This window comes from Pristiophorus japonicus, chromosome 6 (genome assembly GCF_044704955.1).
Source record: "Pristiophorus japonicus isolate sPriJap1 chromosome 6, sPriJap1.hap1, whole genome shotgun sequence".
Classification (NCBI taxonomy): domain Eukaryota; kingdom Metazoa; phylum Chordata; class Chondrichthyes; family Pristiophoridae; genus Pristiophorus; species Pristiophorus japonicus.
The window spans coordinates 267,072,438-267,201,788 of NC_091982.1; the positions used below are offsets into that span (position 1 = coordinate 267,072,438).

The window sequence follows — 129,351 nt, forward strand, 5'->3', positions numbered from 1 at the left end:
TAATATAATTGTAAAAAAAGTGTTGATTTTGATATCCCTTCCCAGTTTCTTTTCATACTCCCCTTTTGTAGCCTCTTACTATCTATTTTGTCACCTTTTGTTGTTTTTGTATCTCTCCCAGTTGTCAGGATCTGTGCTAGTTTTTGCATTTTTGTATCCTTTTCCTTTCAGTTTTATGTTGTCTTTTATTTCTTTAGTCATCCATGGCTGTGCTGTTTGGCAGGTAGAGCTCTTGCCCCTTGGGGGTATAAACTGGTTCTGTATCACATCAAATTCTTTTTTGAACAACTCGCACTGATCATCTGTCATTTTACTCATTAACAGATTTGCCCTGATTATTGTAGCCAGTCTCTGTCTCATCGCATTGAAGTCAGCTTTACTTAAATCTAGAATCTTAGTAGCTGTTTTGCGTTTTTCCTTTTCAAACACTACGTTGAACTCAATTATATTATGATCGCTATTAAATAAATGCTCACGCATTGTTAAGCTGTTAACTACGTCTGGCTTATTACTCATTACTTAATCTAATATGGTATGTCCCCTTGTTGGTTCTATGACATATATTGTTGCAGAAAACTATCCTGAACACGCTCAAGTAATTCACTACCTTTCTGACATGAGCTACTCTGCTTATCCCAATCTATATGAACATTAAAATCCCCTATTAAAACCACTCTGCCTTTTGCTACATACTTGTCTAATCTCTGCATTTATATATTCTACCGCTTCACAGCTGCTACCAGGTGGCCTGTACACAACTCCCACTACAGTCTTAAATGCTTTTTTATTCCTCAATTCTACCCATAAAGTCTCCACTGGCTGTTTACCTCTCTCATCATTGAAGTAATCTGATCCTGAAGCACTAAGGCTACCCCTCCCCTCTTCCCCCCCACCCCCCACTATTATTTTCCCTATCTTTGCTGTAGACCTTATAACCTGGTATATTCCTCTCCGAGACCTGATCATCAGTCCTGACCCAGTCAAGGCCATTCAGCTCCTCAAGCCTGTTCTCCCATTGAATGAGATCATGGCTGATTTGTATCCTAAATCCATTTACCCACCTTGCCTCCATATCCCTTAATACCCTTGGCTTTCAAAAATGAATTGATCTCAGATTTTAAATTGTTAATTGAGCTAGCATCTACTGCTTTTTATAGAAGAGAGCTCCACACTTCTACGATCCTTTACTTGAAGAAGTATTTTCTAACTTCTCTCCTGAATGGCCTGGCTCTGCTTTTAGGTTTATGTCTCCTTGTCTTAGATTCTCCCACCAGCAGAAAAAGTTTCTCTCCATCTACCCCATCAATCAATTTCTAAATACTAAAATCCTCAATCAGATCATCCCTTAGCCATCTATATTCCAGGGAATACTAGCCTAGTTTATGTAATCTCGTCTCATAATTTAACCTTTGGTGCCCTGGTAACATTCTGGCAAAACTTTGCTGCCCTCCTTCAAAGGTCAACATATCCTTCCCATGATGCCCAGAACTGTACACAGTACTCTGGATGTCGTCTAACCAGGGCCTTGTATTGCTGGAGCAAAACCTTCTCCCTTTATATTCTATTCCTCTAGTTATAAAGGCTAACATTCCATTAGCCATTTTGTTAATTTTTTGTACCTGACTACTACATTTTAGTAATTTGTGTACATAAACCACTAAATATCTTTGGACCTCCACTTGTCCTAGCTTTTCACCATTTAAAGAATACTCAGATCTATCCTTTTTTGGTCCTAAATGGATGACGTTACACTTACCTGCGTTTAAATCCATCTGCCACAGTTTTACCCCCTCATATAATTTATCAATATCTCTTTGTAATTTTATGTTCCTGTCTACACTTACTTACTATGCCACTAATCTTTGTCTCATCGGTAAACTTGGATATGTAGCTTTCTATTATGTTATCGAAGTCATTAATACACATAGTGCATATTTGAGGCCCCAGCACAGAATCTTGTGGGACACCACCAGGCACTTCCTTTCAATTCAAGGTTCTGCCGAATTTCAGAGCTACTCTATGCATATACTTAAAATATACCCGTTTCCTTTTACAGATCTGGGTAGCAATACCAACAAGTGAAACTGTTCAAGTCACCACTAATACAGTTGCTTACATGGACACAACTACAGAATATGTTAATGTGTCTTACTCTGTGAAACCTTCATCATCCTTTCCATCAACGTCGTCACAAAACCCAGTCTATACAGCAACAAAGAGAAAAATAAAAGCACCAAGTGAAACCCAGACATCAGTGAATACACTTTTCCCACCAACAGCACTAACAACTACACCGAGCGTAAACTATATATCAGTGAATATAACTTTCTCAACAACAAATTCAACAACATCGAGTGAAAACCAGATATCAGTGAATACAACTTTCCCACCAACAACACTAACAACTACACCGAGTGAAAACTATACATCGGTGAATCCAACTTTCTCAACAACACTAACAACTACACCGAGCGAAAACTATGCATCAGAGAATCCAACTTTCTCAACAACAATAACTACGCCAAGAGAAACGACATCAGTAAATACAACTTTCCCAACAACAACACCACCAACAACTACACTGAGCGAAACGACATCAGTGGGTACAACTTTCCCACCAACGACAAATTCAACTACACCGAGTGAAAACTATACATCAGAGAATCCAACTTTCTCAACAGCACTAACTACACAGAGTGAAAACCAGACATCAATAAATACACCTTTCCCAACAACACCACCAACAACTACAACGAGCGAAACGACATCAGTGGGTAAAACTTTCCCACCAACAACAAATTCAACTACACCGAGTGAAAACTATACATCAGAGAATCCAACTTTCTCAACAACACTAACTACACAGAGTGAAAACCAGACATCAGTAAATACACCTTTCCCAACAACAACACCACCAACAACTACACTGAGCGAAACGACATCAGTGGGTACAACTTTCCCACCAACGACAAATTCAACTACACCGAGTGAAAACTATACATCAGAGAATCCAACTTTCTCAACAACACTAACTACACAGAGTGAAAACCAGACATCAGTAAATACACCTTTCCCAACAATAACACCAACAACTACACCGAGCGAAACGACATCAGAGGGTACAACTTTCCCACCAACGACAAATTCAACTACACCGAGTGAAAACTATACATCGGTGAATCCAACTTTCTCAACAACACTAACTACACAGAGTGAAAACCAGACATCAGTAAATACACCTTTCCCAACAATAACACCAACAACTACAACGAGCGAAACGACATCAGTGGGTACAACTTTCCCACCAACAACAAATTCAACTACACCGAGTGAAAACTATACATCGGTGAATCCAACTTTCTCAACAACACGAACAACTACACAGAGTGAAAACCAGACATCAGTGAATATAACTTTTCCAACAACAAATTCAACTACACTGAGCGAAAATTATACATCAGTGAGTACAACTTTCCCACCAACAACACCAACAACTACACAGAGTGAAAACTACACATCAGTGAATACAATTTTTCCAACAACACCAACAACTTTACAGAGTGATAACCAGACATCATCATCATCTCTGCCGACACTATCTTCCACTACTACCCAGAAGCAGACCGAGACACTACCAAATACAACAGACCCTGTAACATCAGGACTACCAACAGGTAAAGTAATGAATCTCAAACTCAACAAGAGGTTTTCTCAAGGATATGCACTTTCTGTGTTATCTCTCCTATTCTATATATTTTCTTTTTCCAAGAGAATGACATTTCATGTGTTCTTGCTGGAAATCTCTGAAGATCTATTTTAGAGGGAAAAAAATTTAGCATGATGTTTGGATTTTGTTTAACTTAGCACCAGACATCAGCAAATATAATAAAAGTGCATATGTGTTTTTCATTCTAATGTCTCTGCTTCTCATTTTAGCCCCATTGAATCACTCAACTTCCATCTCATGTAGCTAAAATCGCTTTCACATTCCTTTATCTTAATAACTCTGTAGAATGTTTCAACCTTTTGTTAAGATCAAATTAATCAACTTTAACACCCCCTCTACTGAAATCACCACCCTTGGCAACTTCAATTGTGTCATCAGCAATGCCTCCATTTCACTTCTACGGATCTGACTGATGCTAATGCTAAATACTTTACTATCCTGTTAGATGCTGGACAACTCATCAATCAGACAATCTATCCCCATATCATCCTGGTATTTCAATGAATCACATACCATTTTCCTAACACTCGCGGCACATTGTCCAAACCACCTCAAATCTGTTCCAAAAAATTGCATTAAAATTCTAATAAAAAGCCATTCATTTTGATAGCCTGCCTGGAGCCTTCCCTGCTGTAGTTAAATGGTGATTCCACGTCAAACTCAACCGAAATTAAAATTGTCACTCTACAAGCATGAGCAGCAGAACTGTATCCCTTAGGTGGCTAACAGAATTACTTAGAACTTTCTGCACAGAAACGAGCCATTTGTTCCACATACGAGCCTCCTCCCACTCTATTTCATCTAACCCTATCGGCATATCCTTCTATTCGTTTTACTCTCATGTACTTATCTAGCTTCCCTTAAAGGCATCTATGCTATTTGGCTCAACTACTCCATGTGGTAGCAAATTCCACATTCTAATTGCTCTCGGGGTAAAGAAGTTTCTCCTGAATTACTTATTTGATTTATCAGTGACTATCTTATATTTATGTCCTGTACATAAGTGAAAATATCTTCTCTATGTCTACCCTATCGAACCCCTTCATAAATTTAAATATCTCTCTTAGTTAACTCTTCAGCCTTCTCTTTTCTGGAGAAAGTGCCCCAACCTGTTTGGTCTTTCCTTTCAGTTCTGCTATCATCCTGAGAAAATCTTTTTTGTACCTTCTCTAGTGCTCGATGTTGATTTTTGTAATATCAAGACCAGATATGTGTGGTCTACCAAGATTCTTAATAAGTTTAACACAACTTCTCTGCTTTCCAATTCTGTTCCTCCAGAAATGAAGCCCAGTGCTTTGTTTGCATTTTATGGCCTTGTTTACCCGCGTTACTACTTTTAATTATTTCTGAATCTGTATCCCTCGATCCCTTTGCTGATCTACTCTATTTAGGCTCTTATTATCTAAGGAGTAGGTGGCCTCATTATTCCCCCGACTAGAATGCACCACCTCACACTTCTCTATGTTGAAATTAATTTGCCATTTACACACTCATTCTGTAATATGGTACCTTATTGAAGGTCTTTTGTAAATCCACTTCATCTACTTTATTACGAATGTTCCTATTGTGTTCCTAACACAGATGAGGCTGCACACAGGGAGGTTAAAGTAACAGTGACCTCAGTCTTTATTAAGACACTCTAGAGTTACGAACAGGCCTTAGGGGCCGGCTTATATACAGTGCTCCCAAGGGATGCTGGGATCCCTTGGGACTTCAGGGGATGAGTTCACTGGTAGCGGAACATGGGAGTGCATGCTTTACAGATACACAACATCACTCCCCCAACAAAGTCAAAGTGAAAACTATTTACAAGGTGAGGCGGTTGGGAGCCTCTCTTTCCCTGGTGGACAGCCTCGGTACAAATGTCTGTTCTGGTGTGTTGGCTGTGCCCTTACTGGGCTGCCGTGTTGTTGTCCCTGCAGGGCTGCTGGGTGAGCCTGGCCTTGCTGGGTTGTTGGGCGTGATGGGTTCTATTTCCTGGTCCGGGGTGGTGTCGTTGATCCTTTGGGTGTGTGTTGTGGGCTCGAAAAAGGTGGTGTCAGCTGTGGGTTGTTCAGGGCAGTCTGTGAACCGCAGCCTCGTTTGGTCCAGGTGCTTTGTGCAAATTTGTCCATTGTCTAGTTTGACTACAAACACCCTACTCCCTTCTTTAGCTATCACCGTGCCCGTGATCCACTTGGGACCATGTCCATAGTTTAGCACATACACAGGGTCATTCAGATCAATTTCCCATGACACAGTGGCGCGACCAATCGTTTACATTTTGTTGCTGCCGCCTGCTCTCTACCTGATCATGCAGGTTGGGGTGAACTAGTGAGAGTCTGGATTTAAGTGTCCTTTTCATGAGTAGCTCAGCCGGGGGCACTCCTGTGAGCGAGTGGGGTTTCGTGCGGTCGCTGTGCAGTACTCGGGACAGGCGGGTTTGGAGTGAGCCATCTGTGACTCGTTTAAGGCTCTGTTTGATGGTTTGTACTACCCGCTCTGCCTGCCCATTGGAGGCTGGTTTAAATGAGGCCGAGGTGACATGTTTGATCCCATTGCGGGTCATGAATTCTTTAAATTCGGCACTGGTGAAACATGGCCCGTTGTCACTGACCAGTATGTCAGGCAGGCCGTGGGTGGCAAACATGGCCCTCAGGCTTTCAATGGTGGCGGTGGCAGTGCTTCCCGACATTATTTCACATTCAATCCATTTAGAAAAAGCATCCACCACCACCAGGAACATTTTACCAAGAAACGGGCCTGCATAGTCGACATGGATCCTCGACAATTGTCTGGAGGGCCAGGACCACAAACTTAGTGGTGGCTCTCTGGGTGCGTTGCTCAACTGAGCACACACGTGGCATTGCCGTACACAGGACTCTAAGTCAGAGTCGATACCGGGCCACCACACGTGGAATCTGGCTATCGCTTTCATCATTACTATACACGGGTGTGCGCTGTGGAGATCCGCGATGAACATTTCCCTGCCCTTTTTTGGTAGCACCAAGTGGTTACCCCACAACAGGCAGTCTGCCTGAATGGACAGCTTGTCCTTTCACCGCTGGGATGGCTTGATTAGCTCTTGCATTTTTTAATGGGCATGCTGGCCCAGCTCCCATGCAGTACACAGTTTTTTACTAGAGACAGCAGAGGATCTTGGCTGGTCCAAGTCTTAATCTGGCGGGCTGTGACGGGTGATTTATCATTTTCAAACGCTTCCATGACCATCAACAAGTCTGCGGGCTGCGCCACTATCAACAAGTTTGCAGGCTGTGCCATTTCCACCCCCGTGGTGGGCAATGGTAGCCGACTGAGAGCATCCGCACAGTTCTCGGTGCCTGGCCTGTGGCGGATGGTAAAGTTATAAGCTGATAGCAGAAGTGCCCAACTTTGTATGCGGGCTGAAGCATTAGTATTTATTCCCTTGTTTTCAGCGAACAGGGATATGAGGGGCTTGTGATCGGTTTCCAGCTCAAATTTGAGGCCAAACAGGTACTGATGCATTTTCTTTACCCCGAACACACACGCTAATGCCTCTTTCTCAATCATGCTGTAGGCCCTCTCGGCCTTAGACAAGCTCCTGGAGGCACAGGCGACAGGTTGCAACTTCCCCGCAATGTTAGCTTGTTGTAATACACACCCGACTCCGTACGGCGACACGTCACATGCTAGCACAAGTCTTTTACACGGGTTATACAACACAAGCAGCTTGTTGGAGCATAAAATGTTTCTGACTTTCTCAAAAGCAATTACTTGGTTTGTTCCCCATACCCAGTTCTCACCTTTATGCAATAACACATGTAGGGGCTATAAGAGTGTGCTTAACCCCGGTAGGAAGTTACCAAAATAGTTGAGCAGTCCCAGGAATGACCACAGGTCCGTGATGTTCTGTGGCCTGGGCGCGTTCCTGATAGCCTCTGTCTTGGCGTCTGTGGGCTGAATGCCATACGCTGCGATCTTTCTCCCCAAAAACTCCACTTCTGTTGCCATGAAGATGCATTTCGGCCTCTTCAGCCGCAGCCCTACCCGATCCAGTCGCTGGAGGACCTGCTCCAGATTTTGTCGGTGCTTGATGGTGTCCCGACCTGTGACCAATATGTCGTCCTGAAAAACCACCGTGCGTGGTACCGACTTGTGTAGGCTCTCCATGTTTCTCTGGAAGATCGCTGCAGCCGACCGAATTCCAAACGGGCATCTGTTGTAGATGAACAGTCCCTTGTGCTTGTTGATGCAGGTGAGGCCCTTCGAAGACTCCTCCAGCTCCTGCGTCATATAGGCCAAAGTCAGGTCGAGCTTGGTGAATGTCATGCCTCCTGCCAGCGTCGCAAATAGGTCGTCTGCCTTAGATAGCGAGTATTGGTCCTGTAGCGAGAAATGATTAATAGTTACTTTGTAATCGCCACAAATCGTGACTGTGAATATAAAGGGGCTGCAGGAGGGGTCAAAACTAAAAATCATGGTTTAAAAACTAGGATTAAAACACTCTACTAAACGCACGTAGCATTCGAAATAAAGTAAATGAGTTGACGGCACAAATCATTACAAATGGGTATGATTTGGTGGCCATTACAGAAACATGGTTGCAGGGTGGCCAAGACTGGGAATTAAACATACAGGGGTATCTGACGATTCGGAAAGATAGACAAGAAGAGAAAGGAGGTGGGGTAGCTCTGTTAATAAAGGATGATATCAGGGCAGTTGTGAGAGATGATATTGGCTCAAATGAACAAAATGTTGAATCATTGTGGGTGGAGATTAGAGATAGGAAGGGGAAAAAGTCACTGGTGGGCGTAGTTTATAGGCCCCCAAATAATAACTTCACGGTGGGGCGGGCAATAATCAAGGGAATAATGGAGTGAAAAAAGAATGGCAGCAATCATGGGGGATTTTAACCTACATAGCGATTGGTCAAATCAAATCGCACGGGGTAGCCTGGAGGAGGAATTCATAGAATGCATACGGGATTGTTTCTTCGAACAGTATGTTACAGAACCTACAAGGGAGCAAGCGATCTTAGATCTGGTCCTGTGTAATGAGACAGGAAAAATAAACAATCTCCTAGTAAAAGATCCTCTCAGAATGAGTGATCACAGTATGGTTGAATTTGTAATACAGATTGAGGGTGAGGAAGTTGTGTCAGAAACGAGCATACTATGCTTAAACAAAGGGGACTACAGTGGGATGAGGGCAGAGTTGGCTAAAGTAGACTGGAAACACAGACTAAACGGTGGCACAATTGAGGAACAGTGGAGGACTTTTAAGGAGCTCTTTCATAGTGCGCAAGAAAAATATATTCCAGTGAAAAAGAAGGCTGGTAAGAGAAGGGATAACGAGCCGTGGATAACCAAGGAAATAAAGGAGAGTATCAAATTAAAGACTAATGCGTATAAGGTGGCCAAGGTTAGTAGGAAACTAGAAGATTGGGAAAATTTGAAACAACAGCAAAGAATGACTAAAAAAGCAATAAATAAAGAAAAGATAGATTACGAAGGTAAACTTGCGCAAAACATAAAAACAGATAGTAAAAGCCTTTACAGATATATAAAATGGAAAAGAGTGACTAAAGTAAATGTTGGTCCCTTAGAAGATGAGAAGGGGGATTTAATAATGGGAAATGTGGAAATGGCTGATTTAAAATAATGAAAGGGATAGACAAGATAGAGGCAGAGAGGTTGTTTCTACTGGTCGGCGAGACTAGAACTAGGGGGCGCAGCCTCAAAATACGGGGGAGCCAATTTAAAACCGAGTTGAGAAGGAATTTCTTCTCCCAGAGGGTTGTGAATCTGTAGAATTCTCTGCCCAAGGAAGCAGTTGAGGCTAGCTCATCGAATGTATTCAAATCACAGATTGATAGATTTTTAACCAATAAGAGAATTAAGGGTTACGGGGAGCGGGCGGGTAAGTGGAGCTGAGTCCACGGCCAGATCAGCCATGATCTTGTTGAATGGCGGAGCAGGCTCGAGGGGCTAGATGGCCTACTCCTGTTCCTAATTCTTATGTTCTTATGTTATGTACTTTTGAGTACTGGAACAATCGGGGTGCCCCACTCGTTGAATTGCACTGGGGAGATGATGCCCTCGCGTTGCAGCCTGTCCAGCTCGATTTCCACTCTCTCCCTCATCATGTGAGGTACCGCTCACGCCTTGTGGTGAATGGGTCGTGCCTCTGGGACCAAGTGGATCCGCACCTTTGCCCCGGAAAAGTTTCCAATGCCTGGCTCAAAAAGGGAAGAAATTTGTTAAGAACCTGGGTACATGAGGCCTCATCGACATGTGCTCAGATGTCATCCCAGTTCCAGCGGATTTTGTCGAGCCAGCTCCTTCCAAGCAGTGTGGGGCCATCGCCCGGGACATAGAAACATAGAAACATAGAAAATAGGTGCAGGAGTAGGCCATTCGGCCCTTTGAGCCTGCACCACCATTCAATGAGTTCATGGCTGAACATACAACTTCAGTACCCCATTCCTGCTTTATCGCCATACCCTTGATCCCCCTAGTAGTAAGGACTTCATCTAACTCCTTTTTGAATATATTTAGTGAATTGGCCTCAACAACTTTCTGTGGCAGAGAATTCCACAGGTTCACCACTCTCTGGGTGAAGAAGTTTCTCCTCATCTCGCTCCTAAATGGCTTACCCCTTATCCTTAGACTGTGACCCCTGGTTCTGGACTTCCCCAACATTGGGAACATTCTTCCTGCATCTAACCTGTCTAACCCCGTCAGAATTTTAAACGTTTCTATGAGGTCCCCTCTCATTCTTCTGAACTCCAGTGAATACAAGCCCAGTTGATCCAGTCTTTCTTGATATGTCAGTCCCGCCATCCCGGGAATCAGTCTGGTGAACCTTCGCTGCACTCCCTCAATAGCAAGAATGTCCTTCCTCAAGTTAGGAGACCAAAACTGTACACAATACTCCAGATGTGGTATCACCAAGGCCCTGTACAACTGTAGTAACACCTCCCTGCCCCTGTACTCAAATCCCCTCGCTATGAAGGCCAACATGCCATTTGCTTTCTTAACCGCCTGCTGTACCTGCATGCCAACCTTCAATGACTGATGTACCAGGTCTCGTTGCACCTCCCCTTTTCCTAATCTGTCACCATTCAGATAATAGTCTGTCTCTTTGTTTTTACCACCAAAGTGGATAACCTCACATTTATCCACATTGTACTTCATCTGCCATGCATTTGCCCACTCACCTAACCTATCCAAGTCACTCTGCAGCCTCACAGCATTCTCCTCGCAGACAATCCAGAGTGGCAGTTCATGCACCGTGCCCTCGTAGATGACCTTGACCAGGGCGCTGCCCAGGACAGTGATAAGCTCTTTGGTGTACGTTCTCAGTTTCGTGTGGATGGGGCTCAGGGCTGGTCTGAGTGCCTTGTTGCACCACAGTCTCTCAAACATCTCTTTACTCATGATGGATTGGCTAGCGCCAGTGTCCAGTTCCATGGCTATGGGTAAGCCATTCAATTTTACATTTAGCATTATAGGTGGACATTTCGCCGAAAATGTGTGCACCCCGTGTACTTCAGCATCTGCCTCCTCTCTCTGAGGCTCGAAATTGCTTTGATACACCATGGACCGATCTTCCTCTGCCACTTAGTGGTTAGCATGTTTTGCAGAGCTTGCAGCTCGTCTGCAAGCTCGTTGGAGGTGCCCCATTGTTCCGCAGCTCTTGCAAACATACCCTTTAAAGCGGCATGAATCGGCTGAATGGAAGCCTCCACAACGCCAACAAGGTGTGAATTGAACATAAGAACATAAGAACATAAGAATTAGGAACAGGAGTAGGCCATCTAGCCTCTCGAGCCTGCTCTGCCATTTAACAAGATCATGGCTGATCTGGTCGTGGACTCAGCTCCACTTACCCGCTGTAACCCTTAATTCCCTTATTGGTTAAAAATCTATCTATCTGTGACTTGAATATATTCAATGAGCTAGCCTCAACTGCTTCCTTGGGGAGAGAATTCCACAGATTCATAACCCTCTGGGAGAAGAAATTCCTTCTCAACTCGGTTTTAAATTGGCTCCCCCGTATTTTGAGGCTGTGCCCCCTAGTTCTAGTCTCCCCGACCAGTGGAAACAACCTCTCTGCCTCTATCTTGTCTATCCCTTTCATTAATTTAAATGTTTCTATAAGATCACCCCCATCCTTCTGAACTCCAACGAGTAAAGACCCAGTTTACTCAATCTATCATCATAAGGTAACCCCCTCATCTCCGGAATCAGCCTCGTGAATCGTCTCTGTACCCCCTCCAAAGCTTGTATATCCTTCCTGAAGTAAGGTGACCAAAACTGCACGCAGTACTCCAGGTGCGGCCTCACCAATACCCTATACAGTTGCAGAAGGACCTCCCTGCTTTTGTACTCCATCCCTCTTGCAATGAAGGCCAACATTCCATTCGCCTTCCTGATTACCTGCTGAACCTGCAAACTAACTTTTTGGGATTCATGCACAAGGACCCCCAGGTCCCTCTGCACCACAGCATGTTGTAATTTCTCCCCAGTCAAATAATATTCCCTTTTACTGTTTTTTTTTCCAAGGTGGATGACTTCACACTTTCCGACATTGTATTCCATTTGCCAAACCTTCGCCCATTCGCTTAACCTATCCAAATCTCTTTGCAGCCTTTCTGTGTCCTCTACACAACCCGCTTTCCCACTAATCTTTGTGTCATCTGCAAATTTTGTTACACTACACTCTGTCCCCTCTTTCAGGTCATCTATGTATATTGTAAACAGTTGTGGTCCCAGCACCGATCCCTGTGGCACACCACTAGCCACCGATTTCCAACCCGAAAAGGACCCATTTATCCCGACTCTCTGCTTTCTGTTCGCCAGCCAATTTTCTATCCATGTGAATACATTTCCTCTGACTCCACGTACCTTTATCTTCTGCAGTAACCTTTTGTGTGGCACCTTATCGAATGCTTTTGGAAATCTAAATACACCACATCCATCGGTACACCTCTATCCACCATGCTCGTTATATCCTCAAAGAATTTCTGTAAATTAGTTAAACATGATTTCCCCTTCATGAACCCATTGCCTTCCATTCATCCTTTGTTGTGGAATCTGTCATCTGGGTCAACTGAGGCCTGCTGGCAGTTGCAGACTCATGATTTCTGCCCTGTATATTTCTGCTCACAAACACAGTTCCAGTTAATTTATTAACATTGCTAGCACTTGTGTGCTGAGAGATTTGTTTGGTATTATCACTGGTGGTCATAAACGCTTGTGCTATCACAATGGCCTTACTGAGGGTCGGTGTCTCTATGGCCTCGTGGCCAATGCCCAGTACAAAAAAGTCTCTGAGCATCTGCTCCAGGTAGCCATCAAACTCGCACTGTCCTGCAAGTCGCCTTAGCTCGGCGACGTAGCTCGCCACTTCCTGACCTTCAGATCGCTGGCACGTGTAGAACCGATACCTTGCCATCAGCACGCTCTCCCTCGGGTTAAGATGCTCCCGAACCAGGTGTACACAGCTCCTCATACGACTTATCTGTGGGTTTCACTGGAGCCAGAAAATTCTTCATGAGGCTGTAGCTCGGTGCCCCGCAGACCGTGAGGAGAACCGTTCTCCTTTTTGCAGCGCTTCCTTCTCCGTTCCGCTTGTTGGCTACAAAGTACTGGTCTAGCCTTTCGACATCGGCTTCCCATCCTCACCCTCCAAGAACTTCTTCAGGATGCCCACAGTTTGCTGCATCTTTGCGTTGGATTCGTATACTCGTCACCAGTTATTGTGTTCCTAACACAGATGAAACTGCACACAGGGAGGTTAAAGCAACAGTGACCTCAGTCTTTATTAAGGCACTTAAGGTCAAGAGGAGATTTAATAGAGGTGTTCAAAATTTTGAGGGGTTTTGATAGAATAAATAAGGAAAAACTGTTTCTACTGGCAAGAGGATCAATAACCAGAGGACACAGTTTAAGGTGTTTGGCAAAAGAACCAGAGGTGAGATGAGGAGAATTTTTTTTTAACACAGTGAGTTGTTATGATCTGGAATGCACTGCCTAAAAGGACAGCGGAAGCAGATTCAATAACTTTCACAAGAGAATTTGATAAATATTTGAAAAGGAAAGATTTTCAGGGTTGTGGCAAAAGAACAGGGGAGCAGGACTAACTGGATAGCTCGACCAAAGAGCCAGTACAGGCACGATGGGACGAATGGCCTCCTTCCGTGCTGTTTGATTCAATCTGATGATATCTTTTATCAAGCCCAAAGCCAATTTGAGGGTAGGTTCGGGTATGGAGCTGGTTCCAGGCCCAGGATGCTGGGCAGGGGGAGTTGGGGAAATGTTTTAGAATTGCATTAAGGTTAATTATTACATTTTAATTTTCTTACTTATGTTTTTATTATTATTTGAGAGTAATTTATTTTTTTGACAGACTTGACAACCCATGTACTGTGTTTGCCATTACCTTTTTCACTTTGAGGCATTACATGGAAGCTGACTTTTCCTTTCGGCAAGACATTTCATGGCATTAAATCATAACGTTTCTGAGTTTTGGCTTGGGGTTTATCTGCAGCTTGACTTTCCAGTCGAGTTCTTTGTGTCTCCACACCAAAATGATTTTGGGCATCTCGTTTTGCTCAATCAAGTCATAATAATATATTTATGTATGTAGATTGATCTGCTTTTGTCTCATCATTACCCAACTAGTAATAAGGCATCTGTTTGCTGTGCTAGGACTGGATGGAGCCTTCTCTCCCCTTTTTTGGGGGGAGTGGATGAGTTTCTTTGCTTTGTCCTCTTTTCTGTTCTGCCCCCCGCCCCCCCCCCCCCCACCCACAGTGAGACTCTTACCCGTGGAGAGAGCTCCCAGATGTAGTGTTTTTGCTCCATGGGTCCTTTGCTTAAGAGTTCATAGCAACACATTGCTATTCAGAACTAGTTGGCTTATTAGCAAAGGTTTAACAATCACACTACACATTACTAGTTCATCCACCAGACTCACAACTTCCTGCCTCATCGTGGATCCCCCAAACCCAACTGGCTAGGGTTTTATTGAGTCTTGTGAACATCACATGACTGGCTCAGCCACTAACAACTCAACAGCTCCACAAACCTGTGAGCATGCTCACAATTGCATACATTACACCAGGGAACAAGACTGTTCACCAATGTCATCGCAAACATATCCATGGAAACTATCTTCACTGCCTGAACATGAGATTATAAGAACATAAGATCTAGGAATAGCAGTAAGCCATTTAGCCCCTCAAGCTAAAGGTGCTCATTTTCACCCTCCGTGTCCTCAAGTTTATTAGTGCTTGATGCTTCATCCAGTGAAAATCGTTCCTTAGACTACTTCTTCCTGAGTACCATCTACAAGATGCACTGCAGCAACTCACCAAGGCTTCTTCGGCAGCACCTCCCAAACCTGCAACCTCTACCAGCTAGAAATGCAAGGGCAGTGGGCGCATGGGAATACCATTACCTCCAAGTTCCCCTACAAGTTACACACCATCCTGACTTGGAAATGTATTGGTGTTCCCTCATCGTTGCTGGGTCAAAATCCTGGAACTCCCTCTGTAACAGCACTGTGGGAATACCTTCACCACACGGACTGCAGCGATTCAAGAAAGTGGCTCACCACCATCTTCTCAAGGGCAATTAGGGATAAATGCTAGCCTTGCCAGTGACGCCCACATCCCATGAACAAATTTTAAAAAGGTGTCTCCAGGCTGTTACTGGAGCAAGTGAGATGCCATTACAGAGTTGGTGAGGACATAGCAGGATTTGTGGATATGGGTATGGCTGGATTTGTGAATTTGGAAGTGTTCAGATGGTATATCGGAGTGGTTGGCCTCTTCCCCCAATGTACTCCTTCCAATATGAAACACAGAAGAGCTTGCTTAACTGCTTACCCAGAGACATTTTCTCTTAAAGAAATAGTGGCTGAATGTAAGGACATTGAAGTACCTTCCGATAACTGAAAAAGTTGGATCAACCTATGGTGAGTCATAGCCAGCTGTTACCAAACCTGTCTCCAACCTCGTCATCTCCCACAACCTCTCCTATCTGTTTTAATGGTGTGGAAATCCCAGCCTGCCCATGTCCATACTGAGTGTCTACGGACCCGGGAATGCATAACAAAAGCTGGTTTGTGCATGTGCTGAAAACTGGCTTTTCTGATCTGTCAAGCTGTAGCTTGACAGATCTCGCGCATATCTTGCGAGGAGGATTTACGCATATCCTGCCCAGCAAATGTCCTCAAAATTCATGCACCTGATAAAAGCAGGCAAATAGCCTACTCGTACAGGCGCAAGAGTTTAAAAACATACAAAAATATAATAAAATTAAATTTAAAAAACACATTATTTTTAAAAACCCTGCTCACTCCGTTACATTTATTTTTAACCAGAATTAAAAAAACTTTTTAAAAACTCAGAACTTTTTTTTCTCTAAGATATTTATTAACTTTAACTTTAATTATGTGAGGTGTGTTTTTTATTTTTTATTGTATGTGTTTAGTGTGTTTTTTTTCTCATTAATAGCAATGAGAACTTGTAGATATGGAATTCTCATTGTTATTAATGAGAAAGCTGTGGAATATTTTACCTGATTGGCTGAGCAGTCACACGTGACTGCACCTTCTGCGTAGGAATCTCGAGGATGGGAGCGCGCTTCACAGCGCGGGAAGAAAAGGCCTCCCCACCGGAATCCCACGCTCCTCCCGGACTACCGGGTACTTTCGTAGAAATGTTTCAGGTCAGAGGCAATTGCCCGTGGGAAGCCTCCGACTGCAATTTCAGCCCCAATATCTTCAGACTTCATGCAGACTCAGGGTTTTCAGTATTAATGTTCTTCCCTCAGTTGCATTTCTCTAGTACTTTTATGCATTACCTTTTCGTTTACAGGGATAGATTACAATGTTAAAGGAATTTCCGTGGAATGGACACTCCTTTTTCCCTATATGACTGCGTGCATCCCATGATGATAAGATCTATAGGTGCATTGTCTCTTTAAATAAACTTTTTTCAAGACTACCTGAAGCATTTATAGCAGGGAATGTGAGTTCACAGAGTGTGAGTGAGTTAACATAGTGCTTCACTATTTCCAGAGATTCTCAATTGCAGTTTTCCTGAAACTTATGTAATGACACAAATAAAGCATGAGAATTAAGGAGATGAATGAAGCCATATCATTGGTACAGGATATGCACCTGGATCAGTGCCTGGATGTTCTTTGGTCACTCTGCAATGTGTGACAGTTCTTGGGATGGTGGAGATCGTATGGACTGCTAGCGGAACATATCTTCATACGCCCAAACCACCCTCTTATGGGGCTTTTTGCTCTCCATTGCCAGTTGTCGTTCTTTTACAGCCCAATAAACATCCACAGATGCATCTGAGAATCTGGAAGCCCTTTATGCGGCAGAGACTCCAAGGCTGCTGCTTCCTCAGACCTTCTTCCACTGTGGTTCCTGTTCTCAAAAATGAAATTTTCCTAGGAGCAGTAAATTGTTAAGAAGCTCTTCATTATTGCTTCTAAGCTATCGCACATATATAATTGGGGCACCTGGCAAATAAACTGGAGTTTAGCTGTGGAGTCACATGGGTGGTTGGAAGTCCCGTCTGCTGTTACCTTGGCAATTGGAGGAAAATCCAGCCCTCTATCTCTCTGCTCATCACAGATTCAAATAGCACGACCAGATTTCCCTTCAAACAGAGACAGGCTCCCAATGGAGAACGTCAATGGCTGATTGAAGATCAAGGTTACTCTCTGCATTATTATCCGAGTTCACTTCTTTACTTTCGCTGCTGAGAACCGATATGAGTAAGTCTTGGTGCCACTTGCATTACCATTGAATGGACCATTAGAATTTTGAAGTCTCACTTCAGTCACTATAACAGCTGAGAGAGAGTGCTGTAGTGAAAACAGCAGGGTCTTACGAATAATTGTCATTTGCTGCATGTTGCACAGTTTTGTATTTTGCAAGGGACTCACTACTGATGCACTGGAGGAGGAAGAAGAAGAGGAAGGTGAAGAAAAGCAGCAGGTTAAGGAGCCACCAGAGACCCTTCCTCAGATAGAAGTCAACCAGGAGAACCTGCTGGCAACTGCCAGGCAATTGCATAAGCAGCTATGAGGAACAGCTTCACCAAGGAAAGCTCCTTGCCCACTCAACAATCTATCCTCCCATCATGTTCTCCCTTTGGCTATAAATCAAATTGTTGACAGGTAGTTCTCCTCCAAAAGTACCAGGTTGCCTTTTTGAAAACAATCTGCTTATCTTTCTCGCATACATTGTCCCATCTTGACTTAATTCATTCCACACATATATCATTGATGGTAAACAGAATTTGATGACAGTATGGGATAGATTATCAACTTGCCTTTTTGAAGGGGTGACTGTTTGGATAGATATACTGAATGCAGTAGGGTATAGTGTTTGTGGATTTTCAGAAGGTATTCGATAAGAATGAATGTTTTCCTTTTTCCCCCTAGGTTTTGAGTAAATAATGTGAGTATTCATAAAGATAATACATATCCCAATTATCACAGGCCTATTATGGAAATACTTTTAAAGTTTAGCCTAACAATAATAGGAAAACTGTTGTCAAGTACAGTTAGTTATTGAAAGAATCTCAGTTGCTTCAAGTAAAGCAGCTGAAGAAAACACAGGGCGGTTTTAGGAGTAGCCGCATCAACTTTAAAACAGCTGCAGAAATGTAAGCTTGCAGGTTGTGGGAGGGAGACAGAACTACTTAGACAGTGGGTTGAGTAGCAAAATTGAGAGTAGATTTTAACAACTCCCCCTCAAACCAGCCAAAGTGGAGTGGACGCAGTTTTTCAGTAAGCTCAGTAATGCTTACATTTTTTTCTTCTAGGGATTACATTGACACAAACTCCAACAATAATGTCAACTCCAAAGTCAACAGCTCCAGCTACAACAGCAACCTCAACTCCAGCTGCAACAACCTTAACTCCAGCTACAAGCACCTCAGCTCCAGCGACAACAACAACCTCAGCTCCAGCTACAACAGCAACCTCAGCTCCAGCTACAACAGCAACCTCAGCTTCAGCTACAACAACAACCTCAGCTTCAGCTACAACAATCTCAACTCCAGCTACAACCACCTCAACAACTCCAACTCCAAGTAAACCATGTGACCCTAATCCATGTAAGAATAATGGCAGCTGCATTGTGACAAACAATTATGTTTGTATTTGCCTTACAAATTGGACAGGAATAAATTGCAATGAAAGTAAGTATATACTGTTTTACAAGAGGTGATGTTTTGTGATTAACTTTATTATAAATTGTTTTGCTCTTTTTATCTAAAATTGAGTTCAATTAATAAATGTCTTCCTAACAATTTCACTATTAAATCTATAACCATTATCCGCACCTTTTACAAGAAATTTAATTGCACTTTTCCATGTTAATAGTTGCTTATGGAAATAACAAAATGTGTCTTCCTGTAAATTTCTCTCTAATTCTTTTTTGCTCTCCAATTTGTTCTTTCTTCCATTCTTTTTGCCACCTCTCTTGGGATGCCCCACACACAGGCCGGAATTTTCCCGCTGCCATGTGTGCGGGTTTGAAGGCAGGTCGGCAGTAAAAGTTGCAGAAAATGGGAGCGCTTCTGTGATGTACCCCAGCATGAATCAGTAGCTTCAGGAGAAGGAAGCAAAGGGGAGCAGGGAGAATGCTGACATAATTCCCATCAGACATGATAGAGGGTACAGGTTGGAAATTATCTAGAATCTGTCTGAGGAAGTTTTTTTTCCCCCCTCCAGCGGCGATCTGCAATGAATCTGAAGACCTTTTAAATAATCGCAAATTGACATTTGGCAAAATTAAGATGGGAACCCTTGGCTTTTCAAAAGAGACCTGTGAGAGTACAACTGAAAATGGTACGTACATTGAATTTTAATGTGTGATCTGTGTAACATTTATCCTATATTTATAACTTTCTTCTACACAATGTGCAATTAGTTATTTGATGGTACTTCTCTATGCTGTGAGGTGCCTACTGTACATAGTCCATGTCTCTGACACATATAGGAGGGTGGGTATCACTACTATTCTGTAGGCCATGAGTTTGGTGCTGGGTGAGAGACCCTGGTCTTCGAACACTCTGTGTTGGACTGTGTCATTGATGTCTGTCCTTGCTGATAGTAGGCTCCCAAGGTATGGGAAGTGGTCCACATTGTCCAAAGTCTCATCATGGATCTTGATAATCTGGGAGCAGTACTGTATGGTGGGGGCAGGTTGGTAGAGAACCTTTACTTACTAATGTTTATTGTAAGGCCCAGACTCTCCTTGAAAAAATGTAGCACCCCACAAACTATTGGGAATCCCTGGCCCAAGACTGCTCAAAATGGAGGAGAAGCATCCGAGAAGGCGCTGATCACTTCGAGTCTATTCGCTGGGATCATGTGGAAGCCAAGTACAAACAGCGGAGGGAGCATACGACAAATCAAGCAGTCCACCAACCACCATCTGCCCCACCTGTGATAGAGATTGTAGATCCTGCCTTGGTCTCATCAATCACCTTAGAACTGGTGTTAGTGTGGAAGCACATCATCCTCGACTCCAGGGGACTGCCTAAGAAGAAGAATTATTTACTTGATAACTATGGGCCGTAAACTGTGGCCTCACCAGACAATGTGCACATGCACCCGAAGAGGCCTCGCAAATGCCAGTTTTCGCCGTGCAATCCCTGCAGGAAGGACACTAACGCGCAGAGATTTGGGCTATTTGCTCAACTCCTGCCCAGCAAATGTCCTTCAAATTCTTATGCCTGGTGAAAGCAGGCATATAGCCTATTTTTGCCAGTATAAGAGTTTTAAAAGATAGAAAAATTAAATGTTATCACTAATTTTTATATTGAAATTCCTGTCCATTAAGGTCAATTTATATTTACTCCAATTAAAACATATTTAAAAAAATTCAAAAAAATAATTTCTTGTCTCAAACATTTAATTAAATTCAACTTCAATTAATTTTAAATATGTGAGGTGTTTTTTTTATTTATTATGTTGTGTATCTATGTTTTGGGGGGTATCCCCATTGATTGTAATGGGAGCTCACCACTATTATCATTGCGAATACTCCATGTTCATTGGTGGTCCAGGCCCACGTGATCCCAGATTGCACTTACATTCCTCAGATGTGTGATCCATTCGCAGGACTGCAAGTATACGTTCCTTTGGGACAACCAGGTACTTACATTAACATTTTTTCGGGTGGAGGCGTCCTCCCGCAGGAAACCTCCGACCGCAATTTTTACCCCTATATATCGACCTGCCAACAGTCCTCGTTTTATGTGAACAATCAGGATTTCTGACTTAGCATCCTTGTCCACATTTTTGGATTAAATTTAGCCTGTTCCTTGATTACTGCCCATCACTAACTAAAGGTACTGCTCTGGGGATCAAAATTCTGCTTCATGATGTAAGAGAGAATTTCCGATCTGTGATAGTTATGTGAGATCATTAATTTCTTGCATGGACAAGTGAGGAATGAAGGAAAAATAATTGAAAGCCTGCATCAGCGTGAACTGGAGGGGTTAGAGAGAATTGGAGGTGTATGTTAGCAGTCAACCTTCTTTCAAATCTGGTTCACAACAACATGTTTCGAGTAAACACGAGATTTTGGAGTGGAGTATATGGAACAGACATTATTGATACACAGTAAAGGGTGATCGGCCTTTAGCTGTATACAGAGAGTAGCTTTTTGGATACAAGTTCTATCTTTTGAGCCCTCTAACAAACTGTTGAAAACCATCTAGGGATAGTTTTCGAGGTCAATATGTCGAGGAACCAACTAGAGGGCTGGCCATCCTAGACTGGGTGAGGTGTAATGAGAAGAGACTAATTAGCAATCTTGTTGTGTGAGGCCCCTTGGGGAAGAGTGACCATAATGTGGTAGAATTCTTTATTAAGATGGAGAGTGACACAGTTACTTCAGAGACTAAGGTCCTGAACTTAAGGAAAGGTAACTTCGATGGTATATGACGTGAATTGGCTAGAATAGACTGGCAAATGATACTTAAAGGGTTGATGGTGGATAGGCAATGGCAAACATTTAAAGATCACATGGATTAGCTTCAACAATTATACAGCCCTGTCTGGAGTAAAAATAAAACGGGGAAGGTGGCTCAACCGTGGCTAACAAGAGAAATTAAGGATCGTGTTAAATCCAAGGAAGAGGCATACAAATTGGCCAGAAAAAGCACAAACCTGAGGACTGGGAGAAATTTATTCTTCAGCAGAGGAGGACAAAGGGTTTAATTAGGAGGGGGAAAATAGAGTGAGTTTGAGAGGAAGCTTGCTGGGAACATAAAAACTGACTGCAAAAGCTTCTATAGATACGTGAAGAGAAAAAGATTAGTGAAGACAAACGTAGGTCCCTTGCAGTCAGATTCAGGTGAATTTATAATGGGGAACAAAGAAATTGCAGACCAGTTGAAAAATACTTTGGTTCTGTCTTCACGAAGGAAGAAACAAATAACCTTCCGGAAATACGAAGGGACCAAGGGTCTAGTGAGAAGGAGGAACTGAAGGAAATCCATATCAGGTGGGAAATTGTGTTAGGGAAATTGATGGGATCCCCAGTGCCTGATAGTCTGCATGCCAGAGTACTTAAGGAAGTGGCCCTAGAAATAGTGGATGCATTGGTGATCATTTTCTAACAGTCTATCGACTCTGGATCAGTTCCTATGACTGGAGGGTAGCTAATGTAACACCACTTTTTAAGAAAGGAGGGAGAGAGAAAGAGGGTAATTATAGACAAGTTAACCTGACATCAGTAGTGGGGAAAATGTTGGAATCAATTATTAAAGATGAAATAGCAGCGCATTTGGAAAGCAGTGACAGGATCGGTCCAAGTCAGCATGGATTTATGAAAGGGAAATCATGCTTGACAAATCTTCTAGAATTTTTTGAGGATGTAATTGGTAGAGTGGTCAAGGTAGAACCAGTGGATGTGGTGTTTTTGGACTTTTGACAAGGTCCCATACAAGAGATTGGTGTGCAAAATTAAAGCATATGGTATTGGAGGTAATGTACTGATGTGGATAGAGAACTGGTTGGCAGACAGGAAGCAGAGAGTCAGGATAAACTGATTCTTTTCAGAATGGCAGGCAGTGACTAGTGGGGTGCCGCAGGGCTCAGTGCTGGGACCCCAGCTATTTACAATATACATTAATGATTTAGACGAAGGAATTGAGTGTAATATCTCCAAGTTTTCAGATGACACTAAGCTGGGTGGTGGTGTGAGCTGTGAGAAAGACGCTAAGAGGCTGCAGGGTGACTTGGACAGGTTAGGTGAGTGGGCAAATGCATGGCAGATGCAGTATAATGTGGATAAATGTGAGGTTATCCACTTTGGGGGCAAAAACAGGAAGGCAGAAGATTATCTGAATGGTGGCAGATTAGGAAAAGGGGAGGTGCAATGAGACCTGGATGTCATGGTACATCAGTCATTGAAAGTTGGCATTCGGGTACAGCAGGCGATGAAGAAGGCAAATGGTATGTTGGCTTTCATAGCTAGGGAATTTGAGTACAGGAGCAGGGAGGTCTTACTGCAGTTGTACAGGGCCTTAGTGAGGCCTCACCTGGAATATTGTGTTCAATTTTGGTCTCCTAATCTGAGGAAGGACATTCTTGCTAATGATGGAATGCAGCGAAGGTTCACCAGACTGATTCCTGGGATGGCAGGACTGACATATGAGGAGTGACTGGATCGACTGGACCTGTATTCACTGGAGCTTAGAAGGATGAGAGGGATCTCATAGAAACATATAAAATTCTGATGGGTCTGGACAGGTTAGATGCAGGAAGAATGTTCCCTATGTTGGGGAAGTCCAGAACCAGGGGACATAGTCTAAGGATAATGTGTAAGCCATTTAGGACTGAGATGAGGAGAAACTCAGAGATTTGTTGATGCCAGTTCATTGGATATATTCAAGAGGGAGTTAGATATGGTCCTTACGGCTAAAGGGATCAAGGGAGAGAAAGCAGGAAAGGGGTACTGAGGGAATGATCAGACATGATCTTATTGAATGGTGGTGCAGGCTCGAAGAGTCGATTGGCCTACTCCTGCACCTATTTTCTATGTTTCTATGCTCCTTTATACACTACGTTTTGACTACATCAAAGGAAAATGTCATAGATAAGGCTGTATTCCCCAAATCCTTTGAAAATAGACTATTCATGTAAACACTTTACAATTGTTTACCTCAGATCCACTTCCCCTACACGAGACTTCCTGACCTAACATTTTCCAGCATCTTTGAAGTAAAAGCTTTACCAACTGCTATCTATATCTAATGGATCCCTCTTACCCATGTTTATTACCCTAAAACTAAACGACTCATTGGTGTCGTCATTAGTACCACTTATTCCCTTACAAATAAATTTGACTGTTAAACTTTTAGCTTTCACGATGTCCAACAGTGTACCCTCATGAACTCGGAGGGGTTGAGGAATGGGAGTGAGAATCAGAAAAGTGGCACTCTGATGGGGTAGGCAACAGAAAAACACCAGCATGGACTGGAATATAGGGGGAGAAGAGTGCCACCTCAAACTGGCAAATAGGGAGAAGGAGAGTGTCAGGATGAATTGGGGAGAGAAGGGGCAGTCGAAGAGTGCCAGGATGAACTAGGAAGGGGGACATGAGAAATGCGAGCATTTCGAAATAAGGAGGTGTAAGAAAAAGTGCGTCGGTGAATTTGAGGAATAGGTGAAGGGAGGATGGGTGAACAGTGCTAGCATGAATTGGGAGAAGAATGCCTTCAGGGCCTATCACAAGCATGTAAACAATTTAAAACAACTTTATGATCATTTTTCAGCATCAGAGTACCAATACATATCCTCAGTAGCCCACAATTTATTTGCAGAAAATGAGAGAAAATGCCTCAAATTGTTGTGTCAATCTTTATTGGTATTTACTGCCTTTTAAAATAGACAAAAGGCAAAGATACATGTCTCCCTATCTTCGTGAATTGTTATGGCCACAATTTCAAATGGTTGTATCACATTTAATTAATACAATTATAAAAACAGCCTATTTATTATTCTTCATTTGGATAAGCTGGATTAAAACTTGCGACAAGACAATGCATTCGTTTAGATAATGGAAGCTTGGATCTGACAGGGCCAACTCTGATTGATTGTGGTATGAATCTGGAAAACGTCTTGGTAAGTGCAAATAAACAATAATTAATATGAACATGATTAAATACAATATTGTTATATGCATGTAATATGAATGACTCACTAGCCATTATTAAGGGTGGAAGGAGGCTTCTGTGGAGCATAAACTCTGGCATATACCAGTTGGGCCAATGGCCTGTTTCTGTGTTGTAAATTCTATGCAACTTTTTACAACAAAGTAGATCATCAGTTTCACTTTAAATATCTCTGGAGGGCCTGCAGGGGCAAATCTGAGGTAGAGTCGAACTTTCACTCGCCTGCTCCACAGATATGGCCCAGAACAGGACAAGCAACGGCGTGTCTCTTCAACCAATCAGATTGAAGAATCCTTACTGAGTCACGCAGAGTCTGAACCAGGAAGTGTAAGTTAGAATAATTAATTCATTGTAAAATCATGATCAGAAAGCAAAATAAAGAGAAGGGAAGAAAAATGGGATTAAGAGAGAGAGATAAAAGAGACAGAAAGAAAATGAAAATGTTGTCTGAACTTAAGGAAAGGTAACTTCGATGGAATGAGACGTGAATTGGCTAGAATAGACTGGCGAATGATACTTAAAGGGTTGACAGTGGATCGGCAATGGCAGACATTAAAAGATCACGTGGATGAACTTCAACAATTGTACATCCCTGTGTGGCGTAAAAATAAAACGGGGAAGGTAGCTCAACCGTGGCTAACAAGAAAAATTAGGGATAATGTTAAATCCAAGGAAGAGGCATATAAATTGGCCAGAAAAAGCAGCAAACCTGAGGACTGAGATAAATTTAGAATTCAGCAGAGGAGGACAAAGGGTCTAATTATGAGAAGGAAAATAGAGTATGAAAGGAAACTTGCAGGGAACATAAAAACTGACTGCAAAAGCTTCTATAGATATGTGAAGAGAAAAAGATTAGTGAAGACAAACATAGGTCCTTTGCAGTCAAACTCACTGAGAAATGGCAGATCAATTGAACTAATACTTTGGATCTGTCTTAAGGAAGACACAAATAACCTTCTGGAAATACTAGGAGTTCGAAGATCTAGCGAAAAGGAGGAACTGAAGGAAATCCTTATTAGTCAGGAAATTGTGTTAGGGAAATTGATGGGATTGAAGGCCGATAAATTCCCAGGGCCTGATAGGCTGTATCCCAGAGTACTTAAGGAAGTGACCCTAGAAATAGTGGATGCATTGGTGATCATTTTCCAACATTCTATTGATTCTGGATCATTTCGTATGGACTGGAGGGTAGCTAATGTAACACCACTTTTTAAAAATGGAGGGAGAGAGAAAACAGGGAATTATAGACTGGTTAGTCTGACATCGGTGGTGGGGAAAATATTGGAATCAATTATTAAAGATGAAATAGCAGCGCATTTGGAAAGCAGTGACAGGATCGGTCCAAGTCAGCATGGATTTATGAAAGGGAAATCATGCTTGATAAATCTTCTGGAACTTTTTGAGGATGGTAACTAGTAGAATGGACAAGGTAGAACCAGTGGATGTGGTGTATTTGGACTTTCAAAAGGCTTTTGACAAAGTCCCACACAAGAGATTAGTGTGCAAAGTTAAAGCACATGGTATTGGGGGTAATGTATTGACGTGGATAGAGAACTGGTTGGCAGACAGGAAGCAGAGAGTCGGAATAAATGGGTACTTTTTGGAATGGCAGGCAGTGACCAGTGGGGTGCCGCAGGGCTCAGTGCTGGGACCCCAGCTATTTATAATATACATCAATGATTTAGATGAAGCAATTGAATAAATATCTCCAAGTTGGCAGATGACACTAAGCTGGGTGGTGGTGTGAGCTGCGAGGAGGATGTCAAGAGGCTGCAGGGTGACTTGGACAGGTTAGGTGAGTGGGCAAACGCATGGCAGATGCAGTATAATGTGGATAAATGTGAGCTTATCCACTTTGGTGGCAAAAACAAGAAGGCAGAATATTATCTGAATGGTGACAGATTAGGAAACGGGAAGGTGCAACAAGACCTGGTGTCATGATACATCAGTCATTGAAGGTTGTCATGCAGGTACAGCAGGCGGTGAAGAAGGCAAATGACATGTTGGCCTTCATAGTTAGAGTAATTGAGTATAGGAGCGCGGAGATCTTACTGCAGTTGTACAAGGCCTTGGTGAAGCCACACCTGGAATATTGTGTTCAATTTTGGTCTCCTAATCTGAGGAAGGACGTTCTTACTATTGAGGGAGTACAGCGAAGGTTCACCAGACTGATTCCCAGGATGGCAGAACTGACATATGAGTAGAGACTGGATCAACTGGGCTTGTATCCACTGGTGTCTAGAAGAATGAGAGGGGATCTCATAGAAACATATAAAATTCTGACGGGATTGGACAGGTTAGAGGCAGGAAGAATGTTGCCGTTGCTGGGGAAGTCCAGAACCAGGGGTCACAGTCTAAGAATAAGGGGTAAGCCATTTAGGACTGAAATGAGGAGAAACTTCTTCACTCAGAGAGTGGTTAACCTGTGGAATTCTCTGCCGCAGAAAGTTGTTGAAGCCAGTTCGTTAGATATATTCAAAAGGGAGTTAGATATGGCTCTTACGGCCAAAGGGATCAAGGGGTATGGAGAGAAAGCAGGAAAGGGGTACCTAGGTTGAATGATCAACCATGATCTTATTGAATAGCGGTGCAGGCTCGAAGGGTCAAATGGCCTGCACCTGCACCTAATTTCTATGTATCTATGTTTCCATTTTTTCATTTTAGCTTTTAATTACTTTAAATCTCCAACATTAATTAAAATCTGAAGGAATGAGACTCCATACTTGTAAAAATAAATTTTCAGTGCCAGAGAGGTTGTTTGGCAGTAATTAAGACTTATCATGCTGTAAAAATTTCAATTACACTTGAATGAACAAGCCCTAACATTTTCTGGTGTGCTTAGTGGGTATCTCGTGGGTAAGTACTGCAACTTCATGCCCTTCCTGTGTTTTAATGGCGAGTCTCTCGATGAGGTACTGGTGTAGTAAAGCTTGTGGAGGAGCAGGGCAACTCGGACAGCAACTTCCTGATTTTCATGTTCAACTGCACATGTGTGGGTGCCGGAAGTTGCTGTTTGATTTACTCCATAATAGCAGTGACCGCTGATAGCCTCACTGTTATTCCTACCACAATATCTGAGCTATTAAGTCTACTATCTGCCCTTTTGTAGTAGTAGTTCGTGTGTCTGTACTTTTGATGTTACCTATTTTTCCATTCGCACTTTATTTTGGTTAGTCCTATAAAGGGCTAGTTTTCCCATCTTATTTCAGTTCTGATGGAGATTGCACCTAAAATATTAACATCTGTTGTATTTTCATTTGCTGTCAAACTTGTTTTGTATTTCCAGAATTTTAAGTTTATTTCTATTTTCTGTTATTTTTTACACAGGGTAATTTGAGTAGTGCAAACGTCAATGTGACGATAGCTGCAAGTCAAACTATGGCACTGACGTCACAGCCGGAAAAATTAACTGTGAAAGAAGTTAACTTAACGACGAATATTCTCACTAACATAATGAGGAATCCTACAGAGTTAAATAAAGAGGTCAGTTAGATATTTTTAAAATGAAAAAGAAGCCAATGAGGTTCAATTGCTTGTTTATTGAAAGATGAATGATCAGCTTGATGTCGTAATTTTCAGCACAATACAGGTCAGAAACTTTTTAACAATATAACAACATTAGAAATAGGAGCAGGAATAGGCCACATGGCCCCTCGAGCATCAATCATGGCTGATCTTCGCCCTCAACTCTATTTTCCCGTCCGATCGCCATATCCCTTAGAGTCCAAAAATCTATTGATCTCAGCCTTGAATATACTCAATGACTGAGTATGCACAGCCCTCCCGGGTAGAGAATTCCAAAGATTCACAAACCTCCGAGTGAGGAAACCTCTCCTCATCTCAGTCCTAACTGGCCGACTCCTTATTCTGACACTATGACCCCTAGTTCGAGAATCTTCAATCAGGGGAAATAGCCTCTCAGCATTTACTCTGCCAGTTCTTCTCAGAATCTTATGTTTCAATGAGATCACCTCTCGTTCTTCTAAACTTCTAAACTGCAGAGAGTGTCGGCCCATCCTACTCAATCTCTCCTCATAAGAAAACCCACTCATTCCAGAATCAATCCATCGAAATTTTGTTGCACCTCCTCTAAGGCAAGTATATCCTTCCTTATGAATGGAGACCAAAACTGTGCACAGTACTCCAGGTGTGGTCTCACCAGGGCCCGTACAATTGCAGCAAGACTTCCTTACTCTTGTACCCCAAAACTCTAGCAATAAAGGCTAACATACCATTTGCTCAAAGTCTGGTGGAACTGAAGAGAACAGACAAAAAAAGCTCAGAAGTTGATCAGCAGCCTTATAGAACAAACCAGCTACCAACCTTTATGGAGGAGATGAGCTGTTTAAATAGCTCACCTGCAGAGTCATTCTTGACTGTTCGAGCCATGCATTGCAGTGCAGGGGAAGACCAATTTCACAAAAGGGTCCGACAGCAAGTGTAGGACTTTTATTTTAATTTTATAATGAGCTGCCTGAATAGTTCTGGCACATGCTCTGCATGTCTATGGAGGAGCCCGATCCAATACAGAAACATAGAAACATAGAAAATAGGTGCAGGAGTAGGCCACCCGGCCCTTCGATCCTGCACTACCATTCAATAAGATCATGGCTGATCATTCCTTCAGTACCCCGTTCCTGCTTTCTCTCCATACCCATTGATCCCTTTAGCCATAAGGACCATATCTAACTCCCTCTTGAATATATCCAATGAATTGGCATCAACAACTCTCTGCGGCAGGGAATTCCATAGGTTAACAACTCTCTGAGTGAAGAAGTTTCTCCTAAATGGCCTACCCCTTATCCTAAGACTGTGTCCTCTGGTTCTTCCCGCATCTAACCTGTAAAGTCTTGTCCCCTCAGTACAGATTCACACGAGGCATGTAGTGAAGTCAAGGTCACTCTGGACCTGCACCTTTTTTTCACAGCTCTGGAATGCTGCACTTGCCTGAGACCTGTCCTTATATACCTGTCTCTTGCAAGTGCACCCCTGGTGGTAAGGTATGCTGGTGGTTACAGGTCATATCTTATTATAGTCATGTATAGCATGTTAGGATACAGTTATATATAATAATGTAAGATACATGACATCACCCTCCCCCAAGGTCTTATTGTCTTTATAGGTTCAGTCTCTCAGGTGGTCTACGCTCTCGCGTGGAGCGTCTGAGTTGTGGTTCAGTTGTTTGCCTTGGTGTCTGTTTTTCTTTGGGTGTGGTTGCTGGTATCTCGCCTGGGCTGTCTGTTTCGATTGGTGTGATTGTTGTTGACTCGCCTGGGTTGTCTGTTGGGATTGCCCTTTCCTCAGGTTGTTCCCTCTGTCTGTCCACCAGGTGTGGCGTGAGTTCCACATTGTAGTCTGCCTCTGGTTCCGCAGTGTTGTTGGTAAATCTGCTTTTGACTTGGTCTACATGCCTCCGGCAGATTTTGCCATATGTCCATTTATACTACCAGTAGCCTGTTTCTTTCCTTGCCCGTTACTGTCCCTGCAAGCCATTTGGGACCCCTGCCATAGTTTAGTACAAACATTTTGTCCCCTATATCATTCCATCTCCCCCTCGAATTTCTGTCATGGTACTCAGTCAGCTTACGGCGCTTTGCCTCAACGATTTCGTGCATGTCTGGCAGGATTAATGAGAGCCTTGTTTTTAAAGTCCTTTTCATCAACAGTTGCGCGGGGGGATCCCAGTCAGTGAGTGCGGACGAGATCTGTATGCCAGCAGCAGTCGCGACAGGCGACCCTGCAGCGTGGGAGCTTGGATTTTAAGCATGCCTTGTTTAATGTTTTACACTGCTCTCTCCGCTTGGCCGTTGGAGGCTGGCTTGAACGGTGCCGTCTTGACGTGATTTATGCCGTGATCAATAAAAAAGTCTTGGAATTCTGCAATGGTGAAGCACGGACCATTGTCACTGACCAATATGTCAGGGATTCCGTGCATTGCAAACATAGTTGCGAGGCTCTCCATAGTGGTGGAGGTTGCGCTCGAGTTTAAAATGGTGCATTCGATCCACTTTGAAAATGCATCTCCAACTACGAGGAACATTTTGCCCATGAATGGGCCCGCATAGTCTACGTGCGCCCGCGACCACGGTTTGGAAAGCCAGGGCCAGGGGCTCAGTGGAGCCTCCCTGAGGGCATTGCTGAGTTGGGTACAAATGGTGCACCTTCGGACACAGAGCTCCAAGTCCGCGTCAATACCAGGCCACCAGACGTGGGATCTGGCTAAGGCCTTCATGAGAACGATCCCCGGATGCTCGCGGTGGAGCTCCCGGACAAATGCCTCTCTGCCTCGCAGAGGCATGACTACTCGGCTGCCCCACATCAGGCAGTCTGCTTGTAGTGATAGCTCATGCATGCGCCTGTGAAAGGGTTTTAATTCCTCGGGGCAGGCATCGCGAGCCTCTGCCCAGTCACCGGTTAGGACACATCTTTTTACTAAGGATAACGTGGGGTCGCTGGCCGTCCAGGCTCTGATTTGGCGAGCCGTCATGGGCGAACCTGTGGACTCAAAAGCATTGATTGTCATGACTATCTCACAGTCCTGTTCGTCAGACCCTTCCGTGGTCGCCAGGGGTAGCCTGCTGAGCGCGTCGGCACAGTTATCTGTGCCTCTTCTGTGCCTTATTGTGTAGTCGTAGGACGCCAGCATGAGTGCCCACCGTTGAATTCGCACTGAGGCATTGGCGTTTATTGCCTTGCTCTCGAATAGGAGGGACGTGAGGGACTTGTGGTTGGTTTCTAATGCGAACTTGGCCCCGAAAAGGCATTGGTGTATCTTTTTGACACCATACACGCATGCGAGCGCCTCCTTCTCTACCATTCCGTACCCGTGCTCCGCCCACGAAAGTGACCTGGAGACATAAGCTATGGGTTGTAATTTTCCCGCACTATTGACATGTTGTAAAACGCACCCGACCCTATACGCTGACGCATCGCATGTGAGAACTAGCTTTTTACCTGGGTCAAAGAAAGTCAAAACACTGTTAGAACACAGAAGGTTGCGTGCCTTATTGAAGGCGCGTTCCTGGGCTTCCCCCCAAAACCAATTGCACCCCTTCCTGAGTAGCACGTGGAGAGGCTCCAGCAGCGTGCTTAAGTTCTGCATAAAGTTCCCAAAGTAATTGAGTAGCCCGAGAAAGGCGCGCAGTTCTGAGACATTCCGGGGCTTGGGTGCTAGGTGAATTGCTTCTGTTTTGGACTCTGTTGGGCGGATTCCATCAGCGGCAATCCTTCTGCCCAAAAATTCAACCTTGGGTGCGAGAAACAGGCTCTTGGATTTCTTGACTCATAGGCCTACCCGATCCAACCGCTTTAGTACTTCCTCCAAATTACGGAGATGGGAGTCGGTGTCCCTGCCCGTGATAAGTATGTCGTCTTGAAATACAACCGTCCCCGGGATGGACTTGAGCAGACTCTCCATGTTGCGCTGGAATATGGCAGCTGCCGACCTGATGCCGAATGGGCATCGATTGTACATGAAAAGGCCTCGATGTGTGTTGATGGTGGTGAGTAGCTTCGATTCCTCGGTCAATTCTTGCGTCATATACGCAGATGTGAGGTCGAATTTTGAGAAAAGTTTACCTCCAGCCAATGTGGCAAATAAGTCTTCCGCTCTGGGCAGCGGGTACTGGTCCTGTAGGGAGACTCTGTTTATGGTAGATTTGTAGTCCCCACAGATTTGTACGGATCCATCAGGCTTCATGACTGGGACGATGGGACATGCCTAGTCGCTAAATTCCACAGTTGATGTAATGCCTTCCCGCAGAAGCCTGTCTAGTTCATGTTCAATCTTTTCCCTCATCACATAGGGTACAGCTCTGGCCTTGTGATGGACCGGTCTAGCATCCTGTGTGATGAAGATTTTGACTTTGGCCCCTTTGAAAGTGCCCACACCTGGCTGAAAGAGATGTTCAAATCGCTTTATAACTGATGAGCAGGAGGTCCGTTCCTCTCATGACATGGCATGGACATCATCCCATTTCCAGTTTAGTTTTGCCAGCCAGCTCCTCCCGAGCAGTGCTGGAGGGTCTCCGGGGACAATCCACAGGGGAAGTCGGTTCACTGTCCCTTTGTGTGTGACAGAGAGCATGGCGCTGCCGAGGACTAGTATGATTTCTTTGGTATAGGTCCTTAGTGTGGTGTCGAGCCTTGTGAGTTTTGGTCTGTCTCTTTTATGTGGCCACAGTTGTTCAAATTGTTGAGCGCCCATGAGAGATTGACTCGCTCCTGTATCCAGCTCCATGTTGACAGATATCCCGTTGAGTAGGCTCCTCATCATTATAGGAGGCGTCCTGTTGTAGGAGCAGCGGTCATTGATCGTGTTGACCCGCTGTACATCGGTGTCCCGGGTACTGTCCCCACCATCTTCTGGTCCGCTTTCCGACCCATCCGATTCGTATACCAGCCGAACTGCCGTTTTTTTGCACATGCGGGCCAAATGCCCTGTATATTCACAATTTCTGCAAACAGCCTGCTGAAATTGACATCCCCATGACGAGTGCCCACCCCCACACCTCCAGCACAGACCTGTTCCATTGTTTAAAGTGTTCCCAAAGAGTGAGCTGCGTCTGGCTGATCTCTCTTGAGCTTCTCTCAGTTTGTAGTTGATTGATCGCATTGTGGGTTGATGAGGTGTGAACGGCCATTCCTATGGCCCTTGATGGCTTCTGCCTGCTGTCGAGAGCCTGTTCTCCCAGTTTTGTCTGTGTGTGGGGGTAGCAGCTTGTTTAGTGCTGTGAACTTCTTGTTCCGATATTTCGTTAGTTGTCGTACCTGCATTGTAAATCAATCTCGTTTCTTCTTCCCCTACCAAGAATGTCTGTGCAACCAGTGCTGCTGCCTCTAAGATCAGGTTCTTGGTCTCTATGAGCTTTCGGAATATGCCTGCGTGGCCTATTCCTTCAAAGAAAAAGTCTCTCAGCATTTCTCTCCTCAGTTCATCGGAGAACTCACATAAACTAGCCAACCTCCGAAGTACCGCCACGAAGTCAGGTATGCTCTGGCCCACACAGCGTCTGTAGTTGTAGAACCTGTGTCTGGCCATGTGTAGGCTGCTCGCTGGCTTCAGGTGGGCTCTTACCAGTGTGCTCAATTCTTCAAACGACTTGCTTGCTGGTTTCTCGGGTGCCAACAAATCCTTCATTAAAGCGTATGTTTTCGAGCCACAGCTGGTCAAGAGATGGGCTCTTCTCTTGTCTGCCTTATCATCGCCTAACCAGTCTTTGGTTACAAAGCTTTGCTGGAGCCTTTCTATAAAGTCATCCCAATTGTCTCCCGCATTGTACTTTTCATCTGATCCGTTGTTTGGATTCTGTAATCCCGTAACTCATCGCCACTGTAAAGTCCTGTCCCCTCAGTACAGATTCACACGAGGCATGTAGTGAAGTCAAGGTCACTCTGGACCTGCATCTTTATTTCACAGCTCTGGCATGCTGCACTTGCCTGAGACCTGTCCTTATATACCTGTCTCTTGCAAGTGCACCCCTGGTGGTAAGGTATGCTGGTGGTTACAGGTCATATCTTATTACAGTCATGTATAGCATGTTAGGATACAGTTATATATAATAATGTAAGATACATGACATAACCTGTCCAGTCCAGTCAGAATCTTATATGTTTCTATGAGATCCACGCTCATCCTTCTAAACTCCAGTGTATAAAGGCCCAGTTGATCCAGTCTCTTCTCATATGTCAGTCCAGCTATCCCTGGAATCAGTCTGGTGAACCTTCGCTACATTCCCTTAATAGCAAGAACGTCCTTCCTCAGATTAGGAGACCAAAACTGAACACAATATTCCAGGTGAGGCCTCACCAAAGCCCTGTACAACTGCAATAAGACCTCCCTGCTCCTATACTCAAATCTCCTAGCTATGAAGGCCAAGATACCATTTGCCTTCTTCACCGCCTGCTGTACCTGCATGCCCACTTTCAATGACTGATGAACCATGACACCCAGGTCTCGCTGCACCTCCCCTTTTCCTAGTCTGCCACCATTCAGATAATCTTCTGCCTTCGTGTTTTTGCCCCCAAAGTGGATAACCTCACATTTATCCACATTATACTGCATCTGCCATGCATTTGCCCACTCGCCTAACCTGTCCAAGTCACCATGCAGCCTCTTAGCATCCTCCTCACAGCTCACACCGCCACCCAGTTTAGTGTCATCTACAAACTTGGTGATATTACACTCAATTCCATCATCTAAATCATTGATGTATATTGTAAATAGCTGGGGTCCCAGCACTGAGCCATGTGGCACTCCACTAGTCACTGCCTGCCATTCTGAAAAGGACCCGTTTATCCCGACTCTCTGCTTCCTGTCTGCCAACCAGTTCTCTATCCATGTCAGTACATTGCCCCCAATACCATGCGCTTTCAATTTGCACACCAATCTCTTGTGTGGGACCTTGTCAAAAGCATTTTGAAAGACCAAATACACCACATCCACTGGTTCTCCCTTGTCCACTCTACTAGTTACATCCTCAAAAAATTCCAGAAGATTTGTCAAGCATGATTTGCCTTTCATAAATCCATGCTGACTTGGACCAATCCTATCACTGCTTTTCAAATGCGCTGCTATTTCATCCTTAATGATTGATTCCAACATTTTCCCCACTACTGATGTCAGGCTAACTGGTATATAATTACCCGTTTTCTCTCTCCCTCCTTTTTAAAAAAGTGGTGTTACATTAGCAACCCTCAAGTCCATAGGAACTGATCCAGAGTCGATAGACTGTTGGAAAATTATCACCAATGCATCCACTATTTCTAGGGCCACTTCCTTAAGTACTCTGGGATGTAGACTATCAGGCTCTGGGGATTTATCGGCCTTCAATCCCGTCTATTTCCCCAATACAATTTCCCGCCTTATAAGGATATCCTTCAGTTCCTCCTCCTCTGCACTAGACCTTCGGTCCCCTAGTACATCCGGAAGGTTATTTGTGTCTTCCTTTGTGAAGACAGAACCAAAGTACTTGTTAAATAGGTCTGCCATTTCTTTGTTCCCCATTATAAATTCACCCAAATCTGACTGCAAGGATCCTACGTTTGTCTTCACTAATCTTTTTCTCTTCACATATCTATAGAAGCTTTTGCAGTCATTTTTTATGTTTCTGGCAAGCTTCCTCTCGTACTCTATTTTCCCCCTCTTAATTAAACCCTTTGTCCTCATCTGCTGTATTCTAAATTTCTCCCAGTCCTCCGGCTTGCTGCTTTTTCTGGCTAATTTGTATGCCTGTTCCTTGGATTTAACACTATCCTTAATGTCCCTTGTTAGCCATGGTTGAGCCACCTACCCCGTTTTATTTTTACTCCAGACAGGGATGTACAATTGTTGAAGTTCATCCATATGATCTTTAAAGGTTTGCCATTGCCTATCCACCGTCAACCCTTTAAGTATCATTTGCCAATCTAATCTAGCCAATTCACATCTCATACCATCAAAATTACCTTTTCTGAAGTACAGGACCCTAGTTTCCGAATTAATTGTGTCACTCTCCATCTTAATAAAGAATTCTACCATATTATGGTCACTCTTCCCCAAGGGGCCTCGCACAACAAGATTGCTAATTAGTCCCTTCTCATTACACATCACCCAGTCTAGGATGGCCAGCCCTCTAGTTGGTTCCTCGACATATTGGTCTAGAAAACTATCCCTAATACACTCCAGGAAATCCTCCTCCACCGCATTGCCACCAGTTAGGTTAGCCCAATCAATATGTAGATTAAAGTCGCCCATGATAACTGCTGCACACATCCCTTATTTCTTTGGCAGGTGCTGGCCACAAAATTGGAATCTTGGGCACCTGTTTCATGCCTATAAAATCAGCTGACCCGATTGAATTTCTCGGTTATCAAGTCCAAGCTTGGTGTGGGGTGGGTATTGGGAATTTTAACCTAACAAAATGGGTGGGTTTGGAGCATGGGGGTAGTTAAATTGTTAAAAATGGGATTCCCGCCCACTTCTGGTTTTGATGGAGACTGGATGGGTGTGTGCGACCAATCTACTTCCAGGGGGCGGAATGTCAATGTAAATATTATAATGAGGCTGGGAGCCTTTTTTTTAATCTTGTTTTTAAATGCGGGCGGGTTTCACACAATTTGTGAAACCGCGGCAGTTAAAGCAAGATGGGGACTGCTGCATCCAGAAGGTAAATGGCTTTATACCGACATCCTGAATCCAGGCCTTTACCTAATCTTCCCTCTGGAATCGAAGACCTATCCCCCCAGCCCTCCCCCACCCCAACGATAATGCTGAGGTTGGCCACGATCTTCTGGTGGCCAGGCCCGATCTTCTCTTCACCCACCCCAATCATCCAGCCCCGATTTCTGCCCGAACCCCCATCCTTTTAATGGCATGGCCCGACCCCTGATTGTTGGTCAACCCCCCACCCCCCCAATACTTTCCCTGGCCCAATCCCTGATCCTCTCTCCCCACCCCCCACCCTGATCATCTGCCGAGCCCGATAATCTCATCCTCTCTCCCCTCCACCCTCATCCTCTCCCTGACCCTGATCCCCGGTCGTCTACGCTCCACCAATTGTTTGTCCGGCTCCCGATCCTCGGTTGTATACCCCACCAATCATCAGCCTGGCACCCCAATCGTCTGCCAGAACCCTGATCCTCTCTCCCTCCTCAACCCCGATCCATTTAGTGGCCCGGCCCTCACGCGAACCCTCCCTCTCTCCTCTGTTCAGCCGAAGGCCTACCCTACCTGGCTGGCGGGAAACCAAGGCCTCACATGCAAATCAGTCCCTTGTAGCCCCTCCTGCCCCCAACATGCTTTTCTCCACAATATTCCAGCCGAGGCTTTTGGGGGCGGGTAAAAGTTTCCTGTAAAGATTTTAATGGAGGTACTAAAGGTAACAATTCAACAGACAAATTTAAACTTATTATTGTGAGAAATGTAATTTTAAAAATGTTTTACTTTATTAAAAACATTGGGGGCGAAATTGCCCTGCACTCCGTTCGGGGGCAGTAACATTCTGCAGCTGGGACCCGCCCCTGCCGCGGAATTGTCATTACCGCTCCTCAAAGGAAGCGGAGCACAATCTCACATGCTCCACTTCCTTTGGGGCGGTAACCAGGGCGCTACTGGGGTGCTGAGGTTAGGGCTACATGGGTGCTCCATGTAGCATTGATGCACTTCAATGCCCATCCCCTTCGATTAAAGGGGACGGCTGCTGTGCACTCTGCTCGCCCTCTGATGGCCTCCACCAGGCCATTAGGACAGCATGCGACCGGACCTGCAGCCCGGCTCCCAAACAGCAGTGCCGGGCTGCACAATGGTGGCTCAGACCACGCTAGGGCCACCACCATTGAGCCAACCCGAGAGTCGGCAATAAAAAAAAGATGGCAGCCTGGGGCACTGGTGTCCTCCCCTTTTAGGAGCGCCCCGAGAGCAGATATTAGCCTGCTTCGCGACCGCGGAATGTGGGGCAATTTCCCCCATGGGGCGTTAAGAGATTAGCGCAGGGGGAGGGGGCTGAGTAGTCATCAGTGGTTGTGCAGTGGCTTGGGGGCGTGAACTGTGTTGCGAGGCAGGGCGCGTTGCAGTTGCAACATCTCCGCAAACTCCCGGGCAATTTCCAGTAGCGACCCCCTCCGCTGGGCAATATGTCTCCTCTGCCCCATTAGTGCTCCCCAGAGGCGCTAATGGGGCTATAAAAAAGGGCAATTCCTCCCCCATTATTTTGGATATTGGAAATTTCAGTTACTGAAAAATATAGTGAAAAAATAAAGTGATTTGATGGTTCAACAACAAACTATGAAGACAACTGTTTGCACAAGTGATAGGAGGTGCACCGAATGTAATAGGAGAAACCTCGGCCGTGCTTTTCCCTGCCTCGGTGGGTCCGTGGCGGGCACGTCGGTGGAAGGTTGCAGCCCCACTGTATCTCCATCCTGGCCGCCGATATCATTTTCCCCTGATTGGGCTTGTTAAACCCGCCCAGCGCGTTTCCCGGCCAATTGAAGGAAGCGGGTCTGATGACATCATTTATGACGCATCATCAAGCAGTTTCCTTAAAGGGACCATGTGCAAATTTACTTTGACATTTGTGCTGTCAGTGTTCTACAGCATTGAGGTGCTGCAAACAGTGACAAGCACTGCACAGAGGTGCACGGCTGCAACCAGACTCCAATGGGCAGAAAAGACCTCCCTAGGACACCAACGCAGTTTAGTTGCACATTGCACAGGAGGGCACAAGCAGGGATGTTGTCAGGAGAACCAGGTTGCAGTGGCACAAACCTTTCAATGATCTGAGTAGATCACGAAACATTACTGCAAAGCCACACTCAACCTCATCCTGCTGTGCCACTCATCACATCCCCATCACTCTGCCTTCCCTACTCTACCCCTGCGCATCCTTTCTCACACCAACTTAGCTTGCACCTCCACCCATCCCTCTCTCTCTATCTAAATTATCACTTCCCATCTCATTAGCGACCCCTCACACTCACCCTCATCCTACTCCAATCATACCAACTAACAACATTTGTCTGTTTTATCCAATGTTCATGTGAAGTTTCTGTTAATGTGTTGTCAAACATTGAAAACTTCATGTTCAACACATTGCCCTCTTGGACAGATTTGTGTGCACCTTTGGAAGTGGCTTAGTGAGTTGTAGTGAATGGCGAGACATAACTATACACACCGCAATGCTGATGAGTGTAAAAGAAATGGATGGGCACTGTAGGGTTGCATTATGTTGTGGCTGTGGGGTGGTGCCAACCTGGCATATCATGTGGCAACCAGGTTGCAGAGCATCAAGTGAAGTAAATGTGGCCATGGTGTCTCGGGCCGTACTGTGGTCGGGTGCTGAAACCCTCTGTCCTGTGCAGCATCAGGTGATTGCATACAAGGTTGGTGTTGTTGTTGGTGCTGCTGGTGTGCCTGGTGATACTGGTGTTGGGGATGATCATGGTCAGATTCTGAGGGCCAAGGTGAGATGCTATAAATTGCACCCATGCTGATGGAATAGATGGCAGGTCAAGTAGAAATGACAGAAGCGATCTGTCAATGATGAGAGAGGTAATGAGGTCAGAGTCCATGGAGACATGTGTAAAGACTTGCAGCCTGGTGAATCTGTAGTGGAAATGCAGTTTAGAGAAGCTATTGGTTAAGGGAAGATATCTGAATCAGCTGGGAACTTTGAACATAAGAACATAAGTAATAGGAGCAGGAATAGGCCATTTGGCCACCTTGAGCCTGCTCCGTCATTCAATAAGATCATGGCTGATCTGATCCTGGCCTCAACTCCACTTCCCCACCCATTCCCCATAACTCTTGACTCCCTTATCATTCAAATATCTGTCTATCTCCACCTTAAATGACCCAGCCTCCACAGCTCTCTTGGTAGAGAATTTCAAAGATTCACGACTCTCTGAGAGAAGAAATTCTTCCGCAATTCCGTTTAAATGGGCGATCCCTTATTCTGTAACTATGCCCCCTAGTTCTAGATTCCCCCACGAGGGGAAACAACCTCTCTGCATCTACCGTGTTGAGCTCCCTCAGAATCTTATACATTTCAATAAGATCACCTCTCAGTCTTCTAAACTCCAATGAGTATCGGCCCAACCTGCTCAACTGTCCTTCATATGACAACCCCCTCATCTCAGGAATCAACCTTCTGAACCTTCTCTGAACTGCCTTCAATGCAAGTATATCCTTCCTTAAATAAGGAGACCAAAACTGTATGCAGTACTCCAGGTGTGGTGTTACCAATGCCCTGTACAGTTGTAGCAGGACTTCCCTATTTTTATACTCCATCCCCCTTGCAATAAAGGCCAACATTCCATTTGCCTTCCTAATTACTTGCTGTACCTGCATGCTAACTTTTTGTGTTTCATGTACAAGGACCCCCAGATCCCTCTGTACCGCAGCATTTTGTAATCTCTCCCCATTTAAATAATAATTTGCTTTTTTATTTTTCCTACCAAAGTAGATAACCTCACATTTTCCCACATTATACTCCATCTGGCAAATTTTTGCTCACTCACTTAGCCTGTCTATGTCCTTTTGCAGATTTTTTGTGTCCTCCTCACAATTTGCTTTCCCACCCATCTTTGTATCATCAGCAAACTTGGCTGCATTACACTAGGTCCCTTCATCCAAGTCATTAATATTAATTATAAATAGTTGAAGCCCCAGCACTGATCCCTGTGGCACTCCATTAATTACAGTTTGCCAACCTGAAAATGACCCATTTATCCCAACTTTCTTTTTTTGTTAGTTAGCCAATCCTCTATCCACGCTAATATATTACCCCCAACCCCGTGAGCTCTTATCTTGTGCAGTACCCTTTTACGTGGCACCTTATCAAATGCTTTCTGGAAATCCAAGTAGACAATAGCTACTAGTTCCCCCTTATCCACCCTGCTCGTCACATCCTCAGAGAACTGCAGCAAATTTGTTAAACATGATTTCCCTTTCATAAAACTATGCTGACTCTGATTGACTGCATTATAATTTTCTAAATGTCCTGCTACTACTTCCTTAATGATGGACTCTGGAATTTTCCCAATGACAGATAATAAATTAACTGGTCTATAGTTTCCTGTTTTCTGTCTCCCTCCTTTCTTAAATAGGACCGTTACACTTGCAGTTTTACAGTCTGCTGGGATCTCTCCAGAATCCAAGGAATTTTGGTTGATTACAACCAATGCATCCACTATCTCTGCAGCCAGCTCTTTTAAGACCTGAGGATGCAGGCCATCAGGTCCAGGGGACTTGTCTACCTTTAGTCCCATTAGTTTGCTTAGTACTTTTTCTCTAGTGATAATTGACATTTGAAGCTGTCAACTCATCAGCTGATTCAATGGCCATTGACCTTCTGCCCCAGATTCACAGACAAGGTTGAGATACAGTAGGAATTTGACAAGGTGCCACATAAAAGGTTACTGCACAAGATAAAAGTTCACGGGGTTGGGGGTAATATATTAGCCTGGATAGAGGATTGGCTAATTAACAGAAAACAAAGCGTCGGGATAAATGATTCATTCTCGGGTTGGCAATCAGTAACCAGTGCGGTGCCACAGGGATCAGTGCTGGGACCCCAACTATTTACAATCTATATTAACGACTTGGAGGAAGTGACCGAGTGTAACGTAACCAAGTTTGCTGATGATACAAAGGTGGGAGGAAAAGCAATGTGTGAGGAGGACACAAAAAATCTGCAAAAGGACATAGACAGGCTAAGTGAATGGGTGAAAATTTGGCAGATGGAGTATAATGTTAGACTGTGTGAGGTCATGCACTTTGGCAGAAAAAAAATCAAAGAGCAGGTTATTATTTAAATGGAGAAAGATTGCAAAGTGCTGCAATACAGCGGGACCTGGGGGTACTTGTGCATGAAACACAAAAGGTTAGTGTGCAGGTACAGCAAGTGATCAGGAAGGCCAATGGAATCTTGGCCTTTATTGCAAAGGGGATTGAGTATAAAAGCAGGGAAGTCTTGCTACAGTTGTACAGGGTATTGATGAGGCCACACCTGGAATACTGCGTGCAGTTTTGGTTTCCATAATTACGAAAGGATATACTTGCTTTGGAGGCAGTTCAGAGAAGGTTCACTAGATTGATTCCGGAGATGAGAAGGTTGATTTATGAGGAAAGTTTGAGTAGGTTGAGTCTCTACTCATTGGAATTCAGAAGAATGAGAGTTGATCTTATCGAAACATATAAGATTATGAGGGGGCTAGACACGGTGGATGCAGAGAGGATGCTTCCACTGGTAGAAGAGACTCGAACTAGAGGGATGATCTTAGAATAAGGGGCCGCCTATTTAAAACTGAGATGAGGTGAAATTTATTTTCTCAGAGGGTGTGGATCTGTGGAATTCGCTGCCTCAGAGAGCTGTGGAAGCTGGGACATTGAATAAATTTAAGACAGAAATAGACAGCTTTTTAAACGATAAGGGATTAAGGGGTTATGGAGAACGGGCAGGGAAGTGGAGCTGAGTCCATGATCGGATCAGCCATGATCGTATTAAATGGCAGAGCAGGCTCGAGGGGCCGTATGGCCTACTCCTGTTCCTATTTCTTATGTTCTTATGTTGTTATGTAAACCTGTGGGAGACCTGTGAAAATTAAAAAGCTGGGAAAAAAAGCGTTATTAAATGGCTGTAAACAAGCCATTAGTGATTTGAATTGGTTTCCCCTCTACTGCCTGTTGAGCCTACAGTGCTGGCAGACCCGACACTGGGAAATGCAGGTGTGTGCGTTTTGACAGCGGGTTAACATAAGAACATAAGAAAATAAGAGCAGGAGTAGGCTATTTGACCCCTCGAGCCTGCTCCGCCATTCAATAAGGTCATGGTTGATCTTCTACCTTAACTCCGGATTCAATCCAGATAAGTGTGAGGTAATGCATCTGGGAGATCTAACAAGGCAATGGAATACACATTAAATGGTATGACACTGAAAAGTGTAGAGGGACCTTGGAGTGCAGGTCGAGATCCCTGAAGGTAGCAGGCCAGGTCGATAAGGTGGTTAAGAAGGCATATGGAATATTTACCTTTATAAGTTGAGGCATGGAATACAAGAGCAAGGAGGTTATGCTTGAACTGTATAAAACACTGGTTAGGCCACAGCTGGAGTACTGCATGCAGTTCTGGTCACCACATTACAGGAAGGATGTGATTGCACTAGAAAGGGTGCAGAGGAGATTTACAATAATGTTGTCTGGACTGGCGAATTTTGGCTATGAGGAAAGATTGGAGATGCTGGGTCTGTTTTCTTTGGAACAGAGGAGGCTGAGGGGAGAACTGATTGAGGTGTATAAAATTCTGAGGGGTCTGGATAGAGTGGATAGGAAGGACCTGTTTCCCTTGGCAGAGCAGTCAACAACCAGGGGACATAGATTGAAAGTAATTGGAGGGAGGTTTAGAGGAGTTATGAAGTTAATTTCTTCATCCAGAGGGTGGCGGGGATCTGGAACTCACTGCCTGAAAGAGTGGTAGAGGCAGAAACCCTCACCACATTTAAAAAATACTTGGATGTGCACAAAGTGCCGTAACCTACAGGACTATGGACCAAGAGCTGGAAAATGGGATTAGGCTGGATAGCTCTTAGTTGGCTGGCACGGACATAATGGGCCATAATGACCTCCTTCCATGCTGTAAATTTCTATGATTCTATGATTCTAACTCCACTGTCCTGCACTATCCACATATTCCTTCATTCCATTAATATCCAAAGAGATCTAGCGATCTCTGTCTTGAATATACTCAACGACTGAGCTTACACAGCTCTCTGAGGTAGAGAATTCCAAAGACTCATTACCTAAATGAAGAACTTTCTCCTCATCTCAGTCCTAAATGGCTGACCCCTTATTTTGAGACTGTGACCCCTGGTTCTATATTCCCCAGCCCGGGAAAACATCCTCCCTGCATCTACCCTGTCAAGACCTGTAAGAATTCTGTATATTTCAATGAGGTCACCTCTCATTGTTCTAAACTCTGGAGAATATAGGCGTCGTCTACTCAATCTCTCCTCGTAGGACAATCCCCCCATCCCAGGGATTAGTCTGGTGAATCTTCGTTGCACTCCCTCTATGGCAAGAATATCCTTCCTTTGGTAAGGAGACCAAACTACACACAAGTGTGATCTCACCAGGGCCCTATATAATTTCAATAAGATATCTTGGTGCCGAAATTGCCGAAATTGCCGACCGTGTTTCGTCTATTTTTACCAGCGCGGATGATACGATGGCCTCTTGAGCGAAGTTCCGCTCTTTCGCTTTTTTTTCCAGCAACTGGAAGTTGGTCATAATGGGTGCAGATATGTGGTGGTGAGCATAAGTTCGCACACTGAAGGAGTGGAAGTTGGGGGCGGATGGAATGTCCGTCGCTGTCAGTCATCAGCATAGTGCTGATGACATCATCACGGTGCCATGTCACCATGCCTCTCCCCTTCACTTAAAGGGGAGATCATTGCCATTCTTTAAGTTTGGTCCACTGGGTCACCACAGAGGGTTTCGGCCGGGCCGCTAAAAGGCAGCCTGGCACCCTGAACCTGGGGGCATAATTGTTGGCCCGACATGGCAGTTGGCTGACAAAAAAGCCCAAGGCAGTAGGTCCTCCCCTTTAATGACAGCGGCACCGCCATTTTAGAAGCACTCCAAGCTCAGTGCACCGGCAGAAAAAGCTGTTGGTGGTACCGAGCGGCGGCAGCAAGATTTTCTCGGCGGTTATTTGTGATTGGGGGAGGGATCATCGGCAGTGCGCAGTCTGATGATGCGCTTCGGATGGATTGGCGGCAGCGGAGCAGTAGTGGGGGGAGCAGGTCACCGCCAGGATACCACAGGAGCGGCACTCCGCAGTGTGGCTGCCGATTTCCGGCGATAACAGGTCTTAAGGGAAGGAATAATTTCGGCCCCCTTTGCTCATACTCAAATCCTCTTGTAATAAAGGCCAACATACCATTTGCTTTCTTAATTGCCTACTGTACCTGCATGTTAACTTTCAGTGATTTGTGTACAAGGGCGCCCAGGTCCCTCTGAACACCAACATTTCCAAATCTCTCACCATTTAAAAATACTGTGTTTCTATTTTTCCGACCAAAGTGGGTAACTTCACATTTCTCCACATTATATTCCATTTGCCATGGACCTGCCCACTCACTTAGCCTGAAGTCTCTTTTCGTTCTCCTCGCATTCCCACCTAGATTTGTGTCATCAGCAAACTTGTATATATGACATTTGGTCGAATGCCTTCTGCAAATCCAAATACACCACATCCACTGGTTCCCCCTTATCCATTCTGCTGGTTAGAACCTCAAAAAACTCTAACAGGTTTATCAAACATGATTTCCCTTTCATAAGTCCGTGTTGACTCTGCCCAATCCTATTATTATTTTCTAAGTGCCCTGTTACCACGTCCTTAATAATAGATTCTAGCATTTTCCCTACTACTGATGTCAGACTAACTGGTCTGTAGTTTTAAATAGTGTGGTTACATTTGCTACCTTCCAATCCATGGGAATCGTTCTGAGAATCTGCGGAATTTTGGAAGATGACAACCAATGCTTACACTATTTTTATAGCCACCTCTTCCAAATCCCTAGGATGTAGGCCATCAGGTCCAGGGGATTTATTGGCTTTCAGTCCCATTAATTTCTCCAGTATTATTTTTTTCCTAATACTAATTTCTTTCAGTTCCTCATTCTCGCTAGATCTTTGGTTCTCCTCTATTTTTTGTGTCTTCTTCCGTAAAGACAGACAGAAAGTATCAGTTTAATTTTTCTGCCATTTCCTTATTCTCCATTATAATTTCTCCCCTCTCAGCCTGTGAGGGACCCATATTTTTTTTCGCTAATCTTTTCCTTGTTACATACCTCTAGAAGATTTTACCGTCTGTTTTTATGTCTCTCGCTAGTTCACTCTCATATTCTATTTTCCCTTTCTTTATGAATTTCATTGTTCTCCTTTGCTGAATTCTAAAATCCTCCCAATCCTCAGACTTATTGCTCTTTTTGGCAAAATTATAAGCCCCTTCCCTTGATTTAATACTATATTTAACTTCTCTTGTTAGCCATGGTTGGACCATTTTTCCTGGTGGAAGGGGGTTGTGCCTTAAAGGAATGTATATTTGTTGTAAATTATTATTATTTCTTTAAATGCTAGTCATTGCTTATTTACTGTCATACCTTTTAATGTAGTTTCCCAATCTACCTGAGCCCACTCGCCCCTCATACCTGTGTAGTTTGCTTTGTTTAGATTTAAGATCCTAGTTTTGGATTTAACTAAATCACTTTCAAACTTAATATAAAATGCTATCATATTAAGGATCCATTTACAATAAGGTTATTAGTTAACCCTTTCTCATTGCACAATACTTGTTCTAAAATAACTTGTTCCCTAGTTGGTTCCTCAACATACTGATCTAGAAAACTGTCTTTTATACATTCCATGAATTCATCCGCCACACTATTACAGGTGAGAATGTTCCGGAATCTGGACTCCGGGACGATCGGTGGCAGGGTCATCCAGAATCCGACAGATTTTCCGGTATTTGGACCTACTGACCCTGACGGCCACGGGGCCCCACCGCTGCCCGACCTCGGGCCTCACCTCACCCCGCTCTCCTCACCCCGCTCTCCTCACCCCCTCACCCCGCTCTCCTCACCCTCTCACCCCGCTCTCCTCACCCCCTCACCCCGCTCTCCTCACCCCCTCATCCCACTCTCCTCACCCCCTCACCTCACCCCCCTCACCTCACCCCGCTCTCCTCACCCCGCTCTCCTCACCCCGCTCTCCTCACCCCCCTCACCTCACCCCACTCTCCTCACCCCCTCACCCCGCTCTCCTCACCCCCTCATCCCGCTCTCCTCACCCCCTCACCTCACCCTCCTCACCTCACCCCGCTCTCCTCACCCCGCTCTCCTCACCCCGCTCTCCTCACCCCGCTCTCCTCACCCCCTCACCCCCTCACCCCGCTCTCCTCACCCCCTCATCCCGCTCTCCTCACCCCGCTCTCCTCACCCCGCTCTCCTCACCCCGCTCTCCTCACCGCCACTGCCCTTACATCGGGGCTTTCACGCCGGCCCGCCTGACAACCTCCTCAATGGGACCCTGCCCGATTACCGCCTCGATGGGGCCGGACGGCCTGAACAGCTCCTCGGCGGGACCCCCCCCACCTTTCTGATGTTCCAAAACTTGGAAATACCCGTGACATCAGAAAGCAAATCAAAAGTCCGGAAAAGCCCAGAATCCGGAATGGCCTCAGTCCCGAGGGTTCCGGATTTTAGGCGCTGCACCTGTACTGCAAATCTGGTTTGCCCAATCTATATATAGATTAAAGTCGTCCATGATTACTATATTACCCTTACTACATGCGCCTCTAATCTCCTGATTTAAACCCTACCCTACATTACAACCACTGTTTGGGGGCCAATAAACAACTCCCATCAATATTTTCTGCCCCTTGTTTTTCTTAGCTCCACCCAAACTGATTCTGCTTCTTGATTTTAGGAGCTAAGGTCCTTTCTCTCGACTATCTTTGTCCCATCCTTTATTATCGGGGCTAGCCCTCTTTTTCTATTTTGCCCATCTCTTCTAAAAGTTAAGTATCCTGTAATATTTTGTTCCCAACCTTGGTCACTTTGCAACCACGTCTCTGTAATGGCTATTAGATCAAACCTATTAATTTCTATTTGTGCTATTCATTCATCTATTTTGTTGCGAATGCTTCACACAATCAGATATAGTGCCTTCAGCTTTGACTTTTTTCTATTTTTTTCCTGATGTCACCTTAGTCACTAATGCCCGATTACCTTTGTTACTTTCTCTGTCCCTTCCTGACCCACTCTGTTGATTTTTACCCAAAACTCTGCTTTGCTCCAGAGCCTTGACATTTCTCTCACTGCTTTTAAATTCACTCTTTCCTGAATCCTCCCACCCCCCCTTCATTAGTTCAAAGCCCCGTCTACTGCCCTGGTTATTCGATTTGCTAGGACACTGGTCGCAGCCTGTTTCAAGTGGAGCCCAACCCAAAGGAACAGCTGCCTCTTTCCCCAGTACTGGTGCCAGTGTCACACGAAGCAAAAACCCCTGCCTCCCACACCACTTTTTGCGCCATGCATTTAACCCTCTAATCTGTTCATCCCTATGCCAATTGGCACGTGGCTCACTTAACAATCGAGAGATTATTACCTTTGAGGTTCTGCTTTTTAATTTTGACTCTAACTTCTCAAACTCTCTCAGCAGAACATCATTCCTAGTTCTACCTATGTTGTTGGCTTTTGGGGAAGAGTCGCTGGTGGAGTTATCGATAGTAATCTATAGGCCCCCTAAAAGTAGCTACACTGTTGGACAGCATATTAATCAAGAAATAATGGAAGTTTGTAAAAAAGGAACGGCAATAATCATGGGCGATTTTAACCTTCATATTGATTGGACAAGGGTAGCCTTGAGGAAGAGTTCATAGAGTGTATCCGGGATAGTTTCCTCGAACAGTACGTTGCGGAACCAACCAGGGAGCAGGCTATCTTAGATCTGGTACTGTGTAATGAGACAGGATTAATAAACAATCTCCAAGTAAAGGATCCTCTAGGAAAGAGTGACTATAACATGGTTGAATTTCAAATTCAGTTGGAGAGTGAGAAAGTTGGATCTCAAACTGGTGTCCTAAACAAAGGAGACTACAAAGGTGTGAGGGCAGAGTTGGCTAAAGTGGGCTGGGAAAATAGATTAAAGTGTGGGACGGTCGATGAAGAGTGGCAGACATTTAAAGAGATATTTCATAACTCTCAACAAAAATATATCCCAATGAGAAGGAAAGACTATAAGAGAAGGGATAACTATCCGTGGCTAACTAAGGAAATAAAGGATGATATCAAATTGAAAACAAGGGTATACAATATGGCCAAGACTAGTGAGAGGCCAGAGGATTGGGAAACTTTTAAAAGCCAGCAAAGAATGACAAAAAAAAATGGAGAGGAAAGATAAATTATGAAAGTAAACCAGCACAAAATATAAAAACAGATAGCAAGAGTTTCTGCAGATACATAAACAGGAAAAGAGTGGCAAAAGTAACTGTTGGTCCACTAGAGGATGAGACTGTGGAATTAATAATGGGGAACAGGGAAATGGCAGAGACTTTGAACAAATATTTTGTATTGTTCTTCAAGGTAGAAGACACTAAAAACATCCCAATAGTGGATAATCAAAGGGCTATAGGGAGGAAGGAGAGGCCCATCCACCGTCACTGGAGGTGTTCTGATCATCGCTGGAGTGGGGGTGGAGGCCTGATAGCCAGGTCCAGGTCAAGGGCGCCGCCTCCGGAGTTTGCCGGAGGTCATCGGGGAACGTCGTTGGTTGCTGGAGGTTGCCGAAGGTCGTTGGAGGTCGCCGATGGGTAATGTGGTGGGAAGCCTGAGGTAGGCCCAGATGGCCCGAACTCGTGAGACGCGCCAGAGGTCGTCGGTGATTGCCGGAGGTCGCCGGAGGTCGTCGAGGACGTCGATGAGTGATGTGGTGGAAAGCCTGAGGTAGGCCCGAATGGCCCGAGCTCGTGGGTCTCGCTGGGTTGGGATTAAGGTAAGGGGTAAGGGTTTGGGTTTACGTGCTTAGACCCCCCTATTAGGGTCTATTTGGTTAGGAGAGGTTTAGACAGCGGGAGGGAGGAGGTTGGGGAGGTTGGTGGAAAGTTGCTGAGAGCTGGTGGGAGTTGTTTGGAGCGGGGGAGCTCACTAGGGACCTACCACCTCGGCTGCCGAGTCTACTGCCAACATCTCGCCGTAGGCAACTAGGCCCATATAGCAATGCCTGGTCTCCAGTCGTCTTGGACCCCTTGCCACTGGATCAAGACCTTGCTCAGCTAAGCCCGTGTGGTAACCGGTGTGCAACGACCACCACACGTTAAAAGAACTCACACACAGGCATCTCCCACTCCGTTAACATGAAGTTCGGGACCTGGAACGTCAGGACCCTCATAGACAAACCCAACAGTGACAGGCCGGAACGCCGCACCGCCATAGTTGCCCGGGATCTTAGACGCTTTGATATTGACATCGCTGCCCTAAACGAGACCCGGCGGGCAGGGGAAGGTCAGCTCAAGGAACAAGGTGGAGGTTACACCTTCTTCTGGAAAGGGAAACCAGAGGAAGAACGCCGCTTCCATGGAGCCGGCTTCACCATCAAAAACGAGCTGGTCGACCGCCTTAAAGACTCCCCTTGTGGAGCGAACGAATGCCTCATGACTCTTCGACTCACCCTATCCCGGAACCAGTGCGCCACAGTCATCAGTGCGTGTGCCCCAACACTCGATGCAACTGATGAGGCCAAAGAGGGTTTTTACACCAACCTCAAAAAACCCCTGTCCTGCATCCTCGCGGGCGGCAAACTGATCCTCCTCGGTGACTTCAACGCCAGGGTTAGCAAGGACCTCTGGGGGGGGGGCGTGATTGGCAGAGAGGGGGTAGGGAAAGCCAACTCCAGCGGTACCCTACTCCTGACAAAATGTCTAGAACAGGAAATTGTTATCACCAACACCCTGTTCCGCCAGAGAGACAAATACAAGGCATCGTGGCAAGACCCTCGCTCCAAACACTGGCACCTGCTCGACTATATCATCATCCGAGCCAGGGATCGCAAGGATGTGTGCATCACCCGCGCCATGACAGGCCGACGACTGCTGGACAGACCACCGCCTAATCCGATCCATCATCTACATCAACATAGCCCCAAAGCGGAGGGGGCAGCAGAAGCAGTGTCGCAAAAAAGTCAATGCCGGAGCACTTAAGGACCCAGCTAAGAGAGCCCTATACAGTCAGAGCCTCACAGCTAACCTGGTGTGCCTTGTCGATCCCGAGACGCAGAATGCCCACAGCACTTGGTCTGCCATCCAGGCCTTCATAACCAGTGCCTGCGAAGAGACACTCGGTTACCCAACCAGGAAACACCAGGACTGGTTTGAAAAAGTCATAAGACAGCTTAAAAACAACAAGGCTACGGGTGCGGACGGAATCCCTGCTGAGGCATTGAAGTATGGCAGAGAGGCACTGCTGGCGCGAATACACGACCTCATCTCTCTCATCTGGAGGGAGGAGAGCATGCCGGGAGATCACAGAGATGCAATAACCGTGACCATCTTTAAAAAAGGGGACGAGTCCGACTATGGCAACTACAGGGGAATCTCCCGGCTATCAGCCACTGGGAAAGTCGTCGCCAGAGTCCTCCTCAACCGTCTTCTTCCCGTGTCTGAGGACCTCCTCCCGGAGTCACAGTGCGGATTTCGTCCCCTCCGGGGCACAACGGACATGATTTTTGCAGCGTGACAGCTACAGGAAAAATACAGGGAACAGCACCAGCCCTTATACATGGCCGTCTTCGACCTTACAAAGGCCTTTGACACTGTCAACCGCGAGGGTCTATGGAGTGTCCTCCTCCGTTTCGGATGCCCACAAAAGTTCGTCACCATCCTCCGCCTGCTCCACGACGACATGCAGGCCGTGATCCTTACCAGTGGATCCATCACAGACCCAATCCACATCCGGACCGGGGTCAAATAGGGCTGTGTCATCGCCCCAACCCTCTTCTCAATCTTCCTCGCCGCCATGCTCCACCTCACAGTCAACAAGCTCCCCGCTGGAGTGGAACTAAACTACAGAACCAGTGGGAACCTGTTCAACCTGCGCCGTCTCCAGGCCAGGTCCAAGACCATCCCAACCTCTGTCGTCGAGCTACAGTACGCGGACGACGCCTGTGTCTGTGCACATACAGAGGCTGAACTCCAGGACATAGTCGACGTATTTACTGAGGCGTACGAAAGCATGGGCCTTACGCTAAACATCCATAAGACAAAGGACCTCCACCAGCCTGTTCTCACTGCACAGCACTGACCCCCCAGTCATCAAGATCCACGGCCCGGCCCTGGACACCGTGGACCACTTCCCATATCTCGGGAATCTCCTATCAACAAGAGCAGGCATCGACGACAAGATCCAACACCGCCTCCAGTGCACCAGTGCAGCCTTCGGCCGCCTTCGGAAAAGAGTGTTTGAAGACCAGGCCCTCAAAACTGTCACAAAGCTCATGGTCTACAGGGCTGTAGTAATACCCGCCTTCCTGTATGGCTCAGAGATGTGGACCATGTACAGCAGACACCTCAAGTTGCTGGAGAAATATTACCAACGATGTCTCCGCAAGATCCTACAAATCCCCAAGGAGGACAGGCGCATCAACATCAGCGTCCTCATCCAGGCTAACATCCCCAGCATTGAAGAACTGACCACACTCGATCAGCTCGGCTGGGCAGGCCACATTGTCTGCATGCCCCAGACACGAGACTCCTAAAGCAAGTGCTCTACTCGGAGCTCCTTCATGGCAAATGAGCCAAATGTGGGCAGCGGAAACATTACAGGGACACCCTCAAAGCCTCCCTGATAAAGTGCGACAACCTCACTGACACCTGGGAGTCCCTGGCCAAAGACCGCCCTAAGTGGAGGAAGTGTATCCGAGAGGGCACTGAGCACCTCGAGTCTCAACGCCGAGAGCATGCAGAAATCAAGTGCAGACAGCGGAAAGAGCATGCAGCAAACCAGTCCCACCCACCCCTTCCCTCAGCGACTATCTGTCCCACCTGTGACAGAGTCTGTGGCTCTCGTATTGGACTGTTCAGCCATCAAAGAACTCACTTCAGGAGTGGAAGCAAGTTTTCCTCGATTCCGAGGGACTGCCTATGATGATGATGATGATAGGGAGGAAGGAACTTAACACAATGACTATCACTAATGTATTACTTGGTAAAAGAATGAGACTAAAGGCGGACAAGTCCCCTGGACCTGATGACTTACATCCTAGGGTCTTTAAAAGAAGTGGCTGCAGAGATAGTGGATGCATTGGTTGCAATCTACCAAAATTCCCTGGATTCTGGGGAGGTCCCAGGGGATTGGAAAACTGCAAATGTAACACCCCTATTAAAAAAAGGAGGCAGACAGAAAGCAGCAAACTATAGAAGGGTTAGTTTAACATCTGGCATTGAGAAAATGCTGGAGTCCATTATTAATGAAGCAGTAGCAGGACATTTGGAAAAGCATAATTCAATCAAGCAGAGTCAGCATGGTTTAATGAAAGGCACATCGTGGTTGACAAATTTGCTAGAGTTCTTTGAGGATGTAACAAGCAGTGTGGATAAGGGGGAACCAGGGTATGTGGTGGATTTGGATTTCCAGAAGGCATTCGGTAAGGTGCCACAGAAAAGGTTACTGCACAAGATAAAAGTTCACGGGATTGGGGGTAATATATTAGCATGGATAGAGGATTAGCTAACGAACAGAAACCAAAGAGTTGGGATAAACGGGTCATATTCTGGTTGGCAAACAGTAACTAGTGGGGTGCTGCAGGGATTGGTGCTGGGGCCTCAACTATTACATTCTCTGTCAATGATTTGAATGAAGGGACCGAGTGAAATGTAGCCAAGTTTGCTGATGATAGATAAATGGGTGGGAAAGCAAATTGTGAGGAGGACACAAGAAATCTGCAAAGAGATATAGACAGGCTAAGCAAGTGGGCAAAAATTTGGCAGATGGTGTACAATGTGGGACAATGTGAGGTTATCCACTTTGGCAGAAAAAATAGAAAAGCAGATTATAATTTAAATGGAGAAAAATTGCAAAGTGCTACAGCACAGAGGGACCTGGGGATCCTTGTGCATGAAACACAAAAAGTTAGTATGCAGGTACAGCAAGTAATCAGGAAGGCAAATGGAATGTTGGCCTTTATTGCAAGGGGGATAGAGTATAAAAGCAGATAAGTCCTGCTACAACTGTACAGGGTATTGGTGAGCCACACCTAGAGTACTGCGTGCAGTTTTTGTCTCTGATTTAAGGAAATTTGCTTTGATTCAGAGAAGGTTCACTAGGGTGATTCTGGAGATGAGGAGGTTGACTTATGAAGACAGGTTGAGGAGGTTGGGCCTCTACTCATTGGAGTTCAGAAGAATGAGAGGTGATCTTATCGAAACATATAAGATAATGAAGGGGCTCGACAAGGTGGACGCAGAGAGGACATTTCCCCTCGTGGGGGAATCTAGAACTAGGGGCCATAGTTTCACTATAAGGGGTCGCCCGTTTAAAACTGAAATGAGGAGGAATTACTTCTCTCAGAGGGTTGTAAATCTGTGGCATTCTCTTCCCCGGAGAGCTGTGGAGGCTGGGTCATTGAATATATTTAAGGCAGAGATAGACAGATTTTTGAGAGATAAGGGAGTAAAGGGTTATGGGGAGCAGGCAGGGAAGTGGAGCTGAGTCCATGATCTTATTAAATGGCGGAGCAGGCTCGAGGGGTCAAATGTCCTATTCCTGCTCCTATTTCTTATACTCTTATGTTTTTATATGTTCCGACATGGACCACGGCAAGTAGATACTCCCCTTCCCACTCCACATGGATGAACTTCAACAATTGTAAGCCACGGTTGAGCCACCTTCCCTGTTTTATTTTTACTCCCCGTCTGGCGTAAAAATAAAACGGGGAAGGTGGCTCAACCGTGGCTACCAAGGGAAATTAGGGATAGTGTTAAATCCAAGGAAGAGGCATATAAATTGGCCAGAAAAAGCAGCAAACCTGAGGACTGGGAGAAATTTAGAATTCAGCAGAGGAGGACAAAGGGTTTAATTAGGAGAGGGAAAATAGAGTATGAGAGGAAGCTTGCAGGGAACATAAAAACTGACTGTAAAAGCTTCTATAGATACGTGAAGAGAAAATGATTTGTGAAGACAAATGTAGGGCCCTTGCAGTCAGATTCAGGTGAATTTATAATGGGGAACAAAGAAATGGCAGACCAATTGAACAAATACTTTGGTTCTGTCTTCACTAAGGAAGACACAAATAACCTTCTGGATATATTAGGGGAGCGAGGGTTTAGCGAGAAGGAGGAACTGAAGGAAATCCTTATTAGGAAATTGTGTAAAGGCAATTGATGGGATTGAAGGCTGATAATCCCCAGGGCCTGATAGTCTGCATCCCAGATACTTAAGGAAGTGACCCTAGAAATAGTGAATGCATTGGTGGTCATTTTCCAACATTCTATAGACTCTGGATCAGTTCCTATGGATTGGAGGGTAGCTAATGTAACCCCACTTTTTAAAAAAGGATGGAGAGAGAAAACAGGGAATTATAGACCAGTTAGCCTGACATCGGTAGTGGGGAAAATGTTGGAATCAATTATTAAAGATGTAATAGCAGCGCATTTGGAAAGCAGTGACAGGATTGTTCCAAGATTTCTGACATGCTTGACAAATCTTCTAGAATGTTTTGAGGATGGAACTAGTAGAGTGGAAAAGGGAGAACCAGTGGATGTGGTGTATTTGGACTTTCAAAAGGCTTTTGACAAGGTCCCACATAAGAGATTAGTGTGCAGAATTAAAGCACATGGTATTGCGGGTAATGTATTGACGTAGTTAAAGAACTGGTTGGCAGACAGGAAACAAAGAGTAGGAATAAACGGGACCTTTTCAGAATGGCAGGCAGTGACTAGTAGGGTACCGCAAGGTTCAGTGCTGGGACCCCAGCAATTTACAATATACATGAATGATTTAGACAAAGGAATTGAATGTAATATCTCCAAGTTTGCAGATGACACTAAGCTGGGTGGAGGTGTGAGCTGTGAGGAGGATGTCAAGAGGCTACAGGGTGACTTGGACATGTTAGATGAGTGGGCAAATGCATGGCAGATGCAGTATAATGTAGATAAATGTGAGGTTATCCACTTTGGTGGCAAAAGCAGGAAGGCAGAATATTATCTGAATGGTGACAGATTAGGAAAAGGGGAGGTGCAACGAGACCTGGGTGTCATGGTACATCAGTCATTGAAAGTTGGCATGCAGGTACAACAGGCGGTGAAGAAGGCAAATGGTATGTTGGCCTTCATAGCTAGGGGATTTGAGTAAAGGAGCAGAGAGGTCTTACTGCAGTTGTACAGGACCTTGGTGAGGCCACACCTTGAATATTGTGTATAGTTTTGGTCTCCTAATCTGAGGAAGGACATTCTTGCTATTGAGGGAGTGCAGCAAAGGTTCATCAGACTGATTCCGGGATGGCAGGACTGACATATGAAGAAAGACTGGATCGGCTAGGCTTATATTCACTGGAATTTAGAAGAATGAGAGGGGATCTCATAGAAACATATAAAATTCTGACGGGTTTAGACAGGTTAGATGCAGGAAGAATGTTCCCGATGTTGGGAAAGTCCAGAACCAGGGGTCACAATCTAAGGATAAGGGGTAAGCCATTTAGGACCGAGATGAGGCAAAACTTCTTCACTCAGAGAATTGTGAACCTGTAGAATTCTCTACCACAGAAAGTTGTTGAGGCCAGTTCATTTAGATATATTCAAAAGGGAGTTAGATGTGGCCCTTACGGCTAAAGGGATCAAAGAGTATGGAGAGAAAGCTGGAATGGGGTACTAAAGTTGCATGATCAGTCATGATCATATTGAATTGTGGTGCAGGCTCGAAGGGCTGAATGGCCAACTCCTGCACCTACTTTCTATGTTTCTATGTTCTCTAACCGTGAGGAGATGTCTTTAACCCTGGCACCGGGCAGGCAACACAACATTTGGAACTCCCAGATGCAGCTGTAGAGAACAGTATCTATCCCTCTGACTATACTGTTCCCTACCACAAATACATTTTCTTTCACTTTCACCACTTGAATGGCTTCCTGCACCATGGTGCCATGGTTAGCTTGCTCATCCATCTTACAGGTTTTCCCTCATCCACACAGGCAGCAAAAACCTCATACCTGTTGGATAAGGGAAAATGCTGAGGCTCCTCCTGCACTGCATCGGCGTCCCCTTACTTACCTAAGTTGCAGTCACACCTTCCTGTCCCTGACCAGACCTGTACCTAACCTAAGGTAGTGACTGCCTCCTGGATCAAACTCTCCAGGTAACACTCCACTCCCCCACCGCCCAATATCCTGCAATGTCTGCACCTCAGACTCCAGCTCAACAACTTTCAGCTGAAGTTCCTTGAAGTGCAGACACTCATTGCAGACATGGTCATGTGGGATCACAATGCTCTCCATAAACTCCCACATGCTGTAGTTGCGGCACACCACCTGCACTGCCATCCCTATATCACCTTGTTCTATTTAATTACATTTAATTAAATATGTATTTAAGTAACTTAGTTTACAGTTTCATTTCTTGACTACTTAATTGATCTCGATTGAGTTATGGGTAATGAAATTAACTATCTACCTGTAACACAAAGCACTACAAGTAGTGTAGGCAAAAAGCAACAACTCCTTCCCCTCTTCTCTGAATTCCCAATCTTTCCAAATATCCAAATCAAATACTCTGTTTAAGTGCACTCCGTTAATGCTGCTCTGTACAAATCGCCGTTGTCAATCATTTTAAATTTCACAGCAGACTCGTCACCAACGGGTCCACTGAGCGGCGGCAGGATCGCAGCCCTCAAGTTAGTTCTTTTAGATACAAAAGTTCGGGGTTTTTGCTTTCAGTTGTCTGCATGGTACTGAAAATGATGCTTTGTTTAAAATTAATTTAATTCATGTTCCTATTATGTAACTGTGAGCTAGGAGTCTCTCTGTATGCACAGGAGCTCACTGAAAATGGGAAATCAAACAGCATCATTTTAAAAATGAAAAGGGTGAAGTCAAATGATTATAGCAAATTGCTTTCTCTGATTGGAGATCATAGCAGCCAACATAGCAATTTAGATAAAGTACCAACTTAAACATCAATGTTCATTTAAACTACTAGGATTAATGAAACTATTAAAATAAAAGAATCCAACATTTCACCTGTGTTCATAATATTGTGCACATTAGAGAAAATACCCTTTTCATCACCTGTTTATTAGATTAGTCCTATAAACATTGTTTTTGAATTAATACAGTTTAATTTTACACTATCTATTGTGCATACTTATCTCACAGATTTAGTATGAAATTGAGAGTTTTGTCTGAAGTTCATGCGTCTTTCTAACTTTTGTGTTTCCCTATAGACTTGCATAAATGCAATAATAACATTCTGTAATATGCTGGAAGTGAAGCCTGACATCATTAGTGAACTGTGGAAAGCACTGTCAAGGTACTAAGATCATTATGAAAAATGTAATTATTGTTACGGAATTTGCTCAGTGTGCTGCATCTGTGTTTATTGAAAATACATAAGCCAATTTTAAGGTAACTATTTGGAAGCTTGAACTATGATATTCAGAAAGAAAGAAAGAAATACTTGGAATTATATAGCGCCTTTCATGTCTCAAAACGCTTTACAGCCAATGAAGTATTTTTGGAGTGTAGTCACTGTTGTAATGTAGGAAACGCGGCAGATAATTTGTGCACAGCAAGCGCCCACAAACTGAAATGTGATAATGATCAGATAATGGGGCTAAAATTCTGGCCTCACCGGGTCCGTATGAAGTCTGGACAGACCTAACGAGGCCTCGCAAAAGCCGGTATTTGGGGCGCGATGCGCCGAAAACCAGCTTTTCTGATCTGTCAAGCTTCACAATGAAGTTAGTCTATCAGTCATCATAACCAGGCTAGCAGCAGACATTGCAAGACTTTGCCATTATTTTCTGCCGCTGTCACCTGTCTGCCCATTATCACTCTTTAACTCGGATCCTCCCAAACATAGGGCTCAAATTTCCCTGAGCCTGTTTTCTGGCATATTGCCTGAGTTGCGCCGCTTAATTAGGTAAATAGATGCTCCAGAAAAAAATCTCCGAAGTTTCCCCAATGTTTGGCCTCTAATCTGCAACCGCGCAGCGTGGCCAGTCGCCTCGGGGGGTGGAGCCTGTGTTTTGCGCTAGAAAAAGGAGCTGGGCCTTCTGCGCATGCGCGGTGAAAAAAACTGACGTTCTTGACGTCGCTGAAATGGCCGCACATGCGCAGTAGAGCTCCAAGTGAGGTGCCTTCCTGGTCAGCTGCGATGAGCGCCCTCCCCCGCCGAGCCTCTCTGGTGCCTTCCCGCCGCTCTGTGGCCCCCGATTTCGTGCCGACCAGTTCACTCCCTCCCCCCCCCCCGAGCCTCTCTGGTGCCTTCCCGCCGCTCTGTGGCCCCCGATTTCGTGCCGACCAGTTCACTCCCTCCCCCCCCCCCGAGCCTCTCTGGTGCCTTCCCGCCGCTCTGTGGCCCCCGATTTCGTGCCGACCAGTTCACTCCCTCCCCCCCCCCCCCGCCGAGCCTCTCTGGTGCCTTCCCGCCGCTCTGTGGCCCCCGATCTCGTGCCGGTCCAGGTCTGCTCCACTTCCCGCTCTCCTAGCCCAGGTCAAACGCCTCTGATGTACTTACCTGCGCCGATTTCTTTAACTCTCCGCAAGGGTTTTCTCGAGGGGCCACATACGCTGGCCTAAGTAGAAATGGATTAACTATTAACTGGCCAAAGTTGCCTAAATGGCCAGAATTGGCTTAGGTGGCTGGTAATGACCCCTTTTGAGGAAAAAAAAACGTAACTAACTGAGTTATGCTGGTGCAAATTGATTGGGGAAACTGGGGATTTTTAAGTTCGGCCAGAAAAAGCAGCCCACTCCAAAAAAAATGTGCAAATACTGGGAAAATTGAGCCCATAATCTCCCAATTTCAGTTTTGACCATTTATGTGATCTTTTTGCAAGTAAGAATCATTTTTTACAATTTATTCATAGGATGTAGGCATCATTGGCAATGCCGCATTTATTGCTAATCCATAATTGCCCTTGAAGAGGTGGTGGTGAGCCACCTGCTTGAACCCCTGCAGTCCGTGTGGTGAAGGTGTTCCCACAGAGCTGCTTGAACCCCTGCAGTCCGTGTGGTGAAGGTGTTCCCACAGAGCTGCTTGAACCCCTGCAGTCCGTGTGGTGAAGGTGTTCCCACAGAGCTGCTAAGTAATGAGTTCCAGGATTTTGACCCAGCGACGATGGACGACAATATATTTCCAAGTCAGGTTGGTGTGTGACTTGTAGGGGAACTTGGAGATGGTGGTGTTCCCATGCACATCTTGCCCTTGTCCTTCTCAGTAGTAGAGGTCATGGATTAGGGAGGTAATGTCGAAGAAGCCTTGGCGAATTTCTGCAATGCATCTTGCACTGCAGTCACGGTGGTAGAAGGAGCGAATGTTTAAGGTGGTGGATGGAGTGCCAATCAATGGGCTGCATTGTTCTGGATGGTGTCGAACTCCTTGAGTGTTGTTGGAGCTACATTCATCCAGGTAAGTGGAGAGTATTCCATCACACTCCTGACTTGTGCCGTGTAGATGGTGGAAAGGCTTTGGGGAGTCAGGAGGTGAGACACTGGCCGCAAAATACCCAGCCTCTGACATGCTCTATGTTGCTGGACCAGTTAAGTTTCTGGTCAATAGTGACCCCAAGGATGTTGATGGTGGGGGATTAAATGATGGTAATGATGGTTTTAGCCAGATATTTAGCTTTAACACAGTTCTGTTATAATTACTTCAGTTCGTAATGGATATTTCATCGATGCATCTTATTGAATCACACCAGAAAGCTTTCCCCCAGTTCTGGAAAAGCTGACTATAGTGATTTCTTCACAAAATGCCCTCCAATCTTTTTGTAACCTTCACAAAGACATGTTAGCTTTATTTGTGCTTTGTTTCAATTGTAACAATGTCACTTCAAGCCCCAGTCTCAGACTTGAGTACATAATCGAGGCTAACACTTCAGTGCAGTAATGTAGGGATGCTGCATTGTTGGTATTTCTGTCTTTTAGATGAGACATTAAACCATAGGATCTTTTACATCAGCCCTCTCAGGTGGACGTAAAAGATCCCATGACATTATTTGAAGAAGAGCAGTGAAGTTCTCCCAGTGTCCTGGCCAATATTTATCCCTCAATCAACACCACCAAAACAAATTAATTGGTCATTTATATCATTGCTGTTCGTGGGATCTTGTGTGCACAATGGCTACCACATTTGCCTACAAACTAACAGTGATTACAATTTAAAAGCAATTCATTGGCTGTCAAATGCTTTGGAACAGCCTGTGGATATGAAAATTAGCATATAAATGCAAGCTATTATTTATTTTTGTCTGGGCATTCACCTCAGCATACTCAACTATCGTAAGCTTCTGTCCTAAACTGTAGCACTTGTAAGGGCACGTGTCTAAATAATTTATGCTAACACTTTTCAAAGCCAAAAGTGCGTGGGGGTGAAATTGTCCCTTTTTAAAGCGAAGTTAGCGCCTCCGGGGGAAGGCTATTTGCCCGGGGAAGCGGGGTGCTACCACCTCCCGTGAAATTGGCCAAGAATTTGCGGAGGGGTTGCCATGCGGTTAACACCCTGGGCTGCTGTGCAACCGGCCCCTTGCCGCCTCGCACCAACCCTTTAAAGCCCCGCAGGGAAAATTGTTCCATGGCCGTGAGGCTGGTATGAGTGGATGTCAACACCAGTTTCGCAAGCTGGCCAACATCTGCTCTCGGGGCGCGCCTTAAAGGGGAGGGTGCTAATATCCTGGGCCACCATCTTTTTTTGATTTCTGACTCTCGGGTTGGCGCTACGATGGGTGGCCCTCGCGTCGTCCAGGCCACCATCCTGTAGCCTGGCATTCTGTAGTGGCGGCCATTAGAGGCCTTATAGAGTGCACAGCAGCCCTCCCCTTTAAGCCAAGGGGAGGGGCGTTGAAGCACGTCAGCACAATGTGGAGCATCCGCGTCGCTCTTCCCTCACCGCCACAGTAGCGCCCTGGTAACTGCTCCCAAAGGAAGTGGAGCGCGTGAGAATGTAAGCTGAATTCAGCGGCGGGGGCAGGACCTCTGCATCAGGCACGGAAAGTCCCGGCCCCAGAAGGTTACCGCCCCCAATTGGGCCACAGGGCAATTTCACCCCCTGTGTGTGTGTGTATGTAAGGGGGGGGCTGTGGGGGCAGCAGGGCGGGTCCAGGGGTGGTGGTGTATTATGTACAAATACGTTGGCTCCGAAAATCCACGGAAAATCCTCCGAAATTTGGCGTAAGTGCCTTCATCCGTACTGCCTTAGTGAGAAGGCACATGGGTTTTCAGGGCAATGTTTCCAAATATTCATAGCCCAAAATGAGACAAACTATAATAAAAGATTCACAATCTTTGCACTTAAAGTGAATGGTGATTTTATTTAATATATTGCTTTCTCGTTTTAGCTTGACTAAAGACCTTGAAAACATGACAATTTCTCAAAACCTGGATCAAGTGTGTCCACAAGTTGCAGTGAAATCAAATCAAATCAATTCTACTGACAGTCGTACTGGATGGGGACTAGTTTCATATCAAAGTAAGACATTATATGAATAAATCACTCAATAATAAAATGTGCAAAATAATATAAAATTTGCACATATGAAATCAGAGAGAACATTTTTGATGTTTCTTGAAACAAACTTGAAATTGTTTATTTCTTGTCAAATATATGAATTACATTTGATTTGGTAATAAATTGTTGTATTTTGTATCAGCCTCAGATTCACTGTGAATAAGGCCACTGGCGACCTGCTGGTATTATATAAAGCACGCGAGTTTTCTTCTTCTTGTTGCATTAACAAATCCAATGAACAGTAATCACTGCAGAAGCATCAATTTGATTGAAACTTTTTTGAAAATCCTCAAATATAACAATACTCCCAATCCTAACTCTACATATCTATAAAATATCCAGAAACATTTCTCATATTGTATCCATCATTGTGTGATGGTTACATAATTTGTACGTGCATTACATAAGAACATAAGAATATAAGCAATAGGAGCAGGAGTAGGCCATTTGACCCCTCGAGCCTGCTCCGCCATTTAATAAGATCATGGCTGATCTGATCATGGATGTAGCTCCACTTCCCCGCCCGCTCCCCATAACCCTTTATTCCCTTATCGCTCAAAAATCTGTCTATCTCCGCCTTAAATATATTCAGTGACCCAGCCTCTACAGTTCTCTTGGGCAGAGAATTCCACAGATTTACAACCCTCTGAGGGAAGAAATTCCTCCTCATCTCAGTTTTAAATGGGCGGCCCCTTAGTCTGAGACTATGCCCCCTAGTTTTAGTTTCCCCTATGAGTGGAAATATCCTCTCTGCATCTATCTTGTCGAGCCCCCTCATTATCTGATATGTTTCCAGTGGGGTTCCGCAGGGCTCAGTACTGGGACCCTTGCTTTTGTGGTATTTATCAACGATTTAGATTTGAATATAGGGACTATGATTAAGAAGTTTGCAGACGACACTAAAATTGGCTGTGTGGTTGATAATGAAGAGGAAAGTCATGGGCTGCAGGAGGATATCAATCTACTGGTCAGGTGGGCAGAGCAGTGGCAAATGGAATTTAATTCAGAGAAGTGTGAGGTAATGCACTTTGGGAGGGCTAATAAGGAAAGGGTATACACATTAAGCGGTAGGCCACGTAATAGTGTAGATGAACAAAGGGACCTTGGAGTGCTTGTCCACAGATCCCTGAAAGTAGCAGGCCAGGTGGGTAAGGTGGTTAAGAAGGCATACGGAATGCTTGCCTTTATTGGCCGAGGCACAGAATGTAAGAGCAGGGAGGTTATGCTTAAATTGTATAATACTTTGGTTAGGCCACAACTGGAGTATTGCGTGCAGTTCTGGTCGCCGTATTTTAGGAAGGACGTGATTGCACTAGAGAGGGTGCAGAGGAGATTTACTAGGATGCTGCCTGGAATGGAGAATCTTAGTTATGAGGACAGATTTGATAGGCTGGGTTTGTTCTCATTAGAACAGAGGAGGTTGAGAGAAGACCTCATTGAGGTGGACAAAATATTGAGGGGCCTGGACATAGTGGATAGTAAGGGTCTATTTCCATTGGTGGAAGGGTCTGTAATGAGAGGGCATAATTTTAAGGTGGTTGGTGGAAGGTTTAGAGGTGATTTGAGGGGGGGGCTTCTTTACGCAGAGGGTTTTGGGGATCTGGAACTCGTTGCCTGGAAGAGTGGTGGATGCAGAAACCCTCACCACTTTTAAGGGATGGTTGGATGGGCACTTGAAGTGCAGTGACCTGGAGGGTTACGGACCGAGAGCAGGTAATTGGGATTAGACTGGATGACCTTTTGTTGGACAGAGCAGATATAATGGAGCAGGAAATAGAATACGGCCAGGGTGATCTCCTGGACTAATTTCGATCACCTCGGTGGGTCGGAGAGGAATTTTCCCAGATTTTCTTTTCCTAAATTGGCCTGGGTTTTTATCTGGTATTTGCCTCTCCCAGGAGATCCCATGGCTCTGGTTGGGGTGGAGTGTAGAATGTTTCAGTATAAGAGGTGTCGCAGTTGTGGTGAGGCGGATTGATTAGCCTGGGTGCTCTTTGCCTTCCCATCATTGTTCATAGATTTACATGTAACCTTTAGGGCTGCTGACCAAGGGCCGTATGGCTCTTTGTCGGCCGGAGCGGAGATGATTGGCCAGATTGGCCTCCTCATGCGCTGTAAATTTCTATGTTTCTATGTTTCTAAGATCACCTCTCATTCTTCTGAACTCCAATGAGTATAGGCCCAACATCCTCAACCGATCTTCATAAGTCAACCCCCTCATCTCCGGAATCAACCTAGTGAACCTTCTCTGAATAGCCTCCAATGCAAGTGTATCCTTCCTTAAATACGGAGACCAAAACTGTACGCAGTATTCAAGGTGTGGCCTCACCAATACCCTGTATAGTTGTAAGGTCCAAGGATGTCCCATCCTCCATCATCGAACTGCGTGCACTCGGAGGCCGAACTCCAAGCCTTCGGCAATACTTTCACCGAGGCGTGCAAGAGCATGAGCCTTACACTAAACATCCGTAAGACAAAGGTCCTCGACCAACCTGCCCCCACCACACAGCATTGCCCCCCCGCCAGTTATCGAAATCCACGACGAGGCCTTGGACAATGTGGACCACTTTCCATACCTCAGGAGCCTAATGTCAAAAAGCGCAGACATCGATGACGAGGTCCAACACTGCCTTTAGTGTGCCAGTGCAGCCTTCAGTTGCCTGAGGAAGAGAATGTTTGAAGAGCAGGACCTCAAACCCTGCACCAAGATCATGGTCTACAGAGCAGTGGTGATACCTGCCCTCCTATATGGCTCAGGGACATGGACTATGTACAGTAGGCACCTTAAAACACTGGAGAAGGACCACCAACGCTGCCTCTGCAAGATCCTGCAAATCCATTGGCAGGATAGGCGTACCAACATCAGTGTCCTCACTCAGGCAATATTCCCAGCATCGAAGCACTGACCACGTTCGATCAGCTCCGCTGGATGGGCCACATTGCCCGCATGCCTGACACGAGATTCCCAAAACAAGCGCTCTAATCGGAGCTCTGATATGGCAAGCGAGCCCCAGATGGGCAGAGGAAACAATTCAAGGACACCCTCAAAGCCTCCTTGAAAAAATGTAACATCCCCACCGACACCTGGGAATCCTTGGCCCAAGACCACCCAAAGTGGAGGAAAAGCATCCGGGAAAATGCTGAACACCTCGAGTTTCTTTGCCAAGAGCAAGCTGAAGCCAAGCGTTGACAGCAGAAGGAGCGTGTGGCAACCCAAGCACTCCCCCACCACCCGTTCCTTCAACCACCTGTGACAGAGACCGTAGGTCCCGCATTGGACTCTTCAGTTACCTGAGAACTCATTTCTTGTGTGGAAGCAAGCCATTCTCGACTCCAAGGGACTGCCTAGAATGATGATGATGTACCGTTGTAGAAAATAGGAGCATGAGTAGGCCATTCGTCCCTTCGAGCCTGCACCGCCATTCAATATGATCATGGCTGATCCTCTATCTCAACACCATATTCCCGCTTTCTCCCCATACCCCTTGATGCCTTTTGTGTCTAGAAATCTATCTATCACCCTCTTAAATATGTGAGAGAGAATTCCACAGGTTCACCACCCTCTGAGTGAAAACATTTCTCCTCATCTCAGTCCTAAATTTCCTACCTCTTATCCTGAGACTGTGACCCCTTGTTCTAGACTTCCCAGTTCCGGGGAAACATCCTCCCCGCATCCAGTCTGTCTAGACCCGTCAGAATTTTATACGTTTCAATGAGATCCCCTCATTCTTCTAAACTCCAGTGAATATAGGCCTAGTCGACCCAATCTCTCCTCATACGACAGTTCTGCCATCCCAGGAATCCGTCTGATGATTTTTCGCTGCACTCCCTCTATGGCAAGTATATCCTTTCTTAGGTAAGTAGACCAAAACTGCACACAATACTCCAGGTGTGGTCCTACCAAGGCCCTGTATAATTGTAGTAAAACATCCTTGCTCCTGTGCTCAAATCCTCTTGCAATGAAGGCCAACATATCCATTTGCCTTCCTAACTGCTTGCTGCACCTGCATGTGTGCTTTCAATGACTCTGCTTGATTGAATTATGCTTTTCCAAATGTCCTGCTACTGCTTCCTTAATAATGGATTCCAGCATTTTCCCAACGGCAGATATTAGGCTAACTGGTCTATAGTTTCCTGCACTCTAGTAGAGATATTCAAAATTATGAATAAGTAAAGTAAACCAAGGAGAAAGTATTTCCGTTCGTTGGTGGGCCGGTAACTAGAAGGCATAAATTTGAGATTTATCACCAAAAGAGCGAAGGGAGAATTTAGAATAGTTTTTGTTTAGAGGGTTGTCACAACACGGAATGGCCTACCAGAAGCAAAATCCATAAAAATGTTTATAAAGGATGTAGCTAAATAGTTGAAAACAAAATTTTATGAGTACGGGCAAAGAAGAGGGTAATGCACTTGGTGGAGAACTCTTTCGGAGAGGCATTACAGTGGCAATGGGCTGAATGGTGTGCTATAACATTACATTCATCATCATCATAGGCAATCCCTTGGAATCGAGAAAGACATGCTTCCACTCCTGAAGTGAGTTCTTTGGTGGCTGAACAGTCCAATATGAGAGCCACAGACTCTGTCACAGGTGGGACAGATAGTTGTTGAGGGAAGGGAAGGGTGGGACAGGTTTGCCGCACGCTCTTTCCGCTGTCTGCGCTTGATCTCTGCATGCTCGCGGCGATGAGACTCGAGGTGCTCAGCGCCCTCCCGGATGCACTTCCTCCACTTAGGGCGGTCTTGGGCCAGGGACTCCCAGGTGTCAATGGGGATGTTACACTTTATCAGGCTTTGAGGGTGTCCTTGTAACGTTTCCGCTGCCCACCTTTGGCTCGTTTGCCATGAAGGAGCTCCGAGTAGAGCACTTGCTTTGGGAGTCTTGTGTCTGGCATGCGGACTATGTGGCCTGCCCAGTGGAGCTGATCGAGTGTGGTCAGTGCTTCGATGCTGGGGATGTTAGCCTGGATGAGGACGTTGATGTTGGTGCACCTGTCCTCCCAGGGGATTTGTAGGATCTTGCGGAGACATCGTTGGTGATATTTCTCCAGCAACTTGAGGTGTCTACTGTACATGGTCCATGTCTCTGAGCCACACAGGAGGGTGGGTATTGCTACAGCCCTGTAGATCATGAGCTTGGTGGCAGTTTTGAGGTCCTGGTCTTCAAACATTCTTTTCCTCAGGTGACCAAAGGCTGCACTGGAGGCGGTGTTGGATCTCGTCGTCGATGCCTGCTCTTGTTGATATATGGGAAGTGGTCTACGGTATCCAGAGCCGTGCCGTGGATCTTGATGATTGGGGGGCAGTGCTGTGTGGTGAGGAGAGGCTGGTGGTGGACCTTTGCCTTACAGCAACCTCCGATGTCTCCCGCCAATCTCCGCCGATCTCCGACGTCTCCCGGCAACCCCCGGCAACCTCCGACAACCTCCGATGTCCCCCAGCGACCTCCGACGACCCCCGACATCCCCCAGCGACCTCCGATGTCTGCCGCCGACCTCCGACGTCTCCCGGCAACCCCCGGCAACCTCCGACAACTTCCGACGTCCCCCAGCGACCTCCGATGTCTGCCGCCGACCTCCGACGTCTCCCGGCAACCCCCGGCAACCTCCGACAACCTCCGATGTCCCCCAGCGACCTCCGACGACCCCCGACATCCCCCAGCGACCTCCGATGTCTGCCGCCGACCTCCGACGTCTCCCGGCAACCCCCGGCAACCTCCGACAACCTCCGACGTCCCCCGACAACCTCCGACGAACCCCGACATCCCCCGGCGACCTCCGATGAACCCCGACATCCCCCAGCAACCTCCGATGACGTCCGACGTCCCCCAGCGACCTCCGACGACCCGCAATGAGTCCCACGAATTCGGACCATCCGGGCCAACTGCAGGCCTCCCATCGCTGACCTCTGACGTCCCCCGCACCTGGACCTGGACATTGGGCCTCTGCTCCCACCCTCCAGCGACGATCGGAACACCTTCTGCGACAGACGACCTCCCCCTCACTGACGACCGGGTCCCCCTCTCTCACATCGGCGACTGTCCTCCCCTCCTCCTTCAGCGACAACTGGAACTCTCCTTCCCGACTGGTGGCCTGGCCTCTTCTCCAGCTTCAATAACATTACATTACAACCTACCTCTGCTCTAATGGCCCAGAAATCCCAGTGGGCTGCTTCCCGCGAGCGATCGGGTAAAGAACTTTAAAAAAACTGCGCAGTTACTTTATCCTGCTGCAGCCACGTGAGTTCCCGGTCCTGAGGCCTCCTCTGACTGCGCATCGCAGTGCAGGCCTGGAGCTGCAGTCACATGGCTCTGGGCAGCCAATCAGGTAAAGTATGTTCTCATTCATCATAACGGGAATTCCCTAAGTTGGAGTTCCCATTATTATGAATGCGAAATAGCCCCCAAACACACACAACCAATAATAAAAAATAGAAAAAATACACCACATATTTTTATTAATTTAAATTAAAGTTATTTATGTATTTAAAAAATGTACGTTTTTTCGATTTTTAAAAATGTCTTTTAAATTATGGTTTAAAATAAACTTACCATAGTGGGGAGGGTTTTTAAACAATAAAATGTGTTTTTGTCATTTTATTTTAAAATGTGTTTGTGTATTTTAAAATTCTTATGCCAGTAAAAGTTGGCAAAAGTTTTGAGGACATTTGCTGGGTTAGATATGGGTAAATATCGCAATCTTGCCCTTGTGAATGTTCTCGCTCCCGAGATACAGAAGCTCTGTCAAGCTCTAGCTTGACAAATTGGAAAAGCCGGTTTTCAGCACATGCGCATTGTGCGCTGAAAACCAGCTTTTGCGATGCCTTCCCAGGTCCTTACACACTCCATACAGACCGACCCGAGGAGGCCAGAATTTCTGCCCCATCTCCTTATGTGGCTCGTTGTCAAATTTTGTTTGACAATGCTCCTGTGAGGTGATGGATGTTTTGCTGTGTTGGGGGCACTACAGAAATACAAGTTGTTGTTGTAAAACATGATCGAGTCCTGGTGGATCTGGGTCATGTCCCAAACTCCACCCTCACTCATCCTACTGCACCTCTGATGTGCCTGACAGGCTCAGGAATTTCGGGAGCTACTATCTCTTTAAAAAACATTTTGATTCTTTCCACGGTAGCATAAAAATAACTTGTGAAACTTTGCTCCTTTGTCAAGCGAAATCCTTTCCCCTTGCCACCTCTCAGATAGGGCTTGATTTATTATGGAAAGACTGCAAAGGAAGGGAATTATTTTTTCGGTCATTGATTCAGTTCAGTTTAACTATCTGAGGATTGCAGCAGCTTTTTCCTTTCATCGCCTTAAAACAGCTCCACTGTTGCTGTGACTTAAAAAAAATAGAGTTCTTCACATTCATCTAAATGGACTTATTATCATGGGATTAGAAAATAAATTCTGCAGTAAAATTCTTATTTGAATGCATTTAGAATTCAAACAGCCTTATTTCCTCCTTTCCTTGCACTAACCAGCTTTCAGTTCAATGCTGGATTCCCCATCTGGATTAATGCCAAAGCTGATTTAGATTTTGAGAGCTTCTCCTATGACATCCTCATGAAAGGGGAAGCTACAAGAAGGATGTACCATGTAGGGGGAAAATTATAGGGCTATGGGGAAAGGGTAAGGGAATGGGACTAATTAGATGGCCCTTTCAAATGCACAATGGGCCAAATGGCCTCCTTCTGTGTTGTGTCCTTCTACATGACCTTGAAAGATCAGGGGTCCACTCCACCAGTGCTAATGCAGCAGAACCGAAATCTTACTCACCATAGACATTCCTGTCCCAAATCCCAGGGAGGTGGTCATTTGCACGACTGGGGAAGGTGTATTATGCTTGCAAGGGTGTACCAACGGTGCCCACCCGAAACCACTGCACTGAATGCCGCAGCAGGCTAATGCTTCCTAATTGTGGTCTTGAAGAAACTGCTCCTCTTCTGTGCTTCTGCTCCCAATGGCACATCTTTGGGACGCTCATTGATCCCTCCGCGAATCAATTACTTTTCTCTAGTAAATGTTTGGAGCCTTTAAGCAGGCATCAGCGGGTTTCACATGTAGCTGACACGAGTTTTGTTGAGACATGGAGGTTGTAAAGGATGGAAATCCTGGAGCAGCCAGGGAAATTCTCCAGTCGTGCCCTCTTGATGTAGGGTGAAAGATCCGCCCATGATCACCCCCTCAGGAAAATGGTGGAATGAAAAACACGGTGAATCCTGGTTCCACCATATTTTTCGTCATCTGATCTGGAGAACTGTTGGGGTTCCACTTTGGCCCCACTCAGAATTTGGGGGCATATCATTCTATGCTCTGCCCTTATAGCTTCTAGATGGATGCTGAATTAGTTAGGAACAGCTGACTTACATGGGATACCATGATTTCTACTACATTATAGTTATCAGCGAAGTACTGATCAATTAATTGTCATGTTTATACATTGTTTATAGATATAACACCCAGCATGCTTTCACTTTGAAAAATTACAGCATGATCATAGCTGTTTAAATTTATAATTATTTCTTCCCTGCATGTCTCTATTCTTCATCATCCAGTAAGGTAGATATAACTCAAAAAGTCAAGGCCTTACAACTGCTTTGTGATTACCTACTTATGCTGTCTGTTCAATAAGTTGATATTTAATCACATGTATTGTTAAGAACCCATTAACAGGATGTTATGTATTTCACCCCTTGTAACCTGCATCACACCTGACCACCAGAGGGCCTACCTGTTGGAGTCCCAAGGGATCCCAGCATCCCTTGGGAGTACAGTATATAAGCAGGCCACCCACGAGGTACCTGCACTCTGGAATCTTATTAAAGGAGCTAAGGTCACACTTGCTCATTACACAGAGTACTCAGTCTGACCATCTATTATGAATGTAACACAGGATGTCTATGAGCTTGTATGTATTGAACATCAATTACTGGTCTGATTGATCAGAAAAACTTGATCCAGTTAGTGGACCCAGTATTTTCTTCAACAGGCAGCAAATCCCATTATCTGCATTAATCACATAAAATTAATAAAATCCATAGAGACCCATTCACAGGCATATCCACACATATACTCATTTATACATGCACGCACAGATGCTTTGGTGACTTGTGGAAACTAGTATCTGTATTATGCAGCAGACTACAACATATTTATTTAGTTTTGAAGAAATACAAACTGTGAAAATGAACTGCTACTTTAACTCCAGCAACTGTTCAGCTAAAAGCGCGGGTCATTGATCGCAACCTGGATATAAAAAGTCCCAAACTTTGCTGCAAGGGAAGCCTTGGCTCGGGTGGGACCTCTGTACACTACAAACAAGGTGCCTGCATCAGCGAGGGTGAGGTTTCTATAAGCTGGGAGTTCCTTGTTCTCCAGTTTCAATGGAACCTGATCTAAGATTGCACGGCTATGGGGAGATGAGTTGTATCAGCCTCCTTAAGCATGTAAGTGAATACCACCATAGGGGTTCATAGGCGGCACACCACTCCAGAGGTATGGCGAGAAAGCAGGAATGAGGTACTGAAGTTACATGTTCAGCCATGAACTCATTGAATGGCGGTGCAGGCTCGAAGGGCCAAATGGCCTACTCCTGCGTCTATTTTCTATGTTTCGCTGTTTCTATGTGCTGGAGCAGGAGAGCAATGACAGTGAAGAGTGACGTCACCAAGATCCAGGTCGGTGATTGGAGTGTGGGCAGGTACAGCAGGAGCGGTGAGGTCGGGGCGAAGGAGCGGCGAGAGATTGCAGAGCGATGTGATCGGGGCCCAGAAGAGGCGAGGGGTAGCACGGGCCAGCCCACACTGCAATGTTTGTGTGCACTAGGTCCGTGCAGCAGAGAAGGTCTCCAGTCGTCTTGGTTAACCCTTGCCACTGGACCAAGACCGAGCTCTGTCAAGCCCGTGTGGTGGCTGGTGTGCAATGGCCACCACACGTTAAAATAATCCACACACAGGGATCTTCCGCCCTTCAAGATTTAGTTCGGGACCTGAATTTTAGGTCCTTCATTGAAATATCTGTGAACTTTTTGATGTAAAGTAAGTCATCCTCGATTTGAGGGACTGCCTATGATGATGAGGGGTCCAAGGGAGGAAAGTGGCTTCGATCCCTTCAGACGAGGTAACATTTATATTTTTGTGAATGTTTTCATTGGCCCTCCCTTACAAAGGGGCAACAAATCATTTCTTGGAGAAGGGGATCACTGGGTACCCTGTCTCCCCGACAGCAGTGGATATTTCAGTTTCCAACCTGTATGGGCTGATGGATGCTCTCAGTGACGTGCATGCCCATTGGCCCCATGCTAATTTGGTGGCTGCCCATGGGCCCCATGCTAATTTGGTGGCTGCCCATTGGCCCCATGCTAATTCGGTGGCTGCCCATTGGCCCCATGCTAATTCGGTGGCTGCCCACTGACACTGCATACTTTGGTGGGCTCAGCACTGGAAGGCAATAGTGGCATCCTCCTGGCATAACGGCCACAATCGTGACCCATCCAAATTAGTGTCCCTATTAATCAGTTTATTGAATCCTTTCTGCATTCATATTGTAGTTTATTTTTTGGTTTTAAACGTTTACTAGATTAATATTCCCTGGTGTTGAGTCAACATAGGAACAGGAGTAGGCCATTCAGCTCCTGGAGCATGTTCCACGGTTCGATTAGATCATGGCTGATCCGTATCTTAACTCTATTTACCTGCCTTCGTCCCATAAACCTTACTTAACAAAGATCTATCAATTTCAGTTTTGAAATTTTCAATTGACCCCCGGCCTTAGCAACGTTTTGGGGGAGGGAGTTCCTGATTTCCACCAATCTTTGTGTGAAGAAGTGCTTCCCGACATCACCCTGAACGACCTAGCTCTAATTTAAAGGTTACGCCCTCTTGTTCTGGATTATCCCACCAGAGGAAGTAGTTTCTCTCTATCTACCCTATCATTTAGCTAGACTTTCCACTATTTGGGCGATATTTTTGGCCTGAGTGTTTTTTTATTTTTCAGGGTTGCTGGAATATCACCCATTTTAAAAACCACTAGTTTCACCTTTTTAATTTGGGCCTTAGCGATGTATTCAGTCGTGCAAAGCTGGTGTCCATAGCAACAGCCCTTCTGCGCATGCGCGTTTTTTTTTCAGCAAAGAAGCTTTCCCACGATTCGAGAGGTCAGGGGTCATCTGCGCATGTTCAGAAGACTGAAATAGAGGGAGAGAGGGAAGGAAGGTGGAAAGAAGTGTGTGCTGTGTGTAAAATGTCAAACGACGAATCTACCGATAATAGTATGCAGCAGGAGCTTTCAGGAAGAAAGAGGGCGAAAGCCTTCTCTGCTGTGACTAATGAGGCCCTGGTGAATGAAGTGGAAAATCGGCAGCGCCTAGGTGGGCGTGGGAAACCTCCCCACCGCATATATCAAAAAATATGGGGTGATATCGCCGCCCTGGTCTCATCGGCGGCCCACGATAGGCATGAGGCAGACCAGTGCCGCAAGCAGTGGAAGAGTCTCGTTGCATCGGCAAGAGTAAGTATTCAATTGTTACATTTTATATTGTAATGATGCACTGACTCATTAATCTGCCGGATTGTAATTAAGCTGGGTAATCTTGGGTAGCTTCCCTGCTAAGATTTGGACTGGGGTCAGAACCTGAGCACTTTAAGTCTAATTTTGCTCAGATGCCATACATTTAATCAACAGTATTAATTATTATTTAAAGGGTTTGATCAAAAATTGGGGCCAAAGGAATGATTGGAAACAGACAGACCGCAAACATTCGGCATTTCTACCACTTTAGTTTAGAAGGAGAATTCTTGTGTGCTGTGAGCAAGTCTTTAATTTGGACACCGTCTCCTTTTTGGTTACGTTGGTGGATGGGGCACGACTGAGCACTGACGGGGCCGCTCACCTTTACCCAGACTGTGTGAGTCTCTCCGGCTGCTGTCATTCACACAGTGACCCAACCTGGACAGGGGGAGAGTTGCCATATAATATATGAATGATGTAATGTTATGAATGCAGTTTCTTTACTGTACTCTCATGTTAATCATATGTAACATCTCTCGTTCACATTTATTGCAGTAGTGTTGCTCCTCGTACATATATCTGTGCAGCGCAAGCATTCTCATGTCTCCCCTTCTCTTCTAATAACCTCAATTATGTTTTCCAGCTCCCCAGTCTCCCCACTCACCACAGGAAGCCCCTGCAGCAACACCTGTACCACTGGAGGCCGTGATCACCATGGGTGACAAACAGCAAAGTGAGTGAGGAGGAGGTCGAATCCGAGCCTGATGTCTCATCTGTGGTACCTGCGGCCACGTCATCCTCAACGGATGAAGTGGCGGGGCCAAACTGCTTGCAGCAGGCCACTCCTAGTCGTCCAGTGCCCACGCTGACCCCGCGGAGGTTGAGTCGGTGAGGTAGGCACGCACTGCGACGGGCAGATGCAAATGAGGACATGGTGTCACTGTCGAGGGCGAGCGTTGACATATGTCGAGAGCTCCTCTAGGCACTTGGTGAATTGACCGACAAAATTGCCACACTGTCTGCGAGAATAGCGGAGGGCATGGAGCAGATAATTGCGGCAATGGGGCGTACGACCGACTCTGTCGATGCCTTGTGGCACGCGACAGTTTCAGGATACGGCACTGCACCCCGAGGTGTCGTACCACCAACCAACACGACAAATGCGAGACAGGAGGAAGAACTTCCTTCGCATCCTCCATCCACTGAGGTCATTCTGCCGATGTCAGCCCCCCCTACCCCCCCTGCCCCAAGGCGCTCTGCTGCAAGACATCTTGGCCCTGTTACTCAGGGATTACATGGGAAACGGGGTTTACAACAAAGGGCCGTCAAGTTACAGGAGGGAAGCATGGCCGCAGGTAGGGAGGAGGGGCGTATATTATTGTTGTTATTAAAAAAAATTGTTGAATGTTGACTGTTGGGGATGGTGGGAGGGGGTTGTTGTTATATTGTGTTAAAAATGTTGTTCACTGTTGGGGGTTGAGGGCGGGGTGTTATATATGTTTGTTAAAACAATTTAAAAAATACCTGTTAAATTATTAAAATGTTTCATTTAAGTTTACAATTGTTGTGAAGTGTCTTCTAATAATGTAATCTAATTAATACAATGGTTGCAAACAATGGCCAGGCCAGGCCAGGCAAGGATGAAACGTAATGCAACTGTAACTGTCACCAAGGTAACTTCATTCATGAGCTGCTGACGTAACTACCACGGGCTTTTCCAGTGGTGTCGGGGGAGGGGGGGGCGGGGGGGCAGGGGGCATGGGTTCATCGCCAGGCTGATTGTCCTCCCCGAGGTCCTCGTCCTCCTCCTCGTCCTCCTCTTCCACCTCCCCTCTCTCCTGAGGTGGACCAGCGGTCCCATCTGGCAATTGTTGTCCTCTCCTCATAGCGAGGTTATGCAACATGCAGCACACCACAATGAACTCAGCGACCTGCTCAGGGTGGTATTGTAGTCTGCCTCCTGAGTGGTCCAGACATCTGAAGCACTGCTTCAGAACTGCAATTGTCTTTTTGACAATACTGCATGTAGCTACATGGCTTTCGTTGTAGCGCTTCTCGGCTTCCGTCTGAGGCTTATGCAAGGGGGTCATGAGCCAGCTGGCAAGGCCATATCCTTTATCTCCCAGCATCCAACCGTGACCTTGTGGCTGACTCTTAAACAGGTCAGAGATAATGCTCTCACACAAGATATGCGCATTATGGATGCTCCCTGGAAAATTTGCATTTACTGCCATGATTATTTGCTTGTGGTCGACAACGAGCTGCACATTCAGGGAGTGGAATCCCTTTTGGTTCCGAAACACCTCTGCATCCTGTAAAGATGCTCGCAGGGCGATTTGTGTACAGTCTATTGCTCCCTGCACCTTGGGGAAGTTTGCTATTCTCGAGAAACCCAAAGCCCTCTCACTCTGTGCCTCCCTGGTCATGGAGTCATTTATAAAGTCAATCCTGCATGCGTAAAGGGCTTCAGTCACCTGTCAAATACAGCAATGTGTGGCGTGCTGAGAGATACCGCAAATGTCGCCAGCTGAGGCCTGAAAGGAGCCCAATGCGTAGAAGGAAAGTGACGCAGTAACCATAACCTCAACGGGCAGTGCGGTGCTGATGGTGCTGGTAGCTGCAGATCTCCCTTAATTAGCTGGCATCTCTCACTGATGACCTCCTCTCGGAATCGCAGCCTTCTCACGCCTGTATTATCGGACAAGTCCAGGTATGATTACTTATCCCTGTAAATGCGTTGGGTGTAACCTCTCCTCCTCGTGAGCAGTCTGCCACCTCTTTGATTGAGCACATAATGCTCTTCAATAAACATTCTCCCATCTCTATTTTGCAGCATGTGATTAGTCATCAATCCTGGTTGAGAAATTACAGGCCACATCACTATAAATCACTATAAATGCCCTTAATTTGTCCTCAACAAATACAAATGTGATTAGATGATTGGCAAGAGTCAAAAAGGCCCTTAAAATCACTCACAGATTGATTCTCCTGGCAAACAATTCAAGCAGCCTCTTATTAAAGATCCTCCGAGTTACAAAATGGTATCCGTTTTGTCGAGTTAAGGTCAGTTGATTGCAGCTTTTCTTCAGCTTCTTTTTGGGCCAATGATTATTTGGGCGAATTACGGGCGAAATGCCGAAAGTAGCGCTCGGTGATAATCTGGGCGATAATCGGGCATTAGTTTCCATTATAACCAGTATTCTCGGCCTTGCACAAGATTGACGTCATATTTTTTTTAAGTAGTCCGAGCGATGCAGCTCATTCCTCTCTGCCTAAAGTTGTGCCGGCGATAATCAGGTGCTAGTTTCCATTTTTCATCAAAAATGGGCAAAAGCCTGAATCTCAGCACTTTATTGGGCGCTAAATGGATGCTAATTGGGTGATGATGTGCCGAAAGTCTAGCCCAATTTCTTTAAGTGATTACTTTTCTGTTGCATTTTCATAGATTCGGCTAACATCTTGGAGAAAGATGCAATTAAATCTGTAATCGCGGAAGGTGACATCAACAATGACAAGATGGAAGCATACATCTTCATACCTAACAATGCTTTCAGTAAGGATATTTCTCATTATACGAAACAGTTTTAGTTCATGTGTGTAAAATAAGTGGAAAAAAAAGACTTGCAATCAGAATTTACCATAATCAGTAGAAGTGCATTGACTTGGTACTGCAAGCTGAGATATGGGCCGGAATTCTAACCTAAAGAACGGGTGGGTTTGGAGTCTGGGGGCAGTTAAATTGTTAAAAATGGGATTCCCAATCTGATCCCTTCTCCAACCCATCCAGTTCTGGTTTTAACAGAGGCAGAATGGCAGGGGTGAGGTGGGGGTGTGTGGGGGGGTAGGGTGGGGGTGGGGTGGGAGTTTGTGGGGGTGGGGGTTTGTGGGGGTGTGTGGGTGTGGGGTGGGGGTGTGCGGGGTGTGGGGTGTGTGGGGGTGGTGGTGTGTGGGGGGTGGGGTGGGGGTGTGGTGAGGGTGTGTGGGGGTTGGGGGTGGGGTGAGGGTGTGTGGGGGTTGGGGGTGGGGTGGGGGTCTGTGGGGGGTGGGGGTGGGGGTGTGTGGGGGGTGGGGGTGGGGGTGGGGGTGTGTGGGGGGTGGGGCTGGGGTGGGGGGTGGAGGTGGGGTAGGGATGGGGTGTGGGGGGTGGAGTGGGGGTGTGTGGGGGGTGGGGGTGGGGTGAGGGTGTGTGGGGGTTGGGGATGGGGTGAGGGTGTGTGGGGGGTGGGGGTGGGGTGGGGGTCTGTGGGGGGTGGGGGTGGGGGTGTGTGGGGGGTGGGGGTGGGGGTGGGGGTGTGTGGGGGGTGGGGGTGGGATGGGGGTTGGAGGTGGGGTAGGGATGGGGTGTGGGGGGTGGGGTGGGGGGTATGTGGGGGCGGGGTGGGGGTGGGGTGGGGGTGTGTGGGGGCGGGGTGGGGGTGGGGTGGGGGGGTGTGGGGGTGGGGTGGGGGGTGGTGGGGGTGGGGTGGGGGTGTGTGGGGGGTGGGGGTAGGGGTGTGTGGGGGGTGGGGTGGGGGTGGGGGTGTGTGGGGGGTGGGGGTGGGATGGGGGTTGGAGGTGGGGTAGGGATGGGGTGTGGGGGGTGGGGTGGGGGGTATGTGGGGGCGGGGTGGGGGTGGGGTGGGGGTGTGTGGGGGTGGGGTGGGGGGTGGTGGGGGTGGGGTGGGGGGTGGGGTGGGGTGGGGGTGTGTGGGGTTGGGGTGGGGGTGGGGTGGGGGTGTGTGGGGGTGGGGTGGAGGGTGTGTGGGGTTGGGGTGGGGGTGGGGTGGTGGTGTGTGGGGGTGGGGTGGGGGGTGGTGGGGGTGGGGTGGGGTGGGGGGTGGTGGGGGTGGGGTGGGGGTGTGTGGGGTTGGGGTGGGGGTGGGGTGGGGGTGTGTGGGGGGAGGGCGGGCAGCCCAGGAGGTGGGATGTCAATTGAAATATTATAATGAAGCTGGAATCCTTTTTTTGACCTCCATTTTATTTTTAACTGCAAATGGCCATGTTTCACACAATTCGTGAAACCTAGCAATTAAAGCAAGACGAGTTGATGGCTCCAGGAGGCAAGTGCCTTTCTACCTACCTCCTGGATCCAGGCTCCCTGCCATACCTGTCATGTATTTAACGATCTTGCAATGACATAGTCATGTAACTGTAACTCCTGTGCACTGTACCTGTACTCTAGAAATGCACATCCTGACCACAGGGGGTGAACTTGCGGGAGACACTCCTCACCTGGGTTTCCAGGTATAAAAGGGGAGGTCCCAACCTGGGTCCATACTCCTTGGTCCTGGCAATAAAGGTGAAGGTCACAGGGTGACCATGTCTGATATATCCATGCCTCGTGTGAGTTTGTAGTAAGGTGCAGGGACACTATAATACCCATCCCCTGGGATCGGAGGCCCCCCCCCCCGCCACGGATCACCACCCCCAGCCGTCCCCCACCACATTGATGTTGCTGAGGCTGGCCATGATCCTCTGGTGGCCAGCCCCGATCTTCTCTTCACTCAGCCTGATCATCCTGAACCTCTCTCCCCCTCCACCAATCGTCTGCTCGACCCTCCCAATCCTTCCCCGGCTCAATCCTCTCGCCCTCACCCCCATCTCTGCCCAACAGCATGGCCCGATCCCCGATCACTGGCCGACCCCCTACTCCCCGGTCCTTTCCCCAGCCTGATCTGCAGTCCTCTCTCGCCCCCAAATCGTCTGCCCGGTGCCTGACCACCGGTCTGATAATTCGTATGAATATACATCATAAACAAAAAGTGGTGGCCCAAAGTTTTGTTTATTGGCCTGGGTTAGATAAAGATTTAGAAGTATTAGTAGGTAAGTGTATTATCTGTCAACACTGCAGGGCCATGCCAGCTAAAACACCACTGCAAACATGGACTTGGCCAACGAGACCATTCCAAAGAATATATATAGATTTTTGCAATCTTTCACTGTAGGATCTAAACAATTCCTTATTCTTGTCAAAAGCTCCCAAATTACTGACTTAACTCATTGTCACATCCATGTTGCCGTCTTAGCTTCATAGCCATGAATCATTCCCAATAATCTTGAATTGATTTTCAATGACTCAAAATGGCTTTCCACAAGCTCTTTTTGTTAGTTCTACACTGTTCACTACTCACGCCAAAAATGGTACAGCCAGACTATAATTCGGGAATATCTTCTTGCTGAGTGGGAATATCCCATAAGAACATAAGAACATAAGAATTAGGAACAGGAGTAGGCCATCTAGCCCCTCGAGCCTGCTCCGCCATTCAATAAGATCATGGCTGGTCTGGCCGTGGACTCAGCTCCACTTACCCGCCTGCTCACCGTAACTCTTAATTCCCTCATTGGTTAAAAATCTATCTATCTGTGACTTGAATTCATTCAATGAGCTCACCTCAACTGCTTCCTTGGGCAGGGAATTCCACAGATTCACAACCCTCTGGGAGAAGAAATTCCTTCTCAACTCGGTTTTAAATTGGCTCCCCTGTATTTTGAGGCTGTGCCCCCTAGTTCTAGTCTTCCCTACCAGTGGAAACAACCTCTCTGCCTCTCTTGTCTATCCCTTTCATTATTTTAAATGTTTCTATAAGATCACCCCTCATCCTTCTGAACTCCAACGAGTAAAGACCCAGTCTACTCAATCTATCATCATAAGGTAACCCCCTCATCTCCAGAATCAGCCTAGTGAATCGTCTCTGTACCCCCTCCAAAGCTAGTATATCCTTCCTGAAGTAAGGTGACCAAAACTGCACGCAGTACTCCAGGTGCGGCCTCACCAATACCCTGTACAGTTGCAGCAGGACCTCCCTGCTTTTGTACTCCATCCCTCTCGCAATGAAGGCCAACATTCCATTCGACTTCCCGATTACCTGCTGCACCTGCAAACTAACTTTTTGGGATTCATGCACAAGGACCCCCAGGTCCCTCTGCACCGCAGCATGTTGTAATTTCTCCCCATTCAAATAGTATTCCCTTTTTAAATTTTTTTTCCCAAGGTGGATGACCTCACACTTTCCGACATTGTATTCCATCTGCCAAACCTTAGCCCATTCGCTTAACCTATCCAAATCTCTTTGCAGCCTCTCTGTGTCCTCTACACAACCCGCTTTCCCACTAATCTTTGTGTCATCTGCAAATTTTGTTACACTACACTCTGTCCCCTCTTCCAGGTCATCTATGTATATTGTAAACAGTTGTGGTCCCAGCACCGATCCCTGTGGCACACCACGAACCACTGATTTCCAACCTGAAAAGGACCCATTTATCCTGACTCTCTGCTTTCTGTTAGCCAGCCAATTCTCTATCCATGCTAATACATTTCCTCTCACTCCGCGTACCTTTATCTTCTGCAGTAACCTTTTGTGTGGTACCTTATTGAATGCCTTTTGGAAATCTAAATATACCACATCCATCGGTACACCTCTATCCACCATGCTCGTTATATCCTCAAAGAATTCCAGTAAATTAGTTAAACATGATTTCCCCTTCATGAATCCATGTTGCGTCTGCTTGATTGCACTATTGCTATCTATATGTCCCGCTATTTCTTCCTTAATGATAGTTTCAAGCATTTTCCCCACTACAGATGTTAAACTAACCGGCCTATAGTTACCTGCCTTTTGTCTGCCCCCTTTTTTAAACAGAGGTGTTCATTAGCTGCTTTCCAATCCGCTGGTACTTCCCCAGAGTCCAGAGAATTTTGGTAGATTATAACGAATGCATCTGCTATAACTTCCGCCATCTCTTTTAATACCCTGGGATGCATTTCATCAGGACCAGGGGACTTGTCTACCTTGAGTCCCATTAGCCTGTCCAGCACTATCCCCCTAGTGATAGTGATTGTCTCAAGGTCCTCCCTTCTCACATTCCTGTGACCAGCACTTTTTGGCATGGTTTTTGTGTCTTCCACTGTGAAGACCGAAGCAAAATAATTATTTAAGGTCTCAGCCATTTCCACATTTCCCATTATTAAATCCCCCTTCTCATCTTCTAAGGGACCAACATTACTTTAATCACTCTTTTCCATTTTATATATCGGTAAAAGCTTTTACTATCTGTTTTTATGTTTTGCACAAGTTTACCCTCGTAATCCCCACTTGCATTTGTCTTCAAAAGGAAATTGAACCAAAATTTCTTCATGAAGAAAATCCCATCCTCATTTGTAATGTATTTGCTTCATGGGTTTTTTGCTTAAGAATTTATAGCAACACTTTGCTATTAAGAATTAGTTGGTTTATTCATAAAGATTTAACAAGCACACTACACATTACCAATTCATCAACTCGGCTCACAACTGCATACCTCATCGTGGATGACCTAGAACCAACTGACTGGGGTTTTATTGGGTCTTGTGAACATCATCTGACTGGCTAAGCTACTCACAATGCAACAGTTCTACAACTATTTTAAAACATAACTTTAAATCAAGTGTCCCCTTTTGGTAAGGGCACTAGAACCCACAAATTTTGAAATTAACTGGGAACTTTGCCAATCAAATTAAAATTCTGTTCCCGGGGGTGATGATGCACTCCAATCCCTCTGGTGCCCAGCACGAGCGTACCGGTGGACACCAATTGTTCCATCTCCAGGGACGCCCTGACACAAACGTAGCCACGGAAGAGAGACAGGCAGTTGAGCCGAACAACCCCCTCGACTGCCCGCTGCCTGGACCAGTTAATGGCCACCATGACCAGGTCCAGGAGCAGTCCTACGAGGAGGCCCTCCAATCTGCCCGCTCCCCTCCGCACCAGGTGCCCAAAGATCAGGAGCGCAACAGCTCTACAAACTTGTGAGCATAATCACATGTGCATACATTACAGTCCACAAAAGGCCATCTTAGAAACTGTGGTTTTAGGTTGGGACCTGGCATACCTTTGCAAAGGTTCCATCAGATTCCCATCAAATTTACAGTTTGACTTCAATGGAAATATAAACAGGGAGTGAAATCCAGAAAGTTCTTGAAAACTCAATAATGTATGTTACCCATAAAAGTCTGCAAAGTGACTTATTTTGGCATATTTTGAATTGACATTATTCAAATTGCACACGTTAAGCAATATCAAGTGTTGAAAGGAGACCTTTGATGATTAATTTGAAAAATAGTCTGTTTAATCCCGGTTGCTCATTATTATTTCTTGATTCAATTATAGCTTTCTGTTTTGTTTCTTATCCTACATTTAGAGGATGATGCTTACTTTGGATTTGTGCTCTATAAGGATGCCTCATTCTTTCCAACTCTTAAAAAGAAAGCCAGTACTGTGTTGAAGACTCAAGTAATATCTGGTACTGTCTCTGGACACACTGGTAAACTTAAAAAACCAGTAACAATAAGATTAAGAAAAAAGGTAAGATAATTATAAACTACCATGGCAGGGAATGCAAAAAAAAAGTAGTGGCACAAATAACAGTGCAAATTAGAGTGCTTTTCATCTGGCTTAGAAGTGAGCTTTTTGCACAGAAGTGGAGTAAACGAGTTGGGGGAGAAATTCACTCTCACCCCGTTTGTGGTCCTAATTTTTAAAAGTTTGAAAAGCTAGTGTCAAGCGCTAACGATTTCAAACTTTAAAAATTTGCCTTTGTGTTCCAAGAAGGAAATTGAACGCTAAGTTAAGCACTCCACTTCCTTCTTGCAGCCCAATCGGCAGCAGGTGAGGCATACAGTGCTGCCGTGTTCGGGTCATCACTGCAGGCTCTGCAAAATAAAGAGTACCTACCTGGACCACCAAGGCAGGAACTCGGGAAGGAAACTGGAAGAAAAATGTTTGTTTTAAAAGCTTCCCTCTGCCACCTCGCCTTTAAGCATCGCCCTTGAAGCGACTGCCGCCTGATGCACACCTCCCGCAGCTGCTGGTGTTTTTGCCCAATTTCAGGTCTGGGGTGCTACTGGGGCGACGTGCACACCGATGATATCATGATCTCCAGGTGAAGGAGATCGGGGCACAACGCCGAAGCGACGACGCAAAGCTCCCGCTAGATATGGCGAGAGTCGATGTCAATGCTGCGCCATTTGCGAAGGCACCCAATTTCGCCCTCGTTGACATTAAACAGAATTCTTCACTGGTCGTCAAATGTTATATTTTATTCAAAGATTTGCATTTATTTAGCGCCTTTCATGACCTCAGGATGTTCCAAAGCATTTTACAGCAATGAAGTAGTTTTGAAGTGCAGTTACTGTTGCAATGTAGGGGAACACAGCACTCATTTGCAAACAGTTAGCTCCCACAAACAGCAATGTGATATTGGCCAGATAATCTTTTCGTGATGTTGATTGAGGGATACATATTGGTCAGGACACCAGGGATAACTCTCCTGCTCTTCTTTGAAATCATGCCATGGGATCTTTTACATCCACTTGAGAGAGCATGCAGCTGTTTAATGTCTCATCTGAAACACGGAACCTCTAACAGAACAGCACTCCCTCAGTATTGCACTGGAGTATCAGCCTAGATTTTTGTACTCCAGTCTCTGGAGTGGGACTTGAATCCACAACCTTCTGACTCAGACAGTGATAGTGGAGTGTTCCCTTATTGTCACTGGTTGTTGAAAATTTGTGACTCCTTTTGTGTGTGTATGCATATCCACTAGATTTGCCACTGGATTTGCCACTGGATTTGGCTTTCCCAGTTTCGAGTGCTGATGATACTCATGTTTCTAACTGAATATTCACAAAATATATGACAATTGTGCTGTGAAACAACATTTTCACAGATATTCATCAGTTTTTGCTGTTAGGAAATCATTCCAACGCTGTGTTTTGTCACAAGAATTGCCAAAATACTTTTGTGTCAAATGTCAATTTAGGTCAGTGGTAACACTCTCACCTGAGTTCAAATCCCACTCCAGGATTGAAGCACATAATCTAGATTTTAATCTCAGTATTGAGGGTGTGCTGTAGTTCCAGGGTTGCAATCTTTCAGTTGAGACTTTAAACCGAGGCCCCATCTACCTGTTCAGGTGGATGCAAAAGATTCTGGTGTTCTAACCAATATTCATCCCTCAACCATCAAAATAGGTTAAATGGTCATTCATCTCATTACTCATTGTATGACCTTCCAATGCGCAGATTGGCTGTTGTGTTTTGTCTGAAATATAACTGTGACTGCAGGTCAAAAGTAATTCATTTGTTGTTTATCACTTTGGGACAGGTGTGAAATGAGCTAGAGGGTCAAACAGGGCTGCGTCATCGCCCCAACCCTCTTCTCAATCTTTCTCGCGACTATGCTCCACCTCACAGTCAACAAGCTCCCCGCTGGAGTGGAACGAAACTATAGAACCAGTGGGAACCTGTTCAACCTGCGCCATCTCCAGGCCAGGTCCAAGACCACCCCAACCTCTGTCGTCGAGCTACAGTACGCGGACGACGCCTGCGTCTGCGCCCATACAGAGGCTGAACTCCAGGACATAGTCAAGGTATTTACTGAGGCGTACGAAAGCATGGGTCTTACTCTAAAAATCCACAAGACAAAGGTCTTCCACCATCCTGTCCTCACTGCACAGCACTGCCCCCCAGTCATCAAGATCCATGGCGTGGCCCTGGACAACGTGGACCACTTCCCATATCTTGGGAGCCTCCTATCAACAAGAGCAGGCATCGACGACGAAATCCAACACCGCCTCCAGTGCGCCAGTGCAGCCTTCGGCCGCCTGAGGAAAAGAGTGTTTGAAAACCATGCCCTTAAAACTGCCATCAAGCTCATGGTCTACAGGGCTGTAGTAATTCCCGCCCTCCTGTATGGCTCAGAGACAGGGACCATGTACAGCAGACATCTCAAGTTGCTGGAGAAATATCACCAACGATGCCTCCGCAAGATCCGACAAATACCCTGGGAGGACAGACACACCAACATCAGCATCCTTGTCCAGGCTAACATCTCCAGCATTGAAGCACTGACCACACTTGATCAGCTCCGCTGGGCAGGGCACATAGTTCGCATGCCAGACACGAGATTCCCAAAGCAAGTGCCCTACTTGGATCTCCTTCACGGAAAATGAGCCAAAGGTGGGCAGCAGAAACACTACAAGGACACCTCCAGACACCTGGGAGTCCCTGGCCCAAGACTGCCCTAAGTGGAATAAGTGCATCCGAGAGGATGCTGAGCAACTTGAGTCTCATCGCCGAGAGCATGCAGAAATTAAGCGCAGACAGCGGAAAGAGCGTGCGGCAAACCAGTCCCACCCACCCCTTCCCTTAATGACTATCTGTCCCAACTGTGACATAGTCTGTGGCTCTTGTATTGGACTGTTCAGCCACCAAAGAACTCACTTCAGGAGTGGAAACAAGTCTTCCTCGATTCCGAGGGACTGCCCATGATAATGATGAGAAATGCAAACTCTTTCTTATACTTTATCAAAATAACTTGATTAGAATTTTAATCAACTGCTTGACCCTGGCATTTATTGTCTAACAATACAGCTACCCATATGTGGTTGAATATATGGTATTCTAGCCATTTCTTCCTGCAGGAAATCAGTAAACGTGGTTGGAGATTGTGGCAGAATGTGCCTCGAACCCACTTTTTGCTGTCAGTCCCAGTTCAGCAAGGAACGTGGGAAATGTTGGCTTGTGTATCCTTTTTTTAATGACATTAATAAATTGGCTAAAGTAAAACAGTATTTTACAGAGATATCTCCAGGGTGTTATGTTATTTAATTTATAAACTAATACTTTGCATTAAATTTCTTTTTCTTCTCAGTGACTATTAGCTTTATGTAGCCTTCATTTTAGAAATCTAGGCTTGTATTTCCTTGAGTAAGAAGATTGAGGAGTGATCTGATCAAGGTGTTTAAAATGTTAAAAGGATTCGATAGGGTAGGTACAGAGAAACTATTTCCTCTGGTGGGGGAATCAAGAACAAGGGGTTGGAATCCTACAGTTAGAGCTGAGCCATTTAGGAGGGAAATCAGGAAGCACTTTGGGTAGTATAAGCATAGAAACATAGAAACATAGAAAATAGGTGCAGGAGTAGGCCATTCGGCCCTTCTAGCCTGCACCGCCATTCAATGAGTTCATGGCTGAACATGCAACTTCAGTACCCCATTCCTGCTTTCTCATCATACCCCTTGATTCCCCTAGTAGTAAGGACTTCATCTAACTCCTTTTTGAATATATTTAGTGAATTGGCCTCAACAACGTTCTGTGGTAGAGAATTCCACAGGTTCACCACTCTCTGGGTGAAGAAATTCCTCCTCATCTCGGTCCTAAATGGCTTACCCCTTATCCTTAGACTGTGTCCCCTGGTTCTGGACTTCCCCAACATTGGGAACATTCTTCCTGCATCTAACCTGTCTAACCCCGTCAGAATTTTAAACGTTTCTATGAGGTCCCCTCTCATTCTTCTGAACTCCAGTGAATACAAGCCCAGTTGATCCAGTCTTTCTTGATATGTCAGTCCCGCCATCCCGGGAATCAGTCTGGTGAACCTTCGCTGCACTCCCTCAATAGCAAGAATGTCCTTCCTCAGGTTAGGAGACCAAAACTGTACACAATACTCCAGGTGTGGCCTCACCAAGGCCCTGTACAACTGTAGCAACACCTCCCTGCCCCTGTACTCAAATCCCCTCGCTATGAAGGCCAAAATGCCATTTGCTTTCTTAACCGCCTGCTGTACCTGCATGCCAACCTTCAATGACTGATGTACCATGACACCCAGGTCTCGTTGCACCTCCCCTTTTCCTAATCTGTCACCATTCAGATAATAGTCTGTCTCTCTGTTTTTACCACCAAAGTGGATAACCTCACATTTATCCACATTATACTTCATCTGCCATGCATTTGCCCACTCACCTAACCTATCCAAGTCACTCTGCAGCCTCATAGCATCCTCCTCGCAGCTCACACTGCCACCCAACTTAGTGTCATCCGCAAATTTGGAGATACTACATTTAATCCCCTCGTCTAAATCATTAATATACAGTGTAAACAGCTGGGGCCCCAGCACAGAACCTTGCGGTACCCCACTAGTCACTGCCTGCCATTCTGAAAAGTACCCATTTACTCCTACTCTTTGCTTCCTGTCTGACAACCAGTTCTCAATCCATGTCAGCACACTACCCCCAATCCCATGTGCTTTAACTTTGCACATTAATCTCTTGTGTGGGACCTTATCGAAAGCCTTCTGAAAGTCCAAATATACCACGTCAACTGGTTCTCCCTTGTCCACTCTACTGGAACCAGCCTGGAATTCTTTCCCACAAAAGTCTGTGGTTGCTGGGACATTTGGAGCTATCAGGATTGAGGTTGGTAGATTGTTGTGAGGTAAATATATGTAGGGATATGGAGCTAAGGTGGGTAAATGGGGCTAAGGTACAGATCAGCCATGATCTCGTTAAATGGCGGAGCAGGCATAAGGGTCTGAATTCCTGTTCCAATGAATTTACTTAATACCTTATCACGTCTCTCAGGATAACACTTCACATGCAACAAAGTACTTTTAAGTACAGTCACTGATGCTGTGTAGATAAACATGCATTATAGGATTTCATTTGAAAGGAGGCTTTTGATGCATAGCAAACTTTTCCTTCTGCTGGCCAAGAACAGTGAAACACTCATCAAGGACACCGAGGCAGTCAGGACCCGCTGGAAGGAGCACTTCGAAGATCTCCTCAATTGAGACTCTGCCTTTGACTCGAGTGTTCTCGACTGCATCCCGCAGCATGCTACCCGCCACCACCTCAGTGAAACCCCAACACTGCACGAGGTAGAAAAAGTCATAAAACAGCTTAAAAACAACAACGCTATGGGTGCGGACAGAATACCTGCTGAGGCACTGAGGTATGGCGGAGAGGCACTGCTGGTGTGAATACATGACCTCATCGCTCTCATCTGGAGGGAGGAAAGGATGCCGGGAGATCTGAGAGATGCAGTGATCGTGACCATCTTTAAAAAAGGGGACAAGTCCAACTGCGGCAACTACAGAGGAATCTCCCTGCTATCAGCCACTGGGAAAGCCATCTCTAGAGTCCTCCTCAACCGTCTTCTCCCTGTGGCCGAGGAGTTCCTCCCGGAGTCACAGTGCGGATTTCGTCCCCTCTGGGGCACAACAGACATGATTTTTGCAGCGCGACAGCTGCAGGAAAAATGCAGGGAACAGAGCCAGCCCTTATATATGGCCTTCTTCGACCTTACAAAGGCCTTTGACACTGTCAACCGCGAGGGTCTATGGAGCGTCCTCCTCCGTTTCGGATGTCCCCAAAAGTTCGTCACCATCATCCGCCTGCTCCACAACGACATGCAGGCCGTGATTCTTACCAACGGATCCATCACAGACCCAATTCCCATCCGGACAGGGGTCAAACAGGGCTGCGTCATCGCCCCAACCATCTTCTCAATCTTCCTCGCTGCCATGCTCCACCTCATAGTCAACAAGCTCGCCGCTGGAGTGGAACTAAACTACAGAAGCAGTGGGAACCTGTTCAACCTGCGCCGTCTCCAGATCAGGTCCAAGACCACCCCAACCTCTGTCGTCGAGCTACAGTATGCGGATGATGCCTGTGTCTGTGCACATACAGAGGCTGAACTCCAGGACATAGTCGACGTATTTACTGAGGCGTACAAAAGCAAGGGCCTTACGCTAAACATCAGTAAGACAAAGGTCCTCCACCAGCCTGTCCTCGCTGCACAGCACTGACCCCCAGTCATCAAGATCCACGGCCCAGCCCTGGACAACGTGGACCACTTCCCATATCTCGGGAGCCTCCTATCAACAAGAGCAGGCATCGACGACGAGATCCAACACCGCCTCCAGCGCGCCAGTGCAGCCTTCGGCCGCTTGAGGAAAAGAGTGTTTAAAGACCAGGCCCTCAAAACTGCCACCAAGCTCATGGTCTACAGGGCTGTAGTAATACCCGCCTTCCTGTATGGCTCAGAGACATGGACCATGTACAGTAGACACCTCAAGTCGCTGGAGAAATATTACCAACAATGTCTTCGCAAGATCCTACAAATCTCCTGGGAGTACATAGAAACATAGAAACATAGAAACATAGAAAATAGGTGCAGGAGCAAGCCATTCAGCCCTTCTAGCCTGCACCACCATTCAATGAGTTCATGGCTGAACATGAAACTTCAGTACCCCTTCCTGCTTTCTCGCCATAACCCTTGATCCCCCGAGTAGTAAGGACTTCATCTAACTCCCTTTTGAATATATTTAGTGAATTGGCCTCAACTACTTTCTGTGGTTCAGACGCACAAACATCAGCGTCCTTGTCCAGGCCAACATCCCCAGCATTGAAGCACTGACCACACTTGATCAGCTCCGCTGGGCAGGGCCACATTGTCCACATGCCAGACACGAGACTCCCAAAGCAAGCGCTCTACTCGGAGCTCCTTCACGGCAAATGAGCCAAAGGTGGGCAGAGGAAATGTTACAAGGACACCCTCAAAGCCTCCCTGATAAAGTGCGGCATCCCCAGACACCTGGGAGTCCCTGGCCCAAGATCGCCCTAAGTGGAGGCAGTGCATCCGGGAGGGCGCTGAGCACCTCGAGTCTCAATGCCGAGAGCATGCAGAAACCAAACACAGGCAGCGGAAAGAGCGTGCGGCAAACCAGTTCTACCCACCCCTTCCCTCAACGACTAACATAGAAACATAGACATAGAAAATAGGTGCAGGAGTAGGCCATTCGGCCCTTCGAGCCTGCACCGCCATTCAATGAGTTCATGGCTGAACATGCAACTTCAGTACCCCATTCCTGCTTTCTCACCTGTGACAGGGACTGTGGTTCTCGTATTGGACAGTTCAGTCACCTAAGAACTCACTTCAGGAGTGGAAGCAAGTCTTCCTCGACTCCGAGGAACTGCCTATGATGATGACTTTTCCCTCAACTTGGGTTTATGAAAATGAAGTAGCAATTTTTCTTTTAAAATTCCTTTGTTTCTCTGCTGCTCCTAGTTGTACCAAAATTCACAATGGCACCATAGGCAGTATCCTTGTAATGTTGGATTTCAGGTACAAAAACAAAATACTGCGCAAGATGGAAATCAAAATAAAAACAGAAAATGCTGGAAATGGTCAGCATGTCAGGCAGCATCTGTGGAGCGAGAAACAGAGTTAATGTTTCAGGTCAGTGATCATCATCGACCTGAAACTTTAACTGTGTTTCTCTCTCCACAGATGTTGCTTGACCTATCAAGTATTTCCAGCAGTTTCTGTTTTCATTTGTGTTTCAGGTACATTTGGCAAAGTTTTTCTCTGTGAGCTGGTTGTGGTGAAATTGTAAACCCACAGTCCCTGTAAACACATTTGGTGTTTTGCTCTACCTAGCTCACAGAGAAACTCTCTCATTGTTGAGGCAATGCAGATAGGATTTGACTCTAAATCTGCATCCTGTTTGCTCATCCAAACTTGATAATGCTTCACGTTGACCCTTGGAGTGTAAAAGAATTCCTTTCTCAATATTGACATTAATTCCCTGGATGAAATTAACAATATAAATAAAATAAAGAGAGTTTGTATTCCAGGAAGACTGCAGAAAAGCTGTCTCTAGATCTGAATACCAGTTTTTCTTTAATTGCAGGCCCTAAATGATGGATTTTTCTTAGAAAGTTATAAATGTGCCTACTGGAATTATTCCGTTTCACAATGGCTGACAGATGGATGTGATCCCGTGAACGAATCTAAAAATGAAACATATTTTTCATGCTCCTGTCAACATCTGACTAGCTTTGCAGTTCTCATGGTGAGAAGTCATTATCTTCAACTTTATTTTGTAACTAATAAGAACCGAGTAGTAATAATAGTACTGTGCTAAGGTGGGGCCATGCAGATCGCAAGTAACACATGCTCATCCACTTACCTGAAAGATTACACATAGACACATATGGTCATTTTGCATCATGTCAAGAACTGAGCATGGGATACGTTTCCTTTGTTCTTAGGTCCCAACTGCATATATTTTCATTATCTGAGCTATGTGTGCTCCTTATGTGAAGCCAATAATACATGCATCAGAGGGTCAGTGCCACAGACAGTGATTGCCATCATTTCAATTGTAGCTATATTATGCGTAAGTACTTTGTGTGCTTGCTATTCCATGAAAATAATTCAAGTTCACTCTAGTATGGAAGTGCCTTTGGTCCTCTCGCTGTGGCAGCAGTACTGCTAGTGGAAGGTAGCACATCCGCTGTGGACTTTTAACACGACCTAACAGGGGTGGGGGTGGGTGTGGGGGGTGCTGCTCACTGGCACTTTGATGATTAGGGCTAGTCATTTGGTGCTCCACAAATTGCAAGACAGTTACGGGGGAAATTAGTAAAATCACAGGCGATTGTGAGGGATGCTTTCATTGCAGTTCCAATTAATGTTTCCCCTCACCATCACTTAAGAACATAAGAACATAAGAAATAGGAGCAGGAGTGTACCATTTAGCCCCTCGAGCCTGCTCCACCATTTAATTCCACAGATTTACAATCCCCTGAGAGAAGAAATTCCTCCTCATTTCAGTTTTAAATGGGCGCCCCCTTATTCTGAGACTATGGGCACAATTTTCCCCAATCCCTTTTTTTGGCACACTTACCATAAATGCGGCGACTTTGCGCGCTGGAAACGGCGCCAGAAAAAGTGGCACCATCCTGCCCGCTCTGCCGAGTCTCCAGTGTCCCAGCATGGCGTTAGCTAGTGAAGTGGCGGGCGGAGCAACAGGCCAGCGCAGAAAGTACTGCCGGCAACTGCGCGCATGCGCAGTGAAGTCTGCGCGCATGCTCCGCACTCCCAGCGTGTCCTGTGGGCTGTGAGCAGGACCCGATGTTCACAGCCCCTATCCCCGGCCGAAGGGATGCCCCAATCTTCGCCGCACCCTATCCCTGGCCGAGTGGCCTCCCGCACCAGCCGGCCAGCCCGCTGACTTCCTGGGCTGAGGTCGGAATCCAGTTTTATTTTTTATTTATTGATGGTTGCGCTTGAGCGTTTTGATTGCGGGGGGAGGAGGAGAGTTTTGGGGGGGAGAAAGAGTGTTTTGATGGGGGGTGGGGGGGGGACTTTAAAAAAAAACTTGATTCTGTCATAAAGGTAGGACTTTTATTTTTTATTTGTTATTGATTGATTGCTTATTACTTTTTGTGGTTTGTTTAGTGCTTTACAGACTTGGTGCAGGTCCTCAGCTTCCTTCTATTTTTTATTTGTTATTGAATGTTTATTTTTGTGCTTTGTTTAGTGCTTTGTAAGTCTTGGTGCTTTAAATGTACTAACCTGCGCCGATTTCTTAACTGCCCGTAATGATTTTCAGAGCTGACCGCATACGCTGACCTAAGTCGATTTGGAGTAAATTTTAGCTAGCCAAAGTGGCATAAATTGCCAAAACTGGCGTAAGTATCTGGGAATGCCCCCTTTTGAAAAAATAACTGAACTAAAAATAATCGTACTTAACTGACTTACTCTGGAGCAAATTTTTTGGGAAAAATGGCATTTTTTAACTTAGGCCAGAAAAAACAACTTACTCCAAAAAAATTGATGCAAGTCATGGCCAAAATTGGGCCCTATGCCCCTAGTTTTAGTTTCCCTTATGAGTGGAAATATCCTCTCTGCATCCACCTTGTCGAGCCCCCTCATTATCTTATATGTTTCGATAAGATCATCATTCATTCTTCTGAACTCCAATAGGCCCAATCAACTCAACTTATCTTCATAAGTCAACGCCCCCATCTCAGGAATCAACCGAGTGAACCTTCTCTGAACAGCCTCCAATGCAAGTATATCCTTCCTTAAATATGGAAACCAAAACTGTACGCAGTACTCCAGGTGTGGCCTCGCCAATACCCTGTACAGTTGTAGCAGGACTTCTCTGCTTTTATACTCTATCCCCCTTGCAATAAAGGCCAACATTCCACTTGCCTTCCTGATTACTTGCTGTACCTGCATACTAACTTTTTGTGTTTCATGCACAAGGACCCTCAGGTCCCTCTGTACTGCAGCACTTTGCCATTTAAATTATAATTTGCTTTTCTATTTTTTCTGACAAAGTGGATATCCTCTCATTTTCCCACATTATATTTTTCAATTTTAATCAGCAGCACAATGGCACTGTTTAAAATAAGAATTTGAATGATTAAAGTGTCAGTCAGCAGAATGTATCTTTCTCAGATATGCAGCTATTACAATAACCAACTGCAAGCTTTGAAGTCCACGGAAAGGAAATGTGGGCATAACAGATGGCTGATCCACAACAACCGTTTACCGTCACTGCTGAAAATGAAAATCTACCCCATTGAGTAAAATCAGAGCATGGAACTGTGTGCCAAATATTTCACTCTCAGCATAACTTCTTCTAGTGGTCAACAAGCTATGTCTGCCATTTTATAGCATAGTTCTGGATTATGAGATCATTACAGTTAGTTCAGGTGCCTGCCTGGGGTCTTCTAGGTAACAAGTATCCCATTTCCTGTTTGTTAAGGTACTGAACCATTATTGTGGCTATGTGCTGATTGTGTCCTCGATCAGGTCAACATCCCCAGCATCGAAGCACTGACCACACTCGACCAGCTCTGTTGGGCAGCCCACATTGTTCGCATGCCTGACACAAGACTCCCAAAGCAAGCACGCTACTCGGAACTCTTAAACACAAGCGAGCCCCAGATGGGTAGAGGAAACATTTCAAGGACACCCTCAAAACCTCCTTGCTAAAATGCAACATCCCCACCGACACCTGCGAGTCCCTGGCCAAAGCCCACCCTAAGTGGAGGAAGAGCATCCAGGAGGGTGCTGAGCAGCTCGATTCTCGTCGCCAAAAGCATGTAGAAAGCAAGTGCAGGCAGCGGAGGGAGCGTGTGGCAAACCAGACTCCCCACCCACCCTTTCATTCAACGATTGTCTGTCCCACCTGTGACAGAGACTATAATTCCCGTATTGGACTGTTCAGTCGCCTTAGAACTCACTTTTAGAGTGGAAGCAAGTCTGCCTCGATTCCAAGGGATTGCCTATGATAATGATGATGATGATGATGATGATGATGAGGTATCTTAATTCTTGGTAGTCCGTCATATCCAACAAAGATGTTGATGTGCTAATCATCAATGGCATGAGTCTTCAAGTGGCTGTATAGGCCAATTCTGGTTGCAGATAGTCTCTTGCACACCAGACAAGGGAAGTTCGATGTGCCTGATGCTGACAGTACTGCCACCTGATGTCGTCTATCTCTAGTGTCCCGCAGGCATTGACATCGGCTTTCTTCGAAGGTCTGGCAGGCAATCCTCGTGACGGTTCGCCACTGGATTTTATTAGCTGCTGTATTCTTGAAGTCCTTTGGTCGGATGCCACAGTACTGGAGGTTAGCCTCGATACAATCTTTGTAGCGCTTGCGGGGGCGCCCCTGGTGTCTTCGGCCTTCACAGAGCTCGCCGTGTAGAAGCTGACGAGGGATCCTTGACTCATCCATGCGGATGACATGTCCAGCCCACCGGAACTGGGCTCGCCTGATCATCACCTCGATGCTAGTTGATTGTACTCTCTCCAGAACCTCAAAGTTTGACACCCGGTCTTGCCAGCGTATGTGGTGTATAGATCCGAGACTGCGCATATGGAAAGCTTCCAACTTTTTGATGTGATGCCTGTAGGGTGTCCAGGTCTCACATCCATAAAGGAGAGATGAGTGAACGACTGCTCTATACACCAACAGTTTAGTTGACAGTTAATTGTTTACCACGTTAAACTGCTCTTTATTAGATGTAGCAACATTCCTATTTGGTCAATAAATTAATAATTTTTTTCTCATATAAAGGTCTTTCAGATCTTAATAATCACAAGTTAGGGTATTTCTCCATACAGTTCTGAAGGAGTTGGAAATTAGTATAAAACAGTTGTTCAATCTAGCAATTCTCAATTGTCCAGTAGCACCATGGTTATGTTACTGGTCTTGTAATACAGAGGCCTAGATTAATGGTCCAGAGTACTTGGATTTAAATCCCACCACGCCAGCTGGGGAATTTAAATTCAGTTAATTAAATAAATCTGGAATAGAAAGCTAGTATTAGTAATGGTGATCGTGAAACTACTGTTGAAAAGCCCATTTGGTTCACAGCAATGTGGCTGACTCCTAACTGCTCTAGCAAAAACCGCTGTGAAAAACAATAATAAGAACAAAACTGGACAGACCACCCAGCATCGAACTAGGCACCGGCTTCGGACATACCAACGGCACACCCAGCCCAGTCGACCTTTCAAGGTTCTCCTCATTAACATCAAGGGACTTGTCAAAATTGGGAGAGCTGTCCCACAGACGAGTAAAGCAACAGCCTGCCATAATCAAACTCACAGAATCTTATCTTTCAGCCAATATCCCAGACATCACCATCACCAGAGGTAGCGGCACAGTGGTATACAGTCGGGAGGGAGTGCCCTGTGAGTCCTCAACATTGTCTCTAGACCCCATAAAGTCTCATGGCATCAGGTCAAATATGGGCAAGGAAACTGCCTGATGATTACCATCCTGATCAGGCCTCCCTCAGCTAATGAATCAGGACTCCTCCATGCTGAACACCACTTGGAAGAAGCACTGAGGGTAGCAAGGGCACAGAATTTACTCAGGGTGGGGGACCAAAAATGGCTCGGTAGCACCACAACTGACCGAGCTGGCGAGTCCTGAAGGATATAACTGCCAGACTGGGTCTGCGGCAGGTGGTGAGAGAACCCACTAGGGGGAAAACCTATTTGACCTCGTCCTCACCAATCTACCTGTCACAGATGCATCTGTCCATGACCGTATTGGTAGGAGTGACCACCACACAGTCATTGTGGAGATCAAGTCCCATCTTCACACTGAGGACACCCTCCATCATGTGTGGCACTACCACTGTGCTAAATGGCATAGATTCAGAACAGATCTAGCAGCTCAAAACTGGGCATCCATGAGGTGCTGTGGGCCATCAGCAGCAGAAGAATTGTCTTCCGCTACAATCGGTAACCTCATGGCCCAGCATATCCCTCACTCTACCATTACCTTTATGCCAGGGGACCAACCCTGGTTCAATGAGAAATACAGAAGAGCTCGCCAAGAGCTGCAGCAGGTGTACCTAAAAATGAGGTGCAATTATGGGAAGCTGCAACACATGCATGCTAAACAACGGAAGCAGCAAGCTATAGACTAGAGTTAGGTGATCCCACAACCAGTGGGATCAGATCAACTCCCTGTAGTCCTGCCACACCCAGTCATGAATGGCAGTGGACAATTAAACATTTAACAGGAGGAGGAGGCTCCATGAACATCCCCATAATGAGTGCAAAAGCCAATCTTCAGCCAGAGGTGCCTCCTCCTGAGGTCCCCAACACAAAAACAAGACTTTAGCCAATTCGATACACTCCATGTGATATCAAGAAGCAGCTGAACACACCGGATACAGCAAAGGCTATGGGGCCCGACTAAATTCTGCTATTTTGCTGAAGATTTATGCTCCAGAACTAGCCTCGTCTCTAGCCAAGCTGTTCCAGTACAGCTACAACACTGGCATCCAGCCAACAATATGGAAAACTGCCCAGGTATGTCCTGTCCACAAAAAGCAGGACAAATCCAATCCAGCCAATTACAACCCAATCAGTCTGCTCTCAACCATCAGCTAAGTGATGGAAGATGTTGTGTACAGTGCTGTCAAGCAGCACTTACTCACAATCATAGGCAGTCCCTCGAAATCGAGGAAGACTTTCTTCCACTCTAAAAATGAGTTCTCAGGTGACTGTACAGTCCAATACGGGAATTACAGTCTTTGTCACAGGTGGGACAGACAGTCATTGAAAGAAAGGGTGGGTGGGCAGTCTCGTTTGCCGCTCACTCCTTCTGTTGTCAATGCTTGTTTTCTGCATGCTGTCAGCGGCGAGACTCGAGGTGTTCAGCGCCCTAACGGATGCTGTTCCTTCACTGAGGGCGGTCTTGGGCCAAGGATTCCCAGGTGCCAGTCAGGATGCTGTATATCAAGGAGGCTTTGTGGGTGTCCTTGAAATGTTTCCTCTGCCCACCTGGGGCTTGCTTGCCGTGTAGGAATTTTGAATAGAGCGCTTGCTTTGGAAGTATCGTGTCAGGCATGCAGATGCTGTGGCCCGCCCAGCAGAGCTGGTTGAGTGTGGTCAGTGCTTTGATGTTGGGGATGTTGGCCTGATTGAGAACACTGACGTTGGTGCGTCGATCCTCCCAGTGGATTTTCAGGATCTTGCGGAGACAGCATTGGTGGTAATTCTCCAGTGCTTTAGGAAAGTCTTCGCTAGAATCCTCCTCAATCGTTTTCTCCCTGTGGCTGAAGAGCTCCTTCCAGAGTCGCAATTTGGATTCCGTCTACTGAGGAGTACAACGGACATGATCTTCACCACGCGACAACTACAAGAGAAATGCAGGGAACAGCACCAACCCTTGTACATGGCCTTCTTTGACCTCATAAAGGCCTTTGACACAGTCAACCTCAAGGGACTCCATTTTGGCTGCCCCCAAAAGTTTGTCACCATCCTCCGCCTGCTCCACAACGACATTCAAGCCATGATCCTGACCAACGGATCCACCACAGACCCAATCCACGTCCAGACCGGCGTCATTGCGCCAACGCTCTACTCACAAAAAACCTGCTTACTGCTGCTCAGTTTGGGTTCTGCCAGGCACACTTGCTCCAGACCTCATTACAGTCTAGGTCTAAACATGGACAAAAGAGCTGAATTCTAGTGGTGAGTTGAGAGTGACTGCCCTGAACATTAAGGCAGCATTTAACCGAGTGTGACATCAAGAAGCCCTAGTTGAAGTTAATGGGAATCAGGGGAGAACTCTCCACTGGCTGGAGTCATATCTGGCACAAAGGAAAATGATTGTGGTTGTTGGAGGTCAATCATCTCAGCCCCAGAACATCGCTGCAGGTGTTCCTCAGGGCAGTGATCGAGGCCCAACAATCTTCAGCTGCTTCATCAATGACTTTCCCACCATCATAAGGTCAGAAGTGGGGATGTTCACTGATGATTGCACAGTGCCCAGTTCCATTTGCAACTCCTCAGATAATGCAGCAGTCAGTGCCCACATGCAGCAAGACCTAGATAACATTCAGGCTTGGGCTGATAAGTGCCAAGTAACCTTTGTGACACACAAGTGGCAGGCAATGACCAACTCCAACAAGAGAGCATCTAAGCACCGGCCATTGACATTCATTACCATCGCCGAATCCCCCCACCATCAATATCCTGGGGATCACCATTGGCCAGAAACTTAACTGGACCAGCCACATAAATACTGTGGCGACAAGAGCAGGCCAGAGTCTGGGTATTCTGCGGCGAGTGTCTCACCTCCTACTTCCCAAAGCCTTTCCACCATCTATAAAGTCAGGAGTGTGAAGCCATACTCTCCACTTACCTGGATGAGTGCAGCTCCAACAACACTCAAGAAGCTTGACACCATCCAGGACAAATTAGCCCGCTTGATTGGAACCCCATCCACCATCTTAAACGTTCACTCCCTCCACCACCGGCACACCGTGGCTGCAGTGTGTATCAGCTAGAAGATGCACTGCAGCAACTCTCCAAGGCTTCTACAGCACCTCTCAAACCTGTGACATCTACCACCTAGAAGGACAAGGGTAGCAAACGCATTGGAACACCATCACCTGCAAGTGCCCCTCCAAGTCACACACCATCCTGACTTAGAAGTATATTGCTGTTCCTTCATCATTCCTGGATCAAAATCCTGGAACTCCCTCCCTAACAGCACTTTGGAGTACCTTCACAAGATGGACTGCAGCGGTTCAAGAAGGCAGCTAACCACCATCTTCTCAAGGGCAATTAGGGATGGGCAATAAATGCTGGCCTTGCCAGCGACGCCCACATCCCAGGAATGAATAAAAGAAAATTTAATTTGGTCTCACGTATCGATTGCTTTGACTGTTATGATAGTTAGTAATGAACTGCTAGTTTGAGGATAAGAATTAATTTTATTTAATTTTATTTAATTTTCCTTCCAGACTGTTAAGGCTAATACTTTACAATATTTAGACACAATTTCATATATTGGATGTGCATTATCCATTCTGGGATTACTGGCAACAATTATTGCACCAATATGGATGAAGTAAGGAACTTTAAATAATTTTTATTATTCACGTGAAATATGGATTGTCGTCGATAGAGAAATTTGTAATAAACAATATATGAGCAGCATAACCAGCTCACTAGAATTATTGTGGTCAATTTTGAAGTGACCGCTTCATCGGGTGGGATGGGTGATGGGGAGAGGCATGAACCATTTTCATAGTTGGGCCTCGTGAATTCCATCGGAAAACTGCTCAATTTTTGGTGCCACTTGCCAATTGAGAATGGCGGGAAATCCGGTGACTCCTCCTCAGAGCCCAGCCAGGCTAGGTAAATAAAGTGGATGTGATCAAGATTTGCTCATTGGGGGTGGGTGGATTTTTGTTGCCCCTCCTGATCCCACAATAATCATTTAAAAACCATCTTCTTACTGTTTACTGTGCAGCTTGCAATAGTCTTTATGGACCACTTGTTAGACCATTGAATGGGTGGGGCATGTTTGGTGGACACTCAGCCCATTGGTACTTGAAAATTCAATTGCAATCCTATTAACATTATAGAACCCCGATTTGGATGGACTTTTGGATGTTCTGCCTGTTTCTGGTAGGAGCCTGACCTGCCCATTTCAAGGCTCCTACCAAATTGGTAGTGAGCTGGATGTCAGTGGGAATAGGGCTCTAAGTGACGTGAAAATCGCCCCCATTAGGAATTATAACACTGGTTCCACAATACACAAGTGGAGCTGGACCTCAGTGTAACATATCACTTTAGTAAATGTACCACTGTAACGAGCAGTCTCAGCTGTTCTTGGGTATGCCAGCTTGTAATGTATAACAATGGCATGACGAAGAGTTAAAAATAACCTTAATTTAAATTTTTGTGGGTATGTCTTCTATTATTTCATGGAAGGGGACCCTCATGGATCCTTCTGCCTTCCCAGCTAACTGAAATCAAATGAAGATGAAGGGGCCAACTTTCCTTCCCTCGTGACTGGACATTAGTCAGGTGGAGCACACCCAAAATGTGCTCTGACTGACATTACCTGAACACACCTGGATTTCCGGGTTCAGGTCATTAGCCTAAGCCAGATGTTCCCCTGCCCTTTGTGCCTGGAAGCAGAGGCAGAAATCCTTACAGGTAATGGTTGCTGTTCCTTTGCCATGCTGTCTGAAAACAGCAGCCAGAAGACCTTGAGGGCAATCATGATTTCCAGCACCTGTAAAGAACAGGCATTTGTAAAGGAAGGTACCTCCTTCATATTGCCTACCCCTTTCAGATTCTCTGATCTGAAAGGAACTGGCAGCATGGTCTAAATCTCATATGTCCTCTTTTGTCTCACTTGCAAGGCACATGTGCGCTTCGCCCTATTCACCCTCCCGGATTCCCAGGAAATTCCAGGACAACATAAAAGGTGCAGGGATCCAGTATGACAGAGAAAGATGACATTAAACTTTTTCTACCTTTTTGCCAAACATTTTGAAATCATAAAAATAGAAAAATGCCTAACAAGACAATTTCTTGAGCACAAACTAATTCATTTCATTTTAAATCAAGGGAGTATCGTACCTCTGTGAATGGAAAACTTCAAATAAATCTATCAGTTGCACTTCTCGGGGTATACATCACCTTTTTATCTGGTGCAATAAGCAGTAGCTGGGCAAATGCTCCACCTGAAAAGAGTAATACACCAAATTCGAAGACCACCTCAAGTACAAATCCCTTCTGTACGGCATCAACATGGTTTTTACATTTCTTCCTTCTGGCTTCCTTTGCATGGATGTGTGTGCAGGGAATTGCATTGTATAGTTCGTATAATCGTCTTATTCAACAAATGGAGAGAAGCTATTTCGCTGCAGTGTCAGCAGGTGTGGCATGGGGTAAGTAGCTGATGCACCACTTTCATGTTAATTATATAACAGCTAAAAATGAGCATTTAGATGTAATTAGACTTCAGATTTGAAGGATCCAAAATGTTTGGCAATGGAATCTGGTTTAAATTTGAATAAAGAGTTAACTTCTAAAGTTTCTCTATCATTGACAGTTGGATCGAGGTACTAAGATAAATGATCAAAATGAATGGACCGAAAATCACGGACTGTGAGCTTGCCCTGTACCCTTCAGCTCAAAATATTTTTGCCCACAAAGTTGCTGAAAGTGCGAGCTGATAAAGGTGTAGCAAGGGAAACAAGGCAACTGGGACCTGAGTGATTCTCAGCAAAGTCTCTGTTTCTGAATCAGGATATAATGATTTACAGAATGATACAGCACAGAAGGAGAGCATCCGATCCATCGTGCTTGTGCTTGCTCTTTGATAGAGCTACAGCGCTGTAAATGTTTTTCCTCCAAGTTTTTATCCAATTCTCTTTTAAATCTGCTTCAACCACACTTTCCAGCAGTGCATTCCAGCTCACAACAACTCGCTGTGTAAGGAAATGTTTCCTCATGTCACTTCTGACTCTTTTACCTTAAACCTCTGTCCTCTGATAACTGACCCTTCTGCCACTGGAAACAGTTTCTTCTCATTTACTCTAATAAAACCATTCATGATTTTGAACACCTCTATCAAATCTCCTCTTAACCTTCGCTGTTCTGAAGCGAACAACTCCAACACTCCACATTACTGATGTCCCCCATCCCTGATCCCATTCTAGTAAATCTCCTCTGCATCCGCTCCAAGACCTTCACATTCTTCGTAAAGTGTGGTGCCCAGAATTGGACACAATACTCCAACTGGGGCCTAACCAGTATTTTGTAAAGGTTTAGCCTAACATCTGTTGTACATTATGCCACTATTCAGAAAGCTAAGGATCCCATATACTTTTTTAACAGCCTTCTCAACTTATCCTGCGACCTTCAAAGATCTGTGTACTTACACCCCCAGGTCTCTCTGTTCCAGCACCTCCTTTAAAATTGTACCATTTTGGTAATATTGGCTCTCTTCATTCTTCCTACGAAAATATATCGCTTCACACTTCTCTGTTAAATTTCATTTGCCATATCATCTGTAAACTTTGAAATTATGCCCAGTATACCCAAGTCCAGGTGATTAATATATATATAATAAAATTCATTATTATATATCTGGTGAGTTAGTAATGCTGCACCAATGAACTGATCCCTAACCTTCTCTCTTACAATTAATGAAAGAAAGACTTGCATTTATATAGCACCTTTCACAACCACCAGAGATCTCAAAATGCTTTACAGCCAATGAAGTACTTTTGAAGTAATGCTGTAATGTGGGAATTACAATTAATTATGCATTAACACACATTGCTTTTGTTATAACATGCTCTGAGTAATTTTGCTGCTTACTCAGAGAGAATTAATGGCTTTCCACAATTGCTCAGTATGTAAATAATCAGCAATGTGATTGTGATTGCACCAGTTTTAACCCTGCACGTTCTAACTCAGAGGCAACAACTCTAAGCCAAAGGTTCTTACAATTTAGTAGTTGGTGTATAACATGTGTTTATTTAGAAAACCGTTTATTTAGAAAACATAGAAAATAGGTGCAGGAGTAGGCCATTCGGCCCTTCGAGCCTGTACCACCATTCAATAAGATCATGGCTGATCATTCCCTCAGTACCCCTTTCCTGCTTTTTCTCCAGACCCCTTGATCCCATTAACCATAAGGGCCATATCTAACTCCCTCTTGAATATATCCAATGAACTGGCATCAACAACTCTCTGCGGCAGGGAATTCTACAGGTTAACAACTCTCTGAGTGAAGAAATTTCTCCTCATCTCAGTCCTAAATGGCCTACCCCTTATCCTAAGACTGTGTCCCCTGGTTCTGGACTTCCCCAACATCGGGAACATTCTACCCGCATCTAACCTGTCCCGTCCCGTTCGAATCTTGTATGTTTCTATGAGATCCCCTCTCATCCTTCTAAACTCCAGTGTATAAAGGCCCAGTTGATCCAGTCTCTCCTCATATGTCAGTCCAGCCATCCCTAGAATCAGTCTGGTGAACTTTCCCTGCACTCTCTCAATAGCAAGAATGTCCTTCTTCAGATTAGGAGACCAAAACTGAACACAATATTCCAGGTGAGGCCTCACCAAGGACCCGTACAACTGCAGTAAGACATCCCTGCTCCTATACTCAAATCCCCTAGCTATGAATGCCAACATACCATTTGCCTTCTTCACCGCCTGCTGTACCTGTATGCCAACTTTCAATGACTGATGAACCATGACAGCCAGGTCTCGTTGCACCTCCCCTTTTCCTAATCTGCCGCCATTCAGATAATATTCTGACTTTGCGTTTTTGCCCCCAAAGAGGATAACCTCACATTTATCCACATTATACTGCATCTGCCATGCATTTGCCCACTCACCAAACGTGTCCAAGTCACCCTGCAGCCTCTTAGCGTCCTCCTCACAGCTCACACTGCCACCCAGTTTAGTGTCATCTGCAAACTTGGAGATATTATACTCAATTCCTTCATCCAAATCATTGATGTATATTGTAAAGAGCTGAGGTCCCAGCACTGAGCCCTGCGGCACTCCACTAGTCACTGCCTGCCATTCTGAAAAGGAACCATTTATCCCGACTCTCTGCTTCCTGTCTGCCAACCAGTTATCTATCCACATCAGTACATTACCCCCAATACCATGTGCTATGATTTTGTGTGTGACCTTGTCAAAAGCCTTTTGAAAGTCTAAATACACCACATCCATTGGTTCTCCCTTGTCCACTCTTCTAGTTACATCCTCAAAAATTCCAGAAGATTTGTCAAGCATGATTTCCCCTTCATAAATCCATGCTGACTTGGACCGATCCTGTCTCTGCTTTCCAAGTGCGCTGCTATTTTATCCTTAATAATTGATTCCAACATTTTTCCCACTTCTGATGTCAGGCTAACCGGTCTATAATTACCCGCTTTCTCTCTCTCTCCCTTTTTAAAAAGTAGTGGTACATTAGCTACCCTCCAGTCCATAGGAACTGATCCAGAGTCGATAGATTGTTGGAAAATGATCACCAATGCATCCACTATTTCTAGGGCACCTTCCTTAAGTACTCTTGGATGCAGACTATCAGGCCCCAGGGATTTATCGGCCTTTAATCCCATCAATTTCCCTTACACAATTTCCCGCCTAATAAGGATATCATTCAGTTCCTCCTTCTCACTAGACCCTCGGTCCCCTAGTATTTCCGGAAGGTTATTTGTGTCTTCCTTCGTGAAGGCAGAACCAAAGTATTTGTTCAATTGGTCTGCCATTTCTTTGTTCCCCATTATAAATTCACCTGAATCTGACTGCAAGGGACCTACATTTGTCTTCACTAATCTTTTTCTCTTCACGTATCTATAGAAGCTTTCGCAGTCAGTTTTTATGTTCCCAGCAAACTTCTTCTCATACTCTATTTTCCCCCTCTTAATTAAACCCTTTGCCCCTCTCTGCTGAATTCTAAATTTCTCCCAGTCCTCAGGTTTGCTGCTTTTTCTGGCCAATTTGTCTGCCTCTTCCTTGGATTTAACACTATCCTTCATTTCCTTTGTTAGCCACGGTTGAGCCACCTTTCTGTTTTATTTTTACTCCAGACAGGGATGTACAATTGCTGAAGTTCATCCATGTGATCTTTAAATGTTTGCCATTGCCTGTCCACCGTTAACCCTTTAAATATCATTTGCCAGTCTAATCTAGCCAATTCACGCCTCAAACCATTGAAGTTACCTTTCCTTAAGTTTAGGACCCTAGTTTCTAAATTAACTGTGTCACTCTCCATCTTAATAAAGAATACTACCATGTTATGGGTCACTCTTCCCCAAGGGGCCTCGCACAACAAGATTGCTAATTAGTCCTTTCTCATTACACATCACCCAGTCTAGGATGGCCAGCTCCCGAGTTGGTTCCTCGACATATTGGTCTGTAAAACCATCCCTAATACACTCCAGGAAATCCTCCTCAACCACATTGCTACCAGTTTGGTTAGCCCAATCATGATCTAGATTAAAGTCACCCATGATAACTGCTGTACCTTTATTGCATGCATCCTTAATTTCTTGTATGATGTTGTTCCCAACCTTACTACTACTGTTTGGTGGTCTGTACACAACTCCCACTAGCATTTTCTGCCCCTTGGTATTCCGTAGCTCCACCCATACCGATTCCACATCATCCAAGCTAATGTCCTTTCTTACTATTGCATTAATTTCCTCTTTAACCAACAATGCCACCCCGCCTCCTTTTCCTTTCTGTCTATCCTTCCTAAATGTTGAATATCCCTGGATGTTGAGTTCCCAGCCTTGGTCACCCTGGAGCCATGTATCCGTGATGCCAATTGCATCATAGCCGTTAACTGTTATCTACGCAGTTAATTCGTCCACCTTATTCCGAATACTCCTCGCATTGAGGCACAGAGCCTTTAGGCTTGTCTTTCGAACAGACTTTGCCCCTTTAGAATTTTGCTTTAATGTGGCCCTTTTTGCTTTTTGCCTTAGGTTTCTCTGCCCTCCACTTTTACTTTTCTTCTTTCGATCTTTTGATTCTGCCCCCATTCTACTTCCCTCTGTCTCCCTGCATAGGTTCCCATCCCCCTGCCATATTAGTTTAACTCCTCCCCAACAGCACTAGTAAACACTCCCCCTAGGACATTGGATCCGGTCCAGCCCAGGTGCAGACCGTCCGGTTTGTACTGGTCCCACCTCCCCCAGAACCGGTTCCAATGTCCCAGGAATTTGAATTCCTCCCTTCTGCACCACTCCTCAAGCCACATATTCATCTGAGCTATCCTGCGATTCCTACTCTAACTAGCACGTGGCACTGGTAGCAATCCTGAAATTACTACTTTCGAGGTCCTACTTTTTAATTTAGCTCCTAGCTCCCTAAATTCGTCTTGTAGGACCGCATTCCATTTTTTACCTATATCGTTGGTATCTATATACATCATGACAACTGGCTGTTCACCCTCCATTTTCAGAATACCCTGCACCCGCTCCGAGACATCCTTGACCCTTACACCAGGGAGGCAACATACCATCTTGGAGTCTCAATTGCAGCCGCAGAAACGCCTATCTATTCCCCTTACAATTGAATCTCCTATCACTATCGCTCTCCCACTCTTTTTCCTGCCCTCCTGTGCAGCAGAGCCAGCCACGGTGCCATGAACTTGGCTGCTGCTGCCCTCCCCTGATTAGTCATCCCCCCAAACAATACCCAAAGCGGTGTATCTGTTTTGCAGGGGGATAACCGCAGGGGATCCCTGCACTACCTTCCTTGCACTGCTCTTCCTGCTGGTCACCCATTTATTATCTTGCTGTGTACCCTTTACCTGCGGTGTGACCAATCGCTAACCATGCTACTCACGTCATTCTCAGCATCGTGCATGCTCCAGAGTGAATCCACCCGCAGCTCCAGTTCCGCAATGCAGTTTGTCAGGAGCTGGAGGCGGATACACTTCCTGCACATGTAGTCATCAGGGACACTGGAAGCATCCCTGACTTCCCACATAGTACAGGAGGAGCATAACACGTGTCCGAGCTCTCCTACCATGACTTCACCCTTAGATTAACTTAATTTGCCAACAAGGCTAAAAGGTTACTTATTGATAAAGAAAAGAAAAAGAAAAACTACCCACCAATCACCAGCCAATCACTTACCCCATTGGCTGTGACGTCACCTTTCGATTTCTTTCTACTTTTTTGCCTTCTCTCCCTGCTGCAGCTGCACCAGCTGGGCCTCTTGTAGGCCTCCTTGATCTCCCCGCTCCGCCTCCGATGATGAACCATTGGGTTAATAATAAGAGCTTCCTCCAAAAGACCTAATAGTAAAGGCACCTTCAGTATTAAAACAGATTAGAAGGTCCCTGGTATGCAGTCAGTTCATCCCAACCGTGGCAACCATTGGCGGGAGGATCAGAGGTGGAGGGGGGAGTTTGCACTACACTGGCCTCGGTGCCTCTGGGCTGTGCCAGGGAGAGCAACAATCAGCCAGAGTTTTATCACTCATGATCACTATTCGTGATTGCAGCTGAAACATGAATGTAAATGGATATTGAGTGAAGTCATTTTTTGGGCTGATTTGAACAGCCTTCCAGCTCTCACTATCGAGCCTCACACATGATGAATGGACACTTAGGAGAATTTTGGAAAGCTGCCAGTACCTGTGGAACTGAGACACAGCAAGAAGTCAGGAGAGGCAGAAAGAAAACTAAAAATATAGTAAAATAAGTCCAGAAAATAATTAAATATTAAAAGAGAAAAGTGGTGAAGGGGGGGAGGGTTAAAGTGATGTCTCTACATTGGTGAGGATGTGCTGTCACAGACTGTTGGAACGGGATTGAGGTCAAGACTCTAAACTCAAGCAAGAAACAGCTGGATGCTGTAATGCTGGATGCTGACGGGTTGGTATTCTGGAACAAGAGATTAAATGGGCCAAAGGAATCTTCATCCCACCGTTTCTTGTGATTCTGTGATTTCAAACTCTTATTCAGCAGGTGTTCCATTGTTAGCTGAAAGCTTTACTTGGTAATTTCATTGAGACTTTTAATCTTCAGTAAGTGTTATGCAGTGTTTTTTCCCCCATTTTACTTTAGTCTTTGAATTCACTGTTCTCCTTGGCCAATGAAGTAAGATGGTTCATTCTACAGCCACCTTTAGTGATACCATCATTGGTGTTGCTGAGCCAGTGCACTAGGAGACACGTAGAAGGATTGTTTGCATCAGAGAGATGGAAATTAAGGCTGACTAGTTATCATATTTAATATATATTAATGATATTGGGCCGGAAATTGATACAGGCCAAGGCCCGCCCAAGCATGTCCAAAGGACCGCCGATGGCCGTTGAGAGACCGGGCGGTACTTTGCCAGGAAAATTCCTCTAAAAGTGAGGGCAGTACCGCCCGGCAGCAAAATAACGGCTTACGCCGTCAATCTGGGCGAGAACTCTCAATCTCGGCGGCAAAAGAGCTTGCAGCCCAAGTGCCGCTGAGGATGGAGTCGGACCCAGGGAGAGTGGAAGACCTGAAAATAAAAATCATTACAAATAAAACCCCACTAGAACACCTTCAGGGGACCCCATCCAGGTAAGTCGCTGTAAAAAAAGAATTTTAAATATGTTCACTAAACTTTTTTTGCAGGTCTTCATATTTACAATTGGGATTAGACCTGGCTCCACGCGGAGGTCTTTCCCCCTGCTGGTGCCAACTCCCGCCCGCACCAATCTGGTAGCTCGGCCTGCCGAAAGGCATTTCCACTACTTGGCCGCCAGCAGGCCGTTACGTGCGATACTCCCCTCCCAAGAGGAAACTGGCACAGAGCGGAGACCGGAGGCAAAACTCGACGGCAGTGGGCAGTAAGGCCACCAATACCGGGGTCTTAGACTTGGGTGTACAGGGCACAATTTCAAAACTTGCAGATGACACAATACTTGGAAGTATAGTGAACAGTGAGGAGGATAGTGATAGACTTCAGGAAGACATAGACAGGCTGGTGGAATGCGCGAACATGTGGCAGATGAAATTTAACGCAGAAAAGTGCGAAATGATACATTTTGGTAGGAAGAACAAGGAGAAGTAATATAAACTAAAGGGTACAATTCTAAAGCGGGTGCAGGAACAGAGAGACCTCGGGGTATATGTTCACAAATCATTGAAGGTGGCAGGACAGGTTGAGAAAGCAGTTAAAAACGCTTACGGGATCCTGGGCTTCATAAATAGAGGCATAGAGTAGAAAAGCAAGGAAATTATGATGAACCTGTATAAAACATTGGTTCGACCTCAACTGGAGTATTGTGTTCAATTCTGGGCAACGTACTTTAGGAAGGATGTGAAGGCCTTAGAGAGGGTGCAGAAAAGATTTACAAGAATGGTTCCAGGGATGAGGGACTTCAGCTATGTGGATAGACTGGAGAAGCTGGGGTTGTTCTCCTTAGAGCAGAGAAAGTTGAGAGGAGATTTGATCGAGGTGTTCAAAATCATGAGGGGTCTGGATAGAGTAAATAGGGAGAAACTGTTCTCATTGGCAGAAGGGTCGAGAACCAGAGGACACAGATTTAAGGTGATTGGCAGAAAAACCAAAGGCGATATGAGGAAAAACTTTTTTTATGCAGTGAGTGGTTAGGATCTGGAATTCATGGCCTGAAAGGGAAGTGAAGGCATGGGGAATTGGATAAGTATCTGAAGGAAAAAAATTGCAGGACTACGGGGAAAGGGCGAGGGAGTGGGACTAGCTGAGGCGCTGTTGCAGAGAGCCAGCACAGGCTCGACGGGCTGAATGGCCTCCTTCAGTGCTGTAACCATTCTATGATTCTAGGATTGTGATCTTAGTAACTCCAGGCTAGTGTGGTACAAATCTCTATCCAACAATTCCTGCTAGAACTGTATGTGTGTGTGCATTAGCTGAGGGCAGGGTTAGATTGCTCTCATGTTGACTAGCTAGTTGACACTCCAGATTCACCGATAAAGAATGCCATTTGGGTAACAATACTGGAGGAACTAGTATAATTTGCCACCTTCTTGAAAGAAATAACTAGGGAGAAAAATAAAGAGTTGATGGTCTCCAGGAATAGCGCAAAATGATAAAAAAGCCTTGCTCCACTCACATTTTACTTCTATTATTTAGGTGCACCAGCTCTTACTGCAATTATAACAATTTCTGCGACAGAACCGACGCATACTTACAGACAAGAAAAGATGTGAGTGCAATAAAAAGTACCTTTTTGACTGATTATACCATATAATGGTGGTTAGCTAAGGAAAAGCCAGTCACAATCTCTTGAACTGTGGATGAATGCCAGTCCTTCACTTAAGGTTACTAAATCTAAATGTAAATTACTCCAGTGCCAGGGTCTGAAAGGAAAGTTGTTTCTCAGTTATTTTGGCAGAATTTCCGATCTCACCAAAGGTTAAAACAAGTAAGAGATGTTTCAGCTTATCTCACCAATTCCATTTCAAAAAGTGGCCATCTAAATTTTCCTCAGCAAAATGCCAGTTGACACTCACACATCTTAAAGAAAATGCAGTTAAGTCTCAGTTTGTCTATACACGTTCAAATTCTACTGCTGAAACCTGCAATGCTGTTTCTTTTTCCTGTTCTTGTTAGTTCACCTTCTGCTTCCCCATCTCCCACTGCCTCTCCTGTGTGTCTTCCCAGTAGCTGCAATTTGTCCACATGCACATTCAAACCTCATAGTGGGTGTTCCTTCTCATGTTGCATTTCTTTGGCACGGGTTAAGAAAGCGAATGGGATACTTTGCTTTGTAAATAGAGGCATTGAATACAAAAACAAGGAGGTCATGCTAAAGCTTTCCAAATCACTGGTTCGCACTCAGCTGGGGTATTGTGTACAATTCTAGGCTTCACACTTTAGGAAGGATATCAAGGTTTTTGTGACAGTACAGAGGAGGTTTATCAGGATGATATGAGTGATGAGGGACTTGAATTATGTGGCGAGATTGGAAAAGGTGGGATTGTTCTCCACACAGCAGAGAAGGGAGACCTAAAAGAGGTATTCAAAATTATGAGGGATTTTGATAGAGCAAGTGCAAAGCAGAGGAAAAAGAGTCAAAGACCTATATTTCGCCTCAGCTGTGGCTCAGTGGGCAGCACTTTCGCCTCTGAGTCAGAAGGTTGTGTGCTGAGGGAACACTGCACTGTTGGAGGTGCCGTCTTTCAGATGAGACGTTAAACCAGGGCTCCGTCTGCTCTCTCAGGTAAAAGATCCCATGGCACTATTTTGAAGAAGAGCAGGGGAGTTATCCTGGGTGTCCTGGCCAATATTTATCCCTCAGTCGACATAACAAAAAAACAGATTATCTGGTCATTATCACATTGCTGTTTGTGGGAGCTTGCTTGTGCACAAATTGTCTGCTGCATTTGCCACATTACAACAATGACTACACTCCAAAAGTAATTCATAGGCTGTAAAGCATTTTGAGAGGTCCGATGGTCGTGAAATCCATATAAATCCAAGTCTTTCTTTCTTTATATTGTTTTGTTTGCATTGCTTGGGGATTTTCAGGTTTTTCTCTGAGGTGGAGCACCTGTGCCTAGAGCAGCTGTAAACATACCACTCCCCTGGTATTCAGGTGGTCGTGATGTCACCATGACTCTGACCTTATTTACATAGGTTTCTGCTTGAATGAACCATTTCCCTCAGATAGTGGGCCTTATACTGTCCACCCAGCCCACCACACACATCCACTGATCTGAGATAGGGTTGGGAACAAAGTTCTGGATGTCCAAAACAGGTAAGTTTTGTTTTCCCAACAGATGCAGGAAAGGATTTTTTGTGGGGACTAGGGCCCTTATGGCTGTTTACCGTAACTGTTTTCAGTGACAGCACTATAAGGGCATGCAAACTGTAGAAAGTTGAAACATATAAGTGAAGGGTGAAACTGTCAATGCCATCTAAAACATCAGTTACTTCACTATTAAAGATGCAATCGGCAGAACAATAAATACAGCAGTTCACCCAAGGAAAAGCAGGAATGAATTATCTCAGACTGTGCCAGTTGGCTGATTGTCCCAAAAGCACAATCCCCATATCTCCATAGGTGTGGCATTGCAACAACAAATAAAGTATTCAAACTGATTATCTTGGCTGGCCTTCTTTATGAATATAGGGCAAATGTAAAATCTCTGCAAACCACTTTTATACAAAATCTAAATAGCTTTACTGGGACTATCTAGATTCAGTATAGAAAAACAAAATTATTTTATGACACAAATTTATTTTTGTTGGCGCTATTTTCTTCTTGCTTTGTTTAAATAATAAAGAATTTAGCTGTGCAGTATTTTCTAATTTTTTTTAGCAAGATGATAAGTTAACAATACTTAGTAGATGAATGCAATATTTACTGCTATTGGGAACATAGGAACAGGAGTCGGCCATTTAGTTGCTCGAGCCTGTTCCACAATTCAATGAGATTATGGCTGATCTGTATCCTAACTCCATCCACCTGAATTGGCTCCCTATCGCTTAATACCCTTTGGCTAGCAAATATCTATCGATCTCAGGTTTAAAGTTATTAATTGAGCTAGCATCTACTGCTTTCTATGGGAGAGAGTGTCACATTTCTACTACCTGAATGGCCTGGCTCTGATTTTAAGGTTATGTCCCCTGGTCCTAGAGTACACCACTAGCGGAGAAAGTTTCTCTTTATCTACTTCCTCAAACAATTCAATTAGGTTCATTTGACCGATCCATTACAAATCCATGTTGGCTCTCTCTAGTCAACTCAAATTTCTCTAAGTGCTCAGTCACTCTGTCCTTAATTATTGATTCCAATAATTTCCCCACAACAGATACTTTCCTGGGGTTTCTCTCTTAAAAAAAAACCTGTTTTGAGAAAATCTCTGCGAGTGAGGGAAGGCTGGATGCTTCTGCATGGAATGGAGGGAAAATCAATAGGTGAATCAACCCAAACTCTTTCTTAAGCTTCTTTAATAGTTTGTTACCATAAATCAAGATGTTGTACATATGATTACAATATTGTTTACTGTAATGTGTGAATGTTTTTCTTTCAGCTGCTGGCTTGCTGTTCCAACAAATGATAAGTTTTTTAGTGGGAAAAATGTACTTTTATGGGCATTCTTGCTGCCAGTCTCTTTGATGCTGCTTCTGAATATGATGATCTTTGGACTGATCATGTCCAAGATGGTTTGTAACAAGAAAAATCTGACATCTTACAAAGGGTGAGGTTTTGATATATGTTACTTGGAATCCTGAGTTTGTGTTGTTGTTTAAAATTCAGTGGAATCTAACTAAATAATGCTTGCAACAATGCAAGTTTCCTTAACAAGGCGTCCCAACACAATGGAGACTGAGTTTAATGATTTGATGAAGAGCCTAACAGGTTTGACATTGTAATGATATTAGTGCATGGACATTAATGAGTTGGTATGACATTTAAAATCAAAGAGTTAAAATCGCAAAATGTGGAATGTTGTACAAATGTGTTCTTTTAATATCATCAATTGTAACTGTTAGACTTACATGACAGAAGAGAGTTATAGAACAAAGTTAATGTCCATAGCTATATCATATCTATGTGATAGGAAGGGGCAGTTATTAAAAACACTGATTTTTACACTGATAAAGGGAAATTATATATGTTGCATGTATTGTTTAATAAATACATTGTGATAATTTTTTTTTAGCATCATAACATAGCAATAATATTTAAGAAAACCTTATAAAATGTAACTTTATTCATATCTTCAACTGATCTGATTCAAGTTTCAAAATCTGAATTTAACAAGAGCTGAAATACTTTATAGGAATTTGCTGTGATACTTAAGCCAGAAAGAGGAAAAATTGTTCCTCTATGCTCTCTACATGGCTCATGATACCCCTCTGCAACTCCAATACTTGTGCCCAGCACTCATAAAGTGAGAGCCATGCTGTCACCAGGAACATCATCAAGCAGACCATCGGCCTGCTGTAGCAATAGTTTCATTGCCTTGACTGCTCGGGAGGAGTTCTCCAGTACATAAGAACATAAAAAAATAGGATCAGGAGTAGGCCTTTCGGCACCTCGAGTTTGCTCCGCCATTCAATAAGATCACGGCTGATCTTCTACCTCAACTCCACTTGCCTGCACTATCCCCATGTCCCTTGACTCCCTTCATATCCAAAAATCTATCAATCTCTGCCTTGAATATACTCAAAGACTGAGCCTCCACAGCTCTCAGGGGTAGAGAATTCCAAAGATTCACCACCCTCTGATTGAAGAAATTTCTCCTCATCTCAGTCCTAAATGGCTGACCCCTTATTCAGAGACTGTGACCCCTGGTTCTAGACTCCCCAGCCAGGGGGAAACATCCTCCCTGTATCTACCCTGTCAAGCCCTGTAAGAATGTTGTATGTTTCAAGGAGATTATCTCTCATTCTTCTAAACTCTAGAGAATATCGGCCTAGTCTACTCAATCTCTCCTCATAGGACAATCCCCACATTCCAGGAATTAGTCTGGTGAACCTTTGTTGTACTCCTTCTATGGCAAGTATATCCTTCCTTAGGTAAGGAGACCAAAACTGTACACAATATTCCAGATGCAGTCTCACCAGGGCCCTAGATAATTGCAGTATCTTTACTCATACTCAAATCCTCTTGTAATAAAGGCCAACATACCATTTGCTTTTTTAATCACTAGCTGTACCTGCAGGTTAACTTTCAGTGATTGGTGTACAAGGTCACCCAGGTCCCTCTCAACACCAACATTTCCCAATCTCTCACCATTTAGGAAATACTCTGTTTTTCTATTTTTCTTACCAAAGTGGATAACTTCAGATTTCTCCACATTATATTCCATTTGCCACATTCTTGCCCACTCACTTAGCCTGTCTACATCCTCTTCAAGCATCTTTGCATCCTCCTCACAATGTACATTCCTACCTAGCTTTGTATCATCAGCAAACTTGGATATATTACATTTGGTCCCCTCATCCAAATCATTGATATATATTGTGAATAGCTAGGCCCCAAGCACTGATCCTTGGGGTACCCCACTAGTTACAGTCTTCCAACCCGAAAATAACCCGTTTATTCCTACTCTCTGTTTTCTGTCCGTTAACCAATCCTCAATACATGCTGGTATATTACCCTCAATTCCATGAGCCGTAATTTTGTTTAATAACCTCTGATGTGGCACCTATTGAATGCCTTCTGAAAATTCCAATATTCCACATTCACTCGTTCCCCTTATCTATTCTGCTAGTTACAACCTCAAAAAACTCTAAAAGATTCGTCAAACATGATTTCCCTTTATAAATCTGTGTTCACTCTGCCCAATCCAATTATTTATTTTCCAAATGCCCTGTTATCATGTCCTTAATAATAGATGCGAGCATTTTCTCTACTACTGGTGCAACTGACCGGGTGTCCCATTTCATGGTGGTCTGCTGTTTTCTCCACAACTTGGCCATCATGAAGGCGCAGTCCTTGCCACCAGGGATTGTGGGACCACCTCAGCAGGAGGACAAGGAGGAGGAGGAAGAGGAGAAGGAATCTCCTCTGGCTCCTGATGATTGTGAGTGACCTTAGCCACAAGAGCAAGGCTATTGTGTCAATGAGTATGGTGTAACATGTTTGGGTGATGTGCATGTTATAGTTTAATAACTGTCATTGTGTGCTAGGTGTGAGATGTGGGTGTTGATAGGTATAGCTTCTTGATGGTTGAGCGCTGGGGGTGTGGTGCATTGAGCAGTGTGTGAAGCTTGTGGTACAGGTGGTGGCATGTAGCTTTTGCTGAAGCCTTCACTTCCCCTGACCACTCATGCGAGGTTGTTAAACTTCTTCCAGCAGCACTGGGTGTAGGTCCTTGCGGGACCTCAATGCTGCCCAGGACATGGCTCCCTCCACTTAGTGTGGCAGACTTGTGGCAAATGCTTCCTGTAAAGTCCTTACTCTACAACATGAAACCACACGAGGCACATTCTGGGGACAAGGTCACTCTGTGACCTTGACTCTTTATTTCAGGACTCCAGAAGTGATGACCCTGTGTGAGTCCTCCCTTTTTATACCTGTGTGATCAGGTAAGGAGTGTCTCCCACAAGTTCACCCCTTGTGGTCAAGGTGTGCATCTAGATTGAGTGTATACAGTAATACAGTGGTGTTACATTGTGGTTACAAACATGGCACTTCCTGCCAGTTAGTGGGTATAGGACTGCTGCCTCCTCTCCACCATGAACACCAATGGCTGAAGAGCTTCAACAGAGAACCTATGGGCTCTCTCCCTCCGTCTCTGTTCAGTTCTGGTTGCTATGGATGTCTTCTGACTGTTGTTTGCTTTGCTGTTGGGGCAGCTGCAGACCCAACAAGCCTGACAATGAGATCCTGCAGCATCAACAAACCTCCCCTTTAAATCTGTGGAAAAAGCCTATAGAAATCATGACTTGCAATTAGATTGCCCCAGATATTGGTCTAGCGTTTCAGTGTAATGCCAATGAGCTTGAGTTTTTAGAATAGAATCATTTTAATGAGGAGTGAGCATGAATTTTGTGTGAATCCAAAGTAACTTTCAGGTGCGCAGCTTTACCTTTTTTAGTCTAAACACTGCCTATTTTTTGGCTATAACGAATTTCTAAACCCTTGAGACATTTCTGAGAGATATGATATTACGACATGAACTTAAATGATGCAAATCTTTCTGTTTGTCTTTCATATTTAATTATAAATTATAAACGGGAAGTTATTTATATTTATTTTCTACTACAGGGACTTCAAGAAAATTCTTCAGAGGCAATTTGCTCTAATCTTTACTAACACGGTAATGTTGGGCATGTGCTGGATCATTGGATATTTCATGCTTATTGATGAAGCATACAGTATATTCAGCACCCTGTTTTGTATACTAAATTCTCTACAGGTAAGGGGAAGGAACAGATTATGGTAGAGTATGGTCTGTGTTGTAAAAAGTCATCTTCATAATAAGATAAATTAAAAGCTAAACAAATAAACACTCCGTAAAATCTCTTTCCCAACTCCAGCAACAACTTGTCAAAGTTTCTTCAGGCTCCAAGTGCCTCGTTTATGCCAGTCTTATTGGCAACAAGTTACCCCTGGTGCAATGTGAGCATATTGTCTGGGATTTTGCCATGTTAACACCATTGGCCTTCATTTAAATATGTTTAAATTTGCTCTCTGGGATTCGGTGAGTGGATAACAGGGAGACCCAAACAAGCATCATAACCTGCAGTACATTGATTCTGGGACAGAAACCCGACAGAAAAAGTTCCCGCTCCAATTTGAAGGCCTGAAAATGTTATGCTATTCCATCGCCAAGGATATGCCACAAGCAGCGAGTAAGTTTAGGGCCAATTCATCTTCTCGGTCCAATACTAACCTTTTTCTCATTAAGAAAACCTTAAATGGAAGATAATCTGCTTCCGTAATGCTCCAGGCTCATCATTGAAGGTTCGCCAAAATGGGAAAAAGAAATATAATGCTTTCTGTCATTGATTATACTTCACAATTGTAGCAAGCTTGAACTTGTCTTGCTTAGGTTACATGGATATGAACATTTGAATTTATATTTATTAAAATAGTCATTCGTCATTGCATTGGAAGAGAATATGCATTACTTAATAATTTATTAATAATAACAAGAAACTGCTATCTTCCGTTTGTACAATCCTAATATCTTGATATGGTTTGTATTTTTAGGGTGTTTTCATTTTCCTCCTGTGCATAATGAACATGAAAGCATTTCAAAACAGGATGATCCAACCACTGAAACTATTCAAACGAGAAAAGAAGTCCAACATTCCAATTTTCCGTCTTATTATTAAATAAAATTAACACGCAACAATTGTGTGAAAGTTAGAAGGTTTGGATATTACAGTAAGACGTGTGTTGCATATCTTGTTAAGGTTTCTCCTGCAATTATCCTCTCCGGACCCCTTTAATTTTAATACAAGGTAATTGAATCACCACAGCTTTAACACCAATGGTGTTCTATGTTGAGTTGTGTAAGAGTGTAAAAAATAAGAACAAGAAGCAGATCTGTGATATCATATTCTGGGTTTATTTTGGTGACTCTTGAAGGGCTAGAAATTCAGTTGGGGCGTAAACTTTTGAGAAGTTGAAAGTTTAGCGCCAGACGCTAATCAATCTCGCTGCCCGCTAAATTCAATCTCAGCGCTCAAAGAATGCAGGGGAGCGCTAAATGCAGGGGGCGCCGGCTGGATCACGCCTCCACACCCTGTCGGCACGACGCGGAAAGGCAGGGGTTGCATCTGAAATTTGCAGATCAGGCACTCAGCGACATCATGATCTGTGTGACGAAAGGTGCTGAGACGTTGACTGTTATCGGCGCTATAGGACCAGAGAATTTGCCGTGTGGCGTGGGATGTATCCCACTGCAGTGCTACTCCCTGAATGCCCCATAACATCCCTGCCAGGCGCTAAATGGGGGCACTAACATGCCAAATTTCTCCCCCTTGGAGCTGAAATCAGAGTTTCTCAGAGAGCAGTAAAGATGCTTCGGTCATCAAAGGACAGTCTTAGTGCTAGAAATCAATCAATGAAGACTGTGTATAATCATAGCAAGTCCATATGATAAGCCTATAATACTGTTAACAAATGAAATGTGATTACTTCTGAGATGTAATGCAATTAAATTTTGCATTCATGAAGATTGCGATTTTGTGGATTAATATTATGAATAAGTTTGTTTTTACTGTAATCTTCAATACCTAATCATCAATGCATTGTATTATCATATGGGTTGTTAAATAAAGTAGTGTTAATAATACACTTCTGTGTTTGACTCATTCTTTCCTGTATCTGTCAAGTCAAGGTTGTATTGTGCTTTACTCACTGAAGTGCTGGAATCCTGCTGTGTAAAGTGCTGACTTTGTTAACAATCAGACTCACTTATGTAGGACCGTTTGTATGCAGCTAATTTAGACATTGGATATTAAATGCTGGGCCTAAAAGGGAAATCCCAATCGAATTTATCCATGTGTACATGTTGGTGAAAGGGCAAATAGATTTGCCTGATACCTTTAAAGAAATATCTTGTTACTTATTGGAATTTTCCAATGCAGTCAATCTCCCACAGTGTTGCCCTCAGAATGTGAAGGTGCAGTACATTCTCTGACCTTAGCCTTTCGAGTTCCGACAGGCTACTGACTTATTAATTGCTACATGGATGCAATCAATAACTACCTTCATTTAGGGCAAACCTGTTGTGACAGCTAAACCGACAGCCCTCTCCTGCTGATTCATAGAATCACAGAAGGAGGCCATTCAGTTTGTCGAGTCCATGCTGGCTCCCTGCAAGAGTACTTCAGCTAGTCTCACTCTCCCACCCTTTCCCCATAGCCCTGCAATTTTTTTTCATTCAGGTACTTATCCAATTCCCTTTTGAAAGCGATGATTGAGTCTGCCTCCACCACCCTTTCAGGCCGTGCATTCGAGATCCTAACCACTGGCTGCGTCAAAACATTTTTCCTCATGTCGCCTTTGGTTCTTCCACGATTGGGAATGGTTTCTCAATACTCTGTCTACACCCCTCATGATTTTTTGAACACCTTTGTCAAATCCCCTCTCAACTTACCTCTGCTCTCAGGACACCAACCCCAGCTTCTCTAGTCTTGCCACGTAACTGAAGTCACTAATCTAGGAACCATTGTTGTAAATCTTTTCTGCACCCTCTCTAAGGCCTTCACATCCTTCCTAAAGTGTGGTGCCCAGAATTGGACATAATGGCCCCAAGTTTCCACATGATTTGCTCCTGATTTTTAGGAGCAACTGGTGGAGAACGGAGTATGTTAGAAATCGGAATTCTCCACAGTTAAGTTTTCTGCAGTTCACTTTTGAAACATAGAAACATAGAAACATAGAAAATATGTGCAGGAGTAGGCCATTCGGCCCTTCTAGCCTGCACCGCCATTCAATGAGTTCATGGCTGAACATTCAACTTCAGTAACCCATTCCTGCTTTCTCGCCATACCCCTTGATCCCCCTAGTAGTAAGGACCTCATCTAACTCCTTTTTGAATATATTTAGTGAATTGGCCTCAACAACTTTCTGTGGTAGAGAATTCCACAGGTTCACCACTCTCTGGGTGAAGAAGTTCCTCCGCATCTCGGTCCTAAATGGCTTACCCCTTATCCTTAGACTGTGACCTCTGGTTCTGGACTTCCCCAACATTGGGAACATTCTTCCTGCATCTAACCTGTCTAACCCCGTCAGAATTTTAAATGTTTCTATGAGGTCCCCTCTCATTCTTCTGAACTCCAGTGAATACAAGCCCAGTTGATCCAGTCTTTCTTGATAGGTCAGTCCCGCCATCCCGGGAATCAGTCTGGTGAACCTTCGCTGCACTCCCTCAATAGCAAGAATGTCCTTCCTCAGGTTAGGTGACCAAAACTGTACACAATACTCCAGGTGTGGCCTCACCAATGCCCTGTACAACTATAGCAACACCTCCCTGCCCCTGTACTCAAATCCCCTTGCTATGAAGGCCAACATGCCATTTGCTTTCTTAACCGCCTGCTGCACCTGCATGCCAACCTTCAATGACTGATGTACCATGACACCCAGGTCTCTTTGCACCTCCCCTTTTCCTAATCTGTCACCATTCAGATAATAGTCTGTCTCTCTGTTTTTACCACCAAAGTGGATAACCTCACATTTATCCACATTATACTTCATCTGCCATGCATTTGCCCACTCACCTAACCTATCCAAGTCGCTCTGCAGCCTCACAGCATCCTCCTCGCAGCTCACACTGCCACCCAACTTAGTGTCATCCGCAAATTTGGAGATACTACATTTAATCCCCTCATCTAAATCATTAATGTACAGTGTAAACAGAATTTTGTTTTCAAAAGGGGGCGTGTCCGGCCTTTGACGCCTGATTTCAAAGTTTCCACAGTGAAAACGTACTCCAAACTAACTTAGAATGGAGCAAGTGAAGATTTTTGTAGGCTTGAAAAAACCTTCTCTACACATTAAAAAATCAGGCGCAGGTTACAAATTAGGCGTCGGGAACGAGGTAGGGGGGAGGGGGGGAAGGGATGTCATTAAATTCTACAATAAATCCTTAGTTATACATATACAAATATTATACAAATAAATCCAACCTGAATAAAAATTTATAAGCAAAGAAAAGATTAAATAAACCATGTTCCTACCTGTGTGAAAGTGCTTCAGGCAGGCATCTCAGGCAGCGGTTTGCCGTCGGGACCGACCGATGGCAGGGGGAGGGAGGGAGGGAGGGAGAAAGCTGCAGGAAGCCTCAGTACTTGAGGCAGCCGTTTGCCGTCAGGCCTGACAGACGGCAGGGGGAGAAAGCTGGAAGAAGCCTCAGTGCTGATCATGGAAGGGCAATGTGGTTTTATTAAAAAATGTTAAACATTGAACAGCTACAAAGAATTTGAATAGTCTCAAACAAGTGCATGTGTCCCGTTTATCACAGTCTATCTTTAATTACAGAATGCACTCCCTCACCCTCACACACAGAAATATCAAGAAAATTAAAATGCAAGCCTTTGCAAGGGTTCAATAAACAAATTTTCACTTTTTCTGCAGCACTTTTTAAAATGGCCGAGTGCGAATGTTTACTTCAGACTGCGCGTGGGCGAACGCTCCAACGCGCACGCGCAGGGTTGCCGGCACGACAAAAACTCATTTAATTTGTACCCACCCCCCTCCTACTTACAAAATCGGCACGATGGTAGGCTCCGCCCCCTGGGCGCCGCGCCAAGAAGACATCGAGCTGCAAAGCGCTCGAGAACAGCGCGTTTTCTTTTCAGGCGCCGTTTTTGGCGCGAAAAACGGGCGCCCAGCTCGGAGGGGCGCCTGTTTTGCCGCGTGTGGAAACTTGGGGCCAATATTCCTATTGTGTTCCTAACACAGATGAGACTGCACACAGGGAGGTTAAAGTAACAGTGACCTCAGTCTTTATTAAGACACTCCAGAGTGAGGAACAGGCCTTAGGGGCCGGCTTATATACAGTGCTCCCAAGGGATGCTGGGATCCCTTGGGACTTCAGGGGATGCGCTCCCTGGTGGTGGAACATGGGAGTGCATGCTTTACAGATACACAACATCACTCCCCCCCAAAGTCAAAGTGAAAACTATTTACAAGGTGAGGCGGTCGGGAGCCTTTCTTTCCCTGGTGGACAGCCTCGGTACAAATGTCTGTTCTGGTGTGTTGGCTGTGCCCTCGCTGCGCTGGGGTGTTGTTGGCTCTGCAGGGCTGCTGAGTGAGCCTGGCCTTGCTAGGCTGTTGGGCGTGATGGGTTCGATTTCCAGGTCCGGGGTGGTGTCGCTGATCCTTTGAGTGTGTGTTGTGGGCTCGAAAAAGGTGGTGTCTGCTGGGGGTTGTTCAGGGCAGTCTGTGAACCACAGCCCCGTTTGGTCCACGTGCTTTCTGCAAATTTGTCCATTGTCCAGTTTGACTACAAACACCCTACTCCCTTCTTTAGCTATCACCGTGTCCGCGATCCACTTGGAACCATGTCCATAGTTTAGCACAGACACAGGGTCATTCAGATCAATTTCCTGTGACACAGTGGCGCGACCATTGTTTACATTTTGTTGCTGCCGCCTGCTCTCTACCTGATCATGCAGGTTGGGGTGAACCAGCCAGAGTCTAGTTTTAAGTGTACTTTTCATGAGTAGCTCAGCCGGGGGCACACCTGTGAGCGAGTGGGGTCTCGTGCAGTAGCTGAGCAGTATTCAGGACAGGCGGGTTTGGAGTGAGCCTTCTGTGACTTGTTTAAAGCTCTGTTTGATTGTTAGTACTGCCCGCTCTGCCTGCCCATTGGAGGTTGGTTTAAACGAGGCCGAGGTGACATGTTTGATCCCATTGCGGGTCATGAATTCTTTAAATTCGGCACTGGTGAAACATGGCCCGTTGTCACTGACCAGTATGTCAGGCAGGCCGTGGGTGGCAAACATGGCCCTCAGGCTTTCAATGGTGGCGGTGGTGGTGCTTCCCGACATTATTTCACATTCAATCCATTTAGAAAAAGCATCCACCACCACCAGGAACATTTTACCGAGAAACGGGCCCGCATAGTCGACATGGATCCCCGACCATGGTCTGGAAGGCCAGGACCACAAACTTAGTGGTGCCTCTCTGGGCGCGTTGCTCAACTGAGCACACACGCTGCATTGCCGTACACAGGTCTCTAAGTCAGGGTCGATACCGGGCCACCACACGTGGGATCTGGCTATCGCTTTCATTATTACTATACCCAGGTGTGTGCAATGGAGATCCAAGATGAACGTCTCCCTGCCCTTTTTGTGTAGCACTACGTGGTTACCCCACAACAGGCAGTCTGCCTGAATGGACAGCTCGTCCTTTCGCTGCTGGAACGGCTTGATTAGGCTCTTGCATTTCAACGTTGATGCTGGCCCAGCTCCCATGCAGTACACAGTTTTTTACTAGAGACAGCAGAGGATCTTGGCTGGTCCAAGTCCTAATCTGGCGGGCCGTAACAGGTGATTTATCATTTTCAAACGCTTCCATGACCATCAACAAGTCCGCGGGCTGTGCCACTATCAACAAGTTTGCAGGCTGCGCCATTTCCACCCCCGTGGTGGGCAATGGTAGCTGACTGAGAGCATCCGCACAGTTCTCCGTGCCTGGCCTGTGGCAGATGGTATAGTTATACATTGATAGTGCGAGTGCCCACCTTTGTATGCGGGCTGAGGCATTAGTATTTATCCCCTTGTTTTCAGCGAGCAGGGATATAAGGAGTTTGTGATCGGTTTCCATCTCAAATTTGTGGCCAAACAGGTACTGATGCATTTTCTTTACCCGGAACATACACGCTAATGCCTCTTTCTCAATCATGCTGTAGGCCCTCTCAGCCTTAGACAAGCTCCTGGAGGCATAGGCAACAGGTTGCAACTTCCCCGCAACGTTAGCTTGTTGTAATATACACCCGACTCCGTACGACGACGCATCACATGCTAGCACAAGTCTTTTACACGGGTTGTACAATACAAGCATAAAATGGTTCTGGTTTTCTCCAAAGCAATGACTTGTTTTTTTCCCCATACCCAGTTCTCACCTTTACGCAATAACACATGTAGGGGCTCTAAGAGGGTGCTTAACCCCAGTAGGAAGTTACCAAAATAGTTGAGGAGTCCCAGGAACGACCACAGCTCCGTGACTTTCTGTGTTCTGGCCGCATTCCTGATAGCCTCTGTCTTGGCGTCTGTGGGCCGAATGTCGTGCGCCGCAATCTTTCTCCCCAAAAACTCCACTTCTGTTGCCATGAAGACGCATTTCGACCTCTTCAGCCACAGCCCTACACGATCCAGTCGCTGGAGGACCTCCTCCAGGTTTTGTAGGTGCTCGACGGTGTCCCGACCCATGACCAATATGTCGTCCTGAAAAACCACCGTGTGTGGTACAGACTTGAGTAGGCTCTCCATGTTTCTCTGGAAGATCGTACAGCCGACCGAATTCCAAATGGGCATCTATTGTAGATGAACAGTCCCTAGTGCGTGTTGATGCAGGTGAGGCCCTTCGAATACACCTTCAGCTCTTGTGTCATGTAAGCCGAAGTCAGATCGAGCTTGGTGAACGTCTTGCCTCCTGCCAGCATTGCAAATAGGTTGTCTGCCTTCGGTAGTGGATATTGGTCCTGCAGTGAGAAACGATTAATAGTTACTTTATAATCGCCACAAGTCCTAACCGTGCCATCACTTTTGAGTACTGGGACAATCGGGCTGGCCCACTCGCTGAATTCCACTGGGGAGATGATGCCCTCGCATTGCAGCCTGTCCAGCTCAATTTCCACTCTCTCCCTCATCATGTGAGGTACCGCTCGCGCCTTGTGGTGAATGGGTCGTGTCTCTGGGACCAAGTGGATCCGCACCTTCACCCCGGAAATGTTTCCAATGCCTGGCTCAAAAATGGAAGGAAATTTGTTAAGAACCTGGGTACACGAGGCCTCATCGACATGTGATGGCGCTCGGATGTCATCCCAGTTCCAGCGGATTTTGCCGAGCCAGCTCCTTCCAAGCAGTGTGGGGCCACCGCCTGGGACAATCTAGAGTGGCAGTTCATGCACCGTGCCTTCGTAGGTGACCTTGACTATGGCGCTGCCCAGGACAGTGATCGGCTCTTTGGTGTACGTTCTCAGTTTCGTGTGGATGGGGCTCAGGGTTGGTCTGAGTGCCTTGTTGCACCACAGTCTCTCAAAAATCTTTTTACTCATGATGGATTGGCTATCACCAGTGTCCAGTTCCATGGCTACGGGTAAGCCATTCAATTTTACGTTTAGCATTATAGGTGGACGTTTCTTCAAAAATGTGTGCACCCGTGTACTTCAGCAATTGCCTCCTCTCTCTGAGGCTCAAAATTGCTTTGATCCATCATGGACCGATCTTCCTCTGCCACGTGGTGGTTAGCAGGTTTTGCAGAGCTTGCAGCTTGAATGTAAGGCAATTCATACCTCGTTGGAGGTGCCCCATTGTTCCACGGCTCTTGCAAACATACCCTTTGAAGCGGCATGAATAGGCTGAATGGAAGCCTCCACAACACCAACAAGGTGTGAATTGCCTTGCATTCATCCTTTGTTGTGGAATATGAGTCATCTGGGTCACCTGAGGCCTGCTGGCAGTTGCAGTCTCGTGGTTTCTGCCCTGTGCATTTCTGCTCGCAAACACAGTTCCAGTTAATTTATGAACATTGCTAGCGCTTGTGTGCTGAGAGATTTGTTTGGTGTTTTCACTGGTGGACAGAAATGCCTGTGCTATCGCAATGGCCTTACTGAGGCTCGGTGTCTCTACAGTCAAAAGTTTTCGTAGGATGGTCTCATGGCCAATGCCCAGTACAAAAAAGTCTCTGAGCATCTGCTCCAGGTAGCCATCAAACTCACATTGTCCTGCAAGTCACCTTAGCTCGGAGACATAGCTCGCCACTTCCTGACCTTCAGATCGCTGGCACGTGTAGAACCGATACCTCACCATCAGCACGCTCTCCCTCGGGTTAAGATCCTCCTGAACCAGTGTACACAGCTCCTCATATGACTTATCTGTGGGTTTCACTGGAGCCAGAAGATTCTTCATGAGGCTGTAAGTCGGTGCCCCGCAGACCGTGAGGAGGACCGCTCTCCTTTTTGCAGCGCTTCCTTCTCCGTCCAGCTCGTTGGCTATAAAATACTGGTCTAGCCGTTCGACATAGGCTTCCCAGTCTTCACCCTCCGAGAACTTCTCTAGGATGCCCACAGTTTGCTGCATCTTTGCATTCGATTCGTATACTCGTTGCCAGTTATTGTGTTCCTAACACAGATGAGACTGCACACAGGGAGGTTAAAGTTACAGTGACCTCAGTCTTTATTAAGGCACTCCAGAGTGAGGAACAGGTCTTACGGGCCGGCATATATACAGTGCTCCCAAGGAATGCTGGAATCCCTTGGGACTTCAGTGGATGCACTCCCTGGTGGCGGAGCATGAAGTGCATGCTTTACAGATACACAACAGTTCCAGTTGAGTTTGGACAAGTGTTTTATAAAGGTTCATCATAACTTCCTTGCTTTTGTACTCTATGTCTCTATTTATGAAGCCCAGGATCCCATATGCTTTTTTAACCATTTTCTCAACCTGACCTGCCACCTTCAATGATTTGTGCACATATACCCCCAGATCACTCAGTTCATACACCCCATTTAGGATTGTACCCTTTAGCTTATGCTGCCTCTCCTCCTTCTTCCTACCAAAATATAGCACTTTTCTGCATTAAATGGTGTATGACTTGGAAGGGAACTTGAAGGTGATGTTGTTCCCATGCGCCAGCTGCACTTTTCCTTCTAGGTGGTAGAAGTTGTCGGTTTGAGAGATGCTGTCGAAGAAGTCTTGGCGGGTTGCTGCAGTGCATCTTGTAGATGGTACACACAGCAGCCACGGTGTGCCGCTGGTGGAGGGAGTGAATGTTTGAGGTGGTGGATGGGGTGTCAATCATGCAGGCTGTTTTGTCCTGGATGGTGTCAAGCTTCTTGTGTGTTGTTGGAGCTGCAGTCATCCAGGCAAGAGAAGAATATTTCATCACACTGTTGACTTGTGCCTTGTAGATAATGAAAAAGGTTTTGGGGAGTTATGAGGTGAGACACTTGCCCTAGAATACCCTGCCTCTGACTTGCTCTATAGCCACAGTATTTTTGTGGCTGGTCCAGTTCGATTTTTGGTTATTAGTGAACCCCAGGATGTTGATGGTGGGGGATTCAACGATGATAATGCCGTTAAATGTCAAGGGGCACTGGTTAGACTCTCTCATGTTGGAGATGGTCATTGCTTGGCACGTGAATGGTGCAAATGTTACTTGTCACTTATCAGCCTAAGCCTGAATAATGTAAAGTCCTTGTTGCAGGCAGGCACGGAGTACTCCATTATCTGATGAATGTGCAGTCATCAGCGAACATCCCCATGTCTGATCTTATGATGGAGGGATGGTCATTGATGAAGCAGTTGAAGATGGTTAGGCTTAGGACACTGCCCTGCAGCAATGTCCTGGGGCTGAGATGATTGGCCTCTAACAACCATAGTCATCTTCCTTTGAATTTATTGGAGTTCAGAAGAATGAGAGATGATCTTATCGAAACATATAAGATAATTAAGGGGCTCGACAAGGTGGATGCATAGAGGGTAGTTCCACATAGGGGAAAATAAAACTAGGGGGCATAGTCTCAGAATAAGTGGCTGCCCATTTAAAACTGAGATGAGGAGGAATTTCTTCTCTCAACAGGTTGTAAATCTGTGGAATTCTCTACCCCAGAGAGTTGTGGAGGCTGGTCATTGATTATATTTAAAACGAAGATAGACAGATTTTTGAGCGATAAGGAAATAAAGGTTTCCCAGGAAGAATCACTCGACACTCTGGGTCGGTTCCAACATCAAAATGGCCTTTATTACGCCAGCGGAGAGAAAGCCTCTGGGTTACACCAGGCACTATTCTCCGTCGAACAAAGAAATTCAGTGATATTATATGTTTTACAACAGTTCACTACAATTACTCAACCAATGTCGGCTGGACACGATTATAGATTATAGATTACATACAGGTTTCGTTAGGGCAATAGAATTGATCCTCAAGCATCAAAGGGCTGCATGGTCAGTTCATGTTTAGCTGGAGCTGATTCATGTCCAGACTGCCCCCCTTATCTCTGTTGTTCTTGGGTTCTGCCTGTGCCTGACTTTCTTATCTTAACATACTTTCAGGGATTCCTTTGTTCAGTGTTCTGTTTGGACATCTTGTCTGGGGTTGTTGAATAAAGACATTCTGCTGAACTGCAGTGTCATCAGCTATCCAGATAGCTAGCCAACTTGGTTAGCTAATACCCCTAGTGCTTTGCGGAATCACTGGCTGCCATCTTATGTCTGGCAGCCATTTTACACATATATAGATATACATTCTGTAGGTGCCTTCGCCTTTGAAAGTGCCCTACAACAGGGAGCAGGCAGGGAAGTGGAGCTGTGTCCATAATCAGATCAGTCATAATTTTATTAAATGGCGGAGCAGGCTTGAGGGGCCAAATGGCCTACTCCTGCTCCTATTTCTTATGTTCTTATGTTCTTTGTGCTCGGTGTGACTGCAGCCAGTGGAGAGTTTTCTCCCTGATTCCCATTGACTTCAATTTTACTAGAGCTCCTGATGTCAAGGGCAGTCACTGTCACCTCACTTCTGGAATTCAGCTCTTTTTTCCATGTTTATTGAGGTCTGGAGCTGAGTGGTCCTCGCGGAACCCAACTGGGCATCAGTGAGCAGGTTATTAGTGAATAAGTGAAGCATGATAGGACTGTCGCTGATACC

At 45.5% G+C, this 129,351-nt stretch overlaps 1 protein-coding gene across 1 annotated transcript; it reads left to right on the forward strand.

Moving 5' to 3' along the window:
- The first annotated feature begins 19,529 nt into the window (after positions 1-19,529).
- LOC139266316 (adhesion G-protein coupled receptor G7-like) lies at positions 19,530-118,365 on the forward strand. Its single transcript, XM_070884137.1, has 15 exons — positions 19,530-19,581; positions 24,767-24,873; positions 28,251-28,406; positions 58,386-58,471; positions 62,502-62,632; positions 64,573-64,592; positions 77,646-77,733; positions 83,337-83,500; positions 91,670-91,831; positions 100,062-100,168; positions 101,683-102,005; positions 110,694-110,766; positions 113,600-113,767; positions 117,289-117,439; positions 118,237-118,365. Exons 1-15 carry the CDS (start codon positions 19,530-19,532, stop codon positions 118,363-118,365), a joined length of 1,917 nt encoding a protein of 638 aa, XP_070740238.1.
- Positions 118,366-129,351: the final 10,986 nt, after the last annotated feature.

Bases quoted from the DNA above. Each gene is read 5' to 3' on its own strand.
- LOC139266316 (XM_070884137.1), top strand. From the start codon at position 19,530: ATGGGAACCCTTGGCTTTTCAAAAGAGACCTGTGAGAGTACAACTGAA. The intron at 24,874-28,250 runs GTAAGTGCAAAT...TTTTTTACACAG, and splicing joins TGAATCTGGAAAACGTCTTG to GGTAATTTGAGTAGTGCAAA. The intron at 100,169-101,682 runs GTAAGGAACTTT...TTTTAAATCAAG, and splicing joins ATTGCACCAATATGGATGAA to GGAGTATCGTACCTCTGTGA.